This window comes from Sardina pilchardus, chromosome 5, assembly GCF_963854185.1.
Source record: "Sardina pilchardus chromosome 5, fSarPil1.1, whole genome shotgun sequence".
Classification (NCBI taxonomy): domain Eukaryota; kingdom Metazoa; phylum Chordata; class Actinopteri; order Clupeiformes; family Clupeidae; genus Sardina; species Sardina pilchardus.
The window spans coordinates 21990384-22117080 of NC_084998.1; the positions used below are offsets into that span (position 1 = coordinate 21990384).

A 126697-nucleotide genomic window follows, 5' to 3' on the forward strand; every position below is an offset into this window, starting at 1 on the left:
TTGTCTATCAAAATTCATTAAACTATCTGTCTTATCAACATCCATTAAACGGTCTACCTCTACACATCCCTTAAACTAAGTCTATTAAACTATCTGCCTATCAACATTTATTAAACCATATCAACCTAGCAACCACTATATGTGTCTTAGCAACACCTAACAATCTCAATTACCCTAGCAACAACCTAGCAACCACCATTATGTCAACCAAGGAACCACCATAGTAACCAGTATTTATTACCTTGTCTCCATCTATCTAACCTTCCATCCAACTTTCTCTCCATCCATTTACTTCAAACCATTTATTAAACTGTCTATCTGTCTATCAACATGAATTAAGTCTATCAACATCCATTAAACTATTTATCAACCTCCATCAATATCTGTGTCTAATTCAATTGCTACTTAGCAACCTCCATGGCAAGCAACTCTAAAAACACATAACTTTATAACAACATACTGTAAATTACACAACATGTAAATCCTCATTCGCTCTGTTTTATCCCAGCTCTCTCTTTTATTATTATTATTTGTGTTAACTGCAAATTATATTTTACATTTCATTTTTGGCATTTTCATGCACTGGAATTGCGTTTCTAGTTATAATTACTATTATTATTACGATTATTATTATTATTATTATCATTATTATTATTAGTAGTAGTTGTAGTAGTAGTAGTAGTAGCTGTAGTAGTTGTAATAGTAGTTGCAGTAGCAGTTTAATTACTATTACTATTATTATTATTATTATTATCATCATCATTATCTTTATTATTGCTATATTTCTGGACCGGTCCACAGACTTCAACTAAGATGGCAGGATGTACTAATTCCTGATATGAGTGAAATTAGACCCTTGACAGTTAAAAGTCCACATTCCGCATAAAATTGCAGAGCCCCTGGGGTGCCCATGGCTGATAGATCTAAAACCCTGATGAATGAACCTGCACTAGGTCCCATTTCTGAGAGGCATCACAGGCGAGCATTGGAGGCGTGAGTGATGGACAGACTGGGATTATTAATCTAATCTCCGGGGCAATCTGCAGTGCTGTCATAGACACCTGATACAGTTTGACTTTGAGAGGATTATATGCGTCACATGTAAAAAAAAAACCTTGGGTCTCTTGCCGCTATACCTTACTTTTTGTACTTACATTTTTCGACAAGAACTACTTTTATATTATAATCACTCTCAATAGGCCTTATAGTGTGCCTGGATATGGATGGGATTACACAACATCCTGTATAAATCTGGACGATGGAAAGGAGCTACTCAGCAGCCCTAATCGTATCTAGCATGGTAGGTGCGGCATGTCCTGTAACTCTCTTTATTAATTTCATTGAATAATAAGACACATGTTTTACCATTAAATATATATTTTCAATAGATGTGCTATGGAAGTAGTATAGAATGAGCTGTGATGAGGTCTGGAGGAGTTTAACAACTGCATACTATTATCATCCTTCTTCAATAGATTAAGTAAGAAGTAATATGTGTCTAAATATTGATTATATTTTTATACAAATATTGGTGATATTATACAAATACTGATCTCTTCTAAAACAAGGGATTTTTAGATTCATTGCTTGTTCCTTGAGAATGGCTGATGTAGCCAGGGCTTTAATGCTAAGGCTAACAACTTTCTGATGCTTTTAATACAACATATAGTATACTCTTACTCAAACTGATTGTATTATTTGTACTGTAGGCCTACAATAAGGAATGTTTGATTTGTCTTGACATTGTGATACCGGAGCTGTTTCCATTCACACTATTTTCATAGTATTTTCTAATCCGTTGGTGGTATTTACATGACAATGTGTAGCAACATTACTGACACCACTGTGTTGTCATCCTCTTAGTCACTGCAGTGTCTTGGGCCTGACAGAAAGGCGGAGCAGCTGGAGGAGAACTGAAGGCCTTGTAGAGAAGAGAGGGATGGAGGGAGAGAGAGGTGAAGAGAGTGAGGACAGAGGGATTAGAGAGGGTGGAGAGTGGAGCAGATCACCTGCCATGCGAGGACAACTCTCTCTGCTCCATGCGCTGCTGCCCAGATGGACCCCCTCGTCGGTGGATGTCCAGAGAGAACCATCGATCCCCATCCCGCCCCGCGGGGCCTGGCTCCTCTGCTTCCTGCTGGCCACCCTGAGTCTGCCCTGCGTGGTGGTGGCTCCTCAGTCGCCCGCCATCTTCCGCGTCGGCGTGCTGGGGCCCTGGGCGTGCGACCCCATCTTCGCCAAGGCCCGGCCGCGGGCGGCCGCCCACCTCGCCGTGCAGCGGATCAACCGCGACCCCAGCCTCTCGCTGGGCACCACCTTCGACTTTGTGGTCCTGGAGGAGGACTGCCACACCTCCATGGCCCTGAACAAGTTCATGGGGCTCTATTCCCACGCCACGGCCCTCGTGGGCCCCGTCAACCCGGGCTACTGCGACACAGCCTCCCTGATAGCCAAAACCTGGAACAAGGCCATGTTCTCCTGGGCGTGTGTAAACTATGAGATGGACAACGCGGCGCGGCATCCCACCTTCGCCCGCACGGTGCCGTCCCCGATCCGGGTGCTGCTAGCCCTGGTGCGGAACTTTCGATGGGCAAATATGGCCATTATCGCATCTGCCGATGATGTGTGGACAAACACAGCCAATAAGGTGGCTGATGCCCTGCGAAGCAATGGCTTCCCAGTCCGGATGGTGCTGTCCACTAGCAATCACCCCGCCAGCGTGCGCCACACACTGGCGAAGATCAAGAAAATGCGCGAGATTCGCAGTAAGTTCAGAAAAGCAGAGTAGGAACATACGTCTTGTCTGCAAATTAATGTGTTGAAACAAGATATCTCTGTGTCCAGATAGGGACAACACAGTTTGTGTTATTACCAACACATTGCTTTAGCTATTTGTTAGACAGTATGTGCTGAAAATAGCACAGCTTGTGCTTTTTTTTTAAAACACATCTCTGTGTCCAGATAGGGACAACACAGTTTGTGTTGTCTCCAACACATTTGTTTTAAGAGTGTGCCGGAAAAGGAGGGAAATCAATTTCAAATAATTTCTTAAATTAGTATTTGCTTGTTTCTTGCGTACTGGTGTTTTTTATATTTTAATAATTGAATAATCACAGTGGACAAGCTGAGGCTAGTGTTTGTAAACAGAGAGATGAAAAGATTTCTCCAGACTAATGCCCTAAACCTCCTGAGAACTGAATTGCTCGATTTTGACTCGAGTCTACATCTTCCACCTTTGATCCTATTTTTTCTGATCTCTACCACTTCAAGATGTGGATACATGTCAAGGCTTTCAGGCCTGTATAAAACCTTATAATAAAATCAAATACATGACAGAATGTTGGATAAAGCTCATATAGCATGCTTCAGAAATGGTTGTGGGACTAAAGATGAAATGTCCTCAGTAACTCAGAAATATACTAACCTTGACAGTCTGTTACTTTGGACGGGCAGAATCCATATGACATCTCACTTAGACTTAAGACTCCAGCTGTATGTGTACTTTAGGTCCATCTTCATCAGTCCTACTTTCTGATGCTTCAAATCCCTGTCAGAGTGTGGAATATAAATCCTCTCATTCAAACAATTCTAGAAAGTTCAGAGGATTTAAAAATTGGCCTGTGTAACATTCTAAATCTGCCTGTGAATAACTCTTACGTAACTCTCAGCATGTCAGAGCTTGCTGGGTAGATCAGAGACGTCGAAGTCTCACAGATCTTCGAGATCCAAAGAGATCAATAAGACACTTCTTTGTGTGATTCTGCTGCTTCTGAGTGTGCTCTTTTTCTCTCTCAATCTTTCTCTCTTTCTCTCTCTCTCTCTCTCTCTCTCTCTCTGTCTCTCTCAATCTCTCTTTCTTTCTCTCTCTCTCTCTCAATCTCTCTCTCAATCTTTCTCTCTCAATCTCTTTCTCTCTCTCAATCCCTCTCTCTCTCTCTGTCCAGTGGTCATTCTCTGCATGCACTCCGTGCTGATTGGTGGTGACACTCAGAAGGTGCTCCTGGAGACGGCCATGGACATGCACCTGGCCGACGGCTCGCTGGTCTTCGTGCCGTACGACACCCTCCTCTACAGCCTGCCCTACCGAGGGGTCAAGTACCCACCGCTGCAGAAGAACAGCAAACTGAGGCGGGCATACGACGCGGTGCTCACCGTCACCATGGAATCGGTGGACAACTCCTTCCACCAGGCCTTTGAAGAGGCAGTCCGATCCAATGAGCTGCCTATGAACATGCAGCCACACCAGGTCACCTATGCACATATAAGGAACATGATTGGTAGTTGGAAGCACGCTCTCTGTGTATGTGTGTGTGTGTGTGTGTGTGTGTGTGTCTGTGTGTGTGTGTGTGTGTGTGTGTGTGTGTGTGTGTGTGTGTGTGTGTGTGTAGGTGTGTCTGTGTGTGTGTGTGTGTGTGTGTGTGTGTGTGTGTGTGTGTGTGTGTGTGTGTGTGTGTCTGTCTGTCTGTCTGTCTGTCTGTCTGTCTGTCTGTCTGTCTGTCTGTCTGTCTGTCTGTCTGTCTGTCTGTGTGTGTGTGTGTGTGTGTGTGTGTGTGTGTGTGTGTGTGTGTGCTTCTGAGTAGAATTTAGGCAAAATGTGTATACTATATGTGTTGAATTGATATAGAACCACACCAGCTCCAAGAGCTTTATGATTATATGGCAGACTGACCAGACTCTTGAAATCTGTGTATCCATTCCCCAGATTTCAACAGCCTCTGAACCTTTTTAATGCCTTCCATAATCAGATGGTGTTTCACTGTGGTTCTTCACTTGGTTCTTCACAATGTTCCCCACAATTAACGTATTCATGCATCTCACCTCCTCACCCCTAGGTGTCCCCGCTGTTCGGAACCATCTATAGTTCCATCCTCTTCCTGGCCAATGCCATGCAGGGCGTGCGCGACTCCAAAGCCTGGCTGTCGGGGTCCTCGCTGGCCCGCCACAGTAAGAACATGGCCTTCCACGGCTTCAGCCACCACGTGCGCACCAACCACTCGGGCCACGGCTTCCTGGACTACGTGCTGCTGGACACGGACGGCCAGGCGTGGGAGCTGAGCCCTACCCACCAGGTGGACTTGGAGGCGGACATGGTGAGGTTCCTGGGCCGGTCCATTCACTTCCCGGGGGGGAACCAGCCCAAGGCCGACTCCAGCTGCTGGTTCACCCCCGGGTCGCTCTGCACCAGAGGTGAGTCATCGGGAAGCTGTGAGGACTGAGGAGGAGGAGAGGAAAAATGAGAGTGGAGAGAAAACATGGCAGTTGAAGCAATGTACCTAAGTAACGCTCTGAATTATGGAGGAGGACTAGAATATAATTAAGTCAGAGTGAAGAAAATATATAAACCAATTTAGCCTCTCACATTTTCCCTGGATGCTCGTTTGTTTGGGCTGCATAGAGTTTGTACATATAACTGAGAACCTACAGGCTGCACAGAGTAGTGCAGGTGTAAAATAAACAAGAGGCTCCAATGACTCACCCATGGGGTTGGTTTAATTTTAGCCAAAATGTTGGAGTTTGAGAACAGAAAGGGAAAAACACACAGCGTCACTGTGAATGAGTCACTTTGAAGTGCCACTGAGGGCTCTTTGCATTACAGGACCTAATAGCTGGGGAAGGTTCAACAGTCTTTTTTTTCATTCCATATTTTTCTTCTATCTGAGTACAGGAGTGGCCCCCATTCTACTGATCAAAGGATTCCTGTCAACCGTGGTGTCCATTGTACTAGGCACGGCATTCTATTATTGCATAAGGTATGTGCTGAAGTTGAGAACCGCAGCTGATCCCTATTGGTTCAAATCCGTTCTATCCTGAGATTACTGATCTAAGCTTTAGATAGCGTGTTGATTGCCTCCCTGTTTGACCATTAAGGTTGATAATGCTGGTTGAATATGATAATATATAGATATTATCATATTCAACCAGCATTATCAACCTTAATGGTCAATCAAATGAGGCAATCAATACGCTATATACAGTATATATTATGTTATTCATCGCATTAAGTCTATAGTATGGTTGGGCCCTAACAAGCAGAATCATATTGATGTACTGGAGTCATTCAGGATTTCATTTTCATTTTTACTGATTTATGGTGCTACTGGTCTACTTACAGTAAGTCTCCTTTTTCTCTATGGTTGGCATAGCTATGTGCCAAGCATATCCTGACCCCATTCATTTTCTGACTCCTTATGTTGTCCTTGGGGTCAATTTGACCCCAAGCAGTGTTTAACATCATAAAATATATGGTTCACTTTTTTTGTTTTGCTTCAAGTTTCATGACTTTTCCTCATTTGAAGGGTACAACAGAGTAAACATGAAATTTGCACAAAAATAGGTTTCCAATGTCCTGTAAAAAAAATAGTTACGTTGGTGGTATTGGGGTCAATTTGACCCCATTTTTATGAAACATGATGAAAATGAATATTTGACAAATTATGGATATTATTATTGTAATAGTATGAGAACATGTAGTTATTATCATTATTGCATATACAAGTACATATTACATATAAGTTATTTTGGCAGGTCTGAAAAAGTCCAAAAAGTCAGCCTTTGGGCTGTTGACACTCGATTGGCCATATTGCCAGTCAGGGTTCCAGGGTTCATAAAGGGGTGTGGGGGGGTGGGATTGTTTTGTAGGGCTTTTGATGGTGGTTATTACACTCTTGTTAAGTACCTACCACAAAAAAAATTGGGTTAAAAAAAATAATTTTAGTCATTTTTTGAGAGTTTTTTTAGCTGGGGTCAAATTGACCCCAAGGACAACGAACGTCGGTAAGATTTGAGGACAACATGAGGGTTAAGAAAACCAATGATCCCATCTGCACAAAACTGGCATAAATTATTTGCTTTAAATTTCGCCAAGCTAAATATTAAATGTTTAAATGTGTTAATGATGCTTTGGTTTAACTAAGGCTGTCTGCGTCCTCTCTCTCTCTCCACATGCAGACGGCGCATCATCAAGATTCGACTGCTGAGGGGGCCGAACAAGATCCTTCTCACCCTCAACGATGTCACTTTCATCAATCCGTCACTTAGCAACAAGGTTCAGTATTTCTGACCCCCCCTTTTCTTTCGAATTTCACACGAGGTTACCTGTAATTATGCTCTCGAGAGACCCTTTGGAAATAATCCAAGTGCTGAACACAAGCACGGCAATTTTCATGGGATCCTGCTTGAAATAGTTAATGACATACAGTAAAGCTTAGAGAGATTTCAAATCACACCACATAATGTAGGCCTACCATCCCATGGGCTAAGACAATGAGAGCCACACAATAGGTCAGAAATAAACTTGGGAAAGAAAGATTTAAAAACATGGTTTTGTAGAGGCAGTTTGTAGAGATTCAAAGGATTTATTACAGTGCATTTTGCCTGGCTCTGAGATGAAGGACCTTGCTATTCATTGGCTGTGGCATTGATATGATAGTCAGACATTGACATTGCACTGAAGAATTTTCTGAAGTACATTTAAAGCTTGCCTGGAGTGTCTAGTCACGCATGACAAAGGCTTGCAAAAACATGAAAGAAACTCCATACACATGGTAAATCTGGGAAAAGATTTCACCACTTTGTCAGCAAAGACTGGAGGGCAGCCAGACAGACAATACAAGTCTACAAGCTTAAAAACATACAAACAACTGAACTGAAGCATACAACATGCATTTTATTCATGTTTTTCATTAATTTTTCATGTCATACATGACACATAGCCTATATGCTAGGTTTGCTGTGTGCTAGGTTTACTGACTTCATGCACTCAGTATTACAGAAGAGCAGAGAACCCTGCAAAATGACAATGGACACAAAGACATCACAAGCGATAATAACTATACTCATTACTGTAAGAAAGGTTATACTTATTCTCTTCAATTGCACTCAATAAGTATACTCATACTACACTAATAGCGGTTTAGCCACAAGAACAGACAGACTAAGAGGACGTCCAGGTAACACACTGTTTCAATTTCTTTTTACACCAGAAATTTCCGAGTGACATGACCGGAAGGCCATCAAATGACGATCAGAGTGTGAGAACTCCGTCCTCAATCTCCAGCCTCACCCCAGCCACACACGAGAACTCGAACGTGGTGATATTTGAGGTAAGCTGCCCCCTGAGGGGGTATTTTTGGTCGGGATGCTTTACACATCCCAGGGATGGCGGAATAATCTCATTTCACGTGTTTGACGACTGGCTGCAAAGCGGCAGCAACATCTTGTGGTCACACACCCTGAATATGAGAATGCTCACTGAGATGATGGATGTGGAATCGGGCACTCTCTTCATGTGATTGGTGTGATGTGATGTTCTTTAATACGATGGAATGGTCAGCTGTAAGAAAACAACTCCTAGAATAAGACACCTCTAAAAAAAACAAGATTAAATAATGCAGCTGAGCCTCTCATTCAAGCTCAATCATTTTCATTTCAACTGATCATATTTTGACATCAAGGCATTTTTTCAGAAAGCAGTTCCTAAATTGTAGGTTAAGGTGTGAATACCTGATGCTCTTTAACTTATATCAATTTTACCGCTCTTTCTGTAAAGCACCAGGAGATTTCATGCGCTCTCTTTAAGTCACTGAAGGACGCACAGATATCCTTGTAGAGAATGTCCTCAACCTCTGACTGGAATTCAGCTTCCTTTTCGGTCTGAATAATACACATAATCTTGACAGAGCACTTTAACACCATTTTATGCCTGAGGCATCTCATCACCCTCTCTGTCAGTTTTGATATTTGTCTTGAAATATATAAAACATGTGGCTTGAACATTGTATGCTGCACTTCAATTGCATTTATTTGAGCTATCCTCCATCACCTTATGCCGTGTCTCAGCTTTCTCATCTCAGCTGGAAGTAGAATTGAATTGAATAGAATTAGAATTGATAGAATCGATAGAATTGAAGCTTTGTGCATCTGAAAACATGGAGAGATGGAGCAAAGCTGGATGCAATTATGTTGTTTGTTTAGTTGTTTGTTTGTTTGTTTGTTTGTTTATTCATAGGGTGACTGGGCCTGGCTGAAGAGACTCCCAGAAGGAAACTTCAGAGCCATAAATGTTCAGACCAGTGATGTCTTTGAGCTGGTGAGTTTCTCCCTGCTACACAATCGTACACCAGTTACAAAACAGCATTGGCTATATAGTATATATTATAAATGCATCAAAATGTGCAAAAGTAATAAAAAGCAGGCTTTTGAACTGAAAGTAGAAACATTGCATTATGGGCATACTGTCTTAATATGAAGAAAAGAGAATGTTTAAAGCCAAAAGCAGCTTATGCTGTGAGATTCTGTAGCTCATGTTGTCTCACCTCCCTACAGATGAAGGACATCAGGCATGAGAACATCAACCCTTTCCTGGGGTACTTCCTTGACTGCGGGGTGTTTGCCATGGTGACAGATTACTGCTCACGAGGAAGCCTGTATGACCTGATTCGCAATCCAGACGTGAAGTTGGACTGGATGTTCAAGTCTTCTCTCGTGTTGGATCTCATTAAGGCAAGTGACTTAATCTGGGCCAACATAGCCTCACATGGGCCAACGGATAACCAGACCACTTGGTTCAATGAAGACTATGGAGAGACCATCACACCACTCCTTTCAGAGATTTGGTGTGTAAAACAGGAAGGGTGTCGCGCCAGTAACTCCAGTCCTGATGGGTGCGTCAGTTCCAAAAGTAGTACATCCAGCAGTCAAAAGGAACGGAACTCGCACACCACTACAGCCGATGCTTTTTAGTTTTTATTGTATGAAAAAGTGCTACCCAAAAAGTGTGTGCAAAACGTTTTCGGTCCTATTCAGACCATCCTCAGTGCAGAGATTTGATGTGACCACAATTCAAGGCATTGACTAAATGAAATCATTGAAGCCTAATTGTTAAATCTGCCATAAACAGAGTAGAGGCCATTTCTATACATATCACAGTAGACACAGTCTATTCCACAAATATAAGAAATAACACTCCACATGTTTGAAGTCTTCAATGGGGTTCTTCCACAGGGTATGAAGTACTTACACCATCGGAATATGTGCCATGGGCGACTGAAGTCCACCAACTGCGTTGTGGACGGGCGCTTTGTACTCAAGGTCACTGACTATGGACTTAACATGGTGCTGGAGGCACATAAGTTTGCTTATCAGGAGCCAACACCAGATGGTGAGTACAGGTTTCATTAAGGAGTCTTCATCAAGTGTACAAGCAAAATATGATAAGACCTGGTTCACAGAGGTGAACCCAATGCCATATATCCATCCATCTATCCATCCATCTACACCCCAAAGTTGCCTTAGTTGCTCAGCCATTTGCAGTGGAATAAGTTATATATTTGCAACTGATTGTTATATTGCCGTATATTTACAGTATATGTGTTAGTGTTAGCTGTGAGCATGTTGAAGTCTATGTGCGCTGTCCGTGGTGCTGAAAGCTCTTCAGGCAGAAGCCTATGCTAATTCTCAAGGCCTATCTCAAAAGGATTATAATGTGCTATACTGTATATGTAATTCTCAGTTGATAATAGAGTGCATGTGTCTATGTACCCCTCAGACCTCCTGTGGACAGCCCCTGAGATTCTCCGCAGCCCTTACCCTGGAATTGGAGGCACCAGAGAGGGCGATGTCTACAGCCTCTCCATCATCATGCAGGAGGTGGTGCTCCGCAAACCCCCTTTCTTCATGCTCAACCTCACAGCTGAAGGTGCGAAGAGTCTCCACCACCCCATCAGCTCCCCTCAAAACACCCCCGAGAAGAGCACCATACATCACGCTAGACAAAATGTCACTCTTTTCTGCGGAGATTGTTCAACTTAATATCAAAATATTTTACAACCACGGGCACAAAAGGTTATAAAATAAATTGACAAATAGATATAAAACAGCATTCAAAATATATTCATAAATATATTTTTTCACATGTATTTATATTTTAGATATATAAAATATTCAAACTATTTGAAATAATTCATTCATATAGTAGCAGACACATGTCGACAAGATGTGTTATGTTTGTAATTTTCTCAACAGAGATCGTTCAGAGAGTGAAGAAACCACCCCCCCTGTGCCGGCCCGTAGTGACGCCCGATCATGCGCCTCTAGAGTGCATTCAGCTCATCAAACAGTGCTGGAACGAGCAGCCAGAAAAACGGCCGCCCTTTGAAGAGATATTCGACTTGGTATGCCCACAGACGAATATATATATATATATATATATATATATATATTTTATGAAAAATATGATTTCATTTGACATGACTAAAACGTTCATCCACTCATTAGTGTTTTCAGCCCGTTTTTACACAATTCCCTGCTTCTGCTTATACCTGTGCATTCGCAAACACCACCACCACCAACCACAACAACAACAACAACTTGCATTTACATAGTTTATTTAGAACAAATAGCATTTTATCAAGGCACACAAAGTGATAATTTAAACATATGATCTGGCGTTTAACATTTCATTTGAAATACAGTATGACTTCCATTGATTTGAATCGACTTCTTTTTTCTCAGTTTAAAAACATAAACAAGGGCCGGAGGACCAACATCATTGACTCCATGTTGCGCATGCTGGAGCAGTACTCGTCCAACCTGGAGGAGCTGATCCGTGAGCGGACGGAGGAGCTGGAGATCGAGAAACAGAAGACGGAGAAACTGCTCACACAGATGCTGCCCCCGTGAGTTCAGCACTGGAGCACCTGTGAACATATTCACAAGCATGCAGCGTGCACACACACACACACACACACACACACACACACACACACACACACACAGAGCTGCAGGTAAACACATGTCTATACACGCAACAGCACATGCACGCGCACAGTCGCACACACACACACACGTAGGCACACACGGCCAAACGCACGCACACACGTGCATCGGCACACACACACAGACACGCACACACATTCACACCCAACCACACACTCCTCATGCATGAACAGACATATGCAACCATCTCGAAAGGCACCCACCCACACACACACACACACACACATTCTAAAACTTCACATTTCACCCTTTATGAAATATTAAATGATGATCTAAAAATACCCCCATGCCAAGCACATTCAAGGGAAGGCACTCTCCCGCTTTCACTTCTGCTATGTCACATCTGTTGCACCACACCCAGCAATGATGTGGGCCTCAGAACAAATGGCAAGGACCCTATGTCACAACAGCTGAATGTACACTTCACTTCTTGTAAATCCTCCCAACTTTACATTCAACACATGACCACCCCCTGCTGGGTACTGTTGTCCAAATAAGGTCTTGACAATGCAGCATTCACAATCAGCGAGTCATGGATTGTTAACGACTGCACTTTGCTCCCTCAGGACTGTGGCAGAGGCCCTGAAGATAGGGGGCGCTGTGGAGCCAGAGTACTTTGACAGTGTGTCGCTGTACTTTAGTGATATCGTGGGCTTCACCACTATCTCAGCCAACAGTGAGCCGATTGATGTTGTGGACCTGCTAAATGACCTTTACACGGTGTTTGATGCCATCATTGGAAACCATGATGTGTATAAGGTATATAGTAAAAGCATTCTCTGGATGTTTTCTATACGATAAGTAGTACATTTGATGCATTACTGCTGTGAATTTCAGGGTGTGCTGCATTGAGAGAGTCGACAGCAATTCCCTGAAATGAATGGGCCAATGAAGGAGTCAGTGTTAAAATTCAATCAAATATTTGCATTTGGCATTGTTATAAAGTTTGTGAAAATGTACAAATATCAAGTATAAAGGAGTCAAGGAGTGTTGAACTTCAATCACATTTTTGTGTTTAGCTGTATAGCTGTATGGTCTTATAAAGTTTGTGAAAATGTACAGATATCAACAATTGTGTCTGTAAATCTGACCCCTACAGGAAGCATACACAGCAGCTAAACACATGTTCACAATATTAAACACCCCTTTCAAACCTATTAGTACACAGAAATACAGAAATATATATATATTTCTCTGAGAAGTACCGTACTTTATCTTGAATGTAACCCATTCATTCTCTGTACTATCTGACTAGTTTTCATTCAGATGTATTTACGATATATGATGGATTCTGATGTGTTTAGGTGGAGACCATTGGCGATGCCTACATGGTGGCATCAGGGGTTCCTGAACTCAATGGCAATCGGCACGCCGCTGAGATTGCCAACATGGCCCTGGACATCCTCAGCGCTGTGGGCACCTTCAGGATGAGACACATGCCCGAGGTGCCAGTGCGTATACGCATAGGACTGCACACAGGTCAGTGCCCAGGCTACGGCGCCCTACTGGCCACTGAATGCCACTGAATGCCACTGGTTTCTTTAAAACATTCACAAAGGAAGGCTCAACATAATGAGAGTGGTGGTGGTTTTTTGTTTTGTTTTGTTTTTGAACTAATTGTGGTTAAAAATCGCTTGATGATAATACTGATGTACATCTACAGTGCCTATAGATTAGATAGTCATCATACATATGTTTTTTTTTATTAGTCTTTAGACTAACTATTTCAAAGGGGTAAGATGACTTTCTATAGGCACTGTATCTACATTTTAGTCTGATAATCCAGTCAATGATGGCCACACTGCACATTCACAACATCCATTTCAACACCATGGTACTCTCACTCAGACATCAGGCAGTAAATATAACTGACTCATGGGTGCCATCTAGTGTAAATGAAACACTTGCAGCTACTCATATTATTTGTTATTAGTTATATAATAAGTGTTTATGTTTAATCTATAGCCTAAGTATGTTGCAGACACTCCCTATTTAATATAGCCTAATATTCCAGACACACGACCACCTGTAGGTTTAAAGCTGTTGGGTTCAAACGGAGTTCTTCAGTTTATTATCTGGGACTCGAGTAAAACACTTTGCTTACCCATATACGAACTCTTATTCTTTCCTGAGTCGGTCTCATATGATTACCTGTAGCTGCCAAGCAAGGAGCAAATCACACCACAACGTGCAATAAAACATCATTGATACTTGACTGTATCTGTTGGTTCTAGGCCCCTGCGTAACAGGCGTGGTAGGCCTCACCATGCCACGGTATTGTCTGTTCGGTGACACCGTCACCACTGCATCTTCAATGGAATCCTCTGGAATGCGTGAGTTCATCCTTCGGGAGCACCAAAACACACTGTGATGAATATGGCTTCATTAATCATTTCTCAATTAAGATACCGTTCACCCATTTTGACTCATTCCCCTGCAATCTGTCAACAGCTTACCGCATTCACGTGAGTCAGAGCATTGTGAATATCCTCCTGGAACTCAAAGAGGGATATCAAATCCAACTCAGGGCCAGGACCGAACCAAAGGTACAATAAAAAGCAATTTATTTAGAATGTCATTAACTGCAAATACTGTAGATGGAGAACCCTGTAATACCCCTGTGGAAGGGTGAAATAAGTCAAGATGAACAAGTGTTCTCAAGTGTTGCTTCTGATTCTGTACATTCAGTCAAAATCTTATTTTGATTGTGCCATCACTACCATCTAGTGCTCAACGGTAGACAGAGGCACAGACTACATAAAATGGTTTAGAAGCAAAGAGAAACACTATACTGGATGTGTCTAACTTCCATATTGTTCTTTCCAGTCAAAGGGCGCTGAAGATACCTACTGGTTGGTCGGCAAAGTTGGCTTCGACAAACCACTGCCCATACCCCCAGAGTTAAAGTTAGGGTAAGGATTGTCCTGCCAGACTTGCACATGGGTGACTAACCTTTATCCTGGAGGCTAAACAAAACCAATCGGACAGATATAAACTAAATGGATATATCTGGACTTTTTTTTAACTACAACAACAGAAAAAAAACATACCCACCAGTTATTTCTTTCAAAACAAGGGGAGAAGGTTCCCAATCAAACCTCCTTGGGATTTGGTTGGCCACCCCTTGTTTACTGTTAACGTCGCCTTTTTTTGATGTATCTTTCAGGAAAGTGGGAGTCCAACGCCTGCAGATGGAAGAGATAAATCGACATAAACGGATGAAAGCGGAAAGACAGCTTGCCGAGAAGAAAAAATGAGGTAATGTTATGCATGGAAGATGTATAACATTACTGCTTCCATGGATGGCATCCAGTCCATACATGTCTCATGCGCGTGTACCATATCTCCCTTAAACATTTCTGTGCAAAAAACATCTTATCAATCCCTGAAGGAAGTCTGCTGTCCACTACTACACACAAAGGACTAGTGGTGATCACAAAATTTCACTATATTATCTTTCAGCAAGATCGAGCCGTGGCACTCATGGCATTGTCATATTTAACCTTTAACCCCTTTATTTTCTCTCCATGTCCTATCCCGAAGAAAGATGTTCAGAAGTGTGCAGACTTGAAAACATATTCTGAGAGCTCATGAGAAAAATTCACAACAAAGAGATGTCCCTGGCGAAAAAACGAGCAAACACACAAACAGAAACTGACCGTTCCTGTTAATCTTTTCTGTGTTCTAGGGTAGACAAGGAGAAGAACACCAAAGATTTGAAGAGCATCCTGAGAAAAGCAGTTAGGAGGCTTTCAGCTGTCCGGCAAGTGGTTCAGTTGCACACTCAGGACAATGACGAGAACGTCATGATGCACCATCACATTTGAGCCACTTATTCTGACTGACCGACAGAGAGTCAAGAAGGAGAGTTGTTGAGGGACTGTTGAAGTCCTCTTTCTCTTGTCCTTTTTGGCCTACATTGCTGACTGCGCACATTAGGCTGGCTGGACATAAGCATGAGCATTCTGTAGGCTACAGGGAAATTAGTCAGAACTTGGTGTAACCAAAACACAAACACAAGGCTTGCTTAGAGGTGCTGAACCAAGGCCCATCAACAGCACAAAACGGATATGAAGGCATACACATTCAAACACACACACACACACACACACACACACACACACACACACACACAAAGACGAACAAAATATACCTGGGACCACAGATGACCAAAATGAAACCCTAGGAGAGGATGATGTAATAGAAGCCAACGGAACTTAGCAAATGGAGATAATGAGCTATTTTAGTGAGTGGGTCTCTTGACACAAATTGGACTCTGGAGATTATAAATAGCTAATGTGGTGCTAAAAAAACGTTGCTGCAGAGGAAGCCATGACACCATCTTATGGAGTCAAGTGTAAAGAATGTACCACATCACGTACATTTCAAATGAAAGTCGTTTTGATTCAGTTCCCAATTGTAAGTGTTTATGGGCAGTGTTAAGCTCCGTGTGATAATTAAATGTAACACGCAGGGAAGCTTTTGTCAGTATGATTTGCTTGCACTGTGAATTCTAAACTGGACATGCAATTATGTTGAAATAATTAACAGCCCTGTTCTCTACGGAAAAATGTCAGGAAAAGCAGAAATGATGTCAATATCTCATTTTCTTATCATAAAGGAGCTTCAAGTAGATGCAAAATGTATATTATGATATGTTGTATATTGTATAGATGTTTATTATATATACCTGAAAGGGATCATTCACATTGTGTTAGTGTCCTAAAAGTCGTGGTGTTTACATGATTCCGACAAATCACCCACTTCCATTTGAATAAATACAAATATATGCCATTTAACATGCTGCAAAGCGTGCTGTTTCTGTCTCTGGTTAAGTAGCTGTTGGTAGAGTAGATGTCTTGCACAAGAGGGACTCTTTCTGCAGTTATATGTATTTAGGAAACTAGCTCCAGGTGAGTCATAAAGACAAATGGCCATACCTGTCAACTTCAGTATGGGTGGCAGAAAATGAGGTCAATCCTCTGATGAGACTGTAGGCTACTCCTAAGTGTATACTCCTTAGGAGACAGTTATCCAGCGAAGACTAAGAAGACATCACAGCCAATATTTCAGCTCTAAGCATACACCAGTATCCCAATTCTGCAGTTCTGAGCATACATAGCACATGGAATAAAAACGTTTAGGGGGAAGCAAAATGGAGGAGGACAGTAACTTTTTTTGCTTGTTTGTGAATTTCCACAGAACATTGCAAAGCCATTGCAAGTGATTAAACTCTCAGTGTTTTCTTCAAATGTCAATAGGCTATATCAAACTTTGCACCAATGGCATGTAGGCCTACTACAAAATATTATAAAGTAATTCTGTAGCCTACAAGTCTTGAGGTCTGTATGCTTCAGAAGGTCTACTCTGTATGACAACACGATATTGTTAATTCACTACGCGCGCGCGCGCGCGTGTGTATGTACAGTGTATGTATGTATGGATAGAATATCTTGAAAGCCCTTAAAACTGTGGTAATCTTAGTTTAGTAATCCAGCGAACCTTCAGAATGCATAGTGACATGATAGATCGCTTAGTGTCATGTAACTTGTTTAGCCTAAAGAGTCATTTAGCTTCCATTACAAATCCATCACGTGAATTTATGGCATGGTTTGGAGAGATAATATTTCCGACAGCCGGACTCCTCATTAATGATCTTAATGCGCATTCGAAAGCGCTGAGACTTCGAGGAAAACCAGTCTACTAACGACAGCGGCAGATGGCGACCTCCATGCGACTGTTATGGATAATCCATCGCATATCACCAATAAAGACATGGACCTAGTGAAGAGAGGTCATTTCTAACCAGATTAAAATCCCACAACTACATCCCTCGACAGATTAAAACTACTCTATGCACACATACACTGTGTAGTCTAGTCGTAGGCTAGCTGCTTTTAGTGGCAACAAATTGCTCATTTTAAACTGTATAGCCTATGGCAAGAGTTTGGTGAATATTGTGGTGGTGGGTGAGGCGTGCGTATAGACTACAGTTAAAATCCTTCCGCAATTTCTTCGAACGCCACAATAGCCTAAACGGAGGCCTAAAAGAAAGTGATAGACTACTAGGCTATTCTGACACCAAAGTAGACAGCTGAAATAGAGGAAGAGCAGCTGTACACCTGACTTTCACTGACAATTGATGCCTCCAGGCTCGTGCCTGCCTGCAGCGCTTGTCCACATTGTTCTCGCCCAAATCGAGGATTGAACGGAATGGTAAATTTACCCAATTAAACGTTTCATTAAACATTACAGTGTGTTCAGTATATGGGAGACTGACGAATGAAGATGTGAACATCGTTCGCTCCGTGCGCCTTAAACACGTTAAATAAACAGAATGGTCTCTTTATGGACATCGGATTTTCACGCCAAGTGCATGGCTTACTGAAATGTCTACACAAATCCATCTTGACTCAGTGCTGAACATCATAAATAGCCAAAATGCTACAAGGTATAGCCTATTTCACCCAATGAGCTCATACGAATAGCTATGAAATATACAACATTCTTCTTAGCGGTTGGTTTCTGTGACTATCCATCACATTTCTCTGCTACATTTCATCATATTCCTCCCTTTTCGGTCCTCCTTCACACTGTCTGGACACAAAACAAACACCAATCCCAAGGCTGTAGATGGCAATTTGCCAAATCTGATTGGTTTGTGGCATTGTCAGTCTTTGCAAATTGGACAATGTCGCCAATCTTGAATTGGGGGCTGACGCTTGGGTCACGTGATGTTTTCGCTGGTTTGTAGTGATGTGTAGCCACCATGAGTGAAGGGGAAATAAAGATTGAAAATGGCAATTGGAATAGTATTGCATGCAAAAATGGCGTATATTGTTGTGCAACCCGTGCTGAACACGTCCGTGAACAGAATTTGAAAAGATATGGAGGCTAAATTGAAGGACTTGTTTTAACTTGCGCTGCAAACCCATTAACAAGAATGGGCAGTGCATCAGCGTAACCAAGGTAAAGTGACCTTTCATTGCATTGTCCCATGGAAGATTTACTAAATTATCGAAAAAGCGGCGATATGTTGACGTTGGAAGCACAGTCGCGCGGCGTTACTGTAAAAACAGCGTCTACCACGACAAACGGCGAGTCTGCCGCGGAGCCTCCATCATTATCCTCTGGTAACATCAGCAGCTCCCGCTTTCCACTGCACTTGACGGCCTCCACTCATCAAGGTCTCCAGCCGAGGAGGCAACATCCGCCGCCACCGCATCATTTCAAAGCCCAGCACCTTTTCTCAGACGAGGCCGCTCAAGATGCCGGGATGAAAAAGTCCTTGCCCTCGCTACAATACAAGGTACATGACTCTGCATTTTGTCGTGTTCTTTCGGCTGAGGCAACTGCTGCCGCTGCTTTCGCCTCGGCGGCAGCGTACTCTGCTGCTATGGACAAAGACGTATGGAAGTGTGGATACTTGAAAAAGCAGAGGCACGGTCACAAGAGGTTTTTCGTGCTGAGGGGGCCAAGTCACTTAGGCCCCAGTCGCTTGGAATATTACGACAGTGAGAAGAAATTCCGCAACGCTTTGAAATCTGCCTCTGCCTCTACTGCCAGTGCTATGTGTCCTCCTAAGAGGGTCATCCATCTCTCCCAGTGTTTCACTGTCAACAAGAGGGCTGATGCTAAGAACAAATACCTCATTGCCCTGTACACTAAAGATGAGTACTTTGCCATGGTAGCTGAGAACGAACAGGAGCAGGAGGAGTGGTACCAGGCATTTAATAACTGGATGACAGAGGGCAAAAAGGGGCAGCTGGATCCAGAGGAGTTGGACGATGGCTACGGAACAATTTCGCCAGGCACCATTTTCAAGGAAGTGTGGCAGGTGAATGTGAAACCTAAGGGTCTGGGGCAGACTAAGAATTTGATGGGGGTTTACCGTCTGTGCCTTTCTGCTAAGACAATTCACCTTGTGAAGCTCAACTCCGAGATGGCCTCCGTGAACCTGCCACTGATGAACATCAGGCGATGCGGGCACTCCGAGAGCTTCTTTTTCATCGAGGTGGGCCGGTCGTCGTCCATCGGGCCTGGCGAGATATGGGTGCAGGTGGAGGACTCCGTTGTGGCCCAGAACATGCATGAGACCATCCTGGAGACCATGCGCGCGCTGAAGGCTTTCCCTGAGTTCAGGCCCCGCAGCAAGAGCCAGTCGTCCGGATCGAACCAAATCCCATTCATCACCACGCGCCGTCACCTGGGCAACCTGCCGCCGCGGCAGACGGGCCTGCGTCGCTGCGCCCGCCTGGACTCCATGACGGGCACGCCCCCGAAAGGCAAGAGCAAAGGGGCGAATGACCGCTTCCGGACGTCCAGCGAGGGCGACGGCACGACTGGCCGGCCCCTCAGCTCGGGCACCGGCTCCCTCGTGCACCTGAACACCCCGTGCGTCAACATGTACCGCGAGGAGAGCGGCGGCGGCGGCCCGTGCTGCGTGCCCACGTCCCCGGGCTCGTCGTCCGCCCACGCCCCGGTCCGCTCCGTGTCCCAGCCGGCCTCCCACTTCCTGTCCGCCACCAGCCCCATCAGCGTGTCGTCCAGCAGCGGCCACGGCTCGGCCTCCGACACGCACACGCGCCCCTCCAGCTCGTCCATCTGCGGCTCGCCCAGCGACGGCGGCTTCAACTCCTCGGACGAGTTCTGCTCCAGCCCGTGCGACTTCCGCTACTTCCGCGCCCGGAGCGGCACGCCCGAGTCGCTCTGCGGCACGCCGCCCGTCCGCCACGACGACTTCCGCCTGATGGACTACATGGCCATGGACCGCTACCACCTCCACCACTACCACCACGACCTGCACGGCGAACGGGCCAAGACGTTCGAGGAGGAGAGCAGTTACATGGAGCGGGCGTTCATCAAACTCTCGCTGGCGTCCAAGGCAAAGTCGGCGGTCGGTGGGGGACTGATGCAACAGAAAGCCACTCAGACGTCCACCTCGCTGGATGAGTCCAGTCCGGTCGAGTCCAAACACCATCCGAGCAGCGCCTGCTCCCCGAAGTCGGACTATAAGCCCTACGCTGAGGTGAGCCACCACCCGTCCAAGCCCACGTTTCAGTTCACCTCCGACGTGCGAAGGAAGCTGTACGAGGACGACGGCTACGTGCCCATGACGTTCGCCACCGGCTCCGGTTCTTCCCAAAAGGCGGACTACATCCCTATGCATCCCAGAGTTCTCCATCCATCCACCCTGGACATCCAGTGCGTCCGGCCGTGCTGCCCTTCGCAGCAGAACGCCGACAGCTACATGCTGATGCAGACGGGCGAAGGCCGCTCCTCGCACGCCCTCGCCAGCCCGTCCTGCGCCCGAACGCCGATGGAGTACAACGACTACATGGACATGTCGTTCAGCCACGCGGCCGAAGTCTACGTCCAGAGCCCGCCGCCCGACACGCCCAAGTCGCACAGCTCGTACTTCTCCCTGCCGCGCTCGTACAAGACCCCCTTGCGGGAAAAATCGGGCCAGATGGACGTGTCGGCGGAGACGCCGACCGACCCGGATTCTCCCCCGAGCCCGGGCGAGTACATCCACATGGACTTCGGAGACCGTCTCACGAGGTCCCCAGCATCCTCTCCCACTGTGACTGCCCCGTTCGCGTCCGCTTGCGATCCTCACTGTGTGCCCCTGGGCCAGGACTACATGGGCCTGGACATGGACAGCCTCCTGTTTAAAGGGCGTCCCCCGCGCCACTCCCTCGTGGCGCCCTGGAACCCGCCGAACTACGCCCGGCCTGCCGTGAGCGCCTACCTCCAGGGGCAGACGGACTGCCTGGACCTGGAGAAGGCCTACGCCGCGGGCTCCGGGGCGGCCAAGAGCCCCTTGGGCCTCTACCAGCACCTGTGCGTGCAGGAGGATCCCCAGCTGGTGCGGACGGGAGAGGCTCCGGGCCGGAGGCGCCACAGCTCCGAGACCTTCTCCCCACCCTCGGGCTCGGGTAGGGCGGTATGTAGCATGAAGGTCTCTGCCAACTCCAGTCCACCAGAGAGTAGCAGCAGCAGCAGCAACAGCAAAAGGTGGCCAAGCTCTGTCAGCTGCGACAGGTCACCTGCGGACGACCGCCTGTCCTCTCGCCCCATTGTACCGCCAGCGAACCTTCTCACAGTCCCTTGCTCTGGTGCAGGAAGAGGACAACCCCACTCAACCAGCTACCTCAACTATGGCGCTTTTGACCTGAGGGAGGTTCCCGGGGATGCCGGTGGGGTCCCCTCGCCGTACCCCGATCAGGCCCACGGTGAGGACGAAGTCTACACCAGCGTAGACTTCTCCGTGTCACGAGGATCGACCACTGCCTCAAAAGGTTGGTTATGTCTCTGTTTCCCTGTCTTCAACAAGAGAAGAAGGAAAGAATAGTGTGAATAGAATCTTTTTTTTTTTTTTTTTTTTGGCTCTGCTATGGATGCAGGTCTCTGTGTTGGCTAAATATATTTATTTCATGGTTGGGAAAAAAAAAAGATCTCAAAATAATATTTATAGTAATTTAAAAAAAGGCCCCACTTATTTTTTTTCATTTGCCAGTTATTTTTGTTTACTCATGCACTGTTAGTGTTATTTTTGGGGATGTGACTGAATTATCAAAAGAAGTATATATTTTGTGATAAAGAATGAAAGATATGTCAGTTACTACAGTGAGGCTCTGAGCCTTTGATAAATGTAAACTAAATAAAGGATTAAATGTAAGGCAATGAAAACGTACAAGCCTCTACTGAGATTCTCTTAAGCTATAGTAGTGAGTTTTGAACTTATGGGAGAGAGTGTTGTGGCCACACTTGTAGGTGACATTCACTTTTGAATGTTTATGTTAAAGTCTTTGGGCTTCGTTGATGCCCCTGGATCTTGTTTAAGGTATATTTCACGGTGTAGGGCCTAGGTTCCTTAAATGAGTTCAGCTCTTGCTGCATGTGTCCCTCTCATTCGAGTGTCAGTGATCATCAGACTGTGGGTAGTGTCAGTGCTGATGCAACAATGACTCATTCAGAACTTCACAACACCTGTTAAGGTCTTCCTGTATGTTCTATTGTTTGCTGATGCTGTTTTGAAGATGATCGTATTGCCTCCTGTAAACTGTGTGCTTCTCTGTGCTACTTTTGACAGTTTTACATTATGTGCTCTATTTAACCTGTTCCAGTACAAAGGTCTTAGCACAATGTTTTTTTGTCATTATGAATGATGTGATGCTTTGTCAAGCAAGGCTAAGCATTGTATCCAGTGTTTAATTCACTGTGTGATCCATGATAAAAAATGGTGGGACTATTTTGAAAGAAATTGAAAAAGTATTTTTGCAAAATTCACATTTGTCATGCTATGCACTTTTTGTATTTTGATGGAGATAATCTGTCAGATGGCTATATGATAGACCACTTTAATCACACATAGTCTTTACCCTTCAAACGGCTGGGTATCAAATAGCTGCTCAAAACATTAGGAAGCTAAAGTTCAAGGAATGGAGCTTCACCTTTAATTGGTCCTAAAATGTATAACCTTAGTCTGGAAAATGTCACCAGACTTTATAGTCAAATTGGTAATATTAGCCTGGCAATAGCTAAATATTTTTGCTGGGATGTGAGTGTGTGGCTATTGTTGTCTTTTGGTCAGTGACGAAAAATGGACAGAGACTGTTTTTAGGAGTCAAGGTCTCTTGTGTTTTTGAAGAAATTGCTTGTTGTCTTCTCCCAGTAATGAAAAATCTGGGAAAACCAGGTAATGGTAAAATCTCAGTTGTCAGGCCTGGAAATGTCATGTAGGTCTGAAGATGTGAATGTCGATGTGAAATTTGTCTGTTTAATTGAAACAATGTGTTAATTTATTTAGTACAAAACGCACCACACAAACGTTTCTGTATTGTTTGGCAAAGGGGTTAGGATTCATGTAATGTTTTGTGACAGACTGTTCTCTTAATTATATTCTGAGGCAAATTTAGACACATTTAGAGGTCAATGTGAAGCATGATGTGTGAAGGTGTGGGAATTATATCATTTAGAATCAAGTAGAAACAAGCAATTTATAATACCATTCACAGTGTTCAATTTGTCTTTAGGAAACAGTCTGACTGACCTACAAGTTCTACAAGTGCTCAAAACTGAGCACCTCTGAAATGTTAAACAAATCTATTTCGCTTAGGTTATTATCTTACCGGAATAAGCCCAGTCTGGCCTTTTTTCTGAGATCGAGTCCTTTGGAATTTCCGAATACTATGTCTTAATGTTAAAGGCCACTATTGTGTTGGACAGTTATGTACTATATACAAATGGGGGAAACTTGACTGAACATGTGGTCAAACAGGTCTAAGGTATTCATTAGTCTTCAGGTATTCTGTACACAAGGAGGTAGTTTGAAGTAAAGTGACAGTGAAATTGTGTTATTTTCTCCAAACTCTTGCAATGAGCCTTTATGGTAAAATATCATTGGATAAACAGACACTTTGTCATCTCAGTAATCTATACAAAGAAGTCTTGTCTGAGCCAAATCAGCCATAAATATTACATGGAGAATGGACGTTTGTGAATAACAAATTTAAATATGTCCTGAAAACATGGATCTTGGATGAACACATCTTCATAATCAACATGTTGGTGAAACAGCAGTGGTGAAACAGGCTCATTATTGTATGCCTTATGAGACTATTCTCAAATTGCATAAATACATGTATTTGCCCCAGATGCCAAGGAGTACAAATGGGAGCACTGGTTGGTGTGGTGTCCCAACGAGTAGAAACTATCTACTAAATATAAACCTTATCAAGTAATATTGCTGAAAGGGCAAAATATACAATAAACCTTATCTCCAAGAATGGCAATGTTCCATACGCAGCACCCTATTTACATTTCCTTTTTCTCTCTCTCTCTTTCTCTCCCTCTATCTCTTTTTCTCTAGATTGAGTATGTCCTACTCTGGAAGGGGCTGGATCATAAACTGAATTCTGAAGGAGCGAACATCAGACCTCCAAGAACAATCATACTCCCACTCAAACAATAATAATTGCACAACCACTTTTGTTCTGCATCATTTTTAACATAACTGCCTCAGTGACTGGTTTTAAGTTCTTCACAATTTGTTTTGTGTCTTATATTATTATTTATTGTTACAACTACAACAACAACAACAACAACACAGTTGTTTGGATTACTTCTTGAGTTACAGTATGTTTACTTGACAGCCAACCGCATGCCACAGCCACATCCGTTGGCATGGCGCCTCCTCTCACGCCTCACTACGGTACGGACTTCATCATCCGCACATCAGCACTTACACCCGCCGGGCCTCGGCCAGCCTCATGTGGCACACGTGACCTTCAGACTTTGACCTTTGAAGAGCTGCTTGAGTCACAATGCCAATCATCCCTTCCTCCTCCTCCTCCTCCTCCTCCTCCTACCACACCTGCCTCCCCAGTATTTATTTATATTGACTTTAATTTATATAAATGTATATTTTTCCAAGGAGCAATGACTCACATTGCAGAATGTGCATAAGGGTATACTATTTTCATTGTGAACTACTGTTTTTTTTTTTTTTTTTTTTTTTTTTTAAATGCTAGCTGTCATTTGTATGGTTCATATAATGAATTACCTTTGATGTTTGTTTACTTTGAACATTTAGTCTAAGTTTCTCTAGAGAGTTAGCTCAGAGTGCGATCCAGACTTTTGTGATTCAATTGACCTCTTTTCTGCAGGTTATGTCAAACAACGGGAGCTAGTATCAGCTTAACCTCTCACACTCACTCACTCACTCACTCTTTGCGTTACCTGGGTGAACATATCTGCCCAAGTTATTATCAATGGGTGCCAATTACCTGTGTGCCAACCTTTCCTAGTAAAGCATACTACCCATAAAAGTTCCAAATTCCACAAGTTCCAAATTTCACACGACTACATGCCTCATTTCAATTTGCCATGATGGATCCAGTTTACCACATTGGAATTAGACTGAGTCTTTCACTAAATTGCATCATGACCTAAGACCTCATTCATGCGTCACGTTTAGTGCAGTGCAAGGCTTCACTCTACTTTTGGGAAAAGCCAGAGTTCCATACAGATCTCACATGCAGAAATGGCTGCAGGGCTCTTGCGTCTTCACATCTACAGTACATTTTTGCATAATGTTTACAGACAGTAAAAGGCACCACATTCATGGTATGCCTTCAGAAAACGGTACACTCGATGAGGTACTTTTTTCGGCTCCTGGTTCATCATGACACTCGGTGAAGGCTGCAGTCGCTCTCACCACGGAAGGGTGATTTGACTGATGTAGCACAGGGTAGCTGGTGGAGTGTCAAATACTTTCAACCGGTACACCTCAGTGACCCCCTGGAGTCCCATGAACCCCTTGTTCTCGGTGCTTTTCTTCATTGTTTTGCCTAACGAAGTGGGCAGTCGCCCTTACCATACACGGCCCCATCTGGGCAGAGACCTCACGGGCTACTGTAGACGTGCTACTGTATTATGGAGAGATACTGGATGTGTACATAAAATTTGCTTCTTGACTTGTTATTTTTTTGCCCCCATTTTTGGGCCAGGTTATTTCTTATTAAAAGGTTGTTAAATGGTCCCTTATTGCCTGTACCTGGAAGCTTTACATAAAAGACATGTTGGGTAAGGGTTGTGTTGGACAGCTGTGTTGTGAGATGTGTGTTAGCTTTACATTAGTAGTCCGCCTGTTCAGAGGAAAATGTGACAAATCTCCTGTAAGTGAATTCCCCCATGACTTGAAATGATAGTTTGTTCATGGCTGCCCCGTTTCTTTTGCTAGCTTTTTTGTGTCATGCTATTGTGTCACGATATTGAATTGCTTTAAATGTAAGTAACAATGTGAAATTGAGGAAAAAAAATAACAGTAGTATATCTTCTTTGGAATTACCCACATACAGTGATCATCACAGCCTGAAAAGTAAACAAGCTTGTGTTTTGTACCTTGAGCTCAGCTATGAGCGCAACAAGTCAATACTGAATTGAGCTAAAAATTTGCTGAAAACGATGTGTTCAAGTGAACGTTTGAGTGTATGTTTGTGTGAGTGTGAATATGTGTTTGGGTGCTTGTGCCTGTGCGTGTGTGATGTGTGTTTGTGTATGAAAGAGAGAGACAGTGAGAGACTGAGTTGTTAAAATGCTCATATTCTGTCACTCCCAGACATCCTTTTGTATTATGTGTCACAATCTTGATTGTGACGCAGCAGAAAAAGGATAATGATTAAATCTATCATTATTTATGCCGTCTTCCTATGTAAATATTGTAATTTTGATATCCCTTCTCTTTGTTAACCATGATGCCACACATATCCTACTCTGTGTAAAGGACGAGGTGTGTGTGGATTTTGTCTGTTTAACATTTTTATATTTTATTTTGGTGTATATTTATCAGATTGATTTGCTTGTAATAGAGCTATTGCAATAAAAAAGTGCCAAGGTATCCTTGATCCCTGACTTGGTTTTGTCATCTTGATTTTTGTCATGTTGGCTCCAATAGATTGCTTGATGCCTCCATCCATGAACCAGAACCAAAGAAGCAAGTTGAATATGGATAGCCCTTTTATCTCATACTTAATTACATGTCACTTTATGCTAGCCATTCACAACATTTCTTTACCCAGTCTCCAAGAGAGAGAGAGAAAAACAACTGTCCTTGGCTGGACATTTATGCATATTAATGTTTGCACTGCAACATAGGCTACATGTACCCACAATAATTCCTTATAAGCTGTAAGTATCATCATAATCCAAAGTCAACACCCACAGGTCAAAGTGGAGTTGATATGTGTGCGTTTTAAATAACGTGATGATGCACCCATTTCATAGGAGGCTACATGCTGCCCCCTAGTGGTGAATATGCTAATAACCTCACATTACCCTTTTCTGATTTTAGAAGGCAGATTAGATTAATTATACCTAATCTGGCCAAAAGATAGTTAACACACACTCATAATGAACCATTACTTGGCCTGTACTACTTTGCAAACCACATATCTGAAAACTTGTGTATGACTTATTTAGCTAAAGCCAATGAGTCCAAGGCATGAAAGTGGTTTAGTGGCAAACCACCGACGTAAGGTAGCCCAGAGGAAGTTGTAGATCTGAGTAGAACAGAATAGAACAGGCCGGGGGTTTCAATCGATGAGCTAAACAAAGCCAAAGTGCTCTTCTATTAGTGGTTTAGCACTTCCTCTGGGTTAACGTACCCAGATCTGCCACGTAACCACCTATTTCGAATACACCCCTGGCAAGACATACATTACATAAGATGTGTTTTTTTATTTGGTAGATGTAACAGAACTAGCTCTTCAGAGACAGTGAAGGGGATTTAAATATCTTTATTGTCAGGTATATTTACATGAGTGTGGGGTGTGCACTACGTTACCCGTTCCAGTAACCAAGTGGCAGGGACCGAGCATCCATGCCAAAACCATTCAAGAACATAAATATTGATAGTGAGGCACTTTCCATGTACAGTTTGTTTCATTGTTGTGACTGTCTGCTTCTGTGTATGCGATTATTTAATACTGAGGAAAAAAACACACACGCTGCATATGCGCTGTCTCCTGATATCAGGAGGAAGAGAATGAGTGAGACTGTGTGTGCGCGTGTGTGTCTGAGTCAAGATGATGGCTTCTCCAAAAGAAACAGTCCTTGCAGCAGTCCTCACATAGGTCCTCTTCTTCCCCCGAGAAGCAGGGAAGATGGCTTGTATGACTCCGGGTCACACGGTTATTACAGTACACTGTAGTTCATGCAACTGAACAGTTTGCAGTTGTCTTTGTTTTGTCTGAGAATTAAAAAAAGATCAAGGTAAAACACTTGTACACAGACCTCATAGAGAGGAGGATAACAAGAAGTAGGGAAGAGGGCCACCCTGATCCTTGGCTTTTCCCTGTATAGAAGTACAACAGCAAAAAAAAAAGAGAGCGCAAGCTGTACAAACCCTATATACACTGTGTGCATATACATTATTCAGTATCTCCACTCCATCTTTGCCCAGGTTCTCCTGTACTTCCGAACATCAATACATCTGAAAATGTCTTTTGCTGTGGTTCGCTGTTGTAGTCTTTTTGTTTTTGTTTTGTCAAACTTTTTGTTTGTTAGTATATTTTTCTGAGTGTATGTGTATACATCGTTTTTTGGGGGGAGAGTTTTTTTTTTTGCTTAACGGTAATCACTTTGTGCTTGATGTTGGAGTTGTTCTGAGGCACTTGTAGAGCACAGTAAGGAGCTTTGGGGAGGAAGGGGGGGCGGAGGGCGCTGGGTAGATGGGATGGGGGGGGGGGGGGCTCCACAGAAGCTCCGTGGTCATCAGGTGGACAGGGCTGGACAGGAGATGGACGCCACATCACACATTCAGGATCTCAAACTCCTCCTCCGACTCAAACAGCTGGTCTGTGGACTCAATGAACTCTGTAGATTGAAGCACAGCGAGATATGCAGGTTCAAAGGCTTTACCACTCTGGTGTTGACACACAGGGATGTTTTTCCAAAAATGGGTTAAAACTATTGCTTGAAAATTCACAAAATTCCTTGAATACCACCCAGAAGGGAAGAATGGTTCACACAGAAAGCATCCATGTTTTCGGAAATGCAACGTTGGCTCTCTTCAGATTTAAGTGAGGCTCTTGCAATGCAATAATTGGCCTCTCAAATGTTTTTACGACCAGGAGGAACAAAAACGGTGTGTGTGTGTGTGTGTGTGTGTGTGTGTGTGTGTGTGTGTGTGTGTGTATTTGTGTGTGTGTCCGAGTACCTGCTCCTGTGGTCTGAACTTCTGGTTTGGTGGGTGGGACGAACGGTGGCCAGTGAGAAGGGTGTTTGTCCACCAGCTCAAACATCCGCAGATTCCTCTTCTTCAGGATTTCCTACAAAGTCAAGAGCAGAAGGACTTCTGAGTCTGAAACAACTAATTACCTCCGCCAAGGAGGTTACGTTTTCATCAGGGTTTGTTTCTCTGTTTGTTGTTTATTTGTTTGTTCAAAAAGTTATGGATGGATTTCGATGAAATTTTCAGGGAAGGTCTGAAATGAGCCAAGGAGGAAATGATTTTGAGAGTGATCCGTATCACCGTCTGGATCCAGTAGACGGTTATGTTTTCGCTTGGCGGAGGTTTGCGGTCTCTGAGTGCTTTTCTAGTTTAAGATTGGATTACCGGTATATACAATGAATACAAAAATGTCACTCATTAATGACACATACCTGTTGGATAAGGTTACACCAGCTGTCAAAGTCCTCTTCACTCTTACAGAAAAATCCCTTGAGGAAAAACAAACAAACATTGAAGTCCATTATTAGCCATGACTCCATGACACACATTAACCGTATTCTCATTTCGTTACACATAGATTTAGTAATCCCTTAACAGATTTATGAAAAATAATTAAGTTAATTATAATGTTCACTGAGTCTCAAATGTCCCAACTAATCTAACAACAGTTAGATTAGACCTTGATGTACAATAACATGCAAATATGTGATCTCAAAGCCTTTTAATTAGTGAGTTTATTTTCACTAAGTACACTCACCAATGCCACAGATGGATCCAAGCTGGTGATCTTCATGTGAGGGATTCTTTGACAGTGGTAACTCTGGTCGTCCACTGATTCCAAGTCAACAGCCGGTTGTGTGTTATGGGGATCTAAATATATGAGTTCATCACCTAGAAACAAACAACCAAACAAAATGAACAAAAAAAAAAAAAAAACAGGAGAGGATTCAGCCACACATTTTCATTTTAGCTGCAAAAGTTTTCCCTAAAAGACTTAATGCCACACAGTGTAAGTCTTTCCCATGTCTTTTCCATGCAGTATACAGTCCCTTAAAGTCTATTCCATAGGCTAAGTATAATCAATAATACCTCACACAAATGATTGTGATTGTAGAGGTGTATAGTACAAAACATGGAGCTCACCTATGTATCCAATGAAGTAATACGCCAGGTTGGGCTTCCCCCCTAGTACACCACATGACTGGGGCATTTTGAAACACTCCTATAGATCAAGATGAACAACGATTAATCAAAGCTACAATTTTAATGTGACAGACCAGACAGAAAATGGAACCAAGTCAAAACATGGTAGATGCTATTTATTCACAGTTATTTGTTTCTAGTAGTTTTTTTCCCTAACAAGCAGGCTACACAAGGCATGTAACTTATGCGCTCTGATGTAGAGTGTACAATTAGCCTCCACTATAACCAATGGACATGAAAACAGGCCGTAAAATCATAACGGTAGACATCCAAGACAGACATAAAACAAACAATTACCACAGTACCTTGAGGGCTTGGATGTAGATGGGGTTGATGCTGTTGATGCCCATCCGCAGGGGGATGACCAGCAGAAGGGGCCTCCAGCGCGAGGACGGCTCCTGGGCGTGCGGCTGGGAGAAGGGCCAGGCCAGGGGTCTGGACGAGCAGCCCTGCTCCGCCGACTCTCCCGAAGCGCTCGGGCGACTCGGCCTGCTCTCGCGGTCTGCCTGCAGACACTGCTTCTCTAGGGTGGGTGACAAGAGGGGAGAGAGAAGATGAATCAATAACCTGACTTACGGGTTTGTAAAGGAGAGAGAAGAAGAAGCAAGACACAAAAATCCCTGATATGACATGTTCAAAGACAGGGTATTGCATGTGCAGATTACTTCCTCTATGATGGAAATATCAGAAGGCACTAAGAACGTTGTAAGACAACATTTGGAGCTATGTGCATTTGAGAAACACACAGCATAATAACGACAGACTTACTTATGTCTTCAATCACCACAGTATTGTCCATTGCCACATATACAGCCAGAGAGTTCCACTCGTCAAACAAAGCAAGTTTCCTGTAGGCAGCAGAAGGCAAACACACTCACATTTGCATTTGAGTGCCAACTGTATTACAACGGTTGATGTGCTCTAACCTACAGTACAATCGTGTTTATGTAAAAAAGAAGTGTGCGGGACAGGGAAAGTCTTACCTCAGAACTTGGGCAACTGTGTTTGGACCATACCACTCTCCAACAGACTTCCCTTCACCAACTCCCATCTGAGCTGTGGGTTCAAACAAACATGAAAAAGATTAGGAAAATATAGCCGTGTGCACAAAGGTGTGGATATTCCTTACTCTTGTGTTTCTATTAATATCATCAAAAGGCCTGGGAAATCCTAAATCCTAAATCAGCTTACAGTTATTATAAATAATGCTCTCAATAGGCAACAATTAGAACGTTTTCAACGTACCCATTTGGTGGATAGAGTAACAGCTATCTTTCTTATCTAAAAAACAGTGCAAGATTCTGTGGTACTCTGTGGGCTGTTCTCCCTCTGACACCCATCGCCACTCTGTAGGACAGGAAGAGAGGGACAACATCAGAACTCTGTGTAAGCATAGGTGTGTGGGTAAGAATGATCTTGGCCCTCCTCACCTCTTCCCAGATGCCTGCAGACCAGAGCCTGCCCCAGGATCATCTGTCCGCATCGCAGCATGCAGCCCCAGCCAGCATCGGAGCAGGGCCCTGTGCCACCTAGTACACAGAAATGGGTCATCAAGGTGGACATCTTTAACACTTCAAGATACATATCTATATTCAGATTCACCAATTGTATTTATTGGTACTGTAGAATACACCCCATTTGTAGAATACACTGACTGGATCATGCTGTACTGTAAGTTACTTTCTAAACACAAGACAGTGAAGACACTATTGCATTTACATGTATCAATTTAGCAGACATCTTTATCCAAAGTGACTTACAAAATAAGGAAAAACATTCATGCTACAACACAGACCATAGGCAACAATATATATATACTATACAGAGGAGAATTTAGGTAACTATAAATACTAATAAAATAAATACTACTACCAGAGGATGAGAGTACTAATCAAGTGCATTGAATGAGATAATGGTAGACAGAGAAGGAGGGAAGAAGGGAAGTCAATGGTAAGTGCATGGATATTCTGGATCCTCAGGGGTGATGTGATACAGGGTTGCAGGATGGCAACAGAATATGGGTGGAAAAGGACTTTGCAATTTAAATCATGCTGTGCGGAAACTTGAGAGAGTAAGGTCACAAGGAAGGAGTTGCATGGACACAACGACCACATACAGTATATGTACCTAGTCGCTCAAGCTCTAATGGTGAGAGAACACTATCTGGAGCTAACACGTTGGAATAGTTGAATGTTGTCAGAAACTGAAAGGGGTGAGACTTAGTCTGGCTATCCCCATACTAAGCTCAATCTTAAGATTGAACATTAGTCTGGGGAGTCTGCACTTTATTTCTACTGCACAAGAGGCGAGATCAATGGGCAAGTTCAAATGACTCTGTACGCTTTTAGTCCTTCAACCAATCAGACCAACAATCTGTGTGCACCTTTTGGATAAGATAGTTTGTGATTGGATCCAGAAGATGTGAACAAGAAGCAAGAGAGATAGATGTGCAGGTTTCCAGCCTGAGCTGCAGGGCGAAATCCAAATTGCTGGCAGATCAGGCAGGGATTACCCAGCCTATAGTAGGTGAGACTGGGTTTCCTCTTAAATTCTCATATTTACTTTGCAGTCTGCTTTCATAGATGGTCAGACTGGTTTAAGGTGTTTTAACATACACCATACCCTAATAACTTACACTGTTTGTGTAGGGTTGTCTAACAGTTTAACTGGATGTAGAAGGTTGAACTTGTCTCAAGATTTAAGTTGCTATACCACTGGCCCTGCCAGACTAACCCATATCATCAACTTCGAGCACATATTGTCCAGAAAGACTATGTACTGTATAGACTCACTGACATCACAGTCTCAGTACAGTTCTTTAACCATAGAGCCCTGTATCAGAGCTGGTTTATGTGAGCAGACTCCACTAACAAAATGCAAAAAGAAACACCAGTCACATGTCAGAGACTCACCTATAGGAGAAAACTTTTTTCTGTATGTAAACCACAGGCGTGAGCGCACATCTGAAAGCAGCTCAGATTTCTCTACAGAAAAAAAACAAGATACAAATACAAGATGTCAGCACTTCAACAAAGGACTGCAGTTACTGTATGACAACAAATAATACACAATGATGCTTCACCCACATAAAACAACAGCACTGTGCAGCCTTGGCAGCTGTAAAATGTGGATCTGTGTCTTGTGTGCTATTACTTAATTATAATTATGTAGTAAGGCACTAGACACATATATAAGTACCCGAATATACACTTGGACCCAAAAACAACAAATACTGTGACTGTGACTGTGACTGTGTGTGTGTGTGTGTGTGTGTGTGTGTGTGTGTGTGTGTGTGTGTGTGTGTATGTGTGTGTGTGTGTGTGTGTGTGTGTGTGTGTGTGTGTGTGTGTGTGTGTGTGTGTGAGAGTATGTTATTAAAACATTACCTGTTTTAATATTGTAACATTCCCCTAGTATCCACACTGGTTCATCTGAGTCAGGCAGTTCTTCCAAATAGTCTGAAAACACGTTGATCTGGTTTTCATACTTGGCCAGAACTACAAGAGATGAATGACAGCAAGTATGTTGTGAACAATATGCAAGTGACACCAGAAAAACGTGTAAGAATAAAGATCAACAAAACATCCGGCGCCAGCATATCCGCCTGATTTGAATGAAGTTTTATGAGGTTAATGAAACGCCTCTGCATGCACTACGCACTTTGATCAGAATCACACAAGGAAAAGCGACAAAGCGACGTCGTCGTCTAGTCAAGAAAAGAGCTGTAGCCTGCTCAAGACATGCTATCCCAATAGGCCCTTGGGATATCCCAAAAGGCCCATCTTGAAATAAACACAAAAACCTGTGATCCACAGAACACATCATGACACGCAAAGCTGTCTGTTTCTTCAGTGGTTTCCTGGCCAAAGGCAAACCGTCTGAGTAGCTAGGTTGTGTAACATAAGACTTTTGGAATGACAGCAACATCGGGTTAACTGCCTACATATCTCTTCACGTTGCTTCTTCTCTGTCCAGTAGGCTACATAAAGAAAGTAGCGATAGCGTGTATTCTGTAGCTCTGGCCAATGTTCAGGGCAGGGGGTAGTCTAACTGAACATCTGCCCAGTTTCACAGCGACAGACAAAACAACTTCCGAACAATAGCCTTGCAGAATCAAATCATAACGCGTATTGACATGATAGCTATTCATATTTTGAAACGTTCGTAGTTTGCAGTACCAATGCCGGGGCAATGATTAAAAGATGATAGGCCAGCCAGGGAACAATGAGAAAACTTGAGACTGTTACGAAATTCTCTACAGGAAAGATTCAGGGAGTGAGAAAAGGTAGCTGAACATCTGCATAGACATGGCATTCCACACCTTACTACTCGCTTTCAAGAACAGAGGAATTTAACATTGTGGTCGAAATAAGTCTTATTTTTCCTTTTAAAAAATCTTACCTGCCTCCATACTGGGCTGTCATCGGCGTTTAAAGTCAACGATACAAATACAACGCGTTACATTCTGGGTAATGTAGTCCAGCTGTTACATAAAACATCACCAATGGCACCGGTAAACTACCATACCCATGAGCACGAGCGTCTGCATGAAGAAAACAATGCGGGGAATTTTGGTCGTCGTAGTCTTGTCAGAATCTGTGCGTACGTGAGAGGCTGGAAACTGTTAGCAAGCGACGGGCCCAGGCGATTTTAATTTGTTTTACTTTTGGGAGAAGAACAAGGTACTGCATGTGAATCAGTTATGTTTCACTCATTTTTCCATCTGTGCTGTTTGCGTTTCTGCAGTTTTGCGTTTTCCATTTATGTAACAACTGGCTTGTTAACAAAGCTAACGTTAGCCATTTTCTACTCAAGGAATTGTCATCAGTGTCCGATCTATGATGCCTCTCTGCTCTCTGTTTACTAGATGCTATCGCTCTTAACGTTAGCTCTTTACGGGAAGCTGCCATTTTCCACTAGGGTAACGGTGTAATGTTTGTATCAGATGAATTCAACGTACCAAGTTAGCTAGACGACAAAAGGCAGTTATAACATTGTATAGCCTACGTCATGTATTATATAAGAGAAAATAAGGTTTCAATCAGATTCCTAACACTTCCATTTGATTCACTGTAGGCTACTCAGAAGTTGCAGGAGGACCACCAGGCATGTCCTATGTTTTCATCAACGACTCGCCGCAGACAGTGCCATTACTGCAGGCCTGCATTGACGGCGACCTGAGTTACAGCAAACGCCTGTTAGAATGCGGCTTTGACCCCAACACCCGGGACTGCCGCGGACGCACGGGCATGCACCTTGCGGCTGCCAGAGGGAACGTAGACATATGTCGCCTCCTGCACAAGTTTGGGGCAGACCTCTTGGCCACGGATGTTCAAGGCAACACTGCCTTACATATGTGTGGGCATGTCGACACCATCCAGTTTCTGGTGTCCAATGGACTGAAGATTGACATCTGGTGAGTTTGAGTTATTGTCAGAAAAGCCTGTGAGGTTTCCCACATTCATTTCCATGCAGACCCTAAGATGTTTTTTGGATGCTGGATTTTCTTTAATGGTTATAAATACATGGTTCTCATTCCCAAAATGTATATTTTCATTACATCTGCAGTAATCACAATGGAGCAACCCCTCTTGTTCTGGCAAAAAGGCGTGGTGTGAACAAGGATGCACTTCGTCTTTTGGAGGGACTTGAGGAGCAAGAGGTGAAGGGCTTCAACCGAAGCTCTCACTCCAGCCTGGAGAAGATGCAGTTGGCTGAGAATGAAAGGTCAGCCATGTTGGCAGTTTCTCTTATTTAACATGCATCCTCACTTTCAGGAACATATTGGCAAGCCATGATGATGATGAGAATGATGATGAGAAATCCTGAGAAAGTAGAAAAGGTTTTGCACAAGTGGCTTGTTTAACTCCCCAAACACTCATATCAATTGTAGTTTAGATCATTATTGGGATTTAGTGTTTAAGGAATACTGGTGATTTTTCACATAGATCTCTGTTTCCTGATGTTACGGAGTGCTGTCTGTACGAAATGTAATAAGCTATCATTTAATAATTTACTGTGTTCATTATGGTGTGGAAATGTCTGTCCCAGATTATCCAGATTGAGCTTTGGGCATTTGGAAGTGATTGGATGATAAGACCACATTCTCATTTCCATTAAGTCTTGCACTTTGCTTGTGTCAGAGGTTTAATTTGTTTTCTTTTACAGTTTGATTCTAGTAAGCACTTTGTACTCCACATTATCTTCTAAATGTCCCGCTGATCATTTTTTATCTAAATTAAAATTGTAACATGGCGTAGCAGCATAGGTAGTTTTGCAAAACCATTTTCATTGAACTCTGTCAGGATTATTAACAGTTCAAACAATATAATCAATAACATAAATCAATAACAACAACCATGGTTGGTTCAATATTGCAAAGAAGTTATCTATATTAGTCTGGCTATCACCATAGTGAGCTCAGTCTTTTAAGATTGAACATTAGTCTGGGGAGTCTGCGCTTTATTTCTACTGCACAAGAGGCGTGAACAATGAGCATAGTTCAAATGACTCCGTACGCTTGGATAGTCCTTCAATCAATTAGACCCACAATCCTGGTGCGTCTTTTGGATAAGCCAATTTATGATTGGGCCCAAAGGTTGTGGACAGGAAGCAGGGGAGATAGCTGTGCAAGTTTCCAGCCTGAGCTGCGGGGCGAAATTAAAAAATTGCCAGGTCAGACAGGGTTCACTCAGCCTAGTTATCTATGTGACTTGCAACTTTGCATAGGCAGTTTAATGAACACTGATATAAAACATTATATTTGACCACATCTGTTTGTGGACCACAAGGGATAGCTTGCGCTCAACTAGTAGTCCACAGACCACACTTTGACAATCACTGATCTACATAGAAGACATGATGACCCATTGTAAAGACCTGTGAAACCCAAGTGTTATATTTGAGGCAAACCTCCCTGATTCCAAATAATTTAGTAACACTATTTTCAGCACACTACTAAATTGTTACAGCAGGGCCGAGTATTGCAGTATTTTCATATTCAATACTATGATTTAAATTGTATTTGTCTTCTCACATCAAGAAGCAGTAGTTCTGGAAATGTCCGATCACGTTTTACCGCAAGGAACAGAGTTTACAGTTATACTTACAGTAGGCCTTCAAAAAGAAAATAATTTTTGGTTCAGTTTGTTCTGAGCAGAATCAGTATTTTAATGTTTTGCGTTCCATCTTAAAATGACTGTTCCCAAACCCATTAGAACCAAATAAGAAACCAGTTAATAATGTTCCATGTAGAGCTGACGTGACAAAATTCAAATGGCATAAAAATGTCTAGCCTATCTATTTTGCATACAGATTTGTTGGTTTCAGGGTCAAACAAAAAAATGCTGCAGTATTGAATTTTGTTGATGCTCTCCCATCTAAGACGGCCTGAAGCCGAGAAGGCCTGAAGCAACATTTGATGGACTCTATGATGAACATTCAAATCTCTCATAAGCTGTTGCATCAGCATCAAAATTGTCCTAATGTATCAAATGTCAGTGTTATAGTATAACCTATTGACTAAACATTGCACTTTTTTCTCAATAGTGCCATGGAAAGCCATTCCCTTCTCAACCCTCACCTACATGACAATGAAGGAGTTCTCTCCAGTTTTCGTACCACCTGGCAGGAATTTGTGGAAGACCTTGGATTTTGGAGGGTGTTGCTGTTGCTGTTAGTCATCGCCCTATTGTCCCTTGGTATTGCCTACTACGTCAGTGGAGTGCTGCCCTTTGCATCCAACCAGTTAGAGCTGGTGCGTTAAACCACATTAAGACAATTCCAATGCATCTCCGCTCACTACACCCATATCTCTGTCATGATGATGCCATGCTATGGACTTATCCTGGACCAACTGATAAATCATGTAATAAATAATAACTGCATACAAGGATGTATTAAGATGATCAAAAAGTAATTGACAACAAAATCTGTGTGGTATAACTAATTGCCAAGATGAATGTTAAGCCTATTGAGGAAAGAGGTATACTTTGGCGCCCTCCCCTTGTTGGCTTGAAGCGTGCACAACTACACACATTTTACAGATCTTCTTTGATCTGTTGTAATAGTTGGTGAAAATCTACCAACTTGGCCTACTACGAACATTTCGGTTATAAAATCTACGTTTTTATACATTTCATGCAAGCACTAAAGAAGCGAAGAATGACATGCCGAGTTAGATTTAGGCTATTTTGTTCCCTTTATTGTACGTTTCATAATGATGTCTTATTTGTACTTTGTCCATGGTAATAACAATATTACTCAATAAAGTGTTTGAATGACTTGCTTTAAAATCTGTTTTTGTATCCATCCTACGTCACTGCATGCCTTTGGGGGGAGACAAAATACAGCTGGCCAAACCTAGAGCGCGGTTCTAGCCAAACCACAGTCTGGGCCAAACCAATTGGGAACGCAAGTGTTTATGGGACGGTGGCATTTCATCTGGCTAACCTTAGCTGTCTTGCTTGTTGACTTGATAAATCGACAGTCGGCTGGCCAAAGCTAATAATCACAACCTTTGAAATGGTTTGACTAAACGCGCAATCATGAATCTTAGGGGTTTCTTTCAAGATTTCAACCCCAGGTAAGGTTACATATTTTAGTTCTCTAGCATTAGCTTATGTTAATGCTAAGTAGCAAACGTTAGGTTGGGAACTCTGTAGCAGGCTAGTTTTTAGCTCAAATTCAGTTAGCTTCCTAGGAACTGTTATGCAAAACCAGTTAACTTAGCTTCGTGGTACAGTGCCTGATAAGTTAGCAAACACGGTTTAACGTTAACTACGCTTCTACTCCTCACAGCATTTGAGAAGTATTCAGCTGCTAATTGTCACCACAGGATGGAAACCTAAACCATGGACAGCTAGCTTGTTAGCGACAATCAATTCTCCTGCCTTGATTCGTTTATGTCAACATTAGCTTCTCCATTAGCTGGGTAGCTAGCACAGTCAACTTAATTCGTCAATCAGCTAGTAACAACAACGATACATTGTTTCTGTAATAGCAATTCATCTCGATTATATTAACAGTAGACAAGCAACGTGCCGAAGTGAAAGGGGTGGGGTGACGTTTTATATTTGCTATGTTTGGTTTGGTTGTTCTCGTTAACTTTGGAAGATGTGCATCTGACGTTAGCATAGAAGGAATGCTAGTAACGTTACGTACGCTACATTACATTACTTAGCCAATTATTGTTAACCGAATGAAAGCACCCACTTGTTTAGTTATGTAGAAAACAGGCATACACTGCCTTTGTAGTTGACACCATGAAAGGTTGTGTTGCAACACTCTTTCTCGGTGTGATCATTTTGCTTCAAATATGCAAGTTGGGCCCTGTAACGTTATCGTTGGTTGAAACCTGGGGTGAAAGCTACATGTCATGACATGACTTGATAAGTTAGCTGGATAATGTTAATATTTGAGAAGTTATACATTATTGCTGTTTGTCAAACAATTCAGGATCGATAAACTCGAATGAAGACTTATCATGATGAGTTTTACGTGAAGTTGAACGAAGCTGGTTTGAGTGTTTGTGTGTCTGTGTGTCAGCGTGATGTAGCATGATTCTGATTCTAAGATAACTGTCTTCTCTTATGTTTTTAGCAAATTTCTCATCTATGCATGCCTGTTGCTGTTCTCGGTGCTGTTGTCACTGCGCCTCGACGGCATTATTGAATGGAGCTACTGGGCTGTCTTTGCACCAATCTGGCTATGGAAGCTCATGGTCATTATTGGTGCCTCAGTTGGCACTGGTGTCTGGGCCCACAACCCCCAGTACAGGTTTGTCTTTACGGGATGGCATGGCCATTTATAGTTCATACAGTCTGTCCATGAGATTGCCCCTCGTAAATAGAACACTTGAATTAGCCATTGAAATTATATTTTAAAAAAAAGGGCTATACTTTGCTTGGTACATCACACCAAGTTTTTTGTGTTATTTTGGTCAACCCCAGTTCTGTAATATTCACTGCCTAACTAAATTAACAACATTCTACATAGCCCTTCTACCGGTATGCACTAATCTAGCATTAATATTTGATTCCATGAAAGATCAGTATGTGTTTAGAATAGAATACAAAGGCACAACAATATTGCATTGTGATCTAGACTACATTGTGTTTCTTTCGCTGCTGTGCAGGGCTGAGGGGGAGACTTGCGTGGAGTTCAAGGCCATGCTGATTGCTGTGGGCATCCACTTGCTCCTGCTCACCTTTGAGGTGCTGGTGTGCGCCCGCGTGGAGAGGGGCACTCACTTCTGGCTGCTGGTCTTCATGCCGCTCTTCTTCGTCTCGCCCGTGTCCGTGGCGGCGTGCGTGTGGGGCTTTAGGCATGACCGCTCCCTGGAGGTCAGTGTGTGCTCTTGCCCCCTTTTAGTGCCGGTCCCTGGTGGCTCGTCACAGTGAAATAAGTCACAGGGCTTGTAAGCGCTCCTTCCAGTCTATTCTGCCTTCACTGACTCATTCGTTCATTTCTTTATTTGGTCACCAGCTGGAGATCCTTTGCTCTGTCAACATTCTCCAGTTCATTTTCATCGCCTTGAGGCTGGATAAGATTATCAGTTGGCCCTGGCTGGTAAGTGCTATCAAATGTATAGATATATGTAACTATAAAAAGTAATGTCTGAATAGACATACAGTATTCATAAAGTATCACACTGCTTCAAACTAATTCATAAACTCTGCTGCCTTATGGACCAAGGATTATTTGTTGCAGTTCGTATCTGAAGATCTTTCATCTGTTGAGAGCCATATGGTAACAACTGAAATTGATGTCTGACCAGTAAGGTTACAATGATCTAGAAATGTCCTGTGTTTGAAGGATGCCACTTCATGTTTTTTGGGGGAATACTGCAACCAAATGCCCCTTGTGTTTATTTATTCTTTCATATGATGTTTGACCTGTTGCTTCACCTAAGTCTCAAGCCTCTTGGTATTTGATTGAGTAGTCGACCAGAATATTGACATGCTATGCTTGCTTAATGTTTTGTGTATGCTCAATGCGTAAGTCTGGGCGTTTTAAGATCAATTCACATGTAAAGTAAAAGTGTGCGTTGTGGACATGACCCTTTTCAAAACTTATTGAAAATAGTGAGTTTTGAAATCATCTCCTCATAACTCTGCTATAGTTTTCATACAGTTGTTATTGCATCCCTGCTAACAAGCTGCTATTGATATGAAAATCAAGTGGATCCATGGATTAACTACAATTGATATTTTCTGGGATCGTGAGCAAGCATAGACATATGACTGGCTTGCACATTGTTGAGTTTGTTTTGTCTCCCTCAGGTGGTCTGTGTTCCTCTCTGGATCCTCATGTCTTTTCTCTGCCTCGTGGTCCTCTACTACATTGTCTGGTCAGTGCTATTCCTCCGCTCCATGGATGTTATTGCTGAGCAACGGCGCACTCACATCACCATGGCGATCAGCTGGATGACCATTGTTGTGCCGCTTCTAACTTTTGAGGTGGGCGCTCTATCCAGGACAACTTTGCTGTTTTTATGTGTGACAATCAGTACTAGTAAATGTTTATCTTAGACTTCAGTCGTGGATGCAACATAGGTCGTTTATTATGTTTCTTTCCTCCAGATTCTCTTGGTCCACAAGTTGGATGGTCACTACAACTCCAACTATGTTCCGGTGTTTGTGCCTCTGTGGGTGTCCTTGGTGACCTTAATGGCAACCACCTTTGGCCAGAAAGGAGGCAACCACTGTAAGTATAAAGACCTCTCAGCATATAGAAAACAGACTGGCTCAGTAGAACTTGTCTTCAGAGATTTCGATGTCTGTCAGTAATCAATGTTTATAGGCATCAATTTTAGGCATAATTGACTGTCACTGATGTAGAGAGAGCTGGAATATTCATACTGTTTTTTTTTTATTATTATTTTCGTTTTACAGGGTGGTTTGGCATACGTAAGGACTTTTGTCAGTTCCTTTTGGAGCTGTTCCCCTTCCTCCGGGAGTACGGGAACATCTCCTACGACCTGCATCACGAAGACGAGGTGTCCGAGGACATGCCTTCCCACGAGGCGCCCAAAATTGCCCCCATGTTCCGCAAGAAGACTGGCGTGGTCATCACGCAGAGTCCGGGGAAGTACTTTGTGCCGCCGCCCAAACTGTGCATCGACATGCCGGACTAAAGAAGCGCGCACAGACATCCCCCCTCCCCCCCTTCCCAGCGTACTCGCTTCTCTCTGAGAGGGCGAAAGACACGCAGCTCTGCTCTACCTGTTTTGGGGCTCGCGGTGAACTGCATCATAGTAGGTTTGCGAAGCCTGGTCCTCCATAGAAGCAGACAATCCGGAAAAAAAACAAAAAAAAACTGAGAGACACAGAGGCAGGCACAGGCTGAGAAACTGTGTGCTCCTGTGACAAATGCCCAGCCACACTCTGTCAAAGACAGAGGAGGGGGGTGGCTTTTTCCTTTTTTGTTGTTTTTTTTCTTCTTTATTTTTTTTATATATATTTGTTTGGTGTGTGCAGAAATTGGGGGATCTGATATGGGAGAAAGGCCACTGTGGATGCTTTGTGGTTTTGACTTGTTCTTGAAGAGGACCTCCCCGGCAACATTTTTGCATCAGTAAACACACACCCTGTTCATAGTTTGACTTGGAATATATATGATTCTACTGACCTAAACCTTGTATGACTATGCTACTGTTATGCACTTCCCTTTTTTTTTTTTTTTTTTTTTTTTAAATCTGTTTGTTTAAAGTGTTCATTTGTTAAAAGATTAATGAGGAGACAGGTTGAGTACCCAACAGTTGAACTTAATAATGGACAGGTATGTAGTTACTAGGTCTCAGTGTAGATGGATGTCAGACTCCTCCCAGTATCACCATGGCCTCAGACCATCTACTGAACCTCTGTGCTCATGTCAACAAAGGAAAGCATGTTTTCAGCCATGTAGCATCATCAGTGTATCTGATGAATTTATATTGCTTACCTTGTTGTGACGTTGCAAGAGCCTCTAATCATTTTGTGTTCAGTTGCCTTTTAATTTCATTTGGCTGAAGGACTTGAAAGACATTTTCAATTGAATGTGCATTGGCTCAGAATTGGACAAGTTCAGCAAGTTTTTCGAGTTGTGACTGCCCATAAAACAGATTGCCTTTAATTCTAGTGAACTAGTCAGTAACATTTTCCAAATTGGCCAACCTTGCTGGAGACCAAATAGTAACTAACAAGTGTATCACTACGAGTAGTTGCAGTGGGATCAGTTATTTTGTCCTTGATGCAAACAAAGGGTGACATCTCCATAGTCAGGTGTATAGTTTTTATAGTTCTCACTGGCAGAAACACATCGCTCCCTTTTGAACTAGAACTGACATCCTAAGAAATGAACTCTACAGAAACGAGTTGTGTGTGTGTGTGTGTGTGTGGGTGTGTGTGGTTCTGCCATATAGCACTGCTGGAATTTAGCATTTTTTAAGATTCTGAGTGCAGGAGGCAATCTAGAGGAAGAGTGAACCCCCTGCATGGTGTCTACATGTGTCTTGTAGGATCAGTAGAGATGCCCGACTTGACCAAGAAGGCCCTCCAACCCCCTTTTCTGGACCACAGTTTGACTAAAGCATGGGAGTCATTTATATACCCCTGGATATATACTTCTCTCCTTTTGTTTTGCTTCTGCATTCAAAGGTGTACGATTGTGTTCATTTCCCTGCCAAAAATGCACTTATGAAGTGTTCCATATAGTGGTTTTGATGTTTATCAACAACCTGCTGCAGACGTGGTTGTAACTCCAGTGTGACTACTGGTGTCATCAGCACCATGCAAAATGATGGAATGCCACTCAGCCAAGCTCCATATATACCCACGCAATTGTCACATTCCATGTTGGCATTAAAAAACACAAACACATCCTGGTGCACATTTTTCTCCTCCTGTCTTTTCTCTTCACTCTTTCTTTTGTTTTCTCTCTCTAGTTCCTTCTCCTTTGTTTTCCTCTCCCTCATCCTCAATCATTTTCCTCCCCTTTCCTTTTCTGTTTCTCTCTGCCCCCCCCCCCTCACTTTCAGTAATGTTCTTTTGAAGTGTTAAAACAGACCTGTTTTCCATTTGCTGTTGTCAATGTTTTGGTTTGTCGGACTCTCAGCTGGCCTGAGGGGGTGACATGACCTCTGTTTTTAATCTGCCCTGGACCAATGTTACTGCCTTCATGCTCCCCCAGTCAGCTCTTACTGTCTCCCCTTACCCCTCATGCATACTCTAATTAAAAAGTCAAACACCAGACGTTCAAATATTTTGTGTCGGATGAAATTATTTGATTTCTTTAGGTCTACTATTTTAGAATATTTAAATTAAAATGTCATTTTTTAAAAAAAACATAACTCTCAGAAATCACGAGTTGTTCATCATGCCCAACATCCAGGGTAAAACAAATATGTTTTATATGTTTTATATATATATTTATTTTCTAATGCCTATTGCGTGATTTGTGTTGGTTTCCGCTGATTTTAGCTGTCCCTTGGGAAAAGAGTGATTCATGTGCTGCCCAGTAAAGGGTGAGTGTAGATGTCACTGCACACACAGCGTTGTGAGTGAGTACCGTAACAAAGTACCACTAAATTGTGTATCGAATGTACAACAGCAGTCTTTCACAGTAATCAACAGTAGTTGTTTTTTTGTTTTGCTTGTGGACCATGTTTCAAATTTGAGTTTCCACACAAACATATTAAGTGGCGGGTCAGTTTAGTCAATTAATGTCAAAAACATGTGACGCCTTTTCATGATACTATTCCCGTTGCGCATCAGCAATATTGTCAGTGGATTTTCGGTTAGCAGTACCTACATGCTTACTGTACTGAAAATTAAATGAACCGTGAATTAAAAACCGAGGTACACACCGAACCCTGATTTTTTGTGTACTGTTACACCCCTAATTCAAACCACTGCATAAGATATCCATTAGGTCACATTTTATGTAAAGCACTTTGAGTCGACATCTATAGCTGATGGTGTTATAGAAATATAATTACATTTGAGGGGTGGCCACTAGGTGGCAATGGGTCATCCAACTAGATAAAACTCATTTGGAATACTCAGCAAAAAAGAATTTGGATTAACTTATGAGTTGAATTTAAGTCATTTATATATAAATCTTTTATACAATTGTAAGCCACTTCTTTCAACCTTGGGCAAGATAAACACTGCAAGTAAAAATGTATGCTTTCCATTCCATGATCTTTTTTTTTCAGTTAAAACAACCCTAGGCTATTTGTTTTGATACAAAACTTTATTTCAGATGAACATCATCATTTACAAACATAAAAGTGCAGAACATCTCAAACACCTACATTTAAATTCTAAGATCGATTCCCCTCATAGTCTCTGGGTTTCCCAAAAGTCCTTCTGCACGCCATCCACCTCGGACAAGAGAGGGAGCCCCATGTCCATGTTCAAGAGAAGATTATCAAGCCATCCCTCCAGGGTAACAAAATCTGGCCTTTGAGGATTTATATGGAGATGCAAACAAAGATAAAGTGGTAAAGGTCAAGAGAGAATAATGTTGAATAAATGTTACTATCTTATAAAGTTTATAGAGTTAATAAAATGGCTTACATCATTAACCTCAAGTACTGTGCAAAGTAAAAACAGCTTTGCGATCAAAGGATGAAAGCCTTACCGTTTCTCGGCAACCAGTTCACAACACAGGACTGCCATGGGGAAAAAAGACGAAGGACAGTCTTCAGGACAGAACTGTTTCACAAAGCCAGGCACATCTAGTCCATACTCCATGGTGCGCGGCAGGAAGTCTGGGTCTGCATCCACTCTTCCTATTATCTGCCACAGAGGAGAAAAAGGCATGTACGTGAGAGAAGTGCTGATGTCATAATGTCTCCATTGCAAAAAACAATGCGCTTCTCAGTAGACACAGTATTTGGCAACAACGCATTCAACTGCTTTAATGAATTCGGAGAACCTTGTGGGGGGAAATTACTTGTTATTTACAACACAAGTTCTCGTCCACTAACTCAGGAAATGACTATTGAAATGAATGCTCTCACCTCACAAAGCATGATTCCATACGAGAAGATGTCCACTCGTTCATCATATCTCTCACCTACACACAGAGTACCAGGATACAATATGAGTCACATAGACACAGCATACTAATGTTATTACATTGATATCTTTCTCTAAACATTTACACAACAAAACCTAAGTTTTTTTTCTCCAATTCTTAGCATTTCAAAGCACTTATATCAGGCCTCTGCTTGCTTTTGGACATACCGTGGATCATCTCTGGAGCCATCCAGTATGGATTCCCCACCACTGTGTATTTCCTGCGACGGTCTGGGGGTGTCTGCTGTCCATCCTTCCCCTTAGGAGGCTGCCTCGTCTGGCTTTCACTTTTGGTCACCCATCGGGAAAGCCCAAAGTCCGCCACCACCACACTCTGATTCTGTGGAGAAGACCAATCAGGCTTTTACTCAAAAAGTCTGCTTCAACCGGCTCATATATCATAACATAACATTTTGTAAAATGTCTCCATACAGGGGAATGCATTCCTTTTTTCCATTCTTATGCTTAAATCATACATAAGAATGAAAAACAAGAATGCATTCCCCTCTATGGAGGCATTTTACAAAATCTTGTAATAGGTGGGAAATGTAAGCACTTTCAATTTGCATAAAACACTGTCAAATGTCCAGTGGTGCGTACACAATGTGTCTAATATAGAGGAAATTACTGTTAGCATAATAGTCTATAGATGTATATTAAATCTCACTAACCTCTCTCACAAGACAGTTGTGAGAGTTCAAGTCACGATGGATGATATTCATTGAATGGAGGTAAGCCTTGAAGAAGGAAAAGAAGAACAAATTACAATCAGATGGTAAAAAGTTACACTAATGTCATGCATTCAATTCAATTTAATTTTCTTAGAACTAGACCTTTAACAAGAAGTTAGATGCTGGGACAGATAATTTACCATGCCTGCTGCAATGTCCTTCGCGTAACTCACTCTTAGCCTCCAAGGATACTTGCAGTCCTGTAAGAAATGGATACAGTTGATATTGTTGGGGCAAAAAAAAAACATAAAATGGCTGAGTACACATGTCCTGAGCAACAACAATCCATGGTTATATGACACATAGAAAGATAAAGACATAAAAGAATTTGAAATGAAGTAGGGAAGAAAATAAGAGCCTAAATGTTCTAACAAAGCTTCAGGTCTTACCATTTCCTTGATGGTCTCTCTCAGAGTCCCTCCTGGGATGAATTCAGATATTAAATTGAGATGCTTGTCCTTGTACAAGATGCCGATGAATTTCAGCACATTGGGATGATCCAAACAACGCATAACTTTTACCTGCAAATGCAAGGACATATATCACACGTCATTATCTCACAAACATACACTGAAGACACCATGAAACATATGCTAGTCTAGCTGATGCTGTGCATATTGGTAGTACATGAACCATGACAATGTTGTTTAAACAGCTACCTTTTTTAATTATACTAATTTTGTCACCTCTACTTTTTTGACACTCTTACTGCACTCTGCCCTTTAAATATGCCTAGAATTGTTATTAGAATTGCTTTAAAAAGCATAAAATGTTTACCATGCAAGTCACTTTGGTTAAAAAGTGTCAGCCTGTAATGTAATGTAAAAGCTACACCAGCTACACCAACCAACCACAACATTATTTCCAACTCACTGACCTCTTTTAAGAACATTTTGTGTGTATCCTCATCAAAACGAAGCAGTTCTTTTAGAACCATTACTTCCCCTGTCTCTTGATGAGTTACCTGAATAAAAAAACACAAACCATAAGCATCAGCTGGAATAGTAATAGAAGGCAGTGGCAGAAATATAAAGTTGATCTAAGGTTATTCTAACAAAATATGATAAAACTGATTAGTGGGACTGTGGAACTCATTTGATGCGGAATGCTCACACACTGTACAGTACATTTCATTCTGTTGTGTAATTCACATGTGTAGTATACTAGGACTGTATTACATATACCCTCCATAGAAGAGAGTATTTTCAAACATTATCAATAGATGGTCTTACTATGGTACAAGCAAGGAGGAAATTCAACTAACACAAATGTGTAGCGGTAATGAGATTCATCAAGGGAAATGAGTTAGAATGTCATTCAAATACTGTAAGACCTACAGTGTAGGTCCTTTATAGCAAAGTTTGCATAAAAGCTCAAGGGTGAGGGGGAATTTGAGCTGAAAAACTTGTTTGGCATGGATTACTATTATGTTTGTAACAACTCTATTAGTTAATAACTCAATTCAACGAAACCAACAAACTCACTGAACCAAACTGACGTCAGCTCATCAAGTGCATGCAACCTCTCACCTTGACAGCCTGGCCAAAGAAGCCTTTCCCCAGCACCTCCCCCGGGATGAGGTCGGAGGGCCGGAATATCCTGTGGGTGCCATTGCCTGTGTCCTCCCGCACAGACTGGGAGCGGTTGATCTCCCTCCTCTGAGAGAGCAGAGTCACGGAATAATTTGAACTCTGCATTTTATCTGTACTGCAGCTTCGCCTAGACACAGAGGGACAAAGAGAGAAAGAAGGAGAGGGGGAGAGAGAGACAGAGACAGAGTGAGAAAGAGAGAGAGAGAGAGAAAACTGAGTGAAGGCTGAGAGAGAGAAAGAGATGCTGTTCTGCCTTTCAGCAGGCAAGACCAGAAACCCATCACCACTTTCTCCTAACAATAGCTTATCAGCTTTGTGATTTATCACATAAAGCTATTGGGGCAATTGCTCTGTCGCTATGTTTGTAAACTCCAACTCCCAACTCCAACTCCAGTTTAAAACCGTGTTTAACTCCAAACTAGCGACAGAGCAATTGCCCCAATATGCTATGCCTGATGTTATTGTTTATCATACCAGCTGTGCCAACTGTGCTTGTTTTATTGCTAAAGTGCCACTTACAGGATGCCTCTATTGCGAGGGCTTTTCTTCTGAGGTGGTTCTGAGAGGCTGGTGGGAATGTCCAGCTCCTCCTCTATGATGGAGCTGGAGCTGCTGGGAGATCTCTGTGGGCTCTGAGGATCGTGCTCCACGGTGAGCTGGAGCAGACGCTCTGTGTCATGGATCACCAGGTCGATCTGATGGAGACAATGTGTAGGAATGAAAATAAGATGACATGAACGTAGAATATACTTTTGGCCCAGCTATTATTGTTCATGGATATCAGTCATTTTAACATGTCGGTGGTATTTTGAAACTGCGCTAATGTAAACTTGCTTCAGTGAGAATCTGTTAGCAGTCTTACTTTAGGCAGTGTAGAAGAATTACTTTACAATTCAATTCACTGAAAGTAATACTGAAGGAAGATGAGATGAGATGAGATGAGATGGCATAGCATACCTTATCCAGTGAAATATTCTGAATGGGAGTTCCATTAATCTCGAGGACCTTATCCCCCACGTGGACTAGAGCCTTAACATCCACACAAGCATGCGTCACATCCATCCTAGAGAAGCAATGGATGACATGATGATGTGATCAAGAGGATTTGCCCTCAGCCCAAATACTACACCATCAGCAGCCTGTTACATATGATGAATAGACCGCCCCAAAAATCCTACTCTTACCGTGACTGTATAGTCATTTCCTGTGTATTAGCCGCATTGTGTAAAAGCCACAGGACAGTGTTTTATGCAAGTTAAATGAAACAAAACCACCATATTAATACCATATTAACTGCCCCCATCTACTGTATTAACCTCGCAGCTGAAGACATTTTTCAAAATCAATGTTTAAGTTGCGGCTTATAGTCTGGAAATTACGGTAGACCTACTCAGATATTCTAAATATGTGCTTGTTTTCGCTGTCTTCTTCCTGGTCCAAGTGGAGGGACAGACTTCTGCAGCCATTTGAGGACGGCGGGAAGGAGACCAGGGTCACAGTGTGCGGTTCCGTGGGACCTTCCATATTTGCACGTTGTTCCGTAGCGGTTGAATAACAGTGCCCGCTAATGGGGAAAAAAGAAGATAATGTTTGTGAACATGATTCTTTTTTTGGGGAGGAATAAATAAACATATTTGTGCACTGTGCATATCCGAGCTTTCTTTCTGGCATTTCCCCAGAAATTTAAGAATAGATACTTTCTGTGGGCTGCATTGAACATGAAGCTAAGAACCACAAATATATTTAGACAGATACATTTATTATTTGGTTAGGCTCTGATAGGGGAACTTCATATTTTTCACAGTTGTATTAATGATACCAATAACATAACTTTTATTGAATAATTTCCACTATTTATTAACAAAAATACACATTCTTGATTTACAAATAATCTAAGACCCCGTGGTAATCTCCACACAGCCATTGTGAATATTTGTTGGGTCATGAGTGTCACTATCATTGGCATCAAACTAAAACAGAATCAAACAAATCCATTGGCATTGGCAGTACTGTATGTGCAACACATCATGGCATAAGCCTAACCCATGGCCTTAATGCCATGGAACTTTGCCAGGATTTGCAGACAACAAAAAGAACCGAAATGACTCAGAGGTGACCGGCTGCAACGGTCACTGTGGTTGCTTAACCAACAAAGCAAGACGTAATTTCCTGTAATATTTGGGAGAAAAAAAATGTCATGCTCAAACTTTAAATAACCTTGATTGTGTTATCGTCAGTAAAGGCTCTGTGGATGCGCTGGTGTCCTTGTGTAAAAATGCACCACTAACCAGTAGAGGTTGGAGCGTGAAACAAGTGTGAAAGAATCCCCATCTCCGATGCAGTTTCCACACCGGTGGCAGGAAAAACACTCCGGGTGGTATTTCTGCTCGCCGGCCACCTGCGGAGAGGAGAGAGAGAAGACGTGGACAGGGAAGAGGGTCAGAGGTCAGGCAAAAACAATAGGAGTGTGCGATGACGTCACCGCTAAAGATATGATGTTGTGACTACAGTGTAATGGAAGGAAATGTGACATTTTGAAGGAGGGAGGGATTTCCTCTTCAAGGGGAAGCAAGCATGGACTACTGGAATATTTAATGACTTATATGTGAAATTCATTTAACAAGATCATAAAACTGTCATTCACACAGAGGGAGACATTAGGGTGGCTCAGCAGAAGAAAAACTCCATTCCATTCCACCAGCAGAAGAACTACAGTTTGTCCAATCAGCATTTTCTCATTCTGGTTCTATTCTAGACTAATAGGAGCCTCCCCTCTTCCCGTGGAAAACACTCTTTAGTTCAAGGGCAGAGCACCATAAACACCCAGGCATCCCTATCATCCAGATAACTCCACAACAAACAGTCTGTGTTTTTAGCCTTGAAGTGAAGTGTTGGAATGTGCTTTGGGTAGCTCTTCCTTTTTGTGTGTCCTGGATTTGTACAAACAGTATCTATCCCACAGACACAGTACAGTGATGCATGCTGCCGTGAAATGGAAAATATAAATACTCAACACAATAATAAGTGTAAGAATTAATATCAGAAATGGTCAGTAATAAGCAGGCATTAGCATGATCAGTAAGCAGATAAGAGTAGTAGGCATGCAAAGCTAGTAGTACTATATTGAATTCTACATTTGCTGTGTCTGCAGAGGCAAACAATGGCGCTGAACTGAATTTCTTCAGGATTGGAAAACTGATAGATTATGAATTCCCTTAACCTCGTTGCGTAAATCATGCCTTTATCCTTTAGTAAACCTTGGAAAACAGCTTCATTGTGCTACCGTAAGAAGATTGGATTGAACTAAAGCACCCCTAACTGACCTCCTTTGTCGATTACAAAACATTAACTGTAAAACATGATGTTATGCTAAAATATTTACGCTGATTCAAACATGCTTCTTATGAATGCCTAATAAGGACAAAATGTAATGACAAACTTCAACAAAATCTTAAAATGATTGAATAAAGCAATCCTCTTACCCAAATGTTAGATAACTCCTGAGGGCAAAGCATTTCAGTCCTTTCTGACAAACTTACTAACATCACCAAGTAAAAGGACCTACTAATACCAGATCTCACCACGAAAGGTCAGTCGATGGTCAGCGGCTCGAACAAATTACTGTGTTGCAACCATGATGCAACCTGTCTACACTTACCATGATGAGGCCTGTGATAGTTTCCGAGCAACCGTGACAGGTCTCCCCAAAACAGGCCCAGTAGTCTCTCTTGCAGAAGAGCCGGCCCTCCTTCTCAAAGTACCAGTGGGTCAGAATGGAGCCGCATTCACAGCACCTGGGAGAGCAGGTTTAACAGCACAAATGGAGTCAATATGAGCACAGCATAGCTGGTGTGTTGACACAGAAGGGAAAAGTAAAAAGCAACACCGCTACATTCATGGTACATCCCATTTATTAACGAAATGACAGTTTTTCAAAGAAAGATGACCCCCCCCCCCCCCCCCAGACTCTGACGAACACATGGCAGAACGTCTAAATGTTAGTCCCTTATGTTGGCACATTGAAGTAAAAATCTTAAGATTTAACATCTGCGTTAATTACTTTGGTGAATTCCTTGATCTTGCTAAAATCTGAGGATTTAACATCTGGTGTCGGGTGAACTCCTATATCTAGCTACTTTTAGTCCCCTCCCCTTGATGCACCAGATAGTTAACCACAGTAGCATGGAGCAAGAGGCGTGGTGCCTTAGTCACACACTTCTTTAGTAGCTGATGAGAGACAGACTGGTGGACAATAAGGCCCACTTAGGTAATAAGGCTGTACCACAAGGGTCATGGAAGAAATGAGAGTCAAATGGTTAAGTTTCCCATATTCTGGATCTACCAGTCTTGCTAGATGGCCAGCAGTGTCAATCTTTTGTCAATCAAAATGTTAGTTTCACTGACCGACCTGAAAATGACCTAAATATCATGACAAATATTTTGCTTAACTCATAGCTGTGGGAGACCGTGGTCACCCTGAGGTCCACTGACACACAACACCACACATTTCTTTTGTAATGTCTGTATGTATTAGAGATACCATGGCAATACATGACACATTCTAAACATTCTTAAATAACTCTCTCACTTCCTCAGTCACTTACAAACAAGTAGGCCTATAGCTTGAGAAAATATACCATAACAAATGTTGCATCACACATCCAAGAGAAAGAGGAACAATTGAATGGGTGTCGCTGAAATGACTCCCTTAGATGCCCACCTTGCAGACTACGGCAATAGAAACTAGAGCCTGACCAATAAATCGCCTTGAAAGTAATCAATGGTGCTAATCATAGCAAGGAACAAAGATCTGATGCTATTAATCATAATAAGAGTTTATTGTATAACAGCCTTTCATATGGATACCAGAATCAGATTGTTAGGCCTATTTAACATAATGTCTGACCTTGATCATTTGCCACCTTGTACATTTTTACATTGCATTTGTTTTTGAAATTCTCAAATATTGAAATCGGTATTTAAAATCCCATATTCGTCGGGCTCTAATAGAAACTATAGCTCAGCTGAGGCAACAACATGGCAACAACAAAAGGTCTTTAGCAGTCCAAACCAGATCATAATGCTTTAATTGGCTGGATGACCAGGGTGGATACAGAGTTTTCAGCCTTAAACTAACAATAATCGACAGCGGTGGGACTGCCATCGGGTACACTTGAAGAGCTCAACTGTTTTGAGAAATCAGAGCGGAAGAGTTATATTTCTGTGTTAAGCTCAGTATTATTGGTACGCAATACCATATTTCCCAAAGAAAGTATAAAAAGACACGCCATTGGAGACTCGGAGACCGAGGGAATGGAGTCACATCCATGTTTATGAAAGGAAATCCTCGCCAGACAGAAAAGCACTTTGAGGAGGCAGCCAATGAAAATGAGAAATTGCAAAAACCTCTCCACAACACTCGGCATACGTCCGCTCCATTCAGCTCTGGCTCTGGCTAAGCGCTGAATGTGTCACTACTATGTAAACCTTCGTATAATTACTCTGGATTTGTGGCTATGAAATCACTTACAAAAGCAAGTAAGAGAATGACCTCAAATTAATATGTTTCTTGAGGTTTTGCCAAGTCAGCAGGATTGTGAAAATGTCTCCATGCTGAAATCCAATGGATATAACAAAACTGCAGTGCTTCAAAACAACATATTGATGGTGACGATGAGTGTGATGCAATCATATAATGCAATTATGCCTGGTCATAACAGAAGAAACATCCCTGATCAGATATGATCAGGATGCCTTTTGCAACAAAACCTTTGTGAAACAACAAGGACAACTTTCCATAACAAACTTTTGTGAAACAACAAGGAAAATGTGGAACAATACATACATTCAGACGTTGGACACAGAAAAGTGGTTGGACAATCAACAGCCACAGCTGAAAAAGTCCCCTTAACTACAGAGGACCGACCAATGGTTGGAATATGTGGAACATTACTCAAAAATACCACGCCACTCTTTTGATAATGCCATGCCACCCCCACCACATACATACCAACGAAATGGAAAAAGGTCTGTTTCCTGTATAGCATTCCTTGTTCAGGCACAATGCACAATCCTAGTCAACCTACAGGTGATGATGGTTATTGATAGATCTACATGCAACATAAGCAATTACCAAGGACACTCAAGAAGAAAACTGGTACTGCTGCTAGTAACACAGGTGCAACTTCTGCCTGCATCTGTGTCTAACTTCTGTCATTTTTCCTATGCATACACGCACTGATTCTGACCTCATCTCTACAGATGATACCACCACCCTCGACAAGGTCTGGCCAAGTTTTGCACGACAATGTTCCCACAGAGAGAGCCGTGCCACCTGGTTTCCTGATGCAGGTGTATAGATGACTCAGTTCTTGATAAATAAAAAACACCCATTCCACTGAACACCCAATGTTGCAACAAAAATGACACAAACAGATTAACTGATTACCCAAATAATAGCTAGATAATTTAATAGTAGACAGGTAATCAATGAATTGTTGCAACCCTAATGACTTGTGTGTGATGTTTGGAGAAAATCACTGAGAGACCAGATCTTGGTCACTCAGGCATGTGCTGCTGTGTTCCACTAACACAAACGCCCCAGATGTTATTCAGTGTGCGGTTTCAGCTAATTTTCAGCTTTGTTTCTCTCCTACTCCCACTCACACGGGAGATATAGGCTACATCACACAGACTTATTTCAGTGACTAAGGGAATTCAAAGAGCTGTTCTGGCTGGTTAGAATGCCTTCTCCAACCAAGTGCAAGTTTGTAGTGAAAGTCTGGGTGTGCCTGACTTTTCTTGAGTGGAATGACCCCCCGAGGGCTACATTCCGATTGACTAATTTATCTCCCTGTGCTTGCAACATCACAACATGCACCACTGCACAAGTCATCCATACAAAGTATGACGTGCGCCTATCCTGAACAGCACGCACACCTGACGTCAGATTACACCTGGTCACTTATAACACCTGCACATCATTCATGCGTTGGTTCATGTGCGCATACAGTATATGTTTACGGATTACATCAGCACTCTGACATCAGTGGTTCTAGTATTTGTCTCATTTCTACCTTCATATGCCTAAACGTGTCTTTTGTTAGCCTTACCCTTTCAGCATTGGTATGAACATGCATGGTACTTTATCAAAGCCATATTGTGGTATAGGGCTCGGGAACAAGCCTTGCATTCTAGGAATATTGCCGCCATATTGGTAGCGCACCGAACGTAATATCCATTCATTCAGATGCAGAAGACAAGAAGCAGAAATGTAGTACTGATGAAACCCATGAATCGTTAAAATAGTCTGCTCACATATAACTTCAAAAGTGATAGTCTGATGTCTTTCAAATCTTTATAAAACACAGAGGGTCATCATATCTCTGTCCTACATGATCATCCAGATATAGATACTGAATTTGGTTTAACTTTTTCTGGTTAAACTTGCTTGACAGGGGAAAGGGTCCCCAGTCCCCTGGGTGTTATCGTATATTTTTCCCCTTGAGTTTAGTGTTTCTTATGTAAATATGTCAGAGCTATTGATTAATGCTGATTGATTACTCCTGTGATCGCTGTCTTTAAAAGAGGACACCCTTACATAAGCATGTATATTCTAACTACATCCAGCTGTTTGGGATAGAACAATGGGCATTTCAGGTGCTCTTTCTCTCTATTTACAACAGAGAGCATCTGGCCAGGATGTAGCCCATCTGTGGGTTTTTTTCTGCTTGTTTTTAAATAGCAAACAGAGTAATTCCAAAACAAAAGCTAAAGGCATTTTCAGTTTCAAGTTCTGTGCTTTTACAACATGGGGTGTCTCTATTCCCCTTACAGAGACGAACTGCACTACTCCAGTGTCAGAAACTGCATTTTTTTTTGAGTATCAAACATCAGTTTTGGAGGAATTATTTGCGGTTCTTATGCAGGAAATATACATTAGGCATGTAAAACTGCATTGCACTATATTGTACTTACATGAAAATAGTGTTGTACTGGACTGTGCCAACCGCACTGCACTTCATATAACTGCAGTTGCACTTTGTTGTGCCAGCTTGCACCATTTAAACAATATGCTACTAGATGGAAACATTTAATTGACCAAATAGTGTGTTTTCCCCTCAAACCTGATAACAACGAAACTGAAAGGAAGTTGATAGGCTTTGTGGTAGAACAAAGGGGTGATAAAGTCAGTGTGTGTTTAAGTCATTTATGTTAAAATGTGAACACACCCTACACCCCCTCCCTGGCCTGTTTCCCCTGGCTGCTGGAGCACTCAAAGGGATTTCCTTTCAAAAACATTCTCTGTCCAAAACTCAACCCTCTTTTACAGTGCTTTCATGGAAAACCCTTTAAAACAGCGTTTAACGTATACCTATGATGTCCAAAGCCATTTTGTTTTTGGGGAGACATCCTTTCTGAAGTTATGCAATCTGTTTCTGCTCAGAGGAGGAAAAATGTTGGGAGGAAAAAAATGTTGGGAGGAAAGTAGAGGCGGGGTAGGAAGGATGAGTGAACTCATCTCACAACAGATGTTTAGCGGAGGGCTGATTTCACAACCATCGCTGCAGCAACGACGTATAGGCTACACTTTTCTCTCTCAAGTTCTGGCACATTGTGACGATACCGTTGTTAGATATTGTGATAACAAATAAAACACAAAGGCTTTAACACTTTCAACAAATGTCAACAGCATTTTCGAGTGCATCTGACAGCCTACACTTCTTGAAGCAACTTCCTATAAGCACAAACTCACTTCAAATATGAGTGCCACAATTTTTACCATCAAGCTGAGTTGAGCGAGTTCATGTTGTTGCCATTCTTATAACAGTGTAGCCTACATCATCTCAGTGGGAAAAGTGCTTACCGTCCTTTTAAGCCTCTTCTGTAGCGCTGGTCCCGTCGAGACATCGGAGAGTTCTCAGACGCGGAGCGGATCACGTCAGCGGTCTTCATCCGAGGCGGCGAGCGGGGTCCTAATCACCGGGGACAGCTGTTCGTATACTCAGTGACGTAGATTCCACATGTGCCGTCGCCGGCTTCACACAAGTCACTGTCGTACTTCCCAGCTAACGGGACACATAAACACAAACAACACACGCACTCCCATTCACGCATGCACGCTCACACCAATCAACAGAAGACTCTGAGCGAGTGTGTCGGGGTGTTTTTCTCCCTCTCAGCAGTTTCCTGTGCCTCTTGCTCACTCGACCATCCAACATGTGAGAGCGGTAAAGGGGGTGGTAGTGGGTGACCCAGTGCCTTCAATTCCTCATGCTGTAAACGCAGTGACCCTTCTGATTCCCAGAATGCCACGGTCCACAGTATGTGCCACCAGGGGATTAGATTACCTCCATACCCCGCCCACCTGTTGGTACCTCTCAGGGACAGCATACACACGCATCGCTCAAATCCTACATTGCACAGGTTGTTGCCTTGAGCTATATAGATACATGGCTCGATGTGGGTAACCTCTTCTACAGGGAGTTATTTTTTACCATGGCTTGATATTCAAAGTGTCATACTTCTCTTTTAGGTTGTATGTGACACTTTGAAGGCCAGAGCACACTGTAAAATGGGGTTAGAATAAATAAATACATGAGAATAGAGGATTCAGCAGTTTAAAAAACAGGAAAGTCTTAGCAGCTGTTAATAGAACCATGCTACAGAACATGCACTTGGGTTTTGGTAGACAGTGAGTTTGTTTTTAAATCCACCCAACCTTTCTATCACCCTGAGTTTACAGTCACACCCAAAGAGAGTGAACTCTCTCTTCCTGTTCTGAATTTCAGTTGCAAATGTTAGAGGAACTCCCAAAAAGTAGATTTTGGCACATGTCTGTCTTTGAATGACGTATAGTGTGACCCAACCAGTGTTAGTGTGTGTTTGTATGCATGTCACCTTTTTAGTCTTTTCTTGTTATTCTTGGTAACATCTACCAATATTCTGTTGCAATGGTGCAATGATGACCTGTGTGAGTGTAGGCAGCAACAAAACAGAAGTTTGCTTCCCCTTGTCAGTTCAGCCTGAACTAGTTTTTGAGAAGAGGACCACTGAACTGTCTCAAATGTGCTCACTCAGTGTGTGAATACTTTACAGAAAAAGATGTGAACTGGATCACTGTGGCTGTTACAGCCTGACTGTCTGCCAAGAGTGAGCGCTCATCCAGCAGAGAAGGTGTCAGTTTCAGCTTGTGCCCTAAAAAGAGACTGCGACCGTGATGGTGCAGCCACTTTTTTCCACTGCTAAATTACAGACAAAGCTTATGCTTACTGTAGATAGGATAGATCAGTGTGTACTTTACTGTGATATCTATTCAATGTTTCTCAATTTTTACACCAAGTTGATAGCCAGTGTAATGCTTCAAATGTGAGGGTGATAGTGGGAAACATACAGACTAAGAGAGAGAGATGAGAGAGGGAGAAAGAACAAGAGCAAAAGAGTGAGAGAAAGGGTGGGAGGGAGGGCTTGTGGTTAGTTTACAGTTCCGTTTATTGAACATGAGTTGGTTTTGAAACTGAAAATAGAAAGCCACACTATCTGCAAGTTTCTGTCAAATTGTATTGCTTTTAATGATAGAAGTTATCACGCCTGGGGTTAGGCCTATACCTGTAGTAGACAGGTAGCTATGCATCATGAAATAGTGCATTAATCCCCTTTACAGACAAAGAAAAACACATTTTCAAGACAAACATTGATATCTGTTGGACTAATGTTGACGAACCAGTGAATACTAAAAGAGTAAACATTAAACAGGCCGAACCTGTAAATAATGGACAACACTCATTGACCACTTAATTCGGGTCATATATGCAATTAAATTGCAATTCTGAAGACACAACGATCACATAGTTTCTGTTCTCTCAGACATCATGTAGAAAAGTCTTATAGTGTTAAACTGTAACAACAACAATGTTTAATGAAGATACAAACTCACACTCACACATAAAAAAAGGAAAAATAATAGAACACATCCAATTATCATATCTCATAATTTAAAATAAACAAAAAGAAAACACGTGGAAATCACTTTAGAAAGCTTGAGTGAGAAACTAGTAGTAATATCAAAAGTATGAGTAAAAGAATGTTGTTGTTTTTCTTGCATCACAAATGTACATGCACAGAGGATCATTGTTAGCTTAGACTTCAAAAGCTTGGATTCATGAGCTAATCATCCCACTCCCATACGTTTGCATGGCACCGGTGAAGATGTAGCTAGGGAACAATAGAATCTCAGAGGTATCTCAAAAGATTTGTCACTTTTCTCAGCCTGGCAATGCTGTAACCTCTGGCATCAGAGGATCCCTGAATAGCAGCGACAAGTCCCTTGACGACATACGTCCTGACGTGTAAGTTTGTAAATTAAACGTTAAAAGACTCAGCCAGAAAAAAAGAGAGAAAAAAGGAACTGACATTTCAGGTTCTGCTTAGCACTTAAATGTCTTGTCACTGACTGTCAGACAATTGTGAGAAAGACAGTTGATCTTACAAGTGTTACTTAGTATGTCCCTCATAAATGATGCAATTCACAGATAAGCAGAGTCCACCCAAGACACAAAACAGTGAAGTGATACCTGTAAGCACAGTACAACAGCACAAATCCCTACGTAACGGGCGCAAATGAAGTGATAACCAACCAGCATTTTATAAGGCCACATTTACAATACTTGGGTAGCCACAATGGTCAGTGTGCACATTTGGCGTGTTCAATATCAAGGCAGCTGTTTGTTTGTAGAAATCTCACAATATAAACATAAAGGATAAGAGGATCAATGACAGAAAAGACGTTTTGCACATGAACGGGATCTCTCGGGCCGAGCTGTAAGAAGTACATTCTCGATCATGCAGTAGCACCACGTTGTTTATGAGGTCACTTCCCTCCGTGAGGCCCTCACTTCCTTCTCCTCCGCAAGGCACCTCCTGAGGGAAAAAAATAGCATTAGGGTTATTCTTCTCAGATGTAGGCCTACAGAGCCAGACACAGGGCCAGTTCTAGCCAACTACATTTGGGTGGGCAATATAGTAAAGCAGTCAAATTGGATCAAACATACTGTATGCATTGACATAAACACAAAGCATTTCAAATACAAAATAGTATTTTGTCATCTGGATTTTATTTTTTGTTGAGGAAATGGCTTCGTGTTTTGTATCGAAATATTTTAGAGGTGTATTTTTGTAGTTTAAAAATACTGGAAAATATTTTTGGTAAAACCAATAGCCTACTTTTGGTGATGTGATAACATCATAAAAGTGCAAAACAATGACTGTAGCCGTGACGGCCTCTGAATTAGTAATTTGCCCAGACTTGTTGTGATTATAATATTGAGATTCAGGAATTGATCCAGTGCAAGTCAAGATGAGTACTTGTACAGTAGGTTGCTCACACACAAAATGCACTCCCCTGTCACATCACCTTCACGTTTCTCGAGAACTTTAATGATCAGTTTCTTAAGAACTTAATAGATCAGTTTCTTGAGACTTTCTTGACTTTATTCATCCAAAGGGGACACATGCAACATTGCACAATCTGGGCATGCATTGACAATGCCAGAGACTTGTCATCATTTTGTACCACTTGACAAGTTCAGCTGTAGGCTGCAGCAACTCGAGCTAGGTAGCACTGATTGTTTTTTTATTCAGTGACTTTGAGAAACAGAGATCTACGTATGTGAAAAATGTTACCTAACACACACACATTGGCTTACTAGCTACCATCACACTCAACACTAACTCATCTATATCCAAGCTGGGTGAACAAGACATAACGCTTGAATGGGCTTGGCCAGACATTTTATTAACGTACTTCGGTTCAATTATTCATTGAACATTAATGAATTATAAATGGAATGGAAGGCTAGCTCAAGAAGTTATATCGAAGGCAACTCACCTCTATAACCACCTGCTCCAAGGAATCCTTGGAGGGCGGCATATTTGGCATATTTGGCTGCTTTAGCTGAAAAAGAAAAGGACATGGAATGACCTGACAGAATTGTGTTTGTTTGTGTGTGTGTGTGTGTGTGTGTGTGTGTGTGTGTGTGTGTGTGTGTGTGTGTGTGTGTGTGTCTGTCTGTGTGTGTCTGTCTGTGTGTGTGTGGTGTTTGTGTGTGTGTGTGTGTGTGTGTGTGTGTGTGTGTGTGTGTGTGTGTAACTTACACTTCTGAGGAGTGAGAGGGGCTTGTCCTCCTGCTCCTGGCCCAGCTCCAGCTCCAGCTCCAACTCCTCCAGCTCCTCCTGCTCCACCGTAACCTGAGTACAGAGGGGAGATCATTAAACAGTGGCAGGAATCATCTGGAATTCATTTAGCAGTTTAGCTTCATAGTGCGAGTTTCTGGAAAAAAACATTAGACTAGTAACCTATAGGATTGATGTGAGTTGTGAAAAAAGACCTAGTTAGAACTAGTGTTATTGATTGTCATTAGCAGTAGTAGTGAGAGTGCTAATACTAGTATTAATGTAGTGTGATGTGGAGTTAATGATCTTCAATAATAATATTCAATAATGTTCTTATTCATTCGTAATTCTTATTCTATCTACAATGTTTCCATTACCTGGGTAGGGCTGATAACCACCATATCCAGGTCCACCAGCTCCTGCAGAAACAATTTCTATTACTATCGGCCTATGAAAAACTCCTAAATGTATTCCACAATACAGATGCCATTTAATTGCAATACTTATCATCGATACAAAATCATTGATAATGCAATCATCGTAGGAACTGTAAAGGAGTAAAACTCTTTTATCACCTGGTTGATAGCCCTGACCTCCAAGGGCACCAGCTCCATATCCTGTTATTCACGCAGAAGCACAACAAACAAGATTGACACTATGCAACAGGTGAGTAGTAAATTGAATGATCTCGTCCAAAGGTAACTTAGACATCTTTATATTCTGGATTATGCAAAGTGATTTTTTTTTAACTATTATTTCATTTACTCAGAAGCAATAGGCAAAAGTGGTGGATATTACAGGCTCAGAAAGTATAGCAGAAGTCCTTCTTAGTGGATTGAATCAGCCATCTGAATCAGCCATCTGAATCAGCGCAATTCCTCAAAAAGCAGAATGCACTTTAGAAGTAGTGAGTCGAAACGAGGCGAGGTGCGAGAGTAGAGGGAAAGTATTCAGTAGTAGTAGTATTTACTTTCTGATCCTGTTCTATCTCCCCATCTCCAGACAACAATGTTGAGGGTGAATTAAAATCGGCACCTGATTTCCCAGGCTTGCTAGCCCCTGCTCCCAATCCTGGGTACCTGAGTCCTGCAAGAAGAAAATCAGGTTCAGACCATCGAAAGGCTACATCAACAAAGGCTGACTGTTGATAAAATACTGAAAAAAGAAGCTAATGGGAGAACTTTTGGCTTATTCTGCACTGAGCTGATTTGAAGTGAATTAAACCTACAAGTCTACAAGTAAAGTACAAGTAATTGTGTGAAAATGTAATATCCATATCCATATATATCCATATAATAATATCCATAAACGTACCTCCTCCACCCCCGCCTACTCCTCCAGGTCCACCTCCTACTCCTCCCCGGCCTGCTCCAACACCTCCTGGACCTCCACCGAGACCTCCTCCAAGACCTCCACCCACTCCTCCAAGACCTCCTCCCAGACCTCCTCCCACTCCTCCAGGGCCTCCTCCAAGACCTCCACCCACTCCTCCAGGGCCTCCTCCAAGACCTCCAGCACCTCCTCTTCCAGCACCATAACCTGTGGGAAATCACAAAATAAATCAAGCATCATTAAATGTCATACTGAAGTTTTGCTAGGGTTAAATTATAACTAATTTCTGAATTGTTCTGAACTGTCACATACTTTTAGGGGGTTTAACTCCACCTGGCCCATATCCTAAACCTGAAATTAAAAAAGTAGTTGTTTTAATTAATGATAATGATGCAGGCTATTAAAATGCTCATTTGATATTGATCTGAGAATGGAGTTTATAAAGTAAATACTACCTCCAGCCCCTGCACCACCTGGACCCACTCCTGCTCCACCAGGTCCTCCACCAACACCTCCAGGACCTGTTCCATATCCACCAGGACCTCCTCCAACTCCGCCAGGACCTGTTCCATATCCACCAGGACCTCCTCCAACTCCGCCAGGACCTGTTCCATATCCACCAGGACCTCCTCCAACTCCGCCAGGACCTGTTCCATATCCGCCTGGGCCTCCACCAACTCCGCCAGGACCTGTTCCATATCCGCCTGGACCAGCACCAACTCCCCCAGGACCTGTGCCAACTCCGCCGGGGCCACCTCCGACTCCCCCAAGTGCTCCACCATATCCGCCTGGACCTCCGCCAACCCCACCTGGTCCAGCACCTCCGTAGCCTGGAAGCACATTAACGTAAGCTGATTGTGAGAAGAGCTTTAGATGACCATTTATCATATCATAACATCATAAGACTGTTTAGTTTCTGAGTAACTAAAAGAAGCCCAAAATGGCCATACTTTTGGGTGGTTTCCTTCCTCCTGGGCCATAACCTAGACCGGGAAAATAAATAAACATAACAAAATAAATATTTAATTCCTCTAATAAAGATTCATCTTAATTTATTGTGGACGTACTGTAATAGTGAGTAGATTAGTTTAGAATAGATTAGTTGAGAACATTAGTTGAGAAGAAGAGAAACTCGTACCGCCAGGTCCAGCTCCATATCCCCCAGGTCCAGCACCATAGCCTCCCTGCCCAGTGCCATACCCGACTCCTCCTGGTCCGGCACCGACTCCACCTGGTCCAGTACCAACACCACCTGGTCCAGTACCAGCACCTCCGGGTCCAGTACCAAAACCACCTGGTCTAGCACCATAACCACCAGGTCCAGTGCCATAACCTCCTGGGCCAGCACCAGCACCAGCACCACCGGGTCCAGTACCAACACCACCTGGTCCAACTCCAGCACCAACACCTCCAGGTCCTGCACCATAGCCTCCAGGTCCAGTGCCATAGCCTCCAGGTCCAGTGCCATAGCCTCCAGGTCCAGTGCCATAGCCTCCAGGTCCTGCACCGTAACCACCACCTGGCTGTGCACCATAGCCCCCTGGGCCACCTAGACCGCCTGCTCCATAAGCTGTCCCAAAGATATGGAGAGGTTAGTTAGCCCAAGCTCTTACACAGGTTGGTTGTGTGTTGAGAGGCATATGTGTATTAATAGCAGTGAGGTTGTTCACCTTTGCTTGGCTTTCCCATGCCTGCTCCCGTTGGGTACCGTAAACCTGAAAGGACCGTTTGGGAAAAATCAATACCAACATCACCAAACACATGTTTGAAAGAGTACTTGGTGTATGATATTATTTCTCTAAATAGCTTTGGTAAAATATAGGCTACTTTTACTTTACTGCATTTCAATCACATGTTCAGTCACTTTCAAGTTCCTACAATTTAATCATGCACGTTAATTCACATTTCATTTAACAATTTAAATTTAAAAAAAGTTATCTTTCGTCAAATTCAGCTACCTTCACTCAAGCTAATTGGTCCTTTAGCTGTCTGTTCTGTGTGTGTAAATGGGAAAGACGCATAGTGGCTTTGAACAAACCAAAACACAACAATTCTGACCAATCAGCATGTTGCCTTAGTAACTCAGAGGGGAGGGATGCAATTTAATTGACTGATCAACAGCATTTTTGCCTGGATTGTATCCAAGTACATATTTTACTGAACTGAGGAAAACAGCGTACCACTTCCTGGTTGGAGTCCTCCTGCTCCCAGAGCGCCTCCTGCTCCGTAGGCTAAAGACAGCAGACATGTTAGTACTCACACTCGTGTAGGAGTGGGAACTCTGATTGCCTGATTACTTATTACAGAAGTGTCTTTAAGGGCATACTTTTAAACTTTAGACAGGTTTAAGTCTACACTTAAATAGCCACCGGCTGGCATGATATGAGATGAAATGGTAAATGTTAAACTGTTGTAAACTAGAACACATAAACAAAGAGATGTAGGACAAAGGTTCTTGGTTCTGTACATTTGCCAGGTTTTCTGGTTCCGAGCCCTCCTGCTCCAGGCACCAGGCCGGTTCCTGCTGTCACTCCAGATGTTCCACCTGGGCCACCAGTTCCGGTTCCAGTTCCGGTTCCACCGACTCCTCCGGTACCAAGGAGACCAGTGCCCCCCGTACCCCCGTACGCTGTCCATAAGAATAAACACCACACTCAGTGATCATCATCTACTCAAAAACCTCCTAACTTCACTGTCATCCTATCTTTGTCTTGACTCTTGAGTGTCCTGTTTAATGGGATATTCCGCAATATTATAAACATTTGAAGAAGTCTGCAGCCGGACTCTGACCTTTGGGAGGTTTTCCTGTAGTGGGACCTGTGCTGGAACCAATACCACCCGGGCCTCCACCAACTCCTCCTGGACCTCCGCCTACTCCTCCCGGGCCTGTACCAACTCCTCCCGGGCCAGTACCTACTCCTCCCGGGCCAGTACCTACTCCTCCCGGGCCTGTACCAACTCCTCCTGGGCCAGTACCGGCTCCCCCAGGCCCTACTCCTCCTGCTCCACCAGGTCCTTCCCCTAGAGTTGCTGGAGTATCCCCTCGTCCGGCCACCACGCCTCCACCAATACCTAAAGTTGAACACAGCATTGTACCATGCAAAATCAGAACAAATGGCAGGCTTGCTATTGAATTACAGCTTCATTTTTTAACCTTGTTTTCTTTTTTGCCAAATCTCGATAAATCAGATAACTTTCACATAAAAACATCACTCAGTCACTCACTCTGCTGACAATGGCAAAAACAAGAGACTATAGTGTCTCTGCCAAATATTTCAGCAACAACCTGCTTTAAATTAGATTCTATTGTTTAACAATTAGATTTTAGCCAATTCTGCTTCAGTATGTCGTTGCGCCTGCCAGCCATTGCAAAGTATTGACGTATTGACTCGTTGAGAATGAGCAAGACTAACTCTTCATTTTCCACACCTGTTAAGAGGCATTTTTTTTACCTGGAGGCTTGAGTGGCTTGGCTCCTGGTAAGCTTCCATTAACTGTGAGTCAAAAGAGACAAGAGCCATTTTAGTCACAACATCAAACAGACAAATCGGTGCATAAATCCATTTCTGGGAGATTGGCTTGTCCACGTTTCCAGGCGGTTTCACCTTCTGTGGGCTCATGAGATTCTCCACCAGCACCAACACCAGCACCAACACCAACACCAGCACCAACACCAACACCAACACCGATACCAATACCGATACCTATACCAGTACCTGGTAGAAAGATTTACAGTTCGTTTTGAATCATAATGGTTTCGCTGCACTGTAACGTTAGGAATTAACCAACAAGTTGGTTAGTCAGAGGGACCAAAAAGAGGCCATGTTATTCATCCCTTGGTCCTGCAAGCACAGATCAGTTTAGGTTTGTGGAGTCAGACAGCCAAGTCCTGCTCCAAGCATGTCGGACATTCCAAATCTACTACCCGAAGCTGTCTGTTGTCCATGGGTCTGGTTAGTTCAGAGGTAGTTTGGTTAATTGCATTCATAGCACCCAACGAATTGGTGCCACATTCCATTTCAGTTCTGCAACGTTAAACGAGGTCTGGATAGGAACTGTATCTAAAAAGCAATGTTGGAATTTCATCATATGTATGATTCAAACGACCATTTTCTGCATAGGCATTTCTGATAAATGAGGCCTGTGGTAATATAGAGGGCTAGTGGAAACATCTTGTGTTTGACCTTTTGTAATTTTCCCTTTGGAAAGCACTTTGAATGGCTATGTTGCATGAAAGGCACAATATAAATAAAGCTTGATTGATTGATTGATTGATTGATGGATTGATCTGCATGGGCATATCTGGTAGGAGGCTTCATACATTTCCTTATAACTCACAGTAGTAGCTACATAAAGCTTATTCAGTGCTAATTGAACATCTCACTATTTCACGGCATTCCTTCATGCTGATTATAATGAACAAACGAAAACAGGCCATGACCCAACCCAAGCTATTTTACTTGGAACAACACAAACAAAAACACAAAATCTTGTGAGTCTGGTTGTTGGCTCCCGAAAATTATAATCATACATTATCTTACGCAAAATGATATAAGACAATATATGAGCATAATATTAGAGTATGATTAAAAAAAAAGGTTGTGAGATCTTTGCACTGGTCAAGTACATTCATGACCTCCATTAGTATGCAACCATACGGTCAGCAAGCTTTGTTTGGTTTTGGTTTTTTTGCTTTGGCATGAGGCTCATGACGGCATTCGTACGGGACCATTCCCTGAGGAAGCACCACACCTCGTGGGTGTGGGCACAATACCTTCTCCCGCTGCCAAGGTGGGATTGGGGGACTTGCCTCCGCCACCGACACCAACACCAACACCAATACCCACTCCTTTCCCAGAGCCGCTGCCGGAACCAATGCCAATCCCAATGCCAATACCGGTACCAGAGCCTATGCCGGCACCGGCACCAAAACCCAGCCCAATCCCAAAACCAGTGCCTGGTGAAGAAACCACAAGTCTTATTGGTTATAACAGCTTAGACCATTATGAGCCCCTTTGTACAGTCAATAATATAACTTTGTACTCACCACTGCCACCTGCAGGGAGAACGGAACATGACCAGTTTGGTTAAATATAAATTAACATTTTAAAGACTATAAAGATTTTTACATGATGACAATGATCTGACAATAAGAAATAAAAAAAATATGTTTATATTATTTACAAAAATGTTTTCATTTCAAGTCTCAAATAATGCTGAGCTGAAGTATTAAATTCTTGCAAGTGACTGTCCCTACCTCCAGATGGTGCTCCAACACCAGTTCCAGCTGTTGGACACAAAAGGAAGAAGTGAGTCAGAGGCTTGCTTCCACCTTTAAAACATAGATGATCCTAACCTGGCAATCACACTTGTTGGATATGTATGGCAAAATTAAGGATGTCATATGTGAATGTCAGCTGTGATGAGAGAGAGTTTGTGTATGTGTGTGTGTGTGTGTGTGTGTGTGTGTGTGTGTGTGTGTGTGTGTGTGTGTGTGTGTGTGTGTGTGTGTGAGAGAGAGAGAGAGAAAACCAGAAAGAAAGAGAGAGAGAGAGAGAGAGATCAGTATCCCTGGCCTATTCTCACATGTCATACACCCCACTTACCACTAGGCTGCACTACTCCAGCTCCGACTGCAATAATGACATGAGGTTAGAGAGAGATTGTTAGGACAGTGACTCATATAGGTCAAAGAGAAGTTATTTCAAAACATGATGTCCTATCAAAGTGGAAATATTTACTTACATGATGTACAATACAATATTCAGTGTCCATAACAAACAACTCTTTATATCAGACATTACTATCAGTGGACAGAAGAGGTTCTAATGAAACAAACAGATGTAGAAAAACACTCACTTTCTGGCACTCCTGTTCCACCTGAAATGACAGAGATTTTACTTTAGACCATCATGGAAAAGGTATATTCACAACAGCAAAACACCACAGATTACATTCTAACCTCAACCTAGTGCTGAACTCTTTGTAAATGGGGCTCACATCTAAATGAAATAAACAAGCACATACACACCACACATGTGTGCGCGCGCGCTCACGCACACACACACACACACACACACACACACACACCCACACACACAAATATACAACTCTGATTCATACACACCTGGCACATCTAATCCTGATGCTGGATAGAGATGGAGTGAGAGAGTGAATAGATCACATAATGGCAGTGCACAATAATGTAGAGGACAGCCACATGAAATAGGTCACTTTATCTACTGAATAAATGTTCGACATCTGTTGTTTTGCATATCAAGTCATTCTTTGTTTTTGTTAATGTAATTAATCTAACATTCAGAGCATCCGCATCTGGGTTATTCAAATAAGTATTAGAAAAGTTTCTTGAGAGGATATTTGAGGTCAGAATCCTAGAATCATTCGTTTATCAACAGGATCATAGTACAGTCCATAATATAAGTCTATAATACTTAGTGCAATATAAGCATGGATCATAGTACATAGTACAGAGTCTATGCTATGTTAGCATGGATCAGAGTACAGTGTTATCTATGTGAGAGCATGCATATGGAGTATGTGGTTATGCGTGCAGTGGTCATGCCATGAAGATGTAGAAATGCATAGGAACATTAGCTTCAGCTATGTGAATGCAATGCGCTATGTGGGCCTTACTGGGGATGCCTGGTGCAAAGTCAGTTGCAATGATAGCAATGTCTCCTGCTGAGAAATACAATAGATCAATATCTACAGAAGCAACAGGGCAATCTTTTTTGTATAAGAATGCTTTGACTTACATGGGATGCCATTGCAAATCATTATATACTATTCATCAAAAACGCATTTGAATGAATATGTTTAAAGGAACCGTATGTAAGAAATGTATTTCAATTAATCATAAAATGGCCCTGATATGTCACTAGACATTAGGAAATCATGCTCATTTCAAATACTTGTATCACTGACAACAGTTGTCCGGCCAGGATTTTGTCATTTAAAAAGGTCAAGTTGCAGCCCTCAACTGATGTTAATGCTTACATGTTTTGGCCTGCCACCCTCCACCTACTGTATCTACTACTGTAATCACAAAGTCAGTAGTTTTTCGGCATCCGGGTTGCCAGCTCTGCTCTAGTTAGTATACACCGCTCTACAGTATTTTGAAAGTGATTGCAGTACCAGTTTTGGCCAAAATCATACATACGGTTCCTTTACTGTAATATCTGGATCTATAATGTATTCCATATAGCCAATGACTTTGTTTTGCACTTTATTCTTTCCCTGATCTTAAAGTTCCACACCTGGAATCTGCGTTCCTCCGAGCACAGGTGCCCCCTTGTCTGTGGGACAGCAGAGAAGAGTGAGGCTGTGATGGTGCAGCAGGTAAAGGTGTGCCAAGCTGCGTGATGTGCATGTGAATACCCATCCACAGGACCCCCTACTCAAGTCCTACAATGGTGCCAGTCTACCAGCATGCTAGTGTTGCGGAGTGAAAGAACATACCTGGCTTTCCGCCGGCAAGGATTGGTATGCCAGTTCCTGTGATCCCGACAACCAAGCCATCTCCGTCTCCATCAATGGCACCACCGGTCACACCTTACAAAATCAACACAAACAGACACAAATAAGCAACACAAAAACACACAATGATAACCAGAGGTGGAAAAAAGTCCAGATTCAGAAAGTAAAAATCCAATCGTGAGTTGGTTCTACCTGTGCACTTAACACAAGTGATCTCATCAATTAGCTGCTCTAGCTGGCGGAGGACTTGTGCTAATTAGAATCAGCTGGTTTAAGTGAATGGTTGGCACAGATATGTGGTAGGACTTTTACTTTCTGAAGTTGGACTTTTCCACCTCTGATAATAACCCAATCATAAATGTGTGTGAGATAAGTGCCACTTGGCTTTGATTTGACACATGAGTTCAGGCGTACCATCTCCTGGGCCTCCTCCCAGTGAGCCTCCGGATCCCTCGATCCCTCCGCCAACATCGCCTACAAAGAAGAGATGAAAGAGCGCTGCGTTAAACAACACTACATTTACAAACCTAACCTACCGGCAGTGGAACAGAATGAAGAAATACGTACCATCCTTAGGTGCTTTGGTTCCAACTGCACATCACGGTGATGCAAAGACAAACACAGACACACACATACACACGCACAGACAGACAGACAGACAGACAGACAGACAGACAGACAGACAGACAGACAGACAGACAGACAGACAGACACACACACACACACACACACACACACACACACACACACACACACACACACACACACACACACACACACACACACACACACACACACACACACATTTGAATGATTTTATTTGGATCTAAAAGGCAAGCAAGGAAAACAAGATCCAAATACTCTGGGATTCACGCACATCACTTTACATAAAGAACTTTCATAAACTCATCTCTTGACATTTTCCAAATCCACATTGATTTCCTAATGTGGGGGAATTTCCACACTCACAACTTTCATCCAGCTAGCTGACTTACCGGGACCCCCTCCAACGCCATCACCAGGTCCACCTGTTCCAGTAGGACCTATGAGGAACAGTAAAGGCATGTGCTGTCAAAATCATCCTAACCTGTTATATATTAATATGATACACCATTATATTAATCATCTTCTGCTCTGGATAAGCTCAGGGGATAACTGGACAGGAGGCGACAGTGTGTTCAATTATCACGTTATGAAATTAGGTCAGACACTTTACCTCCGAGGACCACAGTCACTGTGCCTGATCCAGCTGTTGATCCATTGACTGCGGCGCTTCCGTTGCCAGCGGGAACTGTTGCTCCCCCGAGTGCCCCTCCGGCCCCTCCTGGCACGGCTGAGCAAGAGAGATGACACCAAGACGTGGGTTACATGGAGACCGGTCCATAGCAGCAGCAACAACAACAACAATAACAACAACAACAGCAACCACTTGCATTTCATATGCCACTTTATCAATGCAATCACTGTAGTTTTCCATCTGAAAATGTCTGTGTCATCATATACCATCGACTACCCTCTGCCATTCATGCTAACTGACTACCTTGTTACCTTTTTCACTCTTGCTAACTGGCTACCCATGCTAACTGACTACCCTGTTCCCGGTTTCACTCTGTCACTCTTGCTGACTGACTCTCACCTGTACTGTACCTCGTGCAAGCTGCTCCGTCCAATAAGTATCAGGAAGTACTGTAGGCCTACAGCCTCAGCCACATTGTATTTGTATGTAATGATCATTTTGTGTCCTGTTGACTTCTTGTTACTAATTGACACTCACCTGTACCTGTTGCACCAGTTGCTCCACCCTGTCCACTTGGACCGCCTGAAATGGGAACATTCATCCATGAAGATAATATTCTAAGACGATTGTCTTCAAAGATTGTATCGCTTTTTTATGTTTTGAAGGTAATCAATAAATCAATTATGCTAATTATCAACACTGTTCTTGATAACGATCATCAACCATCATTGAATCCACTTGAACTGGCAGGATAGTCAAACTGTTTCATTCAAATACAAGGCCTTCCACGCCCAGTCTGGTACCACACCTCCTACTCCAGTCCCTGCTCCAGGTCCAGTACCCACTCCTCCTGGACCTGCTCCTCCACCTGGCTGTCCTAAAGACAGAGACACAAGAATACAGTCTCATTTCTGCTCAACGTTAAAAACAGATATTGTCTGTCTTTTTATCCATTCACTTCAAGTGAATACGGACGAGGCGGATCTATGGATGTATATGATATGTGTCTAGGAATGATTATTATAATGCATTTCAACATTCAGCAAATTCATAAAAGGACTTACCATATTTAGGAGGTTTACCACCTGCACCATAACCTGCCAAGAACAAATGAGCAAATTGATACAGGGTGACAACAAAACCCCTGTCCTCCCACACTCAAATATTCAAATATCCATAGTACTTTTAACTCTTTATCAACTGAGCCCCATTCTACTCACTCTTACCGCACTTCCCATCTTGTCCAAACTTACCCCCATAACCCCGATATCCACCACCTGGCAGCCCACCAGGATAGCCTCCAGCGCCACCTCCAGGACCTCCCGCCACTGAGCCCAATCCCTGAGTCAAGCCAGGACCGGTTCCTGAGAATCAATCAATCAATCAATCAATCAATCAATCAATCACCACAAATTATATTAATCTATTGACCAGATTCAGAACATTCAGTTACTGTAGCCTCATCAGCATGAAATCTCATCAGACAATAGTCCAAGACTACCCCTAACCACAAGAACCCACCAGCTTGTCCAATGGTTGCTACTCCTCCTGGGCCGCCAGCAGGTACCCCTCCATACCCGAGTACACCCCCAGCACCTGCCCCAGCACCTTCAGAGAAGAAGTGTAACAATTTTCATCATGATATGAAATAAAATATAGCGTTGGGCATCATTTCTAGCCATAGATTAGCATTGCCATTTGTATGGTGTGAGTTAATAGTTTGAATAAATCCTACCATATTTAGCAGCTTTAGATCCAGGTGCATAACCTAAAATGGAGGACAGAGTTAAGTGCATAATAGGTAAAATGTACAAGTGAAACTCTTTGCAGAGGCACAACAGTGATGGTGATAAACACGTAAAATTGTAAATGATTAGTACCTGTTCCATATCTTCCAGGCCCATAGCCACCACCGGGCCCATAGCCAGTACCAGGCCCGTAACCCACTCCCCCAGGTCCTGTGCCGACTCCACCTGGTCCAACTCCGGTACCGTATCCGGCACCACCTGGCCCGGTGCCAACTCCTCCAGGTCCAGCTCCGGTACCATAACCGGCTCCACCGGGTCCATACCCGGCTCCACCTGGTCCAACTCCAGTACCGTAGCCGGCCCCACCTGGCCCGGTTCCAGCTCCTCCAGGGCCGGTGCCCAACCCACCGAGAGCACCTCCTAAACCTGACCCAGGAGCACCACCACCACCACTGCGGCCTGAACAAAAACGGGTCTTCATTAGTCGTGTTCATTAATAACTGTCTATTTCCAACTGCAAAAATCTGAAGTGCAAACTCAGCCCTATCTATCTGTTTAGATTTCAATCTCTATGTTTTTTTCTGCAGTGCTAATTGTAGTTTTACTATTTTTGTGGAGAAGTCAGAAGTGATTACAAAGGGTGACTGTGATGGAAAAACCTACCGTATTTCCATGCTTTTGCTCCACCAGGATAAGCTGTGAAAAAGCAAAATGGACAGTTTAAAGGAACTGCACATTTTCCTTCAAATTTGGCAATTACTACAACAAGCTACTCTCATGAGTTATTAGCAAAGTGATTCATGATCAGAGAATGTATTCTGTTTTAATGGCTTGCTTGTGTATACACTGAAGTCACAGAATATGAAGGTAGTGTTGACTGCCAAATCTGACATCTGTTTTAAATTTAACCCAGTTAACATATCTCTAATGTGATTAAAAGATAATTGCAAAAATCTTGTATGGCCTCTTGTAAAGTGAACCAAAGGCCATATCATTTTTAATGTAATGTGTTTTGCTGCACTTGAAAACTTAATAGCAGCATAAAAATTCAAGGAATCAAACATTTGTCAAACAGAAATGAAATATGGAGAGTCTGCGTACCTCCAGTCCCAGTTCCACTGCCAGGTCCATAACCTCCTGGTCCAACTCCACCAGGACCAGCACCACCAGGACCGGCCCCACCTGGTCCATAGCCTCCGGGACCAGCTCCACCAGGACCGGCCCCACCTGGTCCATAGCCTCCGGGACCAGCTCCACCAGGACCGGCACCACCTGGTCCATAGCCTCCGGGACCAGCTCCACCAGGACCGGCCCCACCTGGTCCATAGCCTCCGGGACCAGCTCCACCAGGACCGGCCCCACCTGGTCCATAGCCTCCGGGACCAGCTCCACCTGGACCACCTCGTCCCGCTCCACCGGGTCCAACACCACCACCTGGGCCATATCCTCCACCTCCTAACCCTCCAGCTGCTCCAGATCCGGGTCCTCCACCACCTAGACCTATAATGAAAAGCATATACATGAATAGTTACCTTTAGCCAGACATAACATCAGAAGCCACTGAAAAGGCCACTTTCAATAAAGTCATTGTTAAGGTTACATTACCATATTTCCGGGCTTTGGCACCAGCATACCCTGCAAGGCCAGAAAAATAAATGCATGAACTCAGTTGAATTCAGAACCGGTTTAATTAATATAGCTTTCATGGTGATAATGACACACACAGTGTTGCACATGAGATTTTGTACCTCCAGGGCTTACTCCACCGCCAGGTACCCCTCCTGCTCCTCCACCTGGTCCATAACCACCGGGGCCAACACCACCTGGTCCAACGCCTCCACCTGGTCCGTAACCACCTGGGCCGACTCCACCTGGTCCAACGCCTCCACCTGGTCCGTAACCACCTGGGCCGACTCCACCTGGTCCGTAACCACCTGGCCCAGCCCCACCTGGTCCAACGCCTCCACCTGGTCCGTAACCGCCAGGTCCAACTCCACCTGGACCAACTTCACCAGGTCCAACTCCACCAGGTCCAACTCCACCTGGACCAACTCCGCCTGGTCCATATCCTCCACCAGGGCCCACACCGCCACCAGGTCCGTATCCCCCTCCTGGTCTTACACCTGAACCAGGCACTCCTCCAAGTCCAGCAGCTAAACCACCACCAGGAAGGCCTGTACAGAAATAATGTACATTATAAACCTTGATGATTATAGGACCATTTTCATGATGAAAGAGATTCATGAAGGTAAATATTTACCATATTTACGTGCCTTGGCACCGGCATAGCCTGAATGGAGAAAGACAGTGGAGTCATTTGTTAGAACAATTCTACATGCATTTATTTTGTCATATAAATGCAATTATTTGCTATTCCTATTGTAAAGAGTGTTAAGGTACCTCCAGCCCCACCAGGTACGCCACCAGCTCCACCAGGATAACCTCCAGCCCCACCAGGTACGCCACCAGCTCCACCAGGATAACCTCCAGCCCCACCAGGTACGCCACCAGCTCCACCAGGATAACCTCCAGCACCACCAGGTACCCCACCTGCTCCACCAGGATAACCTCCAGCCCCACCAGGTACCCCACCTGCTCCACCAGGATAACCTCCAGCCCCACCAGGTACGCCACCTGCTCCACCAGGATAACCTCCAGCACCACCAGGTACCCCACCTGCTCCAGCCGGATAGCCTCCAGCCCCACCAGGTAAACCACCTGCTCCAGCAGGTAAGCCTCCAGCACCACCAGGTACTCTACCAGCGCCCAGGACACCACCGGTACCTCCAGGCTGGCCTACAGAAATCATGTAAACAGTGAATTTAGGCTCCCCTACCTATTATGAAGAATTACAGTAACAACCATATAAGGCAAACACAGTGAGTCAAAACAATGGGTTGATCTTAATATTATGTTTTGTTCATATGAATCATTTTTCCTGCTCTGCTTTCTATAATTAGGGATGTTGACATCATTCAAAATGTAATAATCTCTCGCTCCTTCATTTTAAAAGATAATTCAATTTTCATTGAGGACTATAAGGTTAGGGGTTTTAGAAATCTGGAACCAAGAATTATTTTTCCTGGAAAACAACTGAAAATGACCCATGCATGAGATGATAACCAGAGACGCGTCAATCATTATGACAACATGTTTTAGTAACTTTACAATCAAATAGACTGTAGACTGTAGTCTGGTTAAGAAACACAGAAGACCAGACTGTGCAGCAACACTTTTGAGCTCCAGTTTCCATATTTTGGCACAAATAATTCAGACTCAGTACAGTTTGGAGATTATAGTTTCTGCAAAAAAGTACAACAAATTGCTATGACTTTACTATACAGTAAAACATATCTTACCATATTTACGAGCCTTTGCGGATGATCCGTATCCTGAAAAGGAAATAAAACAATCAACGTCTGTCTGATGAACAGGTGTCCTAACCGTCTATGACAAATGGATTTATTTGAGACTGAAATAGGATTTCTATTGTCTAACCTCCTGGATAAGCACCACCAGCTCCAGGTCCAGCTCCAGGATATACACCCCCTCCTGGGTAGCCTCCAGCTCCAGCTCCAGGTCCAGCTCCAGGATATACACCCCCTCCTGGGTAGCCTCCAGCTCCAGCTCCAGGTCCAGCTCCAGGATATACACCCCCTCCTGGGTAGCCTCCAGCTCCAGCTCCAGGTCCAGCTCCAGGATAGACACCCCCTCCTGGATAACCTCCAGCTCCAGGTCCAGCTCCAGCTCCAGCTCCAGGATAGACACCCCCTCCTGGGTAACCCCCAGCTCCAGGTACACCTCCAGCTCCCCCAGGTACACCCCCTGCTCCAGGTACGCCTCCTGCTCCCCCAGGAACGCCACCAGCCCCTGCTACGACGCCTTGTCCAGGAAGGCCACTGGCAAGAGGTATACCACCCGCACCAGTTCCAGTTCCAGTTCCAGCTCCAGCTCCAGTTCCAGTTCCAGTCCCCGCACCAGCACCTTACAATAGGCAGAGCCAGATCTCACGTTTTGTGTATTTATTTAAACAAAATACATATTGGGACAGTGGGCATTTAAATATTTAAAGAAATGAACGGGCTGGTTTGACTTACCATATTTACCAGCCTTGCCAGCTTTAGATTTTTTCCCCCCTGCTGCAAGACAGAGAGGGATGCTTATTCCATTTAGATTAATTCTAAGGAGCCTGAGAGGTGTCATTGCAAGATGTTATGTGTATGTACAGTATATCAACAGAATATCGTTTAACTATACAGGGTGCTATTTTACTATGCACTTGTTTTTACTATATTGTGTGCTCATTTAGGCAAATATAACAAGCGCACCATGTAGTAAAATGAGCGCACCATGTAGACACCATTTGTACAAACAAATGCAAAACGAGTGCACATACACAAAATGAGCACACAATAAAGATGCTAAAGAACCACAGTTGAAGGGAGATATACCTCCAGTTTTGGGTGTAATAAGAGGGTATCCGCGAAACACGCCAGGTAGTTGTTGTCCAGAGTAACCTCCACGACCACCTGTGAAATTGTCAGGATATGTGATTACACAACCCATAGAAACGATCATATCCTACAACATGAATGTGTTGATATGGAACATCAAAGACTTATCAGAGCACTGGAAAAAATATTTTGGACAGACTCACCATTAGTTCCAACTCCCCCTTGACCCAGAACTCCTGCCCCAGAGAAAGACGACATCAACATTACCAGTCAGTGTTTACAGTAACATGTTGTTCGAAAACGTTAAACTAAATTAAAACAAACTCACCAGACTGAGATCCCACCCCGGAACCTGTGGCAACGCCAGGTAGTACACCCCGTCCACCAAAACCTACATGGCAAAATTGCAGTATTATTCCCTCCTGGATAACGACAAGTTGCTCTGATGCATTTCACTAGGGAATCGAGATTAAAGCTGCAGTTGACAAGTTTGGCAGATCGAGGGGACAACTCTAATGTCCCTTCCCCACTACCGCAGAGCACCCTCCCATTGAGTTTGCGCTTGTTAATGACTGTGCACGAACTGTGACACTTGACAGTCAGATCTACCAATGATCATACAGTCCTGTGCTTATTGGACCAGAGGAACCAGGAGCGTTGGATTTTTGCTAAACAAATAACAGGCCCTAGATGGAGGTAGAAGCGCAGGGTTTTAAAACCGACTGATTTATGTTGTTCTGTCGGAGCATTCTGTTGGATTCAGTGAACATGATCAACAGCATCTTGCCTACTGCAGCTTAAAATAGAAACATCTAAAAACATCTTTTACCCACCTTGTCCAGGAACTAATCCACCTTGATAGAGTCCAGGTAACCCGATACCTAAGGATCGTTAGATTGAGATAGAAACAAAACAATATTTTCTAATCAAGATTCTTTCCACTTTCTTGCAAACAGGCAGAGTTCCACTTTTGCACACTTGGCTCTGGCAGCTGTCAGATCTCACCAGTGAAAAGCTCATATGCTCATTTCAACATTCATTTGTCTTCTGCCAGCTTTGACAGGTCTTACTTTCAACAGGAGATGTACTGTAACGCTTACTTTTCCTTCATATATATATTTTTCGTCATTTTATAAATCACGTGAATTAATAAGAGCCCTAAGGTTCAGGTTGACATCTAAGCATTCTTTACCTGGAATCTTAGCGGCCTTCCCTGCGGCTTTTCCTCCTGGGCCTGTTCCGCCTGGTTGACCAGTCTGAGGAAGTAGTGGTGCTAAAAAAGAAATTACACAAAGAATCTGAATATGTGTAATGAGACATTGAGATAGCATGCTAATTTGTTGAGCTACTCAATTTTATCAGCTAATGCTAAGACAAGAGGATATGGCTAGATGGCTAACCGCCTCCAGGGCCAACTCCAGCTCCACCAGGGCCAACTCCAGCACCACCAGGGCCAACTCCAGCTCCACCAGGGCCAACTCCTGCTCCACCAGGGCCAACTCCTGCACCACCAGGGCCAACTCCTGCTCCACCAGGACCAATTCCGGCACCACCAGGACCAACTCCTGCTCCACCAGGGCCAACTCCTGCTCCACCAGGGCCAACTCCTGCTCCACCAGGGCCAACTCCTGCACCACCAGGGCCAACTCCTGCTCCACCAGGGCCAACTCCTGCTCCACCAGGGCCAACTCCAGCTCCACCTGGTCCAGTACCTGCTCCTCCTGGCCCGACTCCCGCTCCACCAGGTCCGAATCCGGCTCCTCCAGGACCAACGCCTGCTCCACCAGGACCAACTCCGGCACCTCCTGGTCCGACTCCGGCACCTCCTGGTCCGACTCCGGCACCTCCTGGCCCCACACCAGCACCACCGGGTCCATAACCAGCACCACCAGGTCCATAACCGGCACCACCAGGTCCAAGTCCAGTCCCTCCAGGTCCGTAACCTGCTCCACCTGGTCCATATCCGGCTCCACCTGGCCCTAGTCAAAGTAAAATATAAAACATGGCCTCTTACTTGGTGTGATTGTGCACAGAGTATAATGTTGCATTTCACAGGTGAGTAATGAGTCAACCTGATTTGGTAAAGGATTGTCCCATCCTATCCAGTTTACAGGGTTCATTACCTGTTTTTGGTGGTTTCTGTCCATAGCCCCCATAACCACCTTGGAACGAAAGTTCAGGGAGATCAGGTTATTAGGAATCATGTCTAAACAATACACGATACACACAAAATGTCAAATGACTCATCAACAGAGTTCACCTCTTAGGCTGAATAGGATAAAAACTGTGTTCACCTCCAGGTCTGTATCCTGTGCCTTGGCTGCCAGGTCCTAGTCCCCCAGTGCCTAGACCAGCCCCCAGGCCCCCAGCTCCTAGTCCTAATGCTCCACCAAGGCCTCCATAACCTGAAGAAAATTTCAATTTGTCACTCTCATGACATGAAGAGAGGTGTCGAATTAAGTGGAAAACTACAACCTCTAGTCTACACATTCACATTTTTTATATTTCTTTAATTAGAGTGGTATCATTTGTCCCAATTAACCATTTCTTTGATATTTAAGCCACTGTCACAGAACACAAGTGGCTGCTATTGCCACCAACTTTATTGCGCACAATATCACTGTACCATGAACATATAGTGAAAACACATCAACTTTACAGCTGCTTAGATGTTTTAACTCCTTGCTGAACTACGTCACTGATTTTATACAATCCTTCAGTGACAGATAAAAAAAATAGAAACTCTTCTGAAAGTATTTCACTTCTTGTTTTGGGACAGAGCGTTGTTATGGCAACTTATTAAAGCAGACTTTATAGTTTTAAAAACAAAATACAAAATATAACATTTGTTAATGTGCTGTTAATGTTTGATAAAAGACACATTAGAAGTGTAATTTATAGTGTAAATGTACTGTATGTATATGCTGAGATTTATTTTTATTTTGTTTAAATTTAATAACGATGACCTGTAATCCATTGTTGTGTCTGCAGTGTAAATTTTAACCTTCCTCCAAAAAATGACCCTCTATATGAACTGTGGAGTCATATCCTGGCCAACAGATGACCTAGTTTCTGTGAATCGTTTTTTATCTAACTAATCCATGACAATGAAGAAGCCTGACACACCAGCATTACTGCTAATTCATCAATTGTGAGCCATATGTGAAAGACTTCCTGTTCCAATAAGGCTTCGAGGAAAATCACTCAGGGGTCTCCTGTTACCATTACCGTCTTATCTGGACTCCACTTAATGCCTTAAGCCTTATCTCTCCGAGCACATTATGGTGGCCTGATAATGAAAAAGAAACAGTTTGGGATATGACATGGGGGCTAATTTGCTCTCATGTCGTAGAGTGGGTCTGACTGACACAAGGAATAATATTTACAGTTCCCCACAGACACAGCAGTGGTTTCCGGCAGAGATCTCCCTGTTCAGCTCACTCATTGTTATTTCACTGAGGTGATGGAAACATGGCAGGCAAACTATGATTCACTGTTGTTCAGATATAGCTCAAATGAGGGGCTTGTTTATCACTGGAGGTCATCACTACAACCTTTTAAACCAATTGCTTTGGGATTTTCCCAGTTGATAATTGAGAAGGGTATTAGTGGGTTACCTGAATACAGTTGTAATGAATGACTACTCACAATTCTCTCTGTGCTCATTGTTGCATTAAGTGACATGATAAACTGTAAACTGTCTGAAGCTAGCTTACAGTATAATTCCATTCTAAAAAACAATTTTCAATGTCTGAAAGTTTATTTATTCAGTCAGTTCACACTGATTGCTTGATTGGTGGGCCGATAGCTGTGTGATGGAAACTATGTTTGGTCGTTTTTATAACTGTAGAGTTACAGTTTATTTAAGTTTATTATTATTTTTTTTATCAAATAACAGTTATCTTCTATGTATGTGAGGAAATTTGAAATGTCAGTATTTGACGATTATTCATGTTGTAACCCACCAGTCTTTCCAGGTTTTCCTCCTGCGCCTGAAAACACAGAGAAAGATGTAGAAGTTTTATTCAGAATTCAATGATGAACATTTTATTGAATACTAGCATGCATTTGTGATGCATCTACACTCTAATCCATAAATGTCTAAAATGCCTTATTACAAGGGAAATTTACTGCAAATCCACCCACCCGGTCTAAGTCCACCTGGTCCAACACCTCCAGGTCCAACTCCTCCAGGTCCGACACCACCACCAGGACCATATCCGCCTGGTCCAACTCCACCACCAGGACCATATCCGCCTGGTCCAACACCTCCAGGTCCAACTCCTCCACCAGGACCATATCCGCCTGGTCCAACTCCTCCAGGTCCAGCTCCACCAGGTCCAACTCCACCACCAGGACCATATCCGCCTGGTCCAACACCACCACCAGGACCATATCCGCCTGGTCCAACTCCTCCAGGTCCAACTCCTCCACCAGGACCATATCCACCTGGTCCAACTCCACCAGGGCCGACTCCACCTGGTCCGAGACCTCCAGTTCCAAGACCAGCACCCGCTCCGCCTGGACCTACACCACGGCCTCCGTATCCACCTGTAACCAATAATCCTGTTGTTGAATGTGTGCATTTTTGGGCCATAATGTATGCATTCACAGGTGTAGCCATTGTTTATTCGTGGGTTTCATCAGGTCCCTTTCCACAGGTGTATAAAATCAAGCACCTTGATTATCAATGCAGACTACATGGTAATACACCTGTGGAAAGGGACCTGATGAATGGTGGATACAGCGGTGAGGTTAGGTACAGTGTATCATATTTAGTACATGTATGACAGTGCTGAATTTTGCATGATGTGGAGGGTGTGTTAAGAGACACAACAAACCTGTCTTAGAAGGCTTCCCAGTCTTCCCACCTGTGTATGATTATGGAAATAACAGTGAGTCACATATTATGCAGTGGATTCAACTAGGATTCAAGTGTTCTTCTGAATCTACCCAAAGTAATCAGTACCTCTTCCAACACCTCCAGGGCCATAACCTCCTGGGCCGACTCCTCCTGGGCCGACTCCACCTGGTCCATAACCTCCAGGTCCAGCACCACCAGGGCCAGCACCACCTGGTCCATAACCTCCAGGTCCAGCACCACCAGGGCCAGCACCACCTGGTCCATAACCTCCAGGGCCAGCACCACCAGGTCCAACTCCACCAGGTCCAACTCCACCACCTGGTCTGACACCACCAGGTCCATAACCTCCAGGGCCAACTCCACCTGGGCCGACACCACCTGGTCCAACTCCACCAGGTCCAAGACCAGTGCCCTGTCCTCCAAGCCCAGCACCCCGACCACCTGGAGAGAAAAGTACCATGTTATGAGATATCATTTCCTCCATTACTTTACATTCATTAGGTAAATGTTATGTCTTAGTCTTGGGCCTTTCATCACAGAACTTCATAGTACTCACCGGCTTTTCCAGCTTTGGTGCCAGCTCCTATGAACAAGTAAAATGAAAGATGCATGGCATATGAATACAATGCAAATACAGTATTTTTCTTTAGAGTATTAAACATAATCTATGTAAATAATATCATGAGGAACAGCAGAGGAACATGACATGAGCCAATTCTAAGGTGCTGTTATGAATAACATCCTCTGGATTTTCAAGGCAAACTTGACGTTAATGATACTGTTTTATTCCCAGATTGTTTTAGCTTTGCTAATCGTAGGGTAACATTTGCCCACAAGAGATTCATAAAGTTAAACAATGGTTTTCCTTGCCTGGTCCATAGCCTCCAGGACCAACTCCACCAGGTCCAACTCCACCACCAGGACCATATCCACCTGGTCCAACTCCACCACCAGGACCGTATCCACCTGGACCAACTCCTCCAAATCCAACTCCACCAGGGCCAACTCCTCCAGGTCCAATGCCACCTGCTCCTAAACTGGTTCCACGGCCACCTGGACCAATGCCTTGACCCCCGTATCCACCACCTACAAACACAAAAAACAACAATATATTATTTCAACTGAACCAATAATGTGTACACCAAAATTGTTTTCCACACTCAACTGGTAATTGTGAATCAACTTAATTTGTCACCTGTTTTTCCAGGCTTTCTGCCAGCACCTATGCAAAAACAAATACTTTTGTTAAAATACAGAACACAGCTATTCAGAGTACTTCCTACCTAGATACATCAAATGTCCATGGACATACTAGGTGTAAACATGAAAATTCCAAACCTGGTCCTACACCACCCTGTCCAAATCCACCAGGTCCGTAACCACCTGGTCCATACCCACCTGGGCCGACTCCACCTGGTCCAACTCCTCCGCCTGGTCCGTAACCACCTGGTCCAACTCCTCCGCCTGGTCCGTAACCACCTGGTCCAACTCCTCCGCCTGGTCCATAACCACCTGGTCCAACACCACCCGGCCCAACTCCTCCTGGTCTAAGACCACCTTGTCCAACACCACCTGGACCTACACCACCCGGTCCAACACCACCAGCTCCAAGACCAGCACCCTGCCCACCAGGGCCAAAGCCGGTACCTCGGCCCCCTGGACCAACACCCTGGCCACCATATGCACCGCCTATTAAAAACCAAAGAACAGCATAGCTTTATTAAAATGACTGAGTATGAATAAAGTGTATATTTATTCATTGTCATACGTAGCTTGTTCTTACCTGTTTTAGGTGGCTTTGGACCAGCCCCTGAACATGAAAGTATAAAAGGAGCAAATCAGTGCCAGACAAAATGCTTACCTAGTGTTGTTAGACTGTAATTGTCATGGCATCTAGATTATTGATTGCATGCAGACATGGTAATAATTGAAGCCATGATGCTGCATACTTTTCTATATGCTTTAAATACTTTATTTCATATGCTTCGTAAATGGTATGGTTTTCTGGATTTTTTTTGGTAGATAACTGTCGTAAATGGGATCGTACCTGCTCCAACACCTCCTGGTCCAACACCTCCGGGTCCTACTCCGGTTCCATATCCCCCTGGTCCAGCACCGCCAGGCCCGAAGCCTCCTGGACCAACTCCTCCAGGTCCAACACCAGGTCCATACCCTCCTGGACCAACTCCTCCAGGTCCAACACCTGGTCCGTACCCTCCTGGTCCAACTCCACCAGGTCCTTGACCAGCACCACCAGGTCCAAAACCTCCTGGAGATGAAACAGAATACATAGGATGACCTCATACTGTACTGTAGGTAATACATTACTGTGGTTTGTTCTACACATGGGCCGCGTTTCCCAGATTCGTTAAGAAGCTCAGTGCTAAGAACTTCTTAGGAGCACTCTAACAACGTTCTAAGAATGCTCCTAAGAAGTTCTTAGCACGTAAGAGCTTCTTAACGAATCTGGGAAACGCTGCCATTATGAGTATCAGAAGAAGGATTTCCAGTGAGATATTTGCATTTGTTGTTCCCCATTGGTGGAACAGGCTACCAGAGCATCTTTAAGAAGTTCTTGAAGACACAACTCATTTAACAACCCAACACACCTAACATGCACTCAACAAGCACTTCCCGTCTTCCCTCTTTTCTTCTTCCTTCTACTTGCTTTTCCTTGTGCCACTATCCTCTTCGACACTTGACGTCTTTTAAACTTCTGCATTTTCACCCTCTGCTAATATAGTTATTGTTCCCTAGGTCTCCTTTGCAATGTAGCTTGAATGCCCATTGCCAATGAGACTTGCTAGTCAAGCCTACTTGTTTCACACAAGGCTGCTTTGTGGTGATTTTGTGTTTGCTGCTTTGATTTGTTGTTTTTGAAGTATCCCACATAATGTTGTGTAATATTAATTAAGCTGGTTGTTGATTGGCGACTGTGGAAAATACCTCACCCATAGCACAGCTAGTAGTTAGCTTGAGCTGGAAGTATGGACTAATAAGCCAGAACATTTCTCACCTATATCATCATCAACAACAACAACAACAACACATTACATTTACAATCTAAGGCACTTTTCACAAAGCTCAAAGTGCTTCACAGTAAAGGGGAACCTCACTATCCACTACTAATGTGTTGCATCCACTTGGGTAATGCACAGCAGCCATTATGCAACCAGATTAATTGGTGTGTTTTATACAACAGTTCAAAGTAGGGTCGAACTAGGTCAGATCAAACTATTTATTTGTTTCTGACTGGACAAAAGGCATGCCAAAGCAGTGATATCCCAGGACATCCCTCAGCAGTCGGTAAATCCTTACCGACCCCTACTCTCACTCATTCTCACTTGCTTAGATATATTATCTGAGAGGTTCTAATAAATAAAATCACTCACCGGCACCAGCTCCGGGTCCAGCTCCAGGTCGTAAGCCTGTTCCTAGTCCGCCCCCTGGACCTAGTCCAGTTCCTAGTCCTCCTCCTCCAAGGCCAAGTCCTGTCCCTAGCCCGCCACCTGGACCTGCTCCAGCTCCAAGTCCGGCTCCAAGACCTCCCCCAGGACCAACACCGGCTCCAGCACCACCTGCTCCGGGTGGAATGTACACCCCTGTAAAGGAGTCACAATTGGGACAAGTTGTGAGGTAAAGTATAGATCTATTGAACATGGGGAAAATTCAACAACAATTAGTTATTCTTTGCAAAAGCTAGTCTCATTGCACGAGACCAGCAACACTAGTGTATTACGCTTGAATCCCTTGGAGTTCACTTTTGCAGGGGGATAGAAGTTACAAAAACATTTCCTTTGATCAAAAATGTGGCTGCCAGTAAATTAAAAGCGGTCCAAGTGGCCCGTATGTTATCCTCTGACACATAGAGCAGGCTCTACAACACTGTGGTCGCTACTTTAAGCCATGGGCTTCAGTTGACCCTGAGAAGGGGTGTTTGGAAGTGCACAATCTCTCCACGGTGCCCCCAAGGGAGGGTGTGTGGGGGGTATTAGGGAAGTTCCGTATGGTGTAACCACTTGGAACCATAGCTGTTCTCCTCTTGCATGAGTCAGAATCATCAAGAGAGACACTGTGACGTATACATGACTTCAAGAACTTCAGGTTTACAAACATGTTAAGTGACAAAGGTAAGAAAGTACTGCATATGTTGGACACATTCCTAGCAACAACAAAAAACCCTACAAACATTACATACTGTAGCCTACTTATACACAATCATTGTACAATTTACTGTTTATCAACACGTGGACATGAAGATGTAAAGTATTTTAAAAAGTAGCTATATCATAATATGGCATTTCAAATAATGCTGAATGTAAGTAAACCGTTGAACAGATAGCATTGTCTATTAAAACAGTACATCAACAATGTTGCTGCCTATTTCCCAAAATTGATCGATTGGCTGCTATACAGTGTGCAACATTCTCTGTTTCATTATATGTCACAGACCGGAGACCTAAGACCTTAGATGTCATAGAATTATATAGGGACTACGCAAAATTTTCAAAAATGTCTTGTGGGAATTGCACATCATCTACGAAGACATATTTCTACTTTCAGATATTTCTTTTACACAATCGCAAACATTTAGCAATTTGTTTTCTCGAATTCACGTTGTTTTCCTAATCTTCAGCACATTTCAAGACACCCAAACGTTAATTTTACACTCAAAAGTTAATTTTATATAGCTCTCAGCTGGTCTTATTCTATTATTCTCACTTACATTTACCGGTACCATTTCACTTCACACTATATCTTATCAAATGCTGTAAAGGTTCATGCATTTAGAGAAGCATATGGATTTTCACTCTATGAGTGGTGTGTGGTGGTGTGCTACCAATCTATAATCAACAATTGTTTAGATCGTTTAATCTAATCTAATCTAAAACATTGGTGGGGTTAGGATTAGGGTTAGTGATTTTGATTGAGAAGTTGAGTTTTTCAAGCGACAAATGCACAAATATTACACCAATACGCGTAAATATACAAAAGCGGAAGAACACAAATCAAATGGCAGAGACATTTCAATAGCACTGACACATTAAATGACAGGTCAGAACTAGTAGCAAACTACTTTCTATGGTGACAGAAATGGCTTCTTGAAAACGACTTTGCCAAAACCGTAAATCATGACATAAATGGAACCTTACAGTCAAAACAGCTGCCTTTCTGACAGCTCTCAGCTCAGTAATGAAAACATGAGGTGTGCCTAATAGTTGTACAGCACCAGTGATGTCTCTTCAGGTTTTCTACATGTTCAGCATATTATTAGTGTCTGGAAGTGACATAACAATATATTGAATAGTTTTAAACACATGTTGGGGGAGAAAAGCAACAATTCACACCCAGACATACACTTATGTGAGTTTGTAGACTTTCATGTATGCAGACTTTAGATACACTATTGCATTTGACACTACATTCAGGACAAATCTCTTATCATTTGTCTGAGCTATTGTAGGTTGAAATTATACCTGATATCCTTTCAATCCTTTGCAACACACCTGCTAGTGTTTTATGACTTCCAAGCTGATGATAGAAAACCTCTCACCTGAGCACCAAAAAGCATCAAAAGCAAAACCTGTTACCTAGCTGGCAGCCAGAGATTCAAGGATGCTCTGGTTGCCATGGCTTCCGGCCAACTGAAGGCAAGAGTAGGACTTAGACGATGTCTTACCTCCTTGGAGTGAGGGACGACTCAGCTGCAAGAGGACAAATCCCTGCAAGAGCAGCACCACCTTCCTCTTCTCCATCTCTGTCCACAATAAGCGTCTCCTCTCCCAAAGCAGAGGTTTTATCCCCCAAAAAACCAACCCCTGCAAACCCAAAGTCCTCAAGTAAGGAGGTGGGAGGGAGACATGGAGGTGGTGGTGGTGGTGGAGATGGTGGTGTGGTGGAAGTGGGGGGTAGAGGGGGGGGTGGGTAGAAAATGAGGGGAAAAAATGAAGGAGAGGATATGGGACACTACGTAATTAGGAGAGCGGACACACTTGGTTCAATGGATCATTTCACTGTTATTTCTCCACCCCCCCACCCCCCCACCCCCCAAAAACCCGCCCACCACCCCAACAATCCACACCCCCCGATGACCGGTGTGGCTGCTCTTATTTGGGTCAGTCCTGCCAACAGAGGAGAGTTGGCTGCCAGAACAGAGAAAGGAGGGAGAGAGAAAAAAGGAGGAGAGAAAGAGAAGGAAGGAAAGAGGGAGAGAATGAGGGGGGTCCATCTCCCTTGTTCTTAAAAAAAAATCTCTTTCTGCCAGATATTCTCATGGATTCCTAGGGAATCACATACTTTTTTCTTTCATTTTTGGTTGTCTAAAGAAAGATATACCAATGCCAGATAAGATAAGAGTGTTACTGTTTTTTTTATTTCTTACTGCTCAGACAACAAATATGGAATTAATGTTTTCAATATTCATTCTAAGTACACAAACCCACATTTTTGGGTTTAACTCACTTATGGCAAGCCTGTTTAGTGTTTTGTCTCCAGTTTTCTTCGCCTGTTGGGAAAATGGACTTGGCAGTGTGCCATTCAGGCATGGCGTTGTGTTTGTGAAAATTCAGTTCCTGAGGAAATCATGAAGTCATATCAGCAATGGAAAAGAAAAAAAAAACACGTGAAGCGCACTCACGCTGAAACATTTGAAGACATTGTCGAAGACTTGGCACAGAGCCTTCATCTACGCTGTGGTCTCACACATCATTAGAGGAACCTGTGATCACGGGGAGTCCTGTGGAGTCCCTAACTGGAGGAAACGTGACTAACATACACTCAGGAGGCAGGAGAATGTTTCGACCTTGCACTTCACCAACCAATTAACAAGACATTTATCACCTGGTCATCCCTTCCCTAGGGCTGTAGCTGAATTGCTTTTTAAACAAATACTTATTAAATACGTATGGTGAGTGGTGACTGCAGCTGTGCTGGAGTGCTCCTTCTAGGTGTCTTTTAAACCTTAATAAATGTGCGTTAGCCTCATATATCGTTTTGATATCTGCCAAGCCTTGTCCAGTGTCACATTCTACTATCAAATCAGATACAGTATATTAAAATATACTTAAAAATGGCATAATCAAAATGCTCATCATGGTAGTCACTGGTTGGTACAATATGATTGACTGCTAGAAGCCTTGTTTGTTGGGCGTTTTGTGAGATGACCCCAAATGTTATGTATCCAGCGTGTGACATTCCCATGTCTAGAAACTACTACTATTACAAATCTGATATATACGGTCAGAGATGTAAATGTTTGGCTTCAGAAAGTAAAAGTCCTGCCATGTATTGGTTCTATCTGCATGATTAGCACAGGTGATTTCACTAATTAGCTGATCTACAGTACCTGACTGTGCTCATCAGAATCAGCTGATTAAGTGAATGGTTGGATCAAAAATGTTGCCGTGGACTTTTACTTTCTGAAGCCGGACTTTTACACCTCTGTATGCTGTACAGTACCTGTGCTGTATATGCCTTTAATGGGTACTTACAATTACGTAATTAAGCACACATCTACACACACACACACACACACACACACACACACACAGCTGTGTTGCTGAGTTCTTCACACTGTGCGGCATTTACAGTATGGTTGTTGGGGAGTGTGGGCGGTAGATCCAACATTTTCTTGGAGCATTACCATGTTTTTTTCTCCCCCCTTCTCGCTTTGTTTTAAACCTTGATTGTCTCGATCTCCATGTTTGGATTACATACCACTGCCAAACGTCTGTGTTAGTGTGCAAGTGGGAACGTAGGTTTTTTCAGGTTTGGGAGTCATTGGCAAAGAAACGGATGAGGTAATTTATCCATTGATAGAACCAGTTGAAAATGGATATAAATCCTTCACACTGCACACACATTGTTCACACAATTGTGTGTGTGCTTGGATGTGTGTTTGTAAGTGCATTTCTGTATTTCTACATAAAGTCAAGTAAATTCTTTACACTGCTTGCTCGCATTCAACAAAGGGATTTTTATGAGAGAAAAATAATTCACTCAGCTCATGGCTGTTAATCGTGAGGAAAACTTTGAAGGCAGAGCAAATTGCATGGAATTAATGGACCTTCATCACTAATGCCTCAGCCCAGACCTGACCAGAAGTGGACAACCCCTGCTCTGTGGCCTTTCCCAGAATAGACACGCAAGAGGAGCTTAGCTTAGCTTGGCTCACCATCTTGTGTTTGGAGCTTCATGACATAATTTCACTTGTTTCTCTTATAATAGCCTCTCCTCTGTTCCACTATGGTGGACACAAGTGGACACACATTTAAAAGAAGGCAGTGAATGACGGGGGGGAAAGTGAATTGAGTAGTGTAAAGCTTGGTGACTGGCAGCAGCCTGTACTCAAACAACATGTGGAAACATCAGTGGGTCACTAAACTTACAATGTAAGTCAAGCTGAACTGGAATAGATTCCCAAACATATTGGCAACTTGCTGCATATGCGCATGTTATTCATTTCACAAAGTCTTACTGTTGAAAGTGCATTGATGGGGTTTTTAGTGTGTTTTGTGTCTGTTTCTTTTTTTTTTTTACTGGGGACTCATTTAACTGTCTCCTTTATCCAAAACAGCTTAGAGAAGGGAGTGACGTATATTCTCTTTCAGTAAAAGGAAAGAAATCAAAGAATATGTTTTACCACCCCGCTTGGAGATGTCGCAACACCCCCATCTTGATTCTTTGAAAGCTGTGCTGATGGTATTCTGGGGCTGTTTAGGGGCCGAGTCTTGTTCTTGGCACTCAGGCCTCAGTGGTATCCAGGCCGTCACAGTCCAGACAGGCTTTAAAACGAGCTGCAGATCACGTCTGTGTTATTTGAAAAACGTCCTGTGAAGCGTCTGCGCCATTCGAGCTGGACCAGCGCAAGCCGGATCAGTTGCAAGCCAGCCCTCCCTGTTCTGTTTGGTAGCGGTGGAGGGGTTGATGTGTGTGTGTGTGTGTGTGTGTGTGTGTGTGTGTGTGTGTGTGTGTGTGTGTGTGTGTGTGTGTGTGGCGGGGGGGTGTTGCAGGAGGTAAGAAGGGGGGTCCACCACCAGCAACTGTAATCCCATAATTGGCCAGAAAAAGCAGACTTTCATTAGTCTCATTCAAACTTGGTTGAAATTTTACATGTAACTTTGATGAAGGAACATAGCTATGCAATGATATAAGGGTGACTTTTTTTAATGGTGGTGAGTGTGTGTGTGTGTGGGGGGGGGACGTGGGTTATGGGGGATGGTGGTTGTGCGTTGAGCAGAAAGAAAGAAAAGACACAACTTTCCTTCAGGCGTGGATGTTCTGGGATTGAAGGACACAGGGCATCTCGAGAGAATTTCCCCGACTTTGCAAAGCTGGTGGGACTTACAGTACGGCTCTTCTGTCACAAGACGTATTTGACACAATACAGGCTTATTGATTCGTCCACTTGGTACACTCGACTGGGCACCCAGCGCCTCATGCCCAGAATCACAATGCCCAGTGCCAACGATGAGAGCCATATCACAGTTATGAATAAAGCTGCCGAAGGAGAAATGCCCATTTGGAGTTTACCTAACGTCTACCTTGCGTTTACCTAACGTCTGCTGCCTATATAAGGGCCTGCGTGGCGTTTAGCTCAATTCCCAAAGGCCATTTCAGTGTTTAACAAGGCGCATAGAACAGGGGAGATTCTGGTGCTGGTGAAGCTAGGGGAGGGTTGGGGGGCACTGGGGGATGGATGGAGGAGAAAATGATATGAAAAAAAAGGGTCGCCCAGGCCCCCTCCGATAAGCTGGCACTGGAACTGACATTTCTCAGTCCAAACGTCTGGGACTGATCAGCGTTCAAAGCTGAGCCAGTGCCAAAAAATGTCCCTTACACACGCTGCAAATGACTGTCTGTCACTATACGTATATAGAAATATATACACACACACACACACACACACACAAGAACACGCACAGACCCACGTACAGTATATATAAATATATATATATATATATATATATATATATATATATACTGTGTGTGTGTGTGTGTGTGTGTGTGTATGTGTGTGTGTGTGTGTGTGTGTGTGTGTGTTTGGGTGTAAAGTTAAAGTGTCCAAGCCATAAGGAAGTCTAGTCTCCCAGGATGCAAGTAGTTAGATGTATGACATAGGCGGCTCTGTAGTGGCATAAAACCACACCTTTCCATTTGACATAACAAGTTTGAACTGCACTTGTAAAAAATATATGTTCAGAGTACACATTATGAAAAATGAAGGGCTACACAGTTTTTCTGTTCATTTGGTGCATTGGATGTTTTTGGCCTTTTGGGTATTTTGACCAATTAAACAAAGATCTCAGGACAGAAAGTGGTTAACACAAGCTATACATCCTCTGCCTGAAAAGGGACACCCACCATGCACAATGAGTGGGTTTCCATAATTCCTCTTAGGTATCGGGGTAGCCTATGTGAGAAACTGCAACTCTTTGTCATCACCAGCGCCATTGATAGCAGGGCTGGGCCGGGGCACTGGGAGGGGGCGATTGGGGCGTTGACTAATGGAACGCCACACTGACAAGAGTGTTTACCCGTGCCACCAGGAGATGGAGGGGGGGGGGGGGAAACGGTGAGAACTGGCCCGGGCCAGTGTGTGATTAATTCGGACTGTACAAACAGACGTTGTGATTGTTATGAGGTAAAGTCTATGCGACCCTGGGAGTGCGCGGCACACAAGCTGGACATATCAGGCCCCGAACGCACCGAACGAGATCGAGCACCACTGACCTCCCACTGTACGAGTGGATTAAGCAATCAATATTTAACTTACATTCTGATAGAGGCATTTAGGCCAAGAAGGTGTCAAAAAAACACACACATCCCTAAAAATAATAATAATAATATGAACAAGTAACATATCAGGGAGTGTGATACAATATGACCTAGTGTATTGTAAATTTCAACTCTTGCACGGCAAATAAACATAAGATATGACTTTGGTTGACAAATGACAAATTGGTTTTACGACAATGCATAATCAGCATGAGGCTGTATTCTCCTGACAAGACTACAATAGGGGTATTGGGGGGGTGCTCTCTTGTAGCAGATCTGGTAACGGTCTGGTGCAGGCAGCAGATGAGGGCCAGACCCGGGTCAGGTCCGCTCCCGCATCGCCTGCGATCTGGGTCAGGCAAATGGCCCGTTTAGCCGTGTCACTGTAAAGTGCAAAATCCTTTACAATAATAGCGGCAGGGGCGACCACAGCACAGCTTTCAAAACAAGTGCAAGGCCGGGTGACACCGCATGAATTATATGGCGTGGTGTCGTCCGCCAAGACGAGCCCACTTCCCATGACTCATTGCACTCGACTGGACGTGCCCCCAGGGAGGGCAAGAGAAAAGGGGTGGGGGGGGGGGGGTGGAGGGGGTCAAAACAACAACAAAACAATAACAGTGTCTTAAGCAAACTGTTAAGTGCACTGACCATTAATCAAAACGTGTCCCCTAGGCCAGAGCAATGTGGGAATGCAGAGGGCAGGAGCACACATGGCCACGCTCTCTGGCCCAGCACAGGGAGGGTCTCCAACAGAGCTCACGAGTCCAAACGGTCTCTGGCCCAGCACAGGGAGGGTCTCCGACAGAGCTCACGAGTCCAAACGGTCTCTGGCCCAGCACAGGGAGGGTCTCCAACAGAGCTCAAGACCTCAAGAGCCCAAACGCACCAAGAGCACAGGGAGGGTCTCCAGCAGACCTCAAGAGCCCAAACGCGCCAAGAGCAGCCTACAGGGGACCAGATCAGGGAGGAATGAGGAATCAACTGTTACCAGCTGGGAAGGGCCACTGGTGTGACGTCCTCCAGCATGTTTGTATCACGGAGGATGAAGAGTGAATGTGTGTGTGTGTGTGGGGGGGGGTCTGTGGGTCTGTCTCACTCTGTAGGTACTTCCTGTTGAAATATGTAGAAGGGACCCATGTTTTGCTTTGAGCTAGGAGTCTGGGAAACAGATGCAGGTGATATTTGTTCTATGACGTGAAGAGCAACAGCAGGAGAGAGAGAGCTGGGGTGGGAAACAACCAAAGATTTGAGCCCGAGTCACCTGGACTTGGATGCTGCAGCCAGTGGGCACCACAGCAGCCACTAGTTTTATGATGTTTCTCTCATGAAGTATATGAAGTATATTTTATGTGGATTTTGTCTTCAGTCCAATAGGACGGTGAAGAGAGTAACAGGAAGCGAGAGGGATGCACGTTGGGATCAGGAAATGACCCGAGTTGGACTCAAACCCTGTGTAGTCTGGTCAGTTTGGGGCAAAACATGGGGTCAAGGCTGCAAATCATGATTAACATTTGAGCCTATGTTTTTCTGTTCATTTAGAGCCCAATAAAGAAAAAAGTGGGTACTTGGACTCAAATGGGGTATGGACTACAGCAAAGTAAATACATTCTGCCTTCCACTTCACCTCTTAACCATTCATCTTCCTCTTCTTGACCATACATCTTCCGGCATACTACTCAGCACCTGTATAAAGTTGGCAGCTTATTCCATGGCCACTGAGTGCCACCCCTGGTAGCACCTAAAGAACTCTCATTCCTTAATTCTCAATCACCACTTCATCCTGCACTGGCCCTCGTGCTGGAAGTCGTGCATTGTGCGACGGAGCTTATCACCTCGGCCAGCTCTGTTTGAGTGGACGCATGGATGAGGTGCTGCACCGGGAAGTCTCTCTGTAGAACAGCGCTCCAAAACATCTGGGAGGTCTTTGATTGTTGTTTCTCAACACGTTATGTGTAAATTCAGCGCCGGGTCCCTGCATTTGCTTGGAGTCAGCACACATGTGCTTTGTTGCACTGAGCCCTGCCAGACTGATAAATATCATAATTTCCCCAGAGATTCGATCACATTTTTTGCTCGCTCATTCTGTAAAGACACATAGGATGACGTAGCTGAGGGGTATAGCCTCCTGTTGACCCTCTGTAATGCAGCATAAATCCGCAGCAATTTGGCTGTAATTAGGTGGGGAGCCACACGCAAAGTGAGGCCACTTGCACGCCGTGCCGATTCGGCTCTCGAACATCGGGAACGGAGCACGGGGAATCTGTCGAGCGAGCGCTGCCTGCGGCTCTCTCTGGCCAACATTCTGTCGTAATTCTCAATGAGGGAAAAAAGGGACAGAGAGAGAGAGAGAGAGAGAGAGAGAGAGAAAGAGAGACAGCGCACAAAAGAGAATGAGAGAGAGAGAGAGAGAGACTCAACACCTCAAAGGGTCGCTCGCTCTGTGTTTTGCATTCCCTGCTCCTAAAGGCGGCTGATGTAAAAGCATGATGTCAGGTCTGCCTCCAACGAGGCTTCGCAGAGGGAGGGGGGAGGGAGAGAAAGAGAGAGAGAGAGAGAGGGATGTAATGGAGGAGGGGAAGAATAGGAGAGAGATGGAGGAGCGAATGTCCATGCAGACAGTGGAGAAAAAAAGAGTCCAGAGTGAGCTAAGCTCTCCCGGTGAGGGCACAGCAACAAAGGGGAGAAATCACAAGGCCGTCTCCGCACGTATCAGCATCACTGGCAGACCCCGAGAGTTGACGTCACCACTTCAGACCTCCAGTCTGTTCCTCTCGAAGAGGTTATGGGGCCATAACGACCCACGAGCTCTAGGAATCTATCTTCCGAGACCCTTTCAAAGGGTAACAAACAGTATGATGTGTGTCGCACCACTTCAGTCCAATCCCGCTCTTTCACAATGCCCCCTTTTTCTCAGTGGGGACATCAAGTCAGACTTATTGGGGACATTTCACCAGATCAAGACTGATGATTTAATCAGCCCAGCAAACGAGACTCCTGAATTGTTTGACGGTTACACCCAAGCCACTCACAGAGTTGGCTCAAGAGCTTCTAAAGGGACAATGTGCTCTGGCGTGTCAAAGTCATGGCTGACAGTTGTACTGTGTTCAAAACAAGCAAGTAGGGAAATAATTTGAAGTTGTGGAGTGAAACTGGATCAAGGAAATTGATCTATGAATATTCATGAAATTTTTTTACTGTTGAACGCACACTATATTTGCTTATCCAGCATATAACGATGTCCACATGCAAGGTAAAGTATGTTGCATGATTTTATGAAAGTATGATGTATTGCGACATCAAAGGAAGTCAAATGTGTAGCTTTTTATGTCCCATTCCATCGAACTACAGATCCCCTACCCGATCTGGCAAACTTAGCGCGGTTATAACCGCTATGAGGGCTGCAAAGTGAATGCAGAAGTGCCGTTCACCCTGTTACGAGTTGATGAACCACTGAAATGATTTTGGAAACATTATTTTCAGGTACAAAAAAACCCTTAGTGTTGCTTTAAACATATATTAGGTCAAGGCAGACAGTCATTTGCGGGCAGGGCAATTAATCGTTTCCCAAGTCTTGAAGAGAGCCAGTAATGGTGTCATTTTAGTCTCCTCCGGGTCAATGTGCGTAATGCAGATTTTGAAACATCGTAACTTGAGCCAACTGCCACCTTATCACCTTCTCAAGTTTGACTCTAATTTTGAATGACTACTGACCTCCACATTCTGAGTATTAGAACATCCCCTTCCGGAATAATATCCCAATTCCATGTTACTTCATTCATTCCTTAACTCCAAGCCCAGGTGCAGGCTCTTAAGGAGTAAGCCGATATGTCATCATGACAGCATTCCATTTCAAAAAGACGTACCTAAAAAATATGTATTTCACTTCACAGAACACAATGGGCCGCAGGACATGTGCTACATACACCGGTGCACATTCCAAATTTAGCTCCATCATGCAATCTTAAGTCATCAACACCCCGCCACCACAACACACACACACACACACACATGTGCACACACACACACACACACACACACACACACACACACACACACACACACAGACAACGTCATACATGTTTTTTGTCGGCAGTGGGGGGTCAACCGGCTGTGCTCATCACTGTCAAATCAAGACCTTCCAGCTGGATGCAATTTGCAAAAGCACTGGTCTCTCTAGCGAGGGGCAATCAACTCATTTCCACTTTGACATCACTTCACCCCACTTAGATGGCAGCTCTGCCATTACTGCATGGGGGGCCAGACAGGAAGGCGAGCGGCTCCGCTCCGCTCCGAGCGGGACTCGCTCTTCCCCCCGCGAGCAATTTTCACGTTCAGTTTCGCGATGCCTCGCGTCGCCGACTCTCCTCGTCTTGTCTCCGACCGGCGCCCCCGAGGGAAATTATGCGAGGCATTTCTGCCGTCCGTGTTCCCAGTCATGTCTGATGTGTTACGTGCTAAGGATGGACCCTGTGAGGTCACTGGGGGGGCAAAGGTCAGTGAGAGAGAAGACACACCCCCTCTCTGAGTGCTATGAAAGAGGCAGAAAGAGAACACGAGTCTCGTCCTGTCCCTCGTGCCATCTCCCTCTTTTTTTTCTCTGTAGGAGAAAACTGTTGCATTGGTCCTCACAGGGTCAGTTATGGACTCACTCAGTCGAATAGAGAAAAAACCCTCTTCAATAATGACTGCTGCTTCAAGCCATCAAAACATGAGGGCCACTTATAGCTGTTCTTCACTGAATAATAGGCACTTCCATACAGACCATTTAATGGCTTAGTAAGGAGTTTTCAATGAGTAGGCTAGGCAAGTGCTTTTCAATTGAACAGATAAATGCACAGAGAAAGCATAAGACTCCCTATGTAAAGAGGTTTACAGTATACTGTAGCAGTTACACAAATTCAATCGGTAAATTATAGGTTTAAAAAGAAGAAAGCTAAAAGAACAAAGTAAAAAGCTTTCTTCCTCAGAGCCATATTTGACTCTCAGTTTGGTAAACAAACAAAAGTGCATTGGGTATTGGAATTGCAGACTTCGTCTTTAAGATAAGATTTTGCATTTGGCACAAGTACTCATTCGTAATAACCAAATTATGACGAGGCATGGGAGACAAGGAAACCCTGGCTTTTGATAGCGCCCTCTGAATATAGCTGATGCAATATTAAATAAATAGACTTAATGAGCTGTCTAAATCGTGTCACAATAAATTTAGTTCCACATTTTTCAGTCCTTTGCTAAGTTTAGAACGCAGCCTAAAATATTGCTCTCGGTGATTAATTGGCTGTCCGTCTGGTATCACGTCCTTGCCATCTCATAAAAATATTTCCAAAGGTTGTGCATGCGTATTTGGACAGGCAGCTAATGCTACAGATTTTACATGTAGATACGTGCATACGACCCTATGCTGTCATAAGTGCACCACGGCTCTTTAATCATTAATTGAAGGTGATCATTCATTAGAAGCCACAGGGCTTTCCTGGCATCTGATAACTCATTAGGCTTTTAACTGACTGTTCTCTGGCAGCATTGTCTAAAATACCTGTCAAAGTCTGTTTGTGTGTGTGTGTGTGTGTGTGTGTGTGTGTGTGTGTGTGTGTGTGTGTGTGTGTGTGTGTGTGTGGGTTGGTGTTAGTGGTGGACTGGGGTGTTGATGAGTTAAGATCGCATGATGACAGAAATAAAGTGTGAATCCTGTGTGTCCAGAGGCCTACCATCAACTGAGATATTGAGATACATTTTTATCATACATGTTTTGTTGACATTGAGTCCAGACAGCACAGCAGAAAAGGTGGTATCAAGGGGAAACACATGTTAAAAGGGAGTTTCCTTCTCAATGGCACGTTCAAAAGGGACACTTGCACACATATCTATCAGTTTTTCTTGTCAGATACCAAAACATACTGCATACTCCTGGAATGTTTGACATGACCCAGATATCCACACTAATGCAGGAGGAGACACATACATCTTATGATGTCATATATTATGGAGAACAAAGATAGGGTTCTGAACCTATGACATTCTGTAGGTGACACTAACCTTGGGTACTAACCATAATACTGACAACACCAACATATGTCCACTATAAAACATATCCACAGCAAATCTGTTAGCTTGTGCACAAACTCAATTGCATACATTGAGACAAACACCAAATGTGTTTTTATCAAGATATACAGTAGGATGAGCATATGCTACTACACGATTAAAATTCTGGATATTTTATATTTTTAGGAAGAAAGCGTCTCCTCTGCAGCAGCAGGGCTGCTGACATGAAGCCATGCTCCGCCAAAAGTCTCGCCACCTGTGTTACTGTGAGTCTGAGTGACCTCATCAGCTCCGAGCGTTATCTCGCCGTGTCAGGCCTGACGCGAGAGGAGACGACGGCATAACAAAAGCGGCCACCGAGCGTTCCGACCGGTCTCCGCTGGCCGGCCGTCGGACGCTGCGGAAGACACAAGCCAGTGGGCCTCGGCGTGCCACGGTTTTATCAGCGTGATGGATGACGGACTGTGCCTCCGAGCGCAGGGCAGGTGTCTGAGTCCACTCCGCGGCTCAGATAATATGGCACGGGCCCCGTTTTTACGTGTGAATCATGCTGCAATCAGCCAGGGTTGGGGGGCAGCAGTCTGCAGGCGTAGCGGGGCATACATGCACGCCGTCATCTTTCACTCGAGTGGGCTGTCCGCCCCGTCTGCCGGGGGGTGTGGGGGGGAGGGTTTGATTGACGGGCTCATAAGAGCGTGTGGGGGGGCGTTAAGACACATGGCCTGCCTCTCTTTCTGATGCTCGATTTTTCAAAATGAAATGAGAGGTGGATTATAACATGTGATATATCAAAGAGAATGCACGAGGCACAGAAAGAAAGCCTACCAAGGGACTTCTGTGAGGCCGGGCTTTTAGACTCCCCAGACCTCAAGCGGATTCACACGTTCTGCGCTTGCTTTTCAAACAAAACATTACATTACAAGATTCTTCTCTATGTGTAAAAGACCTGTCCAAATATCCCAGCTTGCCAGACCTCCGCTCCGCTACGGGGGAGAGCACACAAACATGCCCATAACTATGGCAACAGGTGGCATCCCGGAATGTGTAAAAAGGGATGCCTCAGTGTTCCCTTTGTGCTTCATTAGTGCCAGACACCCGGGAAAACAAATTACAGACGAATGATGCGGTGAGGAAAAGGAGAAATGGTGTTTACTCCACATTGGCTGCTCTATTCACCCCATGAACTGTAGCAGAGAAACGTCTCTGCTATTGCTCAGGTAGCCCACCACCGTATACGTTGTACCGTATACATCTGGCAGATGTGTGAAAAGGGAGCGTCCAAGCTTCACAGACTAAGGAACAGTCACAGTAGGCCTCCAGTTTTATATATGTATATGTCTAAAGGTTACAATAGCTGATTTATACATTAAGACGTACTGTATGCAGTCTGGCAGATGTGTGAAAAGCAAGCTTCCGAGCTTCATTACAAAGGCTAAGGAACAGTCACAGTAGGCCTCCAATTCTATATATGTACAGTATATGTGTAAAGGTTACAATAGCTGATTCATCACATACTGTACATGACAAACATTGGAATGCCAGAGACATGTACAGTGAGGATTGCAAAAATATGGTTTCAAAAGAGCAAATCCACACCCGCGTAAATTACACTCACGTGGCTACGCATGGAGGCACCTGCTCCTACGCCCTTATTGTTTCCATTGCTTCATCAGCGAAATCTGCAGGGTATGGCACACCCAGCAAGCCCCAACATAAATCATTTCAAGACCTGCTATCTAATGTAAGCATGGATGGTGAACATCTATACTTCTCACCCAGCGACATCGACCACACAGCATAGGAGTGTGCAGACACACATACACACACACACACACACACACACACACACACACACACACACACACACACACACACACACACGTACGCACACACACACACGCAGACAGCATCTAGCCCCCATGCTCTGAATCATTGCACAAACAATGTGGGAGAATTTAATCAGCCATGTTTGAGCCAAGCTTAAAAAACAAGAGGTGGGTTTGTGCTGTCAGTCAGGGCTTTGGCAGGAGGGACGGCTCTCATTGGGCCACATACCTGCCTTCTCAGCCTGTTACCATACATAGCTTCAGCACTATCAGACAGGAGAGAAATAAATATTGAATTTAGAGTGTCTGGCAGCAACGTCTGTGAGCTTAATGCTAAAACTATGAGCAGTTACAACTCCCTCCCCCAACCCCTCACCCACCCCCTCTCCTAGCCAAAACCTTCCAACATTGGTAATTCACCCCCCTCTCTTTCCAAACCAACCCCCCCTCCCACCTCTCAACTCTCATAAATCACAAAAAGTACACCTCTTTTATTTTTTTTCAGGTTGTATTAATATAACACTGTTAGACAGTAATCCTTAAATTTATGCTCTGCCTCGTTTCATTTTCTATTTAAACTCTCCCTCTCTCTCTCTCTCTCTCTCTCTCTCTCTCCTTGGCTCTATGCATCAGATAAAGATCAATGCCCCTGTCTGATACACTGCAACTTCACCTGCTGTGTGTTTTCCCTACCGACGAGGGTATCTTAGCATCCACTATAATGGTGCTTCATCAAGCCATGATGTCAGGCAAGAGAGTGCAGGAAAACAAGGGTGATTGGGGTGGAGGGGGGTCTGTGTGTGGGGGGGACTGCAATATGAGTCACCCCTTATTTGGTGTTGCTGTATATCTGCACCGATTGCAATAATTGCACGGACAAATGCGAGGAGGCCTCGTGGCACGGGACAGCTTAAAGTCCCAAGACGGGATCGGATCCGTCAGGGCTGCGCGTCTGTCCGGATGTCGCAGCGAGCGACCCGAACGGCAGTGATGTCTATACTCCTGGGCTGATGAGCCGGGAGGCCGAGCCGTTACAAATGGCTCTGAGAAACAGTCCCCGAGTGTGATAAGACGCAGCTGTTAATACTTGATTTTGACACTCCGCCTTTTTTTTTCCCCCGACGGCTTCCCGCCGCAGCGATTTGTCCGCGCGTCTCTGAAGTATGTGGCTTGTCCCAGTGACTCTAATTCGCTCCAACGTGCAGGCGTTCCTTCCCATGCTTCAAGTCGAGATAGGAGCTAGGCCCGCGTGGGACGTTATCTAGGCAAAAGGGTGAGCGCTGGGGATGACCTCAATGGACTAGAGACCGAAGGCAAAAAAAAAAAACGTCTCTGGTATTCGCGACATAATCATTGTTTTACTTCTGACATCACACGCCATCTGTCAGAGTTTCCCTGTTCGATACTGTTTCACACGGTGGGCTTGTTGGCCGGCGACGGCTGCGAAAAAGTCCACCCAACCAAGACCACCAGCGCCAGCTCCTAAAACATTACAGAACATCTACATTTATTTATGTTGTACATGTTTTCTTACAGGGCATCTTAAAGAATGAGGAGGGTATCCCACATAACAGCTGACTTTGGATCTGTGCCAGTATAGGCCCAGCTCCGCCCCAGAGTCAGACGGAATCCCTAGTGTATGCTAATCAACATGGCTGTTCACTAGAGAGACCTGCAGCTGAAAGATAGGCAGACTTCAGAAGTCACTTCATTACAATCAAACAGTTCAGTCAAAACTCAAAAGTCAACTAATTTCTGAATGTTTTCATTAACACATTAAACACACAAACACACACACACACACACACACACACACACACACACACACACACATCCATACAGTTTGTGTCTGGAATGTTAGACATGTCTAAAATGCCTTAATGCCGAGGGTTTATCCACTCGAGTGTGTTCCTGAGAAAGTGTGACGTTTCTGGATAACTAGAGACACTCGGCAAGATTTATTGAAGCGCCTCTTCCATGGTTGGGAGATTTGCTGGTCAGGCCTGGAACAGGGCCTACAATAACTAATGACACCACAGAGGCCTGTAGCTCAGAGAGGGACATACTGACAGAAAAGACACATAAAGTTCTCTCTCTCTCTCTCACTCTCTCTCTCAGCATGACCTCCATATGTTCTGTGTGTGCCTACAGCTCTCTGCACCTTACTCAAGGGACCGTGTTATTTCTCTCTGACACACATACATTACAAATATACACTATGTGGCAGTTTGAATTCATGCACACTTGACACTCCTCGAGAGTGACTGCGGGTCTGAGAGCGAGTGTACCTTAGACCTGAGGTCATAGACCAGTTCTCTCGGCCTCTCAAGTGGAGACACAGGGCAGGGGCCTCTAGTAACATGGCCCTGTGTCTACATGGTGGGCACGGAGGGCAGCGATGTGTGACCTGGTGAGAGAGATGTAGAAAACACATCACATTAATGTACTCTTTATTAATGTACTCTTAAACATTAGTCAGTTTAATAGATGACATGAAACAAAATTGAATTATGATGAAATGTTGAAATGAAAGGTCAACATCCATAAATCATAACGCTTAACTGCTTTATGGTTTGTTTGCTTATGTCAAAGAATTCATTACACATTACACTCCCAGTATCTTTTTGCTGGCTTTCGTGAATGGATGAAAAGAAAACACAACCAAAACCTGTGCTCTGAAACCATAGAAGAAAATACGATATACAGTAAAGACAATTCACTTGGACCGTTCTCTCTCATACTGTATGTCCTGTCATTGTTAAGGATGCCTTCGTTTAGCCTCGCTGAAGTCATCACAAGTTCAGCATTCCTCAAAGACTTCCCTGCGTCGGGCGACCTCCGTCTGGCCATGCTGTCGGACCTGCTCGATACGCTTTATCTCAGCGTCCGTCTCCCAAACACTCTGGACATGTGACAAGCACCTCTGGGGGTGGGGGTGGGGATGGGGGGGGCTAGCTTGTGGTCAGCTCAGCCTCGGAGGCAACGAGGAGAAGGATGGATGTGTCATCTACACTATAGAACATGGCAAACACGTCTTCGGCTCATTTCACGTAAATGGCTGCAGATTGCCATAGCAAATGGGAGTGGGGCGCTGCATACAGTATATACTGTAATTGCTTAGGAAAACAAGTCCATGTTTTAGCAATGGTACGTACATGACAGGTGGAAAATCTGAAGTGAAACAACTTTGGAGCAAGGTCATCCATCAGAGGGGTCCAACAGGGAGAATATTACTGTAAAAAAGGAAAAAAATATTTTATTTAAGTACAACTAGAGAGGTATATGGTCACGTCATTAGGATGTCTTTTTTTTCTGTTGAGTATCTCAGTGCCTTATCAGATGTAATGGCAGACACAACCCTTGAGGGGGCTTGCGGAGAATTGCGTTCGGGCTAGTTACACAGTCAAGATTTCAAAACATGGTTAAAGCGATGCATGTAAACGGGTATGAACGTGGGAGTCCCCTTCCTCTGACACCCTGGCAGAGACAGCGAGATCGTGAACGATAATGGCGAGTCGAAGCTCAGCGCTATGAATTCTGGGGGGCTGGCCCCTGACGCAGCGTTAGGTGGGAGTATTCGGTTACAACTTTGACAGGAGCAAGGCAAGGTCGATGCTGGCAACGCGATGAGAAAAGCAATGAAATCACTGCCAAGGGACTTGAAAGTATAGGCCCCGCAACGCAGATTTTAATTTGTATCACATTTGCACCAAAAATCAATACCATACCTTCACCCTTGAACTTGAAAAGTAGCCATGTGGCGACAGAGGCGAGGCCACACTGTGCGCTCAGAACACACGCGTAAACAGCCCACAAGACGGCCTTTGTTTGCCGTCTGAGCGGGCTGTGCTGGGTGGGTGGGGGGGGGGGGCGGGTGTGTTAAGGTGCCTTGTGTTTTGGTAAACAGCATGACGAGACTTGGACAGACCTGTCGTCTCAGACCACACGACTGAAGACAGCGGAGGGGAGGACATGTCTTCAAGTCCAACACGTTTAGTCGCGGTGTTTGTGTTTATGTGCACATAAGCTTTTAAGTGTGTACAGTCTACGTGTGTGTATGTGTGTGTGTTTACTGTATGTGTATATGTGTGTATTCATGCTCATAAATGTGTATGACTGGGTGTGCATATGCCTGTCTGCAGAGGTGTGGACTCGAGTCATGTGACTTGGACTCGAGTCAGACTCGAGTCATGCATTTGATGACTTTAGACTCGACTTGACAAAATATAAAAAGACTTGCAACTCGACTTGGACTTTAACATCAATGACTCGGACTTTCATTTGGATTTGCGCCTATTGACTTGTAAAGACTTGCTACTTCCCATAAAAAAAAACGAAAGACAAAAAGATAAAATGTAGACAGTAGACACGGACTGATCTATCTATATTTATGTGTGTGCGCCTGTGTGTGAGACAATAGCCGTGTTCAAGTTCAACTCCAAATGACCTTTTGCAGCAACGAGAGCTGCCGGTGGCAGCAGGGGCGGGGATGCAAACGCTGCTATGAAGTTGTACACTCTCTACTTCCCGTAGTGTAGACTTGGCTAGACTTGACCATGTGACGAATCACGAGGCACGGACCCGCACGGACTCTTGTGGATATGGGGAGGCATCTAAACACCTGCACACACGTCAGGGATGTAAAAGCCAAGACCTGACGTCATGAAGGCAGGGTCTAGGCTCCGCTGCTCTCCGCAGTACTAGTCTAGTCGTAATTTCTTGAACCCAGAAATGTTGAGTACCCTAAAGTTTTATTGCAGAAATGTCATCTATAGGCCTAATAAATGGAATTTAACTTGGTTGCCTAAAGTTGCACTTTGGGCAATTTGCATAATTAGCATAAATATATAGGCAATTAAGGTGAATAGGGTGCAGGTGAATAGGGTAAAATATTTAAATAATAGATATCAATATGAAACTTTCTCAGTTGGATACATGTGCTAAGATGAGAAAAAAATGTATTGCATGTTTTTTATATTTTAATGTTTACATATGCAAATGAGGTCATGTCTCATTAAACATGCGCTCATTTGCATACTGACCAAATCAGATTGTTTAATAATAAAGTCATGCTCAAAATATTTTTTTCTAAGGGTAAACATGTGCACTTTGGGTCTGAGTTGGTGAAAACCTTTAAGGAACCTGGTCAGGAGGCAGAGTTGACCTATGGACGGACGGATTAAGAAATTAGGTGCTCCATGCAAAATAACTATATAACAGCATGCACACACACGCAAACCTACAAGAACTATACATTATATGCAAAATAACTATATCCAGCATGCACACGTACACAAATACACATTAACTATATACAAGAACTATATACAACATATAAAATAACTAAGGCACATTTTAAAGACACAGGAGCAAGATGTTTTTGTACGGTCACAATTATGACCATTGGGATTAAATGGGTCAATGGGTTAGCACTGCCTCCTTAACAGGTTCCTTTAAAGGTTTTCACCAACTCAGCCCTCCAAGCATACATGTTTACTTTGGAAAAAATAAACATTTTGAGCCTGGCTTTATCACACTATCTGATTTTGTCTGTATGCAAATTAGAGCCTTTTTTTATGAGATAGAGCCTAATTTGCATATGTAAACATAAAAATATAAAAAACATGCAATACATTTTTTCTCATCTTAACATAAGTAACCAACTGAGAAAGTTTCATAGTGATATCTATTATTTATTTTTTTTACCCTATTCACCTGCACCCTATTCACCTTAATTGGCTATATATTTATGCTAATTATGCAAATTGCCCAAAGTGCAACTTTAGGCAACCAAGTTGAATTTCATCCACTAGGCCTATAGATGACATTTATGCAATAAAACTTTAGGGTACTCAACATTTCTGGGTTTACTATTGGGCCTATGGGGATTACGACTAGACTATACCTCCAGACCGGCTGCTCTTTTGCGGAGCAGCCGCCTGGCCACGCCTTGCTCCCGCGATAAGTTGAGGCCATGTGATACCAACTGCCGAGTCAAAAACACGCCCATCTAGACCATCGTGGACAGATTTTTAACCACGTGCATCTTGTGCTGCGCAGTTTTTGTGCTGCGCAGCCAACTTGAACGCGCCTAATGCGCGTATTCGGCACAAAATCCAATCAAATCACTTACTGTAGCCTAGATTGTTTTGATTCGACAGCGGCCAACCACGCGGAACAAGACAACACGCAGGGCCAGACAACGGACGTGAATGCGCCAGCAAAATGATACCTAAGATTATTTTGTTAATTCGTTTGCCTACAAAAATTACGTGGAGACCAACAAGAAACGAATGACTGTGTACAACTTGTTAAATTCCTCCCAGCTTCATCCTAGCCTGCTTTTGACATATGCCTGGTAGGCTACTATGAAACCAAACTGGTAGCCTACCCTACTGATTCTGTTGTCTAATTGATGGATTTAACCACGATTAGGATTAGGCTTTTAAAAGGTGGAACATTTTCACCTCAAACGTGCGCTGTATCATATAGCCACTGCGTCTTTTTGTGTACATTCACATTAAATCCATTCCACTAACATTATCAGGAGAATAGGCTACCATAACGAGTTACTCATTGGATACATATCAAACTCCATGTCATGGTAGAGTAAGTTACAGGTAAGCACCCACCCAATTAAACATGACCAAGGAAAAAGTGAACGGGACAACAATTCCATGCCACGGTAACCTACCTAAATCATAGAAGTTAACATTGCAAGATATTTTCTGTGACATCAGAAATATTTTCTTTACCTTGTCAGTTTTTTGAACATTCATTTTATTTAATGAAAACATATATCCTTGAACTATGTGTGACTATTTTTAACTGAATGAAACCTAATTACGTTCACGTACTTCTTAAAGTGACAGGCACTCAATTAGACCTACACACCACCCTGTAATATCATTAAAGACAAGTGTAATCAATATGAAGTATTCAAATTACTGAATATTTTTAGCTATAAGTAATTATGCAGATCCTAAAATACTATAAATTGTTAACAAAATATATCAAGTTTATGAATTCAAAATATGAAATGACACACCATTTTCTGTGTGTGTGTGTGGACTGGAGGTTTGAGCAGAGACTAGGATTGCCACTGCTGTGAGTTATCTTATGGCAATACAGTTTTGCCTACATTTTTGTAATGTAATAAACATGGTCACACGTTATAAAACTATTTCAGCTTGTGTAGGCCTATCAGTGGTTTCTTAACAAATTGAACACATATTTTAACACATAGGGCCTATATTTCATTGAGAATGTGCTAGAGATACCATTTGCCATTTTTGCTAGACAGATTTGCATCTCAATCTCTCCAGCACACACAAATTCAATTGACAAAATACCTGTTTCACTCGATTTTTAAAAAGACTCGAAAGGACTCGAAAGTCAGACCGTAGGACTTGGGACTTGACTTGAGACTTGTTGGCCTTTGACTTGGACTTGACTCGGGACTTGCCTGTCTTGACTCGGGACTTGACTCGGGACTTGAGGGCAATGAATTGAGACTTACTTGTGACTTGCCAAACAATGACTTTGTCCCACCTCTGCCTGTCTGTAAACTGTAAATGAATGTGTGTATGTGTATATGTTATGTCAGTGTCCTACATGCATGTCAATATCCTTCACAGTCATATCAGTTTGTGAATGTTTATTGCATGCATGTGTTTGTGTGCGTGATGTGCATATGTATGTTCAATGTACATATATGAGTGTGTGTGTGTGTGTGTGTGTTAATGTGCATGTGTGTATACAGTATGTCTCCGTACAACGCATCACTGCTAGTCTATACGTCCCAAGCATGCCAAGACTGTGACCTCTTCAGTCTGGGCAGATTTATACAGTTAGTGTGGAGCCAGTTGAATTGGCTCTGTCTCAATGCTTCTGCACCTCCCTATGTCTGTCTATCACTTGACATGCCTTTGTGTGTGGGTCTGTGAGTGTGTGTGTGTGTGTGTGTGTGTGTGTGTGTGTGTGTGTGTGTGTGTGTGTGTGTGTGTGTGTGTGTGTGTGTGTGTGTGTGTGTGTGTGTGTATCTGTGTGTTGGCACACGACAGGGAAATTCTTCTTCTGTGTCACGCCGCTTGCCTCTCTCATCGATTGCCGCAAAAAACTCTGGCGCCGGGGGAAAGGGCGGTCATGCCTCGCAGCAGAGTCGGGGCCATAGAGCTCCCATTATACAGTACGTGTGAGACATAGAGATGCTGTTGTTGCCCCAGGTGTGGCATGCTCAGAATGTTTTATGGATTCCACACCCTGTGGTAGTTACAAGGTGATCTAAGAGGCCCTAATGTTAGTATTTCACTAGGTATTAAGTGATTTATTCTTCACGAGCAGAACCCCTTCTCTTTCCACGATGACGTCGACAGGGACGGTGACATCAGCTTGCTCGAGTGCACCTGCTGAGACGACCATAAACAGGAAACGGTGACACGTCCTCGGCTTAAAAGAGACATCATCATTCATCATAATTGTTTTCATTGTAAACATTGTACTGTTTACTGAAGTCAGTGTGTGGGTAGGCCTAGTAGCTGGTTAGACATTACAACGGCATTCTGTCCTGTGCTGCAAACATGGCTATGCAACCTAACTTTGCCTGTTTCCTTCATTGCTTGCAGAAATTAACACATGAATGTGATGAATTGCCATATGTAAGTAATCGAGTTTAATTGAATCTATTTATTATGTGTTGGCACAGAAAGTAATCTATATTGATATTTCTATAACCGAAAACATTCCTGACATCCTGTGTATTTGGATCTCCCTTGCACTCCTTTCAAAACACCTTGGCATGTTCTCACGTCATTTTTAAAAGTAAAATGCACAAAATCCAGAATGCACACAGAATACGTCATGTTTTCCCATTCCAGAGTAAGTACAATAGCTTGCTTGCAACCTCCTCCTCTGTGTCTGGGTCAGTTGGTTACTTATCGGTTTCCCTCCACCTTATTTTGTCTTTCACACTCCTCAGGCACCTGCCACCTTGGTCCAGTGACGCCAGCCTAGTGCAACAGGGTTAGATCAACAGGCCCGGAGCACAAACGTGATGCGAGCGAGATGGCTATCTCCGTAATCATCGCCGTCTGTCGAAAAACTAGGATTCCAGTCCTCGGGGTGCTCGGTTCATGCACCCACCCAACCCCTTCCTCGCAAACCAAACCCCTCAGCACCCCCAACGCCTCCATCACCCCCCCCCCCCCACATTCAATCTCCAGTGTAAATAAACACATGGCCCTCCGATTTTTTTTGTTTTATGTTAGTCCATACGTTTGCTGCCGCGGCAACACTTCCTGCTCTTGCGGCTCTCCCTTCCTCTCAGCGCCGGCTGGGTTATCAGTTCTCTCCCTCACTCTCTTTGTTTTCGAGCCGACACTCCATGGCTACTGTGCTGACAAGTTACAGTTCATTAACTCCTGATAATGCAACAAGAGCAATATGTAACCTACATTGCTTTTACGTTTGTATAACTTCGGGTCATTTGAAAGAGAAGAATATACCAACCACAGTGCCCCACAGTGTTCCATCCTCTTGTTCTACTACACATGCATACACGTTATAAATCAAAGCATGATCCAAATGCAATTAATAGCTTAAGTTAAGATTGGAAATAGCTTTGGACCAGACAACGTCTCGGCTCATTTCAGACCACTTGGTGGAAAGTGCTTACAGGTTCCATGCCAAGCAATACCAAATAAATTGCTGTTGTTTTGTAATCATCCGCTTAACCTGCTCCCCAACAGGACAGGCATCAGTCAATCTGGCAGAAGAGCGAATAGGACATAATCACCTGACAGCTTAATCTCAGTTCACCATTTCTCTCTCTGACTCGTATCTGTTCAGACGCCAAGAGCACTGACACTGCAATTCGTCGAGAGCTCCAATACATCCGATGACTGCCGTTCCTCACCGTAGTTTACCGGAACAGGACTGATTTCTGTAACAGGAAAGAAACTATATTAGTCCTTTTTATCCATCACAATGCACTGTCTGTCATTTGGCTGGAACTCTTATCCAGAGCCACTTAGAGTGAACTAATCAGGCACAGCAACTTTGGGTTAAGTGCTGAAGATACAAATGGGGACGGCCTCTGAAACTGAACTCCCAACCCTTCGGGTTTTCCATTTGGAGGCCCAGATGCCAAACCACTAGATCACCACTACCACCATCCCTTGATACTTCTCAAACAGGAGCCAAGATGAACTCGTGGGACAGGCAAACCTTTTCTGGAGAAGAAACAGGCCAGTATCTTATAAGGCAAAATGTGACTGTCCTGTAAGCTATGTACAGTATGAGGCCATCAATGAATCTGAGGCACACCAATCAAGTATACAGTTAAAAGTATAAAGTATAAAGTACAAGTTAAAAATCCTTTATTCTACTATGCACCTAAATGCATACAGAATCACAAAATACAAAATATAGGCAACAGAAGCATCAATAAATAACATCACAGAGACAACAACAGACTAGTGCCAGGACACATATAGGTTACGTAACATTACAAAATCTGGTACTGTACGCGCAACGACAATAAGACACACACATCCAGAGTCTCATACTATCTATCACAGGGAAGGTGTGAAAAGGGGGAAAATTGTGGTCATAAATGGATCTAATAGGTCTCCCTTTGCAAGAGATGCTTCAGACGAGCATCCCCCCTCCCCCCCCAAGTGACCATGGCTTTTAGTATGGCTAGTATGGCAGGACTACATCTTTACTCCCTCCCTTCCAAGCAGGCAGTGATCGTCTGCACTTGGGTTTGCACACAGATTTGGAAAGTTCTTCAAATGTCTGAGCTTTCAGTCATTCATAACTACAAAGAGTTGTGCAAAGTCTTGTGTAATCTCGTCTGAGTTTGCATAAAGTCTGCACAAGTTGACGAACGTCAGACCCAAGGACTTGGTATTAATGCCACTGATATGATAAACATGGTCTTTAATCACAAAATAATACGCTGGTGTCCACGGAAGTGTTATCAGTCCATTGCATGACTTCATCGAAAAACCCAAAGACAGAATTCAGTCAGGCATAATTTGTCCAGACACAAGTGGTTATGTATTGAGTATGTGAATATCCAATTAAATCACAGGATGATTGGACATAGGTTTGTGATCTGGCTTGTTTTTGCAAGGCAGGGTTACACTCCGGGCCCAAAGCGTCGTTCATTTCCTGTTGAAATGCAAAGGTATGGGAACTCATATCACAGCTGAATTTAGCAAAAGACCTGGAACAGCCATGGCTTTTTATTTCCCTCTTCTTCCCTTTTTTAACTTTTAATTTTACAATTCTATGTCACAAATGTGTCCTAGGAAACATAGGAATCCTACATATCCCACGGTCCAGTCTGACTGACTTAATTGAACATGTTGACTTTGAAACCCAAGCATTGCCTGGCCTTTTTAAAAAACCCATTCCCTGCGACCCAGACTTTTAACGAGAGCAGCAAGTCATGCCGCTTGCTAATGCCATGCCGTTGTGAGCGGCCATATCGTCTTATATGAGAGAGCGAGAGAGAGCCCAGTCCTGAGGTGTTGTAGCTGAAATATGCCCACTTCACTGCCTTAAATGGGAATCACATAGAAAACGGAGCATGTTTTCTGTGTGTCTGTGATTAATACCAGATTGTACGCTCGCTGCTGGCGCCGGTCCAATTCCCATCCAGGGACAAAAGTATTACATATTACGGCGTAGCGCACCCATGTGTGCGCTCAGTTCGTTCTGTTCACTTATTTTAGAAACATCCCCCGAATTTACAAATGCCAAAATGCCTGAGCGCTTGGATTCGCGCCAGAGAGCGCGCTCGAGCCAGAATGGTCATAAGAAAAGCAGGCATCCTCTCAGGAAAAGGCACAATTATCATGTTGCGCTGCTTACCTTACCTTTGCTCCGTGGTTCACTTGATGGCAATGAACATGAAGACATAGCATGTGTGTCTGTGCTTGTTGCCCCCCCCCTTGCCTGGTTGTTTTCTGGCATGAACCCGAAGTGCTCTCTGGATGCCGTGGATGACACATCCTCATGCAATTCCACACAGCTTGACGGGTTGCGAGTGATGTACTGTAGGAAATATATAGGCAAAAAGACATCTCTAATGAATTCTCTGATGAGGAGGTACAATGCTGTGCTCTGCTGTATGTGGTTTCATGTCTAGGTAATGAGGGAAATTGTGGCGGTGAGGTAATAAAGTGCAGAGATACGATGAGGTGATGAATATGGATGAAACATAACCCACTGCCCAGATACTGTATGTGTAATTGACTACATATTTTGCCCCATACCCAAAAGACTGTAATGTGTTTTTTTTTTATCTCTAATTTGCAGACAATTGAGACAAAAGGCTGACCTTGTAGACCAGCTGCATGTCCAGTATGACTCTAGCCTACTATAGAGACTCCAGTTGTGGAGTCCGACCAGAGAGCTATACTAGGAGGCACAGTTACTGGCTTAGGTATACTTCAAAAGTAACCGCTGATCTCAAAAGAGCACATCACTTCAAAACAATATTGCTTGACCCATAGTTCTTTAAGAGATCAGCAGTTTAAAAAGTCCCAAAGTCTCCTGGATAAGCCAGTAACCTTGCTTTGTGGCAACTACACACCTCAGTTTGTGTACATTACACCCCTCAGGATTGAGTCTACATTTGTGATAACAAGGGTTTCCCTCATTTGAAACGAACGACAATCTGTGTCCATTGTTGTTTTATTTCATTTTTGACTGCATTTGAATTTACATACTGGCAGTTAACTACAAGCATTGTTTTAATCTGACTGTCCAGTTTGGGATGCCATTAGCACTCTGAACAAAGTTCTTGGGCGCCACTCGGTGGTGAAAATGGGAATGGTCCGGTGTGGAAGTGCATCAAATGGACAGAGAGGGAGTCGTGCACTACCTTTTTTGATTAAACGAACTGCAGTGTTCTCTCAGTGCTCTACAGACATGTCTATCTACCCAATGTGTGGAGGAAACTATTTTTACATAAATTGCATTCCATGACCACGTCTATCAAAACTTGTAGGCTTTATCGCTCAAGCCAACAACACTCTATGACCTATATTTTCCTATATTAAGTTGACATTTTGACATGAAAGTTTGACATATATTTGAATATGTTCTACATCAAATAAATGAACTGATCAAATGAACAAAAGCAATGTAATTTGTTGTAATGCATCATATATAAAGGGGGCGGGCATCTATATATCTCATGTATAAAATTAGCTAGATCATAAGATTGTTGGGCAGAGGACAAGAACAAAGACTGATTTGGGATCAGATGCAGAGAAGACAGGGTTCCTAAAGTCTAAAAACATTCTACAAACCTAGCATCTATTTTTGGATGATAACAAGCCTATATTTTCGCTGGGGACCAAAAAGATGTTAATTGGGACGGTTTTGAGTAAGACTGTAATATGCATTTACAACGAAATAGCATATAGCAGCGTATCCTTTGGGGGCCATTTTGCTACTTCAAAGTAATTTGCTCTTTTAAGCCACTGACTATACTCATTACACTATCGTTACACTTCTATACCACTATGGAGCTGATCCCTGATGACTAAACAGTGTTTGTTGTGAAGAAAGTGAACCAAAAAAGGACAGTTTGTTCCAGTATTCCACCACCTTGTGATGAGAAAGTACTTCCTGATACTGGATTTGCCCTTTTACCAACTCGTGTCAATGTGGACAATGTGATGAAGTGCATCCTTCTACTAAATTGGGCGAATTTCTCTCTATGCGTGTGTCCTACCATCTGCACAGGCCGTGGAGGCTGGTGGGACAGGATTCAGGAAGTCTGAGGGTGAAAACCATATGAGAGCTGAGCTTCAGGAACATAAAGTACAGTACACTCAGGGAGTGTCAGATACAGCAGTTACAACACACTGCTTTGCTTTCTTCAGTATTGCAACACTGCATTCATTACTGCTGTACAACCCATGATACAGTATAGAGATGAAAGGATCTTGCTTTGTATTGACATAGCCTACTGGTTTCCTGTATGCAGAAAATAACTGATAAAAGATAACAGACAAACATTATATTGCTATCTGTGTCTGTGTAACATATCAGAGCACTACTCTGCCGCCCCCAGGACCTGTGATGTTGGCAATTAACCTGAGACCTTATGTCTCCAAGACACTACACACCCTCACAAGGACATTCCCTGACCTCTTCTGCTATTCCATCAGTGATTAGCTGGTGTGGCTAACAGCATTTATTCGGCAAAGCAACCAGATGGAGGCGCCATTCATGTTAAGATGCTGAGATGGCTGACCTCCCACACCCATCACTGAAGACATGTAGTTATTATCATCATCAGACCGGCTGTTACTGTAATCTCTGTCTGAAAGCGGACAGATTCAATGACCACAACATCCTTGTTTTTGTAATTGCTTTGTTCTTCTAAATCACTTCCCATGTCTCCGTTTCCACTTACCTAAACCTGTTGCAGAAGAGATGCTACTAGGCCTACACTCAACATGTACTAACAGATGTGGATTCAAGGACACATCCTGGTAGCCTGATGAACCGGTAAAGTCACATTTAATGGCATAAGATGTTAGTTTCCTGTGTAGCTTGTATACTATCTGTGTGATAACTGTTTAAAATGGTTAGGTTTTATAGTAATATTGATATTGATTAATGGTTAACTCCAGGACTAATATTATTATTGTATTAATATTTCAACTGGTAAAGTTTGTTTGCTTGAACTGTTTTTTGTTTTTGTTTGTTTTTTTAGCGAAACAGAGGCAATTGGTTTTTTTGCGATACAGAGGCAATGGACAAACTGGTGTGATGTTGAGAAGAGGAGGATCTATAGGCCATGGATGTTAACCACATTCAATTTAATGTAGGAGTATCTTGTGATCTTCAAACTCCCACAGGAACTCAGTAGTGGTGTTATACATCACCTTCTTATTGAGCTAACTGTTCCCTTTGAAGATGCGATGGAGGAAGCTTTTGAAAGGAAGCAGTTAAAAGTATACAGAACTGGAAGCAGAAATCTGGCAAGCACATGCACAAGAACGGAGTAGATACAGTACAGTAGGTGTTAGGCTTTGTAGCATAGCTGAGAGAAAAAGAGAACTCGCACACCAATGTTGCCGATGCAAAGTTTAATTAAAACTTTTGTGTGCAAGTGCAAGTTCAACATTGGTGTGCAAGTTCTCTTTTTGTCTGAAGGACTGAGATACTCTTGGAACTTACGCACCCACCAGGCTGTGAGTCATTGGCGTGATACCCTGCTTGCTTTATACACCTTTGTAGCATACTGTAGCTGCCACAAAATTTCTCTTGGATTTTGGTTTTCAAGGACGATCTATTAACATGAGCTGTAAAGCTGAGGCTCTCAGAGATTGTTTGGGGTCATGGGGCCGTGGCCTATATTGAGGCATGTGAAATCTTGTTACTGTGTTTCTGAAATGGTTGTTGCTCTCTATTTGTGATGTGTCCTAACTCATCATGAGTGTGGAGGGGGTGGATCCGGGACACCAAGCACCACTGTTGAGACATCTGGAGGCGTTGTGGACCTAATGCAACAAAATATCGACGAAGGAAGCCGCCTGCTTTAAATGCCCAGTGACACGCTCATTAAGGCTGCTATGTCGTTGTGTTATGTTGCACCTTTGGCTGGGCGGACCCTACCTGACCTGCCGGCGAATTTGGATTTCGCCTGGCAGCTCAGGCTGGAAACCTGCACATCTACTGTATCTCCCCTGCTTCCTGTCCACAACCTTTGGGTCCAAATCCCAAACTAGCTTATCCAAAAGACACACCGGATCGTTGGTCTGATTGGTTGAAGGACTGTCCAAGCGTACAGAGTAATTTGAATGATGCCCATTGATCACGCCTCTTGTGCAGTAGAAATAAAGCACAGACTCCCAATACTAATGTTCAGTCATAAAAGATTGAGCTTAGTATGGTGATAGCCAGACTGGTAATACCTCTGATCCTAATGCAATTTTAGATGTATTGGCTGGTTGTTGATGGGCCTCACAGATCCCAGGCTCATCATATGGTGTGTTTGTGACAGCCATCAGGCCAATTGTGTATTGGTGTATCTCGCGTCATGTTGGGTAATTTGAAATAGGTTTGGTTGCTGATTTGGCCACTGAGGGAAATTCCCCTATGAACCTATAACACAAGGAAACACCTTATATGTGTCTGAAATGAACTAACGTTACCCAACTTGAAACAGATCCTCGATTATCTCATTCATTCTGCTTTAACTTAACAACACTATTAAAATGATGCGTACATAATCATGGCAATACACTCAACTCAACACTACAAACACTGAGAAACATTTAGTGCAGTTGTTACTTCTTTGTTGATATCTAACCTACTAAATTCGATTTATGTTAAAGATGAGCTCCACAAATCCAATCTATCATGCTTTTTGTCAAAACAGGACCCGTGTAGTCCTCTACTGTAGGTTCAGTTCTATTTGTGGACTCAGAGAAGGTCAGGGATTTTCACACACAGTCCTGTCTCTGCAAATATTGTAGGAAATACAGAAAGTCAAGTCAAGTCAGGTCAAGTCATTTTTATTTGTATAGTGCATTTTAACATGCACAGAGTGCAACCCAAAGCACTTTAAAAAGGGGCACAGCCCAAGCCATGCTAGTCTGACCAATCAACATGTTGGAGATAGAAAGGGAGGAATAGAATTTGATTGGCTGTTGACCTCAAATATCAACAAACTTTCACCGGAATTTAATGTAAATTTACATTAGGCCTATAGGCTACGGTCTATATTTGAACGTAGTAAAATCTGGTTGTTTTTGACAGGTTTTTGATTCATTCCTTTGAGATGCTTTGAAGTCACATGTTTTCAGTATGACTACTCAAACAGAAACACACACACACACACACACACACACACACACACACACACACACACACACACACACATTTCCACTCTGACTGTAAACTGTAAACAGACAGTATTGTTTCTCACTCCTGTCACTCTCGGCCTACTACGCCAGCTCATCTGTGCTCAAATGAGATCATGTGACTCACACTGTTCCCCATCATATGAGCACTGGGAGGTGAGGAGTAGGTGTGGAATAGATGAGCAATCATGTGGATGCACACACACACACACACACACACACACACACACACACACATACACACCAGACAGTAATAACCTCAAGTGACTCCTAAAATATAATCCACCCTCACATCCTTAAAAGCATGTGCATGTACATGCAAATGTGCACATCCGCACACACACACACACACACACACACACACACACACACACACACATACAGTACACACACAGGTTGTTGGTGTGTGTCAGGACTGTTTACTGAAGACTGTGCTCCATTGATTTTATCACTTGAAAGCGTGTTCCCAGATATCGGGCAATGTCACTTCAAGGCCATATGTAGGGTTTAGTTCAGATGAAACAAACTGTGAGACCGACTTAGAAATCAGTGTTCTTCAGCACATTTGCAAGTTAAAACAAGGTTGGTGAGGTGAATGTGCTCTGCACACACACACACACACACACTCTCTCTCTCTCTCTCTCTCTCTCTCTCTCTCTCTCTCTCTCTCTCTCTCTCTCTCTCTCTCTCTCTCTCTCCCTCTCTCTCTCTCACCCAAAGGAGAACCCAAAGAAGAACTGAACCTTTGAGCACTATGATTTTTTTTGGAAGCAGTAACCTTTGCAAAATTCGGCTAGTTGTGACAAAACTGTCATTTGAGTTTGCACCAAAACTTTCTGGTTTATATGCTGATGGCGGGCTTATCGGTGTACCATACGACTCAGGATTTCCCCGTCGCACCCACGGAGTTTACAGAGCGGAAATGGTGTATCAAATACTGACCAAAATTTCCTCTTCCTCTGGCTGTCGGGGTTTTCTCAGCGCAGTGTGGTTGACACTGTGTCGCATACTTATTTGCAGTGACATTAAAAACGTAAAAAAAAAAATAAACAAATAATTAATTGTTCTTTGACAAGTGCACCCGTGCGTTCTCGCATGTTTGCATTGCGAGTTTCATGACGTTAGTTGAACATCCTTTTCGTGCAATTGCCGTTCTCTTACAAAAGCAACTGGATGGGGGGTTTCCACCGCTAAATACGAATATTATGAGTAAAATGGAATCAACCCTATGCAAATGAGACGTCCTGTTTATATAGCTTACACTGCAGACTATGATAACGCGAGTAGGCGTCCAGCGTCACCTACTCAATCTTCAGTTAGGCTACTAGCTACTTACCTCCAGCATGAATCAGCAGCGGCGGGGTTCTGGTACCAAAATGACTCACAAAGTGATGAAGACAGTTTAAGAAACCGAAAGATAAATATCAGGTAAGGGATAGAAAAAAAACGGATGGCTATAGACAGAGAGAGGGAAAGCGAGAGTGGGAGAAAGTTGTTTTGGGATGGATAGATGCCTATTTAGAGACTCTTCCAGATATCCTGGCCACAAAGCAGCCTATTCATTAATACTTTTTGAAAGACTAATAGTAGTTACAATAGGCCTATTGTTACTGATGTTGAATATTCTATGGATGAAAATAACATTTACATTTAATCACTCTTGTATAGATGTTGTATGTAGCCTGCAAACTCATTTGCAATCAAATCAGTGAGTTAAGAGATACAAATATATATATATATATATTATTATTATATTGAATATTAATAATAATTTCATAGGCCTATGTTGTCAAGCTTGAACCAGATCAATAGTCTATAATTTGGTCTCCATAGTTTCTCCAGTAAGTCTTAAGCAGTATTTTTTACATTTGTACTAGTTTTCATAGTTTTTGAGAACTTCTTTTGTGTCCTGTATTACTCTTTCAATTGAAACTTGTACTTATTTGGTCTGTTGAAACTTTACAGGCTATATGGTTTGTTCGTGTTGTCTATGAATGTACTTCATTTCTTTGGATAATTCTTCCTCATGGTTAATTCAGGACTAAATGTTAGCTGTTTTAAGAGACAGTTTTTACGTGCAACTTTTTCTGCAATTTTATTATTCTTTTATGTAGATATTATTTCATCAATAGCAAAATGCTTGTGATATATTCATAATTTGAGATGTTTTGACTTTTGCTATGGTGCTGCTACACATCAAAATATGGGATATTGATGAGATTGTAATACTTTGTAATATTAATGTTATCTTTGTACGGTGTGCAACTACTTAAGGAAAATCTCCCAAGCCTTAGTTTGCTTAGGCGCCAATGGAAAATTGCCTGCATGCAGAATTGCTGCCTATATTTTTTTTCATCATTTATTAACAGAAAATTGGTTGAAATTCAAATGTTTGAAACTGTTTGAAAGTACAAAAGAGTGTATCACAGAGTGTGTGTTAATAGTTTGTGACTGAACATTTTTATTTATAATTTTCTGGATAAGCACATATGCTTGTCTTTAGTTTGCCATGTTTCAGTCCATGTCTTAGACATATTTATTTGTGAAATGTTTCTGTAGGCTACAACTTGTTTTTTTAGAGAAAACAGTTACTTGTCTGTAGGCCACATCAAGACAAAGTGGAAAACTATTATGTAATTAGGCTTATAGTTTGCTGACATAGATTTTCAGCAAATATCTGTGAGGAAACCACTACCCTTTTCATGTTTTTATATTGGAAAACAGGATGTTACTGAAATCTCGCTCTCACACTGTGTGCTGGGTGAAGTTTAGAGAAGGTTTGTGTAAATGTGCGCGTTGCTAGTCGTGTGCTTTGCAGCTCCTGACTAACAATAATTGATATGAGTAATTCAGTGTAAAGTATTATTATTATTATTATTATTATTATTAGTAGTAGTAGTAGTAATAGTATTATTATTATAAGTAATAGTACTATACAATTTTTCTAATTTACTCCTGCTTTATTTATATCCTGTTGGTGAGTATTTTTGTCCCCATTTTCTTCAGCATCATCACCTGCACATACAGTAGTGTCCTGGTTCCGTTGGTTCTCTAGAGGTCTTGGCTTTGAGAACTGAATTCCAAGGGTGTCTGACTCACCCTCAGCCCTAGGTACTCAGTTCTTAAGCTTGGATGCTCACGCGTCGCCTGACCTTTCGGCTCTCAGACCTGCGCTCACAGTCTGGACCCACAGTGAGTTGAGCCACTGGCACAGGCGGTTAAATCAATCAGCCTGATCATTTGACTTACGTGATCTAGTTCAGGAGAGTGTTGTTTTTTTGTGGTGCTAACTAAGACAAGTGTTTGATGCAGATGTGAGTGATAGTTTTAGCAGATAGGTGCGAGTGTGTGGATACCTTTTGTCGGTATCTTAATTATTTGTTTTGTTTACTGCCTATGTTTATATATTTTGGAGGTGCTTCTCTCTAAAGTACAGTTACTGTAGGTGTGTATTTATATCAGTGCATTTGTCTCCTTGGGAGTCCTGTCCATTGCTATTGTTGCTTTGATCAAATGGCTACTAAACTCACATCTTTCTACTTACCATCCTTCGTTACTATCTGATACTGATACCTACTGTATACAACTGGACATTTCTTTTAAATTAGAGACATATTGAAAGAGGACCATTGGAGCTATTGTAATTTATTGTAAAAACAAATATGTATTTGTTTTTACATTTCGATGTCTGGTTTTACACACTGATGGCTACTGTAGATGTTCTGAGAATAAAATGTCTATGTGATTCTCTGAGGCTCTTTAATAGTAGAAACTAACATTTTCATATAATCTGCGCTTGTCTACATTTTCATGGTGCTTGTCAGATATTAGCATCTAGCATATTTAGCAAGTGTTGACATATTTTTTATTTGCTTACAAAATGCTTATATCTTATTCTGTTAATCTAAAATGTGTTACTATGACTGTTCGATTGATGTTGCAATCTCTTTGTGATATACTGTACGCGTCACCTTACCGCAGTATTTCCATTGAATGACAAAGCTCAAATGCAAACAGTACTGAAGAGCATAAGCTCGGTCGTTGACCCATTCCCACCCCTATACCTCCTGATCTGTCTCTCCGTAAAATTAAATTAAGGTCTCTCCACACACACACACACACACACCCATGGAGGGGACATGTGAGGGGAGAAAGTGTTTGATGGAGAGCTGGCAGATGGATGGGTATAAAGAGCTCGTGCTGTCTGCCGTCGACTCCCCGCTGGGCTAAACCGCGGGCCCTGGGGGACCCGGCCTGGTCTCACACTGTCTCCAATTAGGCAACCAGACCAGAGCTGCTCTCCCACAAATGAGTCTATGGACAGATGCGTAGGAACTGGCCTTACGCTAATGGCAGTGAACCTCTTATGAGAGATGCCGTCATCGTTTGTCATTTTGGAGTCAAGCGCTCTCCTTGTTGTCTGTTTTTGTTGCCCTTGTTACTTATAACAATAGAGATGCAGGTTTCAATTGTAACTGTTGAGAGAGGAGTGCTGCAGGCCTGTTTTTATGTTGTCAGCTGAATACGAAAGGGCATATGCTTGTATGTGCAAACATTTACAGTAACAAGTCATACACATACGGACACACACAATGTATGTGCACAAAGTGTCTCACACATACAAGCACACATGCATACACGCACACACACGCAGTGTCTCTCTCTCTCTCTCTCTCTCTCTCTCTCTCTCTCTCTCTCTCACACACACACACACACACACACACACACACACACACACACACACACACACACACACACACAGTTTACAGCAACCCCACACCCTCTGCACTCAACAAACACACACTCACAGAATATGGCACACATACAATTAATTTAAGAGAGTCCAATAAAAAAAATGACAGTCTCTCTCTCTCTCTCTCTCTCTCTCTCTCTCTCTCTCTCCCTCTTTGTGTGTGTGTGTGTGTGTGTCAGGGGCAAGAAGAGGAAGGAGGGAGGGTGGGTTACTCGGAGGGCAGATTCAGAGGCTTTCATATGCTGATACACTAGAGAGAAACAGATGGCTTCTCTGCCCCTTGTGCAGGAAACGGGTATTGATTCCCCCCTTTCCAATTTGTGGATTAAAAAAAAAACCCGACAACAGTGGATATTGAGGTGGTATTCATTTGTCATGTGACAAACAGACATATTAACAATAAAACAGACAATTGAGTACATACACAAAGAAAATGTACCACTGAAGACTGGAATGTATTCTAAGCACAGGACATGTGTGAGTTTGAGTATATATATGAACAACAATAGTCCCATTTTTGTATTTGACAGGCACTTCCTGGTTCAGAGGAAGTCAAACTACCTCCTTCAAATCCGTGGTGAGTGTCACCATGAGATGAGTTTTGGTGTGGTTATAATCTATCTATAAGAGTTTGACAGTCTATTTGCTGGTCTGCTGGAGATCTTCACTGTGAGATTCAGTTTTCTGGAAATGTGAAGGAGAGGCCAGCCTTGCGCAACTCGGACTGAATGATGACCTCATCCAGGGTTTGCACAGATATTTCTGATCCGTGCACAAGAGGGAGATATCACAGCATACAGTCAAATGAATAACTGAAAGAGGATGTCATACTTTGTCAAGCCAATTTAGTGATTGGTAGACAAGGTTTACCACCGGATATAGACCGTATTCAAATTATATAGGGCATATCTAATTCTCTCTCTTGCGTGTGTGGAATCTTGAGGCAGGGGTCAAATACTCAAGAGATTTAATTTGAACTATCTAGGGATTATGTAAATAACGGGCATTTTCTGTCCTAATGACCCACATAAGGGTGTTACATTAAGGCTTTTCAGTGGCAAAACGGAAACTGTGAAATGGTTACATTAATATATTAAATTCAATGTCACTGAATAGGCTGCTCCAACTAAATGGTTCATACTAAACATAGAATGACTGCTAGATTATTAATTAACGTTCCAGGAAAATGCTATAATCATCGTGGTCTGGTACGTAGGCTACCGATGATGCAGAAAAGGGAGGGACCACTGCACTGGTAAACTTTCTTCCAGAGAGGGGGAGAGAGAGAGAGAGCGGACGAAGCCGACTGGTAGGTGAACACGGGAAAGGCAGGTGCTCTCCCTAGGAAGGAAAAAACTCCCTGTTTTCCGCCCTCTCTGCGTAGCCCCCTCCCACCCGACTCCGGCAAAACACATCCTCACGTCCTTTCTAGCGGCAGGAGGAAAGAATGGTAAACGGGGGAAGCCGTACACGGACATCGCTCCACTCGGGAAAGACTGGAAGGCAGGATTCGTGTTTATATAAGTGATGATGCCCTAAGCTTCCTTGTTACGAACCTTCAATCCACTTCAGATCTAGACCTGCCTGTCTACGCGAAAAGCATACAGTGCTATGTGGACTATAGAGTGATGCACTGCAAACAACAACCAAAAAGATGAAATGCTTCTCCCGGTACTTGCCCTACCTCTTCAGACCTCCTAACACCATCCTCTCCTCCAGCTGTCACACCGAAGGTAGGAAGCTCGCATTCGGCTTGTGTACTCTGTTTTGCCTAAATGCGCGTCCGTTGTGTTATGAGTGGGCAGTGGAGAGGGTCTGAAAATATAGCTTGTAATACGGACAGCGAGGGCACCCGAGGTAAATGTTTGAGACTCGTTTTTTTCTCACAAGCCTGCGGCCCCTATGTTTACAGACAGTTGTGATGACATAGGATACGGTATATGTTTAGCCTATGTGAGGGACAGACAGTGGTACAACAGGGCATCTCACAATGTGACGAGATTGTTTTCATCGTCTTCATATTAATTTCATTTGGCTCATCATTAGCTGATGACTGAGATAACATCAAATTTAACTTTAATTGCTCACAAAATAAACATTAGCTTTCCCAGTACTGTATGAGTATAAAATGAAGAGTATAAAATCAAGACGTTAACAGGATGTTGTCTAAGTCAGTTCTGGAGGTCAGTGCCATGACTCCCTTGAGCACAACAACTGTTGGAAGACTTAACATAATTACTTCTTGACATTACGCGCAAGATTATCCTAGCCTGTCAAAGAACTTGTATGGTAAAGTAGTCAGTAATGTATTAAGATTCCAGCTTCCTGTCTATTTAGTCGTTTTAAGGTTTGTGACACAGTCAAGTTTAGCTATTCTATTCCATCAGAATGACCAAATTATTGTTAACCTGGAAAACAACTCTTCCCACAACCTTTGGAGGAGTAGGCTATGGTAAAATGACATAGGCTACCTACCTACTGTATGTTAAATTGCTATGTTACATGAGTGTAGCTATCCATGAGAGCAGGCCAGCCCAGAGGGGGTCTGGCTGGGCTCTGGCCGGGCTCTGGCCATGATCCACCGGACTAGGCCCAGATCCTTGCCATACTGCATTACTGTGTGCCACATAAACTATCTTAGTGTCTTAGCCTCCAGTGGAGAGTGTTTTTGCGTCAGTGCCCTCGCATAAGCACAACCTGATCCACTGTGCCATGCTGTGCTGTGCTCCCTCCCGTGTTTGTTTTTAAAACATTCTGTATTTATATTGCCTCCTTGCCACCCTCACAGACACAGGCTGTCTGTGATATCCCACTTCATGATATCCCAACCCCTCCCCTCTAGGAATGAATTTTCCTTTCCAATCGTCCAAGCTCCCAACCTGGCACAGACATTGTTAAGCAGCTAATGACCACCTGAGCCTAATTAGGGAGAGAATGGGAGTAAAAAATGGCCTTCAGAGAGGGGAGTGAAGTGCTGTAGACGAGAGAGCCT

The 126697-nt window shown here is 43.3% G+C and overlaps 9 protein-coding genes and 1 long non-coding RNA gene across 10 annotated transcripts in view; 5 read left to right on the top strand and 5 right to left on the bottom strand.

The window, feature by feature from the left end:
- Positions 1-2014: 2014 nt before the first annotated feature.
- On the top strand, positions 2015-15861 carry LOC134080823 (retinal guanylyl cyclase 2-like). Its single transcript, XM_062537433.1, has 18 exons — positions 2015-2765; positions 3945-4246; positions 4833-5187; positions 5666-5750; positions 6949-7045; positions 7983-8102; positions 9008-9088; positions 9325-9501; positions 10003-10159; positions 10547-10696; positions 11023-11171; positions 11512-11675; positions 12342-12534; positions 13080-13254; positions 14010-14108; positions 14227-14321; positions 14602-14687; positions 15464-15861. Exons 1-18 carry the CDS (start codon positions 2015-2017, stop codon positions 15600-15602), a joined length of 3375 nt encoding a protein of 1124 aa, XP_062393417.1. The 3' UTR covers positions 15603-15861.
- A 2947-nt stretch (positions 15862-18808) lies between these two features.
- irs4a (insulin receptor substrate 4a) lies at positions 18809-25248 on the top strand. The gene is made up of 2 exons (XM_062537435.1): positions 18809-22076; positions 24650-25248. The coding sequence occupies exons 1-2, from the start codon at positions 18809-18811 to the stop codon at positions 24652-24654; spliced, it is 3273 nt and encodes a 1090-aa protein (XP_062393419.1). The 3' UTR covers positions 24655-25248.
- A 2812-nt stretch (positions 25249-28060) lies between these two features.
- Positions 28061-35475, bottom strand: atg4a (autophagy related 4A, cysteine peptidase). Its single transcript, XM_062536938.1, has 13 exons — positions 35117-35475; positions 34102-34212; positions 33628-33699; positions 32146-32244; positions 31961-32062; positions 31699-31771; positions 31484-31563; positions 31021-31238; positions 30656-30734; positions 30270-30403; positions 29944-30000; positions 29498-29609; positions 28061-29154 (listed from the first exon to the last, which is right to left on the bottom strand). Exons 1-13 carry the CDS (start codon positions 35124-35126, stop codon positions 29090-29092), a joined length of 1212 nt encoding a protein of 403 aa, XP_062392922.1. The 5' UTR covers positions 35127-35475; the 3' UTR covers positions 28061-29089.
- ankrd46a (ankyrin repeat domain 46a) lies at positions 35271-39009 on the top strand. The gene is made up of 4 exons (XM_062536939.1): positions 35271-35397; positions 35792-36131; positions 36284-36442; positions 38264-39009. Exons 2-4 carry the CDS (start codon positions 35824-35826, stop codon positions 38478-38480), a joined length of 684 nt encoding a protein of 227 aa, XP_062392923.1. The 5' UTR covers positions 35271-35397; positions 35792-35823; the 3' UTR covers positions 38481-39009.
- An 89-nt stretch (positions 39010-39098) lies between these two features.
- tmem185 (transmembrane protein 185) lies at positions 39099-44957 on the top strand. Its single transcript, XM_062536941.1, has 7 exons — positions 39099-39299; positions 40316-40492; positions 40851-41058; positions 41201-41284; positions 41998-42174; positions 42298-42421; positions 42610-44957. The coding sequence occupies exons 1-7, from the start codon at positions 39262-39264 to the stop codon at positions 42849-42851; spliced, it is 1050 nt and encodes a 349-aa protein (XP_062392925.1). The 5' UTR covers positions 39099-39261; the 3' UTR covers positions 42852-44957.
- Positions 44958-45936: 979 nt separating this feature from the next.
- Positions 45937-58476, bottom strand: LOC134079586 (LIM domain kinase 1-like). The gene is made up of 15 exons (XM_062535680.1): positions 57969-58476; positions 52761-52896; positions 51391-51500; positions 50493-50666; positions 50060-50165; positions 49622-49797; positions 49040-49229; positions 48388-48474; positions 47900-48031; positions 47651-47710; positions 47451-47516; positions 46948-47119; positions 46722-46777; positions 46340-46497; positions 45937-46159 (listed from the first exon to the last, which is right to left on the bottom strand). The coding sequence occupies exons 1-15, from the start codon at positions 58055-58057 to the stop codon at positions 46036-46038; spliced, it is 1836 nt and encodes a 611-aa protein (XP_062391664.1). The 5' UTR covers positions 58058-58476; the 3' UTR covers positions 45937-46035.
- A 1150-nt stretch (positions 58477-59626) lies between these two features.
- Positions 59627-72935, bottom strand: LOC134080825 (spidroin-1-like). The gene is made up of 25 exons (XM_062537436.1): positions 72876-72935; positions 72342-72434; positions 72097-72144; positions 71500-71575; positions 71084-71176; positions 70882-70920; positions 68862-68891; positions 68652-68660; positions 68379-68561; positions 67057-67098; positions 66395-66676; positions 66072-66233; positions 65785-65835; positions 65275-65319; positions 64743-65174; positions 64555-64587; positions 64060-64434; positions 63917-63955; positions 63587-63811; positions 63308-63358; positions 62848-62889; positions 62650-62691; positions 62255-62347; positions 61989-62054; positions 59627-61021 (listed from the first exon to the last, which is right to left on the bottom strand). Exons 1-25 carry the CDS (start codon positions 72933-72935, stop codon positions 60993-60995), a joined length of 2640 nt encoding a protein of 879 aa, XP_062393420.1. The 3' UTR covers positions 59627-60992.
- A 3148-nt stretch (positions 72936-76083) lies between these two features.
- On the bottom strand, positions 76084-76625 carry LOC134080478 (uncharacterized). The gene is made up of 3 exons (XR_009939208.1): positions 76571-76625; positions 76347-76376; positions 76084-76260 (listed from the first exon to the last, which is right to left on the bottom strand). It is a non-coding gene; the product is annotated as an uncharacterized LOC134080478 (long non-coding RNA).
- Positions 76626-76640: 15 nt separating this feature from the next.
- Positions 76641-89160, bottom strand: LOC134080826 (spidroin-1-like; the record flags this gene model as incomplete). Its single annotated transcript, XM_062537437.1, has 24 exons — positions 89085-89160; positions 86797-87006; positions 85452-85673; positions 85188-85214; positions 84803-85093; positions 84600-84626; positions 84275-84490; positions 83961-83987; positions 83510-83845; positions 83382-83411; positions 82960-83091; positions 82687-82911; positions 82506-82532; positions 80835-80945; positions 80664-80702; positions 79941-80519; positions 79733-79813; positions 78869-78931; positions 78744-78776; positions 78538-78615; positions 78184-78225; positions 77585-78070; positions 77446-77478; positions 76641-76882 (listed from the first exon to the last, which is right to left on the bottom strand). Coding segments are annotated over exons 1-24 (3633 nt in total), but the record flags the coding sequence as incomplete, so codon positions are not given.
- Positions 89161-125088: 35928 nt separating this feature from the next.
- Positions 125089-126697, top strand: part of LOC134080479 (serine/threonine-protein phosphatase 2A 55 kDa regulatory subunit B beta isoform) — a 77964-nt gene continuing 76355 nt past the window's right edge. Inside the window, exon 1 of the mRNA XM_062536942.1 lies at positions 125089-125438. Coding sequence (XP_062392926.1) covers positions 125360-125438 — 79 coding nt within the window. The 5' untranslated portion in view covers positions 125089-125359. The remainder of the gene's footprint in view (positions 125439-126697) is intronic.

Bases quoted from the DNA above. Each gene is read 5' to 3' on its own strand.
- LOC134080823 (XM_062537433.1), top strand. From the start codon at position 2,015: ATGCGAGGACAACTCTCTCTGCTCCATGCGCTGCTGCCCAGATGGACC. The intron at 13,255-14,009 runs GTCAGTGCCCAG...TGTTGGTTCTAG, and splicing joins ACGCATAGGACTGCACACAG to GCCCCTGCGTAACAGGCGTG. The intron at 14,688-15,463 runs GTAAGGATTGTC...TCTGTGTTCTAG, and splicing joins CCCCCAGAGTTAAAGTTAGG to GGTAGACAAGGAGAAGAACA.
- irs4a (XM_062537435.1), top strand. From the start codon at position 18,809: ATGTTGACGTTGGAAGCACAGTCGCGCGGCGTTACTGTAAAAACAGCG.
- atg4a (XM_062536938.1), bottom strand. The intron at 30,001-30,269 runs GTGAGTGTACTT...TTTTTCCTCAAG, and splicing joins TGGATCCATCTGTGGCATTG to GGATTTTTCTGTAAGAGTGA. The intron at 29,155-29,497 runs GTACTCGGACAC...TTCAATCTACAG, and splicing joins AGTTCAGACCACAGGAGCAG to AGTTCATTGAGTCCACAGAC.
- ankrd46a (XM_062536939.1), top strand. From the start codon at position 35,824: ATGTCCTATGTTTTCATCAACGACTCGCCGCAGACAGTGCCATTACTG. The intron at 36,132-36,283 runs GTGAGTTTGAGT...TTACATCTGCAG, and splicing joins GGACTGAAGATTGACATCTG to TAATCACAATGGAGCAACCC. The intron at 36,443-38,263 runs GTCAGCCATGTT...TTTTCTCAATAG, and splicing joins CAGTTGGCTGAGAATGAAAG to TGCCATGGAAAGCCATTCCC.
- tmem185 (XM_062536941.1), top strand. From the start codon at position 39,262: ATGAATCTTAGGGGTTTCTTTCAAGATTTCAACCCCAG. The intron at 39,300-40,315 runs GTAAGGTTACAT...TTATGTTTTTAG, and splicing joins TTTCAAGATTTCAACCCCAG to CAAATTTCTCATCTATGCAT. The intron at 42,175-42,297 runs GTGGGCGCTCTA...TCTTTCCTCCAG, and splicing joins TGCCGCTTCTAACTTTTGAG to ATTCTCTTGGTCCACAAGTT.
- LOC134079586 (XM_062535680.1), bottom strand. From the start codon at position 58,057: ATGAAGACCGCTGACGTGATCCGCTCCGCGTCTGAGAACTCTCCGATG. The intron at 51,501-52,760 runs GTAAGTGTAGAC...TCCTCTCCGCAG, and splicing joins CTATCACAGGCCTCATCATG to GTGGCCGGCGAGCAGAAATA. The intron at 50,667-51,390 runs GTTAGTGGTGCA...TTTCCCCATTAG, and splicing joins TCACGCTCCAACCTCTACTG to CGGGCACTGTTATTCAACCG.
- LOC134080825 (XM_062537436.1), bottom strand. From the start codon at position 72,935: ATGTTCCCATTTCAGGCGGTCCAAGTGGACAGGGTGGAGCAACTGGTG. The intron at 71,177-71,499 runs GTGTCAAATCAA...TGATTTTGTAAG, and splicing joins GATGGTACGCCTGAACTCAT to GTGTGACCGGTGGTGCCATT. The intron at 65,320-65,784 runs GTACGCTGTTTT...CGGTCCTTTCAG, and splicing joins AGGACTCCAACCAGGAAGTG to GTTTACGGTACCCAACGGGA.